The 143,622-nt window shown below is 42.6% G+C and overlaps 5 protein-coding genes across 7 annotated transcripts; 2 read left to right on the forward strand and 3 right to left on the reverse strand.

The window, feature by feature from the left end:
* Positions 1–33,864: 33,864 nt before the first annotated feature.
* Positions 33,865–77,006, reverse strand: IFT81 (intraflagellar transport 81). The gene is made up of 18 exons (XM_050906533.1): positions 76,797–77,006; positions 75,895–75,998; positions 75,068–75,248; positions 72,035–72,124; positions 70,892–70,957; positions 70,463–70,573; positions 69,129–69,213; positions 60,894–61,057; positions 58,116–58,211; positions 55,976–56,122; positions 47,350–47,499; positions 45,451–45,579; positions 44,211–44,300; positions 43,097–43,183; positions 41,427–41,498; positions 41,250–41,335; positions 36,375–36,420; positions 33,865–35,425 (listed from the first exon to the last, which is right to left on the reverse strand). The coding sequence occupies exons 1-18, from the start codon at positions 76,938–76,940 to the stop codon at positions 35,243–35,245; spliced, it is 2,031 nt and encodes a 676-aa protein (XP_050762490.1). The 5' UTR covers positions 76,941–77,006; the 3' UTR covers positions 33,865–35,242.
* Positions 77,007–81,982: 4,976 nt separating this feature from the next.
* Positions 81,983–97,613, forward strand: P2RX7 (purinergic receptor P2X 7). Its single transcript, XM_050906896.1, is given in 15 exon segments — positions 81,983–82,053; positions 84,006–84,142; positions 84,704–84,771; positions 85,596–85,668; positions 86,629–86,725; positions 89,854–89,934; positions 90,513–90,577; positions 90,580–90,641; positions 91,587–91,711; positions 95,117–95,210; positions 95,672–95,737; positions 95,833–95,949; positions 96,568–96,663; positions 97,139–97,582; positions 97,584–97,613. Coding segments are annotated over 15 exon segments (1,626 nt in total).
* A 2,327-nt stretch (positions 97,614–99,940) lies between these two features.
* On the forward strand, positions 99,941–107,076 carry P2RX4 (purinergic receptor P2X 4). 2 transcript variants are annotated; one of them, XM_050906471.1, is made up of 12 exons: positions 99,941–100,096; positions 100,820–100,967; positions 101,993–102,064; positions 102,159–102,231; positions 102,719–102,815; positions 102,999–103,079; positions 103,185–103,326; positions 103,665–103,801; positions 105,237–105,330; positions 105,417–105,482; positions 105,573–105,668; positions 106,390–107,076. In XM_050906471.1, exons 1-12 carry the CDS (start codon positions 99,966–99,968, stop codon positions 106,420–106,422), a joined length of 1,170 nt encoding a protein of 389 aa, XP_050762428.1. In that variant the 5' UTR covers positions 99,941–99,965; the 3' UTR covers positions 106,423–107,076. The 2 variants fall into 2 exon arrangements, with proteins under 2 accessions (XP_050762428.1, XP_050762426.1); XM_050906469.1 differs by lacking the exon at positions 106,390–107,076 and having other exon boundaries at positions 105,573–105,734.
* A 3,932-nt stretch (positions 107,077–111,008) lies between these two features.
* Positions 111,009–125,737, reverse strand: CAMKK2 (calcium/calmodulin dependent protein kinase kinase 2). The gene is made up of 18 exons (XM_050906472.1): positions 125,691–125,737; positions 121,111–121,239; positions 120,205–120,691; positions 119,401–119,448; positions 118,931–118,984; positions 118,721–118,772; positions 118,495–118,628; positions 117,813–117,849; positions 116,965–116,986; positions 116,584–116,672; positions 116,147–116,346; positions 116,003–116,056; positions 115,467–115,540; positions 114,825–114,912; positions 114,481–114,576; positions 113,797–113,925; positions 111,745–111,845; positions 111,009–111,353 (listed from the first exon to the last, which is right to left on the reverse strand). Exons 3-18 carry the CDS (start codon positions 120,640–120,642, stop codon positions 111,281–111,283), a joined length of 1,689 nt encoding a protein of 562 aa, XP_050762429.1. The 5' UTR covers positions 120,643–120,691; positions 121,111–121,239; positions 125,691–125,737; the 3' UTR covers positions 111,009–111,280.
* Positions 125,738–128,118: 2,381 nt separating this feature from the next.
* On the reverse strand, positions 128,119–142,943 carry ANAPC5 (anaphase promoting complex subunit 5). Of its 2 annotated transcripts, none has more exons than XM_050906638.1 (17): positions 142,740–142,943; positions 142,559–142,638; positions 141,598–141,707; positions 141,005–141,200; positions 139,693–139,759; positions 137,800–137,901; positions 136,429–136,619; positions 135,418–135,499; positions 134,563–134,652; positions 133,422–133,567; positions 132,806–132,941; positions 132,494–132,568; positions 131,581–131,702; positions 130,293–130,400; positions 129,619–129,766; positions 128,848–129,010; positions 128,119–128,446 (listed from the first exon to the last, which is right to left on the reverse strand). In XM_050906638.1, exons 1-17 carry the CDS (start codon positions 142,941–142,943, stop codon positions 128,232–128,234), a joined length of 2,235 nt encoding a protein of 744 aa, XP_050762595.1. In that variant the 3' UTR covers positions 128,119–128,231. The 2 variants fall into 2 exon arrangements, with proteins under 2 accessions (XP_050762595.1, XP_050762594.1); XM_050906637.1 differs by having other exon boundaries at positions 133,422–133,603.
* Positions 142,944–143,622: the final 679 nt, after the last annotated feature.

Below are 143,622 nucleotides of genomic sequence, written 5' to 3' on the forward strand. Positions count from 1 at the left end.
CCTCTCTGGCGGGGATGAGCGGGGCTTCAGGCGCCCCCCGGCCCCGGGCGGGCTACTGAGGAGAGGGAGGAAAGAGCCGCGGGCCCCCGGAGCCGCTGTCGCCTCAGGGGCGCGGGAGGGCGTGCGGGGGGGGCTCGGCGGCGCCGGCTGCGGGGCGCGGCGGGTGCCTGCGCGGGGATGGGCCGCGTCCAGGTGGCCGAGCGGCCTCTCCGTTCGCCTCAGCAGGCTCCGAGCCGCCCCCGCGGAGGGCGATAACGGACGCCTCACCCGGCTCGCCTCCAGAGGCGGGGGGGAGAAAAAGGCGCAGTTGCCCCGCTGCCCGCCTCGCCTCCGCCGGGAAGGGTCGGAATCGCCCCCCCTCTGCCCCCCTAGCAGCCCGATCCTCCCCTCGCCGGCCCAGACCGCTGTCGCCGTCACGGCTTGGGCTCGCCGCCGCGCCGGCCTCGCCGCTGGCTCCCGCTCGCTCCGGTCCCGCACCGGCGGCGGCTGCTCTAATGTAACTTATGGGAGCTGGGCCGCCCGGGCCCCTCTCGCCGCCGCGGCATGTGGACGCCGCTCATTGGCAGGGCGCGCGGCGCGGGGCGGGGGGAAGGCGCGGCCCCGCCCGCGGCGCTGAGGCGGTGGCAGCGGCGCCTGGCGCGGAGCTGCGCAGCGCGGCAACCCGCCCGCCCGGCCGGAGGAGGCGGCGGAGGCGGGTGATGCAGGCCTCATGCGGCGGCGGGAGCGCTTCCGCCCCGCAGTGGGAGAGGCCCGCAGGTGGGGTGGCCGCTTTCCCGCCCCCGTGCCCCGGCGTGAACCGCGGCGGCCGCCCTCTGTCCTGGCCTCAACTCGCGCCCGGTGGTGGCTGAGGGGGAGCGGGGCTGCCCCGGCGGCCGCGCGCGCCGGCTGAGGGGAGCTGCCGGCCGCCCGCCTCCCGGAGCGCGCGCGCGCGCGCGCGCGCTGTCGCGATAGGCGTCACGGCGCAGGGGGTTGGCGCAGAGGTGCCCCGGCGCGTGTCGTGACAGCAGTGTCAGCCTGCTTGTTGGAGCTGCCCTCACTTCTGTCGTGACAGGAGCCTCGTCCAGCCAAAGGGTGAGTGTGGGGCTGCCCCCACCTCGGTCGTGGCAGGAGCCTCATCCAGCCATGAGCGCGTCAGAGGCGAGAGAGAGAAGTGAGGGCTGTGTGCCTCGGCGGTAGCACTGAGGGGGGTCATTCCCCAGAGGTCCTGCCCCCGCTCCGACGAGGCCTGCGGTGACACTGAGCAGTATCTTTTGCACAACTTCCCTAATTCCCGTTGCAGCCATCGCACGCTGCCGCGCCAGCATGACAGTGACACGCACACTCAGCCCTGGCTTGCACAGGGATAACGTAAGGAGGTATAAACTGCACAGCGTGATTTCAGCAGTGTGTGTGGTGTGAGATACCAGCTTTCCTCAGCACAGTATCTCGATAACTCACACAGACTCACAAACCAATATAGAACACAGAAAACTGACTTTTAGCCATCCCACCCAATAATTCACAGAAAGTTCAATGAACACGACAGAAACTGTGAGAGAGATGAGCACCAACTGACATTAATGACACCTGCAATACATGCGTGACACATAGCAAGCGATTAAGGACACAATATAAATACCTCCCCTTAAAAGCACTCGTGCCAAGCAATGTTCTTGTATATGTGTGTGCAAATATAAAAGCTGATCTCTACATGTGTGCTGGCTTACATAAATGCGGATCCTACATACAATCTGCATATCCATCACTGTTACAAACCACCCACAATACCACGCTATAAGAAACTGTATGTCTGATCTGGAAGGAAAATATCTTAGTCTTACCTCTGTATTAGCAAAAGGAGTAAGAAGAGGGGACAGCCAATATAAAATTATAATGTTCTAGGGTATGTGTGGCCCTATATCCTTTCTAGCAAAAGTACAACTGCCCTAAAAGAGACTCCTCTGTAACTAGCCAATGTCCAGATAAGGATAACTTGACAGCATGCCTACACTTGACAGGGTAGTTCTGAATAAAAATTCGTGAGTTAGAGTTTATGATCTAGTTCAGGTATGACAATTACTTATTCCATGCCTTGCCTGTATTAATTTTATCTTGCTTATAAGCAGGATTAATCAGCATGGCCAAATGTTGCTTCAATACAGTTATGTTGCTTCTCATACCACAACCTCACACTGCATTTATATAGACATACCCTAACTGTTACAGAGGTAAAGAACGTCAACATGACAGGTTTATATAGTTTATATAGTTTACTGGAAGTTTCTTACCTAGTTTTAATACTTTTCTTGATATTGTATGAACACATGATCCCATCATCCCCAAAACATAACTGAAGTCACAAGGTGCACATGCATCTGAAATTAATACTCTTACAAAACAGTATGTCTTCAAAAACATGCACTCAATGCCAGGAAAACTGCTGATCGATGCCTGTCACAGGCCCACCTAACCCACACCGAAGTTTTCAGTATCCTCTAACACACGAGTATGTACGTATGCGCCTCTGTCTTCAGACACCTCTGCATGATAGACTCAATGTCAGTCCCTATATTATGTGCATATGCAACATTAAAAAATACATAATTTCCACAATCATTATATACGGAATAACCCCAGCTACTTGAATTAACATATTTCACTGACTAACAGCACAGTACGTCTATGTGAGTAGTTTCTTCCCTTCTACCACGTTAACACAGCCTGGCATTATATGTAAGCTTTTTGTAAAAATACATTTACCACAGCAATGTTTTTACACACAAGCATATTTTACTAGCCTTCATATAAAAGAGCACCCGTAAAGGACTTGAAAGTCCTGCATTTCATTTTCTTACTATTTTTAAGTATTACTTTTAAATGTTGTAAAAGAGCAATACAATTAAGCATCAATAGCAATTTTCAAAACAAACTGGTATTAGAAAGAAACCCGGGTCATATTTCATATTATTTCTCCCTGTGATATACTTTGCATGTCATTGTTGGTTTTCTTTTTGTGCCTGTTTGCAAAAAGGCTTATGGAAAATTATTTTAAGCATACCAGAACCATGGCATGTGCAATTAGACCTTGGCAGAGTGTATAATAAAGTAGATATGGTGTCCTTTCAGTCTAACTTGTTAACAGGCGGAAATGCTGCTAGGAAAGCGAACAGAGGTTGCATTCTAGCAAATCCTGGGGAACTCTTGCATTCTCTGGGATTCACCAGTTCAGCTACAGTTTGACAACTCCACTTCCATTGTTTTCATCCATTAAGAACAGAGGACTTGATTCTTCCCCTTTTTTCCATCTGTTGAACATAGACCCTACATAAAACCTGGAAGAACCTGAAAGCATAGTCCTCTGCCTGTGTTTATTTCGGTCCTGTGTTCTGTTATGGCTCAGTGAATTCTGAGAGAAGAATGACTGAATTAAGGACTGTTCTACAGGTCTTTCTCTTCCAGAGCAGAATAAACTCTGCATTTCCTTCACGATTGCTTCCGTGTCTTTCCACAGATGTGCAAGACCGATGCTAGCTGACCAGTGAGGATTTCTTTGCAGGTGATACCCTCCAAATCATTAAAGATCTTCTGACAGCTGCACATTTGAAAAACATTTGCAGATACAATGCTTGGTCTAGACAGCATAGTGCAAAATGAACTACAAATACCCATGTAGATACTGCAGCAGAAGCACTACCTGCTAATTTTGGCATCACTTGATATCATACAAATTTAGAATTGTGAATTGAAATCAGTGTTATTTCCCATTGCTGTGCAAGGACTCATAAAGTTTCCTTTGAAATTTGTCTTATCTCTTAAAGAAGATGGTTATCTTGACCCAAATCAGAACGACAGCACCTCAGCTCTGCCTTAAGCAATGCGAGCCCCTGAAAGCTTCCAGGCGATTAATACTTCCAGCAGGTGCAGATAGCTTTACATTCTCCATCTTTAAGGAAGAAGGAAACCAATTTATTTTGCTGCTGTGAAGTGAAGTTGCAGTTTGTTTTTAGAGTGGAACCCCTTAGAGTGGTACCTTGGAGAGAAACACGACAAAATGGGCCAGCTTTGGCCTTGATGAAATTCCATTCACATAATGGAAGTATACCATTCATGCATTTGGCCTACTGTCTTTTTTTCACTGTAATATATTAGAAGAAGCAGCCAACACATCAGGCAGCAGCATTAAAATGGTTCCTGTAATGCTTACTAATTGAAGTAAATGGGAATTTGGCCTGAGAGAGGACTGCAGGATGCTTTCCTTCAAATTGCAATACCATTAAGTCACCCCTATTGCTGCAAAGCAGATTCACGGTAGAGTTACTGGTCATAATATGAATTGTCTCTTGCTGTACACAAACACATATGTTTTGCAGCTCAATTTTCAACGAAGATTAATAGTTTTTACTGGAGCTAAACGCAGCACAGAAGGGCACCACACAAAATGCCAGTTTGTTGAGCCAATACACCTGAACGCTGACCTGTAATAGCCTTCCTATTTCAGTCCTGGATCTCTTTCAGTGGTCATAGACAAAGTTATACTGTTCTGCTTCACTGTGCCAAATTATGTCATGATTTTTGCAGACTGGCTAATTGCCTAATGGGGCTTAGGTTGAGACCACCAAACTCATTGCTCTTATTACCCCAGCTGATTTCAAATACAAGTCTTCATGAGTGACAAATGAGGGCATTGTTTCTTCCTCCTACGGTACTATTTTATTCCTCTTAAATTACGGTTATTAAAATGTTTCAGCCACTTGAAATCTACTAAGACATATTAAAATACTGCAAAAGTGCTGTATCAAAGTGGAAAGGCTTTAAAACTGCAGTTCTGTCATAAGATAATGCAGTTTAAATATAGTAACTGTTTTTTCCAGTCAGCTTGCTCTTTGATTTCATGGTATTATGTCAAGGGTTTTTTTTTTCCCCTCTCCCCTTTAAGAAGCTTATAGCTTAAACAGCAAAATGCAAAAAATACTGAGATGAAACAGTTACACAAACCCAGTAGAAAAATCGGTGATAAAATATGAGTTTGAATTTTGATAGTTAAGATAATCTGAGTTTGTTCTGAATCATTTTTATTCCTAGGCAATGTGTGTTCCTGTATCAGCAGCAGGTAGAATTTGACTTCCACTGAGACCGAGAGACTGTGAATACAAAGGATAGTGTTGCTGCTGGGAGATTTCTAGAACTGGATCACTGTTCCTGCACAAAGCAGCTGCCTGCTGCCTTGGTAATGTAAAAGAGACAGCGAGACAGATTCTGATCTCAGTGACAGTAACTATAAGAGATCACAGTTTGGCTTGGTAGATTTCTTCTTTTACTTCTGTATCCTATTGATAGTCACTTGGTTTGTCACTGAAGACTCCATTAGAGTATTTGCCACAATAATCTCCATTTCCCTGTTTGGAAAAATCTTTCTGTCTATCCCATGCTGACGTCAATAGGAGAGCTAGAAGTATGGGAGAGAGCAACATTATATCAGAACCAAAATCCATAATGCATGTCTGAAAAAATAATTTATCCTTATTTGATGGCCAAGTCATTTCTCTTAAAGGGAAATCAGCTTGACTGCTATCTTAAAAATGTGTAACAACTTTAGAAATAAAGCACTGGTCAGTGCCCATGAGATTTGAATTCTTATCTCATCCTGTCCTGAATTTGCCATCTAATTAAGGTCTAATGCTGATTAATTTGGCAGCTAGCTGCCATTTTTTCCTGGGTAAATATCCCTTGTGTTCTTCTGGATCTCAATTTTGCTCTCTGTAGAAGGGACTAGGGATACTACCAAGCTTGTAGGGGGCTGTGTGGCCAGACACAATGTTTATAAAATGGCAGAGTTTGTTGTTTGTAAGGTGTTATAAAATTGCCCTACATTTATATCTGTAACAGGTTGATGGCTAATTGGGATGTCATAGCTGTGATCATACTATATAGTACTTACCTGTAGAACTTAATAGTGCAATGGAAGTTGAGTTACTTTGCTATAGGGCATGGGCCACCACTTCCTGAGCAAAGAAGTTGCTTCAGTTTTGAAGCTGTCAGTCAGGAGAACGGTACCAATTCGAAGTTGGACACATAAACACACAACACAGCCTCGTTTCTTACGGTGTTAAAACCTCAGTTAATTATTTGGAATGGTTTCTTTTTGTGATTCTTGAGTATATTAGAAACAGAAGTGCTAACATGGCATTTAGAGTTTACCTTGCACTCTCTTCAAAACATAATGCACGCTATTTTGTATTAGTCAGGTTCAGGTGAGCTAGCCTGGTAGCTAGCGGGCTAATGACAAGTCCTAGAAACTACCAGGTACAAGGTAGGGCAATAATTACTGTAGATTAATAGTACCATTGTATCCCTGTCTAGGGGCACTATAAATTCAAATTCCTTTCCTGCTTCATAGATATTTATGGGGACAGAAGCAAAATCTTGTACACTGAAAGCAAAACAGAGTGGATTGTACTCATCCACAGTGCTTTGCATGATCCTCCCTGTGATAGGATGGATGAAGGAAAGGATATCCAAGAAAACTACATAAACAGCTACACTTTTCATATGTTTGTATTAGTCTGTACATATTGATGTTTCTATTCGTCTGAGAGCAGCAATGACAACCAGAATGTAGCTCAGTAATGCCAGTTTTTTATCTTTTCACCTTCTATTTACTCAGGCTTTGTACAGTAAGACTCTTTGGTTAAAGCGAACCATCTGAAATACTTGTTTTTAAAACTTTTTTTTCTTTTTTCATCTCTTGACCTTATTAGAGGCTGTAATCAAGGTGGTATAAAATATATATTTCCTTTTTTTCAGTGTTACAATACTGTACCATGAACAGTTCCACCGTGCAACGGGCGTCTGTCATTTCATATATTTACTGAATCAGAATGAAAAGTCACACTCTCTCTGACTTTTCAAGATTGAAAGGAAGACATCCAGATGCACTCCATGTAGGTGAGTAGCAATAATGTAAGATTGAAAAGCTTTTCTTAGTCATGGAGATTACTTCATTTTCAGCCATTGTTTGGGACTAATGACATGTGACTACCACTTTTATTAGACTTGTGACATTTTGTGATATGACACAAGCTGAAGTTACTTTCTGTGTTTCTTGTGGAGGATTTCCTCCAAACCCATAGACAGTTATTAGTAACATAGTGAAGTAACACACTTCAGTTTTCAGACATTGATAAAATTATCGTATACCATCAAACAAGCTCTTTTATTGGTTATGTGGTATATTAAATAGAATTTCCAACATTCTATTCAATATAAAATTCTTTTATGTTGAATTTTTCTCTCTCTCATGAAATAAGACAAAATGAGGGATTGAAACCAAATGCTCTGTTTGGTTTACCAGTTAAATTCTTCCAGTCTGAACCATCAGAAATCTGTGTAACCCACAATCCACATGGTTTTTGGTTTTGAAAAGGCAATATTTCTGTGGTAAGATTAATGGGTGCAATTACACTGTGTCTGTCACCTTCCCCTACCTTTCTTAAGGTCTTCACGCCTGCTTCCTAACATGGGCTGTTCAGGAGGAAAAGAGTTACTGCTGGACTGCCTTCATTCTCTATTAATGTGACTCTAACCAAATCTGAGCGCATTTTTCTTCAGCGGAATAAATGCTATATCGATCTTCCATGTTTCCACTTCCTCACCTCATTTCTACCATTCAATACAATCTATATAGTTATTTCACAAAAATGATAGATTTTCGAAGGGGCTTTAACCTCCCAAATTACCCATGGTAGTTTTTGGTCACTCACAGAACAAAAATTCTTATGATTAATCTGTCAGAGCTCAAGGCTTCCAACATAAGAGATCTGGTTTTCTCTGTTGTTTATGCATAGATTTCTTATATATCAATGGTGTTGCATGTGAACTCAAATTATCCTGACCTACAATACTTGTTCTATTTCAAGGTTCCGCGTTTCTAAAAGATTGTTTAACTCCTGGGTGGTTTGGGGTTTTTTTCCCCAGTTCTGTTGGAAAAAGAAAACCTCTCCTGAGTCATATTTTTAAAATACTGTTAAGCTCTTAAAGCTGCTTCTGCTCCTATGTCACAAAGCATTATTGAAAAGATATTAATTTTTACCACCTACAATTGCTCAGATGGAGAACTTAAAGCATTCTTTTCCACTCCCATGTTGAAATTATACTGGCAGCATTCTTGTTCCTAGAAGCGAGCTACAATGATCTTCCTGCTATGTGCAGTCTGGGCTTTTTATGAGAACAATGCTATCAAGCTTATAATTTAATATTAATAACGTTAACAAACATTATTAATAATAATAATAACAACAGTAGTAGTGCTGATACTGCGATTACTGTTACTTGATTAATAATTTGCATTTGCAACTTCCTCTAATGAAGGATCTCAAGCATTTCATAAACCTTAATGAAAATTATATTATACAATATCCCTGAGAGAACAGTAAGTATTATCATCCCCGTTTCACAAAAACGGGAGCTGAGGTTCAAAGTCATAGTCACACAGTCTATGGCAGAACTAGAAATAGAAATAGTCTCCTGGCTCCCAGTCCTGTTTCTTCTCCAGTCACCCTAAATAGTTTCTAGTGTAGTTTTGTAAGACATTTATCACATGATTTTCAGAAATCTTGTCCTCTTTGTTAAGGAAAACTAAAAAAATAAAAAATAAAAAAATTAAAAAGTTATAAAAAAAGGAGACTACCTAATTTTTGAATGAGGTTGCTGAAATGATTCTAGCTGTTTCATGGGCAATGCCATCCAAGTTTCATGAGTTAATCCTGACCCTAAGTACACCTAAAATAGATATCTTTGCCTCCAGCTAATCAACAGGCTTACTAAGATTGCCTAAATAATTTATGTATAACCAACTAGTGGAAACTAGATCTTCTGTGATTTCCCTAGATACATATTCTGCATGTATCATGTATATCCTTGCCTATTTCTGATATTCATTTGAAATTCAGTTGGGACATTTCAGAACACTTTTGTACTCCAGCTGTATTGCTCTAAGAAAAAGCCAACTGGAGACATAATACAGTATCTTTGAACTGGGCAAAATAAAGTTTTAAATCCAAGTGCATAGTAGATGAAGATTCTGAATTTTCTGTTAATGAACAGTGGATTAGAATTAAAAAACGCCACAGTTCTAACTCTAACACCAGCCTATGAATAAGCATTTTGTCTCTCTGTGCCCTATTTGTGCAATAACAATAATGTCATTTAGCAACAACATTCAAAGACAATATAGTGATATGCAGACAAAGAGATAAATATAAGAGGATGAGTAAATAAAATGAAAAATGAAATAATCTAATTCTCTTGTTTATAGCATAGAAAATGTGAAAAACCTACAGTACCAAGTTGTGCTTTTTGGACACATTTGTGTAATGTTGCCTTCAATGGAGTAGTGAAATGAAGCTTGGATTAAAACTCGCTCCACTGTGGAGAAAACAGATTTTCTTTTCCAGTGTCTGCAAACAGAAAGCAAAAGTGTTAGCAGACATTGTCCTACCTTGTTTTGACTGCAAATTCAAGAATCTGTTTCACATCTGTAGCTGAAAAGGAAGGTACAGTACAAACTCTCTCTCTGGAGTTCATAACTTTTATCCAGAATTCAGAACTGGAAAATATATTCTGTCTCTTTTGGATAGCAACTGCTAAAAGACAATTCTTAATCACGTCTGTTCCCCTGTGCCAGGAATGCTTTGGACTGTTTACTGTACTTGTTGAGACTAGCTGCAAAATTAGGGCCAGGTTGTAGCTTCAATGAGCCATGCAGGAGGTGGAGGAGGAGCACTAGGTACTCCAGGAACAATTTAGGTGTGGCAGCCAGAAATTTTGCAGCAGTCACTGAAAGAATACAGCAAGCATTGTTGCTACCCCACATTGGCTCAGCTGTACTGGTTGGTGCTGCCTTCATCTGGGGAGTTTATGGCAGCACTGAACTAGAACAATGCTTGTGTAGCTCTTTATACCTGTGCAAAAGGAGTGTGAAGCACTATCGTTCCAAATCATATCATTTTACATGCACCTCTACCTCCCCATGCTATTTTTATCAATCCAATAATGCCCATGTATTCTCACGGTTAGCAATGTCACCATGTTCCTCGTATTTCCATCTTAGCATATTCCATCTCTGCACAGTTGAAATTCCTTCAGGCCTGAGCCTCGGGGCAGTATGTTGAGTTCATGTACCATTCCCAAATGTGAACTTGATTACCTTGCACGTACCAGAGTTTTCACATTTCAAATGTCACAGAAAAGACCAAGAAGAAAGACAAATGAAAATCTCATTGAGAATGGTAAAGATGTGAATTGTTTCTGGCCTGTATTCATGTAGCACCTGTTTATGACAACTGTAAGAAGGGATAAGTGGATTTGCTAACTCATATTTGCTGTGCAGAACTCGATGCTGCTCTGCAAAGCCGGAAGATCTCCACTGCTTAGACTAACCTTTAAGGGCAAGTACCACTTTTTCCAAAATGTCCACGCTCACCGAGCCATGGTAGTCTGGCAGATATTCTGTCAATGCCTGTGGATGCTCATCATCCATAAGAAAACTTGGAGCATTCAATATCCTTGTATGTTGAGACAAGTTTAGGGTGGTTCTACATTGTGACACCTGTTAAGGCCTCAAACTATTAAAATTGGGCATTTTATAGCTATTTTGTGCTGAATATGATGTTCTGGAGCCATTAACAACTTCTATTGCTTCTATGTTTCTTCTTTCTTTACATACATCATGGCTGATGGGAAAGAGAAAGACCTATATCCTTCCATGTGGCTAGGGATGTATGCAGCTCATCTCAACTGTTGCTAAATGCTATGTCCAACTTTTTGATTAAATCCCTTATCTCCTATACATTCACCGTTTTTGCCTGAAAAGCTGTGGTTGCCACCTGAAACCATGACTTTCCAGTTAATCCTTTTGTTTGATCCTGGCTGACACATACAAGATTGTCATTTGTTACTGTTTCTGTATGTTGTAATTCCTTCTGAATCATCCAGAAAAGAGGCCTGAAGACCATGGTAAACTGAAGCAGTACCAGTAGTTTCCTTTTTGCTGTTTTGGCTCAAAGAAGAATCAATTCAATTATTCTGATTAGGAAAGAGGCTCAGTTAAATTCATTCTCACTTCAGTTTGGTGAGAGGACATTCTTCCTTTCCTGAGTACGATGAAATAAAAAGCAGACATTGAAGGGGTTTTTTTATGAAGGGAGTATAAAAATCTTAGGCTATAAATTCACTGTGACAGTAAAAATATATATTGGATTTTTTGATGGGTTGGCTTTGTGCCAGTCAGCAGTCTTTATGCTAGATCATGTGTTGTCTGCATGAACCTTTTTTACTTTATGCTGCTATAATCTTTATGTGTCTGTCCTCTCACAAGCTGAATAAATGTCATATACATTCTGTCCCATTTGTCACAAGTGCTATTGTGTGTCTACCCTGGATCCATATTGAATTAGTGTTGATGAGAGATCCCAGGTACTTTATACAAAGAGAGTATCAAGGAGGATGTATAGAAAATAGAGATACAAAAACAAAACTCAAGTGCTCGCTTTTGGAAGTAGCTGCATTAAAACAGTCTGCTGAAACATATTTTGGAAGGTCATTGTCTTATTTCAGAGATGTTTGGGAGAGGTTTGACATTTTTATTAGTAATTGTTTATTCTTTGAGGTGTAAATCAGCTGTTGTGGCTTTCATGTGACTATGTACATATCTGAGATAAAACTTATAAGTAATATACTTTCAGAAAATTCTAGAAAAAGCTGTACTATACATAGAAATGCCACAATCTCAGATCCTCCCAGACCAAAAAGTAAATGATACCTAACTGGCAAGACAGGAATCTCCCTGTTCTGAAGGCATAAAGTTTCCACTTTTAGCTCTGGAGTTTCATGGCCTTCCACCTGCCACTGGGCCAGAATGATGACCATTTGTTGGCTTGCAGGGCAGTGTCATTTCAGAAAGAAATTCCACTTGAAATAGAGAAAGTGAACATTTTTGTGAGGTATATATTCAGTTACTTACATGACAGCTGTTTGAAGAAAGAAGCCAAGCACTTACAAGAATGATTTTAAATAGGCAGAAATTCTCAACAAACCATTCAGTTTTCTTTTAACCGGATTCGTACAGAAACAGCAAATAATTAATTGAGGCCAACATACATGTCATACCGAGTTTGCGTTAGCTGGAAGGTTTGGAAATAATTAAGAGCAAAACTGTTAACACTCCATTTAAATAGCTGCTGCCTATCTGTCCAGTCTGAAAGCCCAATCTGTTGTATTCAATCAGCTTTCAGCTGCTACTTGCCAGCAGCCTAATTCCCCAGTCTTGTCTCTGTGCTGTGCTTGTGCATTCCACTACCTGCTAAGTTAAACCCTGCTGTCCTGGTTCTGCATGGAGATTTCTAGTGCTATTCAAACTATCCGCGCTGGTTCAGAATATAGCCCCCAAACCTGTAGGCCTGTGTTGAGTATCCGTACAAACATGTCTGGTTTCAGTGGAGCACCACATGGGTGAAAAGGGGAGTCAGCAGCTGTGTAGTTTAGCTCACAGGATTAGGACTGTGTTCATTCATACCGTTCTCTGTGCATTCATGCAGTTTTGACAAGCTGTTGACCTGCAGTCTTTCCACCTTAGGTTCTCTTTTTTTAAGTGATGCAATTGACAATGCAGAGTACGCTGCTCATTCAAACTGCTATTAACCATTGTCACACTTCAGATGATAGCGTATCTCAGTTTTCCTAAACCTCTTTGTATTTGTGTTTCAGGTTCAATACATTGGCTAATCATTTATATTGCGAGAGGATTCAAAAATCAATAATTGAACTCCTTCTGTGCTTAGCTTGTGGTAGGTTCTGTGCAAATTGTGAATGAACACTACACGGAAGTGCCTGCTTAGCTCTGACAGTTACAAAGCTATATGGGTAGCGTTAGAAATACATTGCGATGAAAGGTGTTTTCAGGTTGAGAGGCATTCTAAGCCTCAAACCTGTACCACCAGTTCTTTGCTGAGAAATCTGTATTAAAAATGGCAAAGTTCATTGCATAGGCATTTGGAAGGAACTAAAGAGTAATTCATTGACCTTTGCAGATTAAGTAATGCATATTGTCATAAGGAAGTGATATTTGAGTAACAAACAGCAAATATACACAATTATGTTTCATTAACCTCTCAGTGGAGGCGATCAGGATTTCCTGATCCTAACGTGTAGTGTTCTTGGCATCTTGAATATATGTTTTCTGTGGTCTGTGGACACATTAGTTCTCTAAGCATGTCAGGGGATGCTTGGTGCATTGCCTGCCTTTTTTTTTTTCCTGGAAGTGTACATACTTCGGAAAGAAGGAAGAAGGCTAAGGAATGGGTGTGCAGATGGAATACTGAAGGCTCTGTGCTCTGCTCTCAGATTTAACAGAAGCCTCAATGCCTGACTGTGCGTGCCTCAGTTTTCACTTAATTAAATGGGACTGAAGTGTTTGCGTAATACACAGAGAAACTTACTTCCACTTAAAGGGCTTTGAGATAACAAACAGTAACAGAGCAACAAAGAGCAGTTTCGCTGCTTTTGCAGAACATTTATATTACAGAAAGAGGATATGAATGAAAATGAACCATGTGTATAATTCAAAATTTGCAATAAAAGTTAAATATGTTCTTTTTTCTTTTATAATTTATTAACTCAAGGGATTTTTCAAAAATTTATGGGAAAAAATTTATAGGAAGCTTTTTTTTTGCTTTCTTCTGGAGAACGAAATAATCTGTTCAAGTGCAAATGAATATGTCACATTCTTATATGGTTTGCAAGAAGACAAATTAGTGGGTCTCCTTCTCCAGCCTTTCTTCCACTTTTCTAATTCTACATGAAGATTATTTTCAGATTCACTGTGTTGGTCTTTCTTTGTGTGGCTTGTTGCACGCTGAAATAAATTGGCCATGCTGTTGCTAAAGCAGTGGTTTTAAAGCTACTTCTTTTATTTAGAAATTCTTGGTACAGCATTACACATTTTTGAAAAATTAAATTAGTGAAATAGAGAAAAAATTTCTGTTCATCAGTCTTAACACTTGAGCTCATAATTGTGTGGCAGATGAAGGGAGAAAAAAAAAAAAAAAAGAAAGCAATCCAGAGCCCCTGGACAAGAGAATCACTTTACCTCAGGACACTGAGATAATTTATCTGGGTGGCTTAGAAAAAATGCTAGATAAGACTGAAATTTGGAGAGGCTGAGCACATCCAGGCTCAGCCTTTGGATTATCAAGAAGTGAATAAATCCAGCAACTGGCATCTGAATATGTTAATGCTGTAGATTCTAGTGTGAAAAGAGGAAACTATATATTTATGAGGCAAAAATATATCGGAGATTAATTCAGTTTTATATATAATATATACATTTTATATATACAAAATCTTTGCCAAAATACGAATAATTTGCAAGCACACTGAAGTTAGAAAATGCCAGAATAAAGGTTGCCTTTCCATGTATATGCCCTAAAGTAATCTTTAATTACATGATTCCTGGCTTCTTTTTCTCACCCTCAAATTTTCTAATTTCAGTGCATGCTTGATTTTGCAGTCTTAATACTTTCTCTTTTAAATGAAGACTTTGGGGATGTATTTCCCCAGGTTTTCAAAACAGCATTTGAAAACGATGATATTCCATCCTACTAACATCCAGATGGGTCATCATCAGATTGTAACCTTTATCTGTCATCCTAGGAGACTCCTGAGCGGCTATAACTGATGCTGGTGTGATGCTGAAGTCTGAGCAATGATGCCGTGTGTCTTCTGTCACAGTGTCAGTCAAGAGGACTGTAAGGTAAGGGAGCACCTGAACAGAGTTTTAAATAGGTTACTTATTATTGCTCTCTCTCATCCTTTTCTATTCATTAATACTCCGTATTGTGCAACCATTAACAACCTTGCTTAGACAGCAGTCACGTAAACTTCATCGACCTGATTCTGTACTGCCTTGTACCATATGCGTGGTCATTTCTGCTCATGCAAAATGAATGTAAAATGTTGATTTCTGATTTGCTAACATTTTAAAACTACTTTGCACTTAGTTTATGCAGCTGTGAATGGTAGCGCATAACGCTACAGCATGCAAATCCAGGGCCCATATGCTGAGGAGGGTTACACTTTAAGCTGATTTTTTCACCATGATTGTAAGTCAGAGTAGTCACACCGACAGCAGAGAAGTTGGATCCAGTGTGCTAAATCATTATGTCTTGTCTTCTTCTTTCTATTGTGGATTGAAGAGTTTTGCTCAATAGTGGCAGCATGCAAAGCCTCATAAAAATTGTTCATTTCCTAAAATCTATTTCCATGCTTAGGCATTTAGTCTTTTGTATTGATAACTGAGAGGGTAATATTTCAAATCTCTCTCTGTGCACAACAGAACGCTCCAAAACTAGTATTCGCCTCTGCCGCACTGAAAGGGCTGTGCAGCCCCAAATTCTAAATTGTCACAGAAGAGGAGCGTTCAGGACTCAGGAACCTGACTGTAATGAGATAGCTTAGAGGCAGAATAAGATCCTACCTGTGAAGATTCAGACAGGGTGTGAGAGGGTTAAGTACTTACTGTATGTTACTTTTTAGTTGATTCATTTAAGCCAGGACTATGCACCTGGTACTGAAACTCCAAACTGAAAGTTCTCTGTAAGATCTGGAAACAGCAACAGGCTGGCTTCCATAAATAATAATGGAAGTTAAACAGTGATTTCACAAGGTCCAGGACATAGTATAAATAAGAAAGCAGAAAAATCCAAGAAATCCTTAGTTAACAAATGTTTTGCTTTAAACATTATATGCTTTTCTTGGTCTCTGAGAATCATCTTCACAGTAGACACCAAACTGAGGGAAGTAAAAAAAAAATTTTTCTCTGACTTGAGCAAGATATTTTGACATACTGAAAACATAGTTTGTTCTCAGGCTTTTCAGAATTAATCCAAAAGCTCACAGACTTGGTGAAAGCTAAGAAACCAATGAAATACTCTATTAGAGACCAAGCTTGTGTCAAAAAATGCCGCATGCTGACACCAAACATTACAGTGTTTGGCAACTGCAGGAGATTGGATTAGTGCAATATTTTGGATTGAACAATCCCAAAGGATGTTCTAGGCATGTTGAGCCAAATTCAGCCAAGAGGTAACTGTATCCATTTTACTGGATTTATACCCAGAGGAATTTGGTCCTTTTTGTTGCGGCCAAAATGCTATGCTCAGGATAAAATTGAGCAGCTGTATTGTTGCGACGTCTTTTTTAAAGAAATAATTTTAAAAGTAATCCAGTTATTTTAGGTAAGCACAGGTACTACTTCAGATAATTGATTCTGCTGTTTTCATCTTTGGCTTCTAGAGCAAACTGGGTTGCTGAAAAGTGAAAAGGAGGGAAATGGGAGCAATTTTGAGAAAGTTTTTCCACTCACGGTGTACACTGATATTTGCTGTTGCTATGCCCCGATTATCCTCAGTTCACCCCATTCTAGATTCAGGACCTCTTTAGGTCACAAGTGTTCCCGTTCTGTCTAAAGCATCATCTCTGTCTGGTATTTATTACATAGTCCAGTGGACTGAACGACCTGTGAGCGGGCCAAATGCCAGAGGAAAACATGCACAGGCTGGAGGCCGCCAAAAAACTACTGGACAGTCGTTGAGAAGCTATGAGGGTTTTTGTCCTGTTTTGCTTTGTTTATGTTTTTTCGTATCTATGTGGTTTTTGAAAACCACAAACTCTAGTCTGGAAAATACATATTTTGACTTTGTATGGGTTTCTATGTTCTGTTCAGCCCACTCAGTAGTATATTAACTTTTGTGATATGATTTGTTTTTTCTCTTACCATCTCCATGGGAAAAAAAGTGTTGGAACTGTAGTCCTTGGTGTGTGGTGTTTAGGTTTATTATTTCTATGTTTGTATTACAGGCAAATGAGGAACTGCATCTTGCTTTGGAGGGAAAGGTAGCCATCAGTTCCTGAGCAAGTTCAGGAAACCTGGTGTTTGCATAGAGCTGATGTAAAAAGCGTGGCAGTGGGTAGCTGTTCTGTATCAAAGGGAAGGATTTTCCTTATCCTGGTTCAGAGCAGTAGGGAGGCATTGCAGCAGCCATTATAGTCATTTCGTATCTCGGGAGGCTCAGAGTTGCTGTAGCAACCTTTTGCTAGATAGGAATTTGGCTGGTGAAGCCCCACAGGAATCTGCTCCCACTCTCGACTAACCTCTCACATCACCGGTCTCAACTGCCAGGGAGAAACCCCAGCTGTGAATCAGGCGAGGTGAGGGACCTCTTTGCGCAGGTTCCTCACAAAACCTTCCCCTCATTACCAGCATCAGATGCTTTTTGGCAGTTTTCCATGGCGACAGAGCTTTGCTATGTGTACAGAGTTCTCCGCCTAAACCCAAATTGTAAAAATGGTCATAGTAAATTTTGTGCATACAAACAAGCCCTTATTCATGCACTTGCAGATACAGAAACTCAACATGCAAAAGCAGGGAGTGCAGTTTTAGAGACCAGTGTGGGAAGTTTGACTGGGAGGCAGCAGTAGTTCTGGTGACACAAAAGAAGTATTATAAAGTCACTGAGGGGATCAGGCAGATGGGAACAGACTTGAGTAGGAAGGAACACAAGCAAGGTCCCCAAAGCCTGTTACTTAGATTTGGATAAAAAATGAAGTGTGAAGTTGGTCAGAGCATGAGGGGATGCATCACTGCCAAACTAGTTCCTTCAAAAGCGTGAAGTAGTTTCTAGAGTAATGAAAGACAGTTTTTTGGCCTTCCAAGCTGCTGTATGGTTGAGAATAATATTTGGAACATTTTATTTATAGATAATATTGCCCAATGGTTATAGAGAAAAGACAGTTGTTTTGGACTCTTGGCTTTTATTTCTAATTCTACAGGTGATTAGCACTGTCAAACCACAGGACCCTGTATATAAAGCCTAGAAAACAATAAGTAATATGATAACTAAAACAAGACTTTGACATAATACATAGTTCAACAAACAACTTAAGCTGCCCCAAATCTGGTACTTCTGCCAAAAGGAGAAGTCGTGCTTCCACCTTACACCTTGCTGCTGGTTTCCATCCCTGCATCCTCTCTCATTGTATGGACACAGGCACTGGAAAGTTATCCAGGGAAGAAGCTGTTGATTTTAACCAGTGTTCAGCCCTGCAAGCAATTTTACCAGTACAGCTGACAGACAGGTCAGTCACACTCTGAACTGAACGCTGAACGAGGCTGCCTGAACTTTTTTTCCCTGCATTACTTTTCAGGTGAACAACTCTGTGATGTGGCTTGCAATTCTGCCGCGTGAGCACTGGTGCCAACATGACTGAGGGATGGCACGGCTGCACAGGGGCAGGGACAGCAGGAGCGGGGAACCGACTGCAGTGCCTTAAACCCAGACTGAGATTTCAGAACACCAGCTATAGCCTCGGTCTTTGGAGGATTCAGTTAAGCAAGCATGCTCAGAGCTTATCTGACAGCTGTCAGATAAGACTGGGTCTTCCTAGGACTATGTGCTGCCTTCTGTTGTAGCTCTGTTGGAGGAGGAGGAGGAGATGGCATAACTATTGTTTTCCTTTTATATATTGTTTAGTGATTATTGCTTTGGAATCAGGACATGTAGGGCCAGTTCCTTCCCGGGTTTCCAGTTCCTACTCTTGGGTCTGCTTCTGTAATTCAGTAATAGTCTGCTTAGACTAAAATATCAAACAGTCATGGGGCAGGTACCAAAATCGGTGGTGGTTTGAATTAATATGGCGAGCTGGAGAACTAGATGGCTGAGGAGCCAGCCTACACTCATTTTTGCCAACTATGTTGCAGGGCAGCTGCTTCTGGCAAGCAGACAGCTAGGGAACTTTAAAATTGGCCGACAAGGATCACCAAAGCTAGCCTTGAAGCACTCTGAGGCTCTTTCTATACTAGAGATGTACCAGCTTAACAAAATGGGTTGTGAGTCTATGAGGTTAAACCAGGTTGAATCCTTAATGCTAATGCGAGATTTAACTCTTGCAGATATTATTTTAAGTTGTATAGACAGGTCACTAAATACAAGAAACTGTGAAAAATATAGTTTAAAAGGTTTTGATTTGTGTATGTAATGATTTTCACTGGTTTAAAGCACAGGTAAAGCAGGGTGAATTCCAGAAGAATACAATCTCTGTTTTGCTTCTTTTTAAACCAAATACCTTACAGTCTGAAGCACTTTTTAATTATGCAAGGAATAAAAAAATCTATACCGGTAGGTTTCTTAGGCTGCAGACAGATGTTAGGTCTCAGACAGAAAGTGGGCCCATGTATGGTTATAGTCAGCTAAACGTGTCACTGAGTGGCAGGAAGGAAGGCGAGGGGGCTTTGGAGAGCTGACTGATCTCTGTGCACGAGCAAAGTCATCAAAACTGAACACGGACTGTGCCCTAGTTAGACTTATTCTAACTGTTCAAAGCTGTGTGTCATTTCATGCAATTTGGGATACAGCCTGGGCTCTGTTTCGGGGGGGGGGGGGTGGTGTATGTTTTTTACTGTATATTTTTAAAAAGAGCACCCAGTTCTGAGGAATCTATTCCCAGCTAAAGCACACAAGCTCTGGAAAGGTCAGAGAGAGGCATCTCTAGCTTTGGTAAATAAACAAATCTCTTCTCTGTGGCGGGGATGTTGTATTAATAGCAGTAGATTTGGTTTCGCATTGTGGAGCTCCTCCTGTTTCATTGCTATTGAAGATAAGAGAACACAAAATGTTCTGTCACCCTCCCTATGAGAAAACAAGCCAACAGGCAGAGACTATTATGTTTAAAGATATTACTGAGGCAAAGACTTGGAGAACGCCAACACTCAGGTTTATATTCAGTAACTACTGGATACCATAGCTGGCACACCAGTAACTCGACATTATTTGATGTCTTACATGAAAGAGTTTGCAAGACAAAATCACTACCGTAGAAATAACCTAAAAATAAGGGTTGAGACTTAAGCAGATGGAAATTGATTTTTCCCTTTTGCATTTTTCTTAGTGATTCAGTTGCAGCAAAAAGTAACAGGTCTTTTCTGCTTCTTAACCTATTCACCAGTCTGCTACAATCTGTTTTACTTCAGTTTGCAATCTGGAGTTATTCAGACCTTCATTACAGGATACTAGGATTGGAAAAGTTTCTCCAAACAGTTCCTGAAAGGAAAAGATTTCTTGTGAAATTGTAAAGCCCTCTAGCTTGGCAGTAAGCATGTGTAAAACAAATTAACCGAGCTGTACCCTAGAGCTTCTCTACACAAGTTATTTGGGAATAATTAACTCTAAATTCCACATGTGGAATATTTTACTTTGGAATACGTACTCCTGAGTGGAAGGCAGATTTAGCCTATGTTGGCTAGTGGATAAGAAGCGTGATGGGAAGAAATGAAGAATTTATCCTTAACTAGTTAACATATATGACAGATACAATTGCTTTTACAACACTAGGCACTTATTACATTAGCTAATACATGCTTAAGACATACCTGTTGTCCTTAGTGGCACCTTTTCTCCGGATCGGGCATCACTCCAAAAAGGAGACAGTCTTCTCTTCTGCATATAAGCATCTTCTGTTGGAGAGCAGATTGCTAGATATAAGTAAAAATGAACACGAACCAAATCAGATAATTCTCCTCTGAACAGTTGTTTTCCTTGCCCTTGAAATGTCATCAGCTCCAGATTTATTTCTTTCCCTGATGCTCAGGTAGAGAATCTCTTCAGAGGGGAGTTCTTCCTGCATGCAGAAGGCATTTTGTAAAACTACACCCTACATAGTATACATAAACAAACCAAATGACTCAACAGAAAAAAGAGTTACATACAGTGAGATCTTTTCCTCTAGGGATATTTTTACTGCAAGAAAATAAAAATATTGGCAGAAGACAAAGACACTGAAATCACCAACATTGTTCTCTCCCCAATCCGAGTCTGACCAGCCTGGAATTTAATTTTTGGATGTGGTGCCTGATGTGGTCCTAAGTTAGCAGTCCACCTTTCTATCTGTCGTGGGAAAAAGAGAGTCTCAGCTGAGGTTAAGGTGCTGCTTACATGTAAGTGTTTGTAAGTAAATATCACTTCCTATCTGCTATACTCATTGCATTTTACAAAAAAGGATTAATTATTTCTTCCAGATCAGTACGTACAAAAGTTCCTCTAAAAAATTCATAAGAAATTCTGGGCAGAGACAATGGACTTATTTGACAGCTACAGATGACTCTTTAAGATGATTATAAATGTTCAGACAAAGTAACAGTCTTTGTAGTTAGGAATAAAAAAAAAATTGTAATTGTTCCATATTGTAGCTTCCTTACCATTTGAGAACAAACCCAAATTTAATTCTGCCATCACAGGAATTTTGGCTGAGTTAAATGTGAGAAAATATTTCAATTTTGAGCATGAAATTTCTTTTAACTGTGATTTCTGATACAACATATGCCATAGAAATGAGGAAAAAACCCCTGCAGTTAGTGTGAGGGCCTTCTGATCTTTCTGAAGGATCCTATGTGCCTCAGTGTGTTAGTGCTTGAAAGGATTTAATATATACGGTTTTGGGAAGGAATGAGTTTTATTTGTACCTGATACCAATAAGGTTTTCTTTTTCCAACAGATTTAATAGTCATCAGAGCTGTGCTGTGAATAAGATATTCTAAATAAAATCAAAATTTTTGCACGTAACATTTTTAATTTAATTACATCATAAGCTACTAAAATGGAAATACTTATTTTTACTTTAAGAGCTATCATTGTAAAATTTCAAAGCCATATGTAACCCACTACATTTATGTACTGACCACTGGAAAAGTAGCGCTAGAAACAGAGTGTACCAATTTGAATTATTCCAAGAATATCATGTTCTTAAAGGCAATAGACATTAAATACCCAATATATGAGAATAATACAGAAATTCATTCTTTTATACCTTCAGTATTGATTCATTTTTTTGGCTTTCTAAAAATCGATTTGTGTAAAGAATGTCTTTGCAGCTGAACTTTTGTGTAGTGATTTTGGCAGATTGAACCTGCTGTTGAGATCTTAAATCTATTTGAACAGCACCTGAATTTTCCTGCAAGGTATAATAAAAGGCAGCAAGCAGACCCCCAATTATATAAGCAATAGTGTAATTGCTGTTCTGCTTGACAAGGTCATAATCTGATTTCTGATGATATTTTAACAGCAACAAATTAAGATACTTCCAAGAAGATGGCTATCCAACATCATTATTTTAGCATTCCACGTGCCTCTTAAAATTGTTTCTTTTCTTTCAAGAATGAAGTCTGTTCTCTGAGTTGCAGCTGGAGAATGAGGGCAGCTCAGGCCACCCCAAATCTCAGGAGATCAATAGTGTTAGCAGCTGATGATCTAATTATGGATTATTTGGGTCGGACTCTTTTTTCCTAGCTAGGTGTGACTTGATTGACTCAAAAGAGGTTAGTTCATTCAGTTCATAGGGGTTATAGCACGAGTGAATCATTCCCCTAATAATTGCCATCCTATTAATCATAAGGAGGGTCTGACATTTCCTATAAGCAGACATTTTGATCTTATAAGACTTTTTTTATGCATATCTTCATGATATTGCATGAATTGCTGGCAGTTATGTCTGTTATTATTACATCTGTATTAGTTATGTATCTTTTTAATAAAGCTCAGGATGAAAGCGTTTACGTAGAAAAATACTGTTGCGAATGTTTCCTTTGCAACGTATCTCTCTTAATTTTGCAAAGGCATATATCCAAAACAGGCTGGCATAGTGCGTAATCATTCATGCGCTCATACCTTAAGCTGACCATAAACAAGACACACGATGATGTAGGGTTTATTACATATTTTAAATTTTCATTGCTTAAGAGATTGAAAGATACTGTCTGCTTGAATTACATAATAACCCATAACTGGATTCCAGTATTTATGAGTTTTCCACAGTTTCTTGCATAAGCATTTTTATAATCTCCCTATTGTTGTATTTTAGCTCGTATTAACTATCAGCCTTACAGAACATGTACAATGTGTCTGGGCATTAATGTAGCACTCAATAAAACTCATGAAGTCCTGCCTTACAATGAGCAAGGCTCAATGTAAATGACGGGGTACACTAATTAGGGCAGTCTGTTTTCTCTTTGGTTGTTCCAAAATCCTGTTCAGGAAATCGGAAGGGATCTGTCCCAGACATTACATCAGGAAAGTGACTTAGGCTGATTTATACCGTCACGTAGGCAGACAGATTTCCAGACCTTTATGTTCCGGTTTAACAGATGCATACGTTCTGTGAGGGGAGGACAATGAGTTTATGGAGGGAAAAGCATTCCCTGGAAAGTCAAAAGCTCAGGTGATCACTCTGCATCTCTGTGTTTCGTTTTTTGAGAATCACACAAAAGAGAGGAGCATGACACCTCTGACAAAGCTAATCAGAAGTTATGAGCATTAATTTCCTGCCTTCCAACACTGATCGCCTGGTAAGCATTTCTTAAATGATAAAATGTTTCTGTCTTGTTTTTTGTTATTTAACTCTGTGATCACTCAACATCCCGTTAGGGGAGTAGGTTTTGATGAAGGGGAGATTTCACCTTTGCTTATGAGCTTTTTAATAAAACAGGTGTTATTTTTCTAATTTGTCTTCGGACCGTCTTGAGCCGATCACTGAAGCACATCGCGGACAACAGGAACTGCAGACATAGGTGCAGTTCTGCAAAACATTTTCTTTGACGGCGAAGGCAGTTTAGGAAGCCCCAGACCCTTGTTCTCTGTGTCCCTGCCCACTTGCTCCCAGCTCCTCGCCTGCTGCTCTCTACCCCTTCGGATGTGCTTTTACAATTATTTGTGGCTATAAACTGAGTAACTGAGTTAATAATCATCTTTCACCAAGAGACTGTGATAAGCCTGACTCTGCAGCCCCACAAAGAGTTGTGCCAGCACAACTGAAAAAAACCATTTTCACAATGATTGTAAGCTGGTTTAGGCTATGGTACCACAGGGCAGTCCCACCTCTTCTCTCAGGCTACCAGTTGTTTTTTCCTAACTATTCAGTAATTTGTATCACCGTATGCTAGTGTAAACCATCAATGACTATACTAACGTGGAATTTTGTAAGTCATCTGGGACAGGATTCTTTTGAATGCAAAGCTGCTGTCTTTCATAGGCTTTCTCTTCGAGCAGTCTGGGTTTTCTTTACAGCTGTTTTGCTCCACAGGCACTCTAGGCGGGAGTGAGTGTGCTCTGCCCATGACCTAGCTTCTTGCGTGTTCTTTAACTGGCCCACTCATCTTAGTGTAGACCCTTCTAGCTTGTTGGCAGCACTTAAAATAATAATTTAGTTTTAAAAAATTATGCAAACAGCGTGAGCCTGCATACAGTGTCTTTTAGATACTGCATTTGTGGACTTGTGTGTCCACAATGTGTGGCTGCAAACAAGCCTTGAAAAAGAGGTTTCAGATGGGTCAGTTCTCCAAAAATCTTAACACGCAGTCAGTCATAGAACCAGTTTGCTGGTGAAGCACAAGGTGGTTACAACTGGAGGAACATGGGTGTGGGGACTGATTTTTTTTTTACCATTAGTGCGGTAATGGCTATGAAACAGCAGTCCTATGGGAAAATAAAATCTTCTATGTAGAACTTGTTTTCTGATGGCTCTGCTTTGGGCAGATTGGCTGGGATTACTGCTGGCTCTGGTCTAATGGCGGGAGGTGCGTGCGCCTGTGGCGTGCATGTATGGGCGGCTTCTCTTTTGAAACAGCGTTTTGTGAATTTTGGTTTACTGTCTGTGCCTTGTAAAGATAAATTGTAAAGAATGTATTAGTATATACCAAGTAACGATTTCAGTGAAAAGCAGAGTTCTCACTACTATTTTACTGGAGGGATTTTGTTTTTGAAGAAGCTTTGGCTTAAGTTCCATACAGTTTATGCAGCACCCTGCAATTTAAGAAGCTCCATTTAAGTTTTTTTGGCCTTCTTGTAGATTCCAGGTGCAAATTACTGCTGGATTTAATCTCCTGGAAACCTACATCCTCATTGTATTCAGGGAGCAACCACAGTATGTGCAGTAAGAGGGAAGGCTTAATCCATGCTTACTTACTGTGTGCTTTATCTCCGGCCAGTAATGACCCCCAACTTAATTAGCTAATGATGTGTTTAGATATTCAATATTTATCCATCAGTGAAGCAATAACATTGCAAACCACTCTATTTGTTGAATGCCCTTTTATAAAAACTGGATGTACCCATATGGATTGTTTCAAAGAAAGATAAATTGCACCAGCACTGTGTATTTGCAGGTAAAATTAGCTCTGATGCAGCTGCTGTACCAAAGAAAAATGCCCTTATTATGAAACTCCAGTAGCCATGCCTTTCCATGGAGAATATAATACTGTAAGCATTGCTGAGCCTGCTGTGAGGAGTTCATCTGATTCTAATGGAACTATACAGTAATAGGCTGTACATCTTGTAAGTAAGGAGAACATTTCCATCGAAGCTATTTGAGTTGGTTTTATTTTTTTGTATTGACTAAAGAACTTTTTTCTTTTTTTCAAAAAGTATAAGTTTTCTTTTGAACATTTTAACTTTGCATTAAAAAGTTGTGGGTTTTTTTTAAACATGGTTTTTCAGGTTTTTTTTTCAAGAAATAATATGAACGTTTGATTTTCTTGTGCTGTTGAGACTGAAATTTTTCATGGGGAAAATGGTTTTACTCCCCTGCGGTATATGCTTGTATCAACAAAAGTTCAGGCTTTGTTTAAGGCCAAATTTATCAGACTAACCAGGAGTTATCACCATTGACTGGGTTATTCATTAACTGAGGTTACCCTGGGTTTGTTCTCACATATAAAAGCAAAATTTAGTGCTCCAGTGATAAATCTGCTGCCTCTTTATTTAAGGTCTAATTCCAACCAATTCGAGCATGCCAGAACACTGAGGAGTAGACCAAACAAGCAGAAGCAGCAGCTTTGACCACAGCTGCCTGCCAATAAACCAGAAGCACAAACTCTCTCGTCCCTTACCGTGTTCTAAGCCAGCCAGTTTTGCTCTTGGAGTGCTTTCACATTCATGCATCTTTATATATTTTGAAGAAAATATTGAATAATATTCAAAATCTCTTCATTTCCTCTAGGTGTTTAAGAGAAAATAAAATTTCCTGTTATTTCTGTGCTAGGTTATATAATCAATGTGTTTCGGCTACAGCACAAAGCAGACACTTGTAAAAAACTGAAAACGTACACAGAATAGGCACACAAATAAAAAGTCGCCCCGGAGTGCTGTATATCAGTTTATAGCTGAGAGACCTAATCTTTGTTTGCATGCATGCGTGCATATGCACACACACAGTGTTTCTGTTTCGGACTGCTTCTCCTGATATTTCTCTCTCTGGGATTATAAAAAGATCTCAGGGTAAGAGAAAATCTCACATTTAGTTTTGTTGACTCCATTAGCTCAACGAAGGTAGTTGTGATGCTTTTTATGTTTGAAATTCCTTGTTACAATTTAATTAAAAGCCCCTTCAGGAAACGGCTTTACGTTTGTCTGTATCACATTTGTTTATCTGTATCTGTTACGACCTTTCCGTTACACATTTCAATGAATTATCACATTGCAAATGTACAGACATTTTACTTCTGAATTACTTTTTAGTGAGTAGCAGGGGTCAGATGAGGATACTCAAAGCTAGGACACTGACTACTGCACTGGAAAATTTTGTGACGTTTGCTATATCATTCCTTTATGTTCAAATAAACCAAACCTCGGGCTAGGGTGAGGGTTCGGGGGTCTGAACAACCGTGCCCAGGACGAGACTCAGGAGGTTTCTCAGGGAGATCAGGTTGGCAATCCTGGGCATGCCTGGAGACCACAGCCCAGAGACAAGGACCAGATTCCTACTTTTGCTTCTGTTTCATTCCATACCGTGGTTTGTTTGTCTAGAAAATAATCTAAATAGCAGCAACTTGTTTACCTGGCTATACGGTCAACAGACTTGACTAGGGAGTTGTTTGTAAATTATTTTGAGATTCTATGATGGAAGTTGCTATACCAAATAGTTTATTTTAACCTGATCTGTGCATATGCTAACGTAGTCATGCTCACATACATAGAGGTTCACAGGATCAGTTAAGAGTTGCTTCTCTTAAGCGGTCCACAACTACTTTACATGACAATGCCATAAAATCAGGGAACTGGATATTCTAGAGTTGGAACTTGAGCCATGGGTCATATATATAATAGAGCTACAAAGACATGCATTGACACTGTGATCAAATGAATATAAACAATATACTCCCAAGTAGTATATTTACATCTGCATTTGCATATACCACTTACCTCAAATAGATTCCACTGGCATGTCTAGATTTAGTTTCCATATTATACTTCGTATTTGATCATTAGGTAACACCGGACAACATTATTATTGAAGAGAGTAAACATTGTACAGGATAAGTGACAAGAACACTGTACTCTGTCAATTCTGGTTTTATTCACAGCAGTGAAACTGCATTATCATTGCGACAAACTAATTCCATTTTGTTACGGAGTGCAGTATGCCTATAACAGAGAGTAATACAAATGAATTAAAATATATTGATTGTATAGCAAATTAAGTGCAAACTATTTAAAAGGTCTTAAGTGATTAGATGGAATAAAATTTTACAGATACAATTGCACAGCTGGCAAACCGAAGTCAGACGAAAACACTCTGGATGTACAGAGAACCTGGCTCCTAACCTTGGCTTTTAAACTTGAAGCTTGACAAACAATATTTCTCCTGTGATCTGGACAGGTGGCAGCCCCATCGTAGAGCGTTCGCCAGCATTACCACTCTCCTCATTTAGACTTTACATCAAGTCTGTGCGAGCTCTGGCTTCAAATCAGATTCTTCACGTCTATAAGCAAAGACAAAGGCTAACGCTTATTTATTAACACTAGTTCTAAAGAAGCAAAGGTATTACATAAAGGACCACTGTTCATTTAGACTCCACAATATTTTTAAGGGACATGTGATACATCGGAGGACTATTTATATGTAGTTTTGAAAGTAACTGTTGATTACCTAAAATAATTCTTATCCTAAACAGCTCGACACTGCGAAGAAGGCACAGAAGAATGATTCTACAATAGCATAAAATAAAACTGTCTTATTTGTGGGTACGCAAAAGGATTAAAGAGTATAATTTTACTCTCTTAGTCCAAATGAAGTCCTAAATTGGAAAAGCAGCTCCATCCAAGGTCGCCTCTGTTGTTTCCAAAAATATCTTGAAACAAACGCAAGAGGGGCACTTTGTTGAGTGTTATCTAGACATATATAGTTTCAATCAAATTCTTCAAGAAGTGTCAGAATAAAAGTCGAACATTTGTTTGACACTGCCTAGTCACTCGCAAGTGAATCCCTTCAAAGGTTGAAAATAACTTTGATAACAGAATTAAGAATTATGGCATGTTTTCTTTACACTTAAAACCCAGCCACATTCATTTGGGATGGAATTGTAAATACTTTTTAGAGATTTCATGAAAGGATTATATAATTCTTTCCGCTACACGGGGTGAAGTGTTACAAGGCTGTGTTAATGATCCCAGGAAAATATTTATAGTGCTTTTTCCAGTATATGAGTTCTCTCTTTCCCTCTCGTCGTATTTTACGATCAACCTTCACTTCATTCAATTAAATCAACAAGCAGAAAAGAACCTTCAGTGTACATAGATTTTAAAGCGATGCATTTCACATACAAATGGTTGAAGTACGGTGTAGTAAATAAAATAAAAAAAAGGAACAGTAAGCACAACAGTAACAACCCACTATGAAGTATGCCACACTCCACCTCTTTGTTAGAAGAATTCAGATTGCTTTCTAGCTATTAGCTGTGGGAGATATTTTCCTAAGGAGACTTAATTTTGAGATGATGTTGTCGTTGCCCATGAAATAATAAATGCCGAATTCTCATTGCTGTCCTCTGAACACTAACGAGATCTCTCACCGTTTCATGGCTCACTCATGCAGATACCTGAGCAGCCTGATCAGCCTACGTAAAATGGCAACGAAGTAGAGAAACCCTGTCGAACAAAAGATGCAACATGGATGTAAAATATTAGTGGAGCAGGTTGTCTGTGGGTGACTTTCAATGTTCCGATACAGTTCTGTTTTCTTTTTAATATGCTATAAAAACATGGCAAGCTTTAAAGCACGGAATAAGGGAGATGGGTACAATGTTTTAGAAATACTTAAAACAATGCAAAGTTTTTGAATGCTGCAGTGCACAGAATGCAGGCTCGGAGCAACGCATCATGTAAATAGCAGTCGATAAGCAAGATGCATAATTTTCGTGTGATGTTTAACTTCTGGGTTTTCAATTTTTAGAATCCCAAATTGATCAGCCCTTTTTGCTTTTGGTAATTCTTCACTAATGGCTCCGAGATTTCTGTGATAACTGCAAAGCAATGCTTAAACACTAGTTTACTTGCCAGAAAATGCTGCAGTAGTGTAAACCAAGTAAACTGCTGAATTATTCATATTTTATAACCTTAGAGTTTCAACTGCTATTTAAAAACAGTAATCCAGTAAAAAAAAAGCATTAAACCCCCACAAATTTTAATTGCAGGCAATCTTAAGATTTTTGTGGTTTTTTTTTTTTCAGTATGAACCAGTTGTAAAATTTATAAAGAAATTGTGAGATTAATTCCTTCATTATTTCCCTTACATGGTTATAATTTGTACATGATGTATGCCTTTATGATTTTGTTGTTGTTGCTCCCTAAGTGCCAGGCATATTTTCTATTCCATTCCAGGGAAAAGAAGCAGGGAGAGAGAAAGGAATTTATCTTTGAAAACTACCAAGATCCCATTTTCCATACTCCTGTCAACTGCATTTTTTCTGGTATTAGCAAAATGTGCAGGATTTGGCTTTATCCTATTTCAAAAGTAGACCTAATTAAGTGCTTATTGTATAAATGAGTGGTTTTAAAACTTGAGCAGTTGCAATAAAATTTAGAAGCTTAAAAATGACATGTTATTCTGTAATGGCAGTCTGAACTGAAAGAGTATAACAGAGATGGGCTTGAGGAGATCCATTTGCAGGAAAAGAACTCTAGTTCTTGGCACTCAGCAAATGCCGGTTGTGTGTATCCTAATTTGCAAAAACATACTTTTGTCAAAACTATGAGGAATGGAAATGCAAAAAAAGGTAAAAATAGACTTCTTTTTTTCATAATAAATATAAATAATGCCCTTAAATCCAAGGTAATGCACAACGTTGTATTTTCATGATAAACGCTAGAAATACTTCAGCACTAGATTTGTGCAAGACAGCCTCTCATAGATGTCCAATAAAAATCAAACCATATTGCTAAGGACTGGTGTATTTTGATTGTTTGTGCTGAGAAAAACCTCCACAAACATTTAATTTTTGTTATAAATTAGAATGTGTCTAATGGAGCATTGCTTTGTGTTGGCCGAAAGGCGTTACTTTAGATAATTACAGTTCTTTTTTATTCTCGGCGTCTTACAAGTCTGATGCTGGCCCTTTAATTCCTGCTCGTTCTGTCAGGAGGAAGAGTACAGAGCTAAATCCAGCAGACCTTATTTTGGCAAAACTCCCACTGAAGTCAGCGAGGGGTTTGTGAAAGTACGGACGGCATGATTTGTCTCACAGTTCCTGCTGATTATTTGGAATATGTTTGCCCCCCCCCCCCCCAAACACCAGAGCTCCTCACCGAGTGTGACATCACCGCGGCGCAGCGTCTTCCAGCGGTTTTTTGTCTGTAAACTAGAATCATGAAAATCAGTGTGATGCAATTGTGAAAAATAGCCTTTTCACCCAATGACCTTGGAATAAAACGGATTGCCTTGGGAGTTTGGAGCCTGCTACTGCGGAACGAACGCTGCAGAAACAGAGGCGCTGAGAATTTGGAGAACCCATTTTAAATTCATGCTGAGACTTTAAAGAACTCGCTAAACAAGCTGGAAATGGGTCAGATTCTGATTGTTAAAAAACAACTACCCAATTGGGTGTTGCCCAGACAGGTGGTACCTTGTGATAAAAATTGTTGATTCGTGTAATACTTCCTCACTGGAACACTGGCATGTCCATGAAAATCCCAGTTCTGTTTCCATTACAAATCGCAATAGAGGAAGGCAGCTGAAGAGTTAACAGCGTCCCTTCAGCAGGAAACCTACTGCCACAAATGATGACACAGGGCACACGTTCAGATTGAGTTCTTTATTTTTTTTCCACTTAAGTCTGAGCAAATACAGGGCCAACGAGAGAAACCAGACCTGCAAGCATCAGCGCTCTCCTCATCCACCGACAAGATGACGGAGTAACAGCTTCCCACACTCCGCTGTGTCAACGTGTCATGACCTTTCTGCCAAGGGGACACCTTTCGGGTGACGGCGCTTCAGTCTCTCTGGTCTTGCAGTCATACATCTGTCTGCCTTCGTGCGGCAGCCGGCTCCAGGCTCGCCAAACACTGCCAGAGCGGTGATTTAGGAATTGGACTGACACTGCCAAACCGCTCTGCACAGAGCGCTTGCTGAGGACAGCCACCAGGTAGTTAGCAGTGAGCTTGCCGTCGCTGTTCGTCTGGGCCAGACGTGAAATAGCGATCTAAGGAGAAGCAGCTCTGTACTTCCTTTCCAGTTCCTGAACCAGCAAGTCACTCGGAGAACAGATTTCATGTTGCCTATTGGGTACTATACGATCCGTGCTTATTGATCAGAACATCCTCATTGTGAGGACAAGTTCTAGGCACTGAACTGTTGCTGAATACCTGTGCTGTAGTGTGCTTTATAACAGTGAGCCGCATCATACTGTAGGAAAGTCTTATCAAGAAAGCTCTGGAAATCCGTATATTTAAACATAATAAATACAATAGCAGGGCCTAACTTTTATGATTGTGGGCAACTATATGCATATGACTTCATTAATAGTCATATCCATGTGAGTAAAGATCTACAAATAAGTATTCCTAGATTTGGGTTACTTAAGGAAGTCTAAGAACATTTCTTTTATTTATTATAGTTCAAATGGAAGTAAAATGGTACCACTAACATAAACAAAATTATCCGATATCCAGATGGTAAAATGGCTGGTCGTATAACACAGCAGATGCACTGTTTTCTCATGCCTATTTCTGATGCCTGTAACTATTTCACCTCTGAGGTCCACGTGGAACTTGCCTGTAGCTCTCAGGACAGCTGAAGTCAACGTGACTAAATAACGCAAAGCTGCAGAATACTATCGTGGTTCTATAGCTGGAATACTTCCTCATCCAGTTCTGGGGAAAGATAAGGAGAAGCCTTTTGAAACAGAGTAAGCTGCTGCTCATGAGCGACTGCTCGGATCAGTGTTCCAACTGGAAGAAATTTGGTAAGTGCTGGAGCCCCGGATTTAGCTATGCACGTTTTTGATTTATTTGGACCTTCACAAGGGAAAGGCAGGTATTTTTCCATATGGTGTGTTTAATCTTATTAGTTAGCCAGCTAGGCTATTCATAATAACAAAGTAAAAAAAAGGAGAAGTAAGCTTTTTGTTGCAAGTTAGGAAGTAAAGATAAAACTGTGACATTCAACGATTTTTGAACGCTCCCATCAAATCATGAACTAAGTGGAAAAGCCAGTGAACAGAATCCATTAAAGTTGCATTTACTAAACGTCCACTTGTATGAAAAGCTAAAAATAGCATTTGAGTTTTTCCAATTTTCTTTTCATAACAGTTATGATGATTTTCTGCTTCATCTCAGAAAGTCATTTTGCTGCTGCTGTAGTGTATCATCTGTGTGCCCTTTCTTGGTGCAGTACCAACGACAGAACACTAATCAGATCAGAACAACAATCACGTCATCTTTGAGTAACTAGCAATAAACTGTTTTTACAAGGAAGAAACATGAACTATTTTTAGGGTAACTCTGAACAGGAAAACAGAAAATTATTATACTCAATCTTACTCTACGTGATTGCTATGAATTTCAAAAGCATTGCTTTTTCCTGGGCAGCAGGCTAATCCATGTAATACATCGTTGCATAAATGGTCTGCTCAAATAGGGTTTCTAGGGTTTTGTTAAAACTTTTGACTTGAAGTATATAAAATCCTCTTTCTCCCTGCCCTGCCTGGTGATTCTGATCCATAGGCTGATTCCTAAGTAACCTAAATGCCCATTTTTGGTGATTATCCCATGTTTTCAGCATGTCTCATATCTAGTTGTCTGTGTTATTTTACTATTGCTGGCAAGTATTCAGCAAAACCCTCCTTTAGCAGTCCAGGTAGGTGAGTACCATAACTTTCTGCAGCTCAACAGCCCCTACAGTACAACGCAGGTGAGGTATGGTAATAATGGTACAGGGCTAGCAGGGAGAAAATGTATAGGTGTCTCCGGAGATGGCTGTGCCCACACTATATAGTCTGCATACGTCCTTTTCCGGAGCTTCTCCCTTCCAGATCGATACGGCCTCCCTTCGGTGCCTTACTAACGCCCGTTCTCCTGCCGCGTAGTGTAATCAGCTCATGGAAGCAGCGGGTGGTGGCAATGCTGCACCTTCTCCCCACCTCGGCCAGCTCTGCCTCTGCCCGTGTCCTACACAACTGCCTTCCTTCCACCCGCCCTGAACGTGTGCGCAGGGGAAAACGTGCCGCTTCTCCTCGTCCTGGGAAAGATTAGCGTGCAGCTGTTGGGAAAGACTATCTGCAGCTATTCAGCAGCGTGGGAGGGCTTACATGAGGATGTCCTGGGAATCTATGGAGCTGAGACCCACTCCTCACACATACACCGCAGTTTTGCACCCTTCGGGGGCATCTGAAAGAAATGTCACTAAATGACCCATTCAAACCTCTTTTTCCTGTGGCCCAGCAAGCTACTTGTCACTAACAATTCACCTTCTTTCACCTAAGAAATGTAAAAAAAAAAGAATACCATACAGTCAAAACATAGTCATCAGATTTTATTTTAGTTCTGTTAACAAATAGATTTAATGCAAAAGCAACCTAGGAACTATATAATTACCATACTCTCTCTTGATATAGAGGACAGCAGAAGATCTCATAGTTAGGTACCAGAGAAAGCGAAATTATTTTTTATGTCCTGAAAAGACATTCTACTTCAGGCAGGAAAAACTTAAAAAAAAAAAATCCAAACCCAACCCCATCTAGAAATTCAATAAGCCGAGAGAGTAAAGAAGAGTAGCGAGAGTTCTGGCCCCACAGCCTTATCTCTCTGCTGCTGATCCCTGACTGTGGCTAAGAGGCGCTCATCCGAAATGATGAAGCGCGAGGGACAGTTTCAAGCCTCACCTGCATTCCTCTTACCCTGGCTCAGCTGTGGGTCTCACGATGCGATTGTAAGGGCAGTGACAGTTGCCTGTAGCTCACGGGTCAAAGCCAGAGTACACAGCGGCCTTGTCTACCTACCTGTTTTGCATACCCTAACATATGCAAGAACCACTGTGCCATATTTACATCCATCAATAACCCTCCATCCCCGGGATGACCCTTTTTGGGGAGTGTAATCACGTTGGAACCACGCTGCACAGACAAAACACCTCAAAATGTCCTCAGTGGGGAAAGCCTTCAGTCACCCACCGTTTACACTTTCACGTGGGCAACTCAGAAAAATTAGAAGGTGGTATATGTGCAAGAAAAATACATTTGTTAAAAACAACAACAAAAGATAATGGAAAAAGCTCAGAATCCAAGTAATTGTTCTCAGAACCTACTCCTGACGCTGTGGCAATGAACTGTCTCCTGGAAGCACAATCGGTTTAATTCAACCGTGCAAGGAAAGTACGACTAGGAGCGTGCAGGCAAGGTCTGTGCAGCTCAGAGCGAAAATGGCTCCATTCTTGCCAGTCACACTAGATGAATAAAGACAATAAGGAAGGAGAGGGCCAAGCCAGGAGGTCCACAATTATACAATATCAAGTCCCAGGCCTTGCAAAAATGTAACCTTAGTGATACAGAATAAGGAGCAGAGCAATTACGTAAGTTTTCTGTGACCCTGGAGAAGGATTTCTTTGATCTCTCTGCAGATGCATGCCATTCCCAGCCTCATGAAACAAAGATTTACGATGAGGTTCACCCTAGTGCAGCTCTCATAACAGATCTTCCTAACCACGTTATGTTGTCACTTAAACGATAGAGGAAAAGCTTTCTAGAGCGGTTAGCTGCGCTCTTTGTTTATCCACCAAAACCAGATAACGTACAACAAATTTATGTAGAAGTGATGAAAGCAACAATATTTAGTACGAGGTTACCTTTAAGAAGCCAACAGAGTCTTCCTACTTTATGTTGGTATCAAGAAGGAAGAATTCATAACACAAGCCTGTCTTTACCTCCTTCCTGAATGACTTGACCAATGGCCGCTTGATTTTGTTGTTTCAGAAAACATTCTCTCTTACATTCCATTAACTGCTCAAAATCCTGCCACATTTTAATTTGCTTCATATTTGGCCCGTGACTTTCCCGTACAACTTTCTGCTTTTCTCGTAATTTCTGTTAAAAATACAAAAATATTAGATTTCTGGAACAGTTCTATGCCACAAAAATTGCTTACATAGGCAGCTTGGAATGACAAAGATTTTAATATGCTACTGAAATATTATTTTGTTCAAGTTGATAACACTCCTTGCAAGTGATAAATGCATTAACACCTGAGACTCAGATATCTGCTTTGTACGGACTGACAATTATTTCAATGTTTTACAACTGTCTAAATAATAGTCTTATCTATTTGAGAAGTTATGCGAAAAATCTGAGTTCATTTCCATACAGAGCCCTCGCGGTATCAAGTTGCAACCTGCAATGGATTCATATCATGATATTATAAACATGAAATCAATGTTTTACAATTAAACCCGCTACTGATTATTAATAGTGGCAGCCCGAACCTGTAAAAATTGCTCACAGACTGACTCATAAAAAGGAAACTAATAAAAGAAAGATGTTTAGTGTGAATTGGTAAGCCTAACCTCGTCCGCGCTGATCTGAGCTCCATACACGATTAAAAATGGACGACTGCTTTTGTTTAACGCCGCTGCGCTGATGATCCCCTGGCCTTTAATAACAGTGATAAGGCTGACAGGCTCAAAATTTATTGTCTTCAACAGGTTGCTTTATATACAACATAAAATTTGAGCTGGCACAGTTTGTTAGGCCCGCGTTTCAGTTTCTTATCCAAATGGTTTTCAGGGAATGTGCTGTCACGTTAAGCTGTCTGACTATCTTTTACAAGCGGCTCATGCTATACTCTGCAGGAAATCAAGCCCTGAAGAGCGAGCGTGATCTCTTTTCAGGGTATTAGTTACCAACGCCAGCAGTAATGGAATTTTCTTTGTAGGCTGCAATATGCTTTTTATAAAAGACTGACCACAGCCTTTGGTAATAAGCCCCACAAAAATACGAACTGTACAATGTTTTTACAAGGTAAAAACCTCATTCTTACCTTCCCAAGGTTTTCTTGTTCAAGGATCATTCGTGTATACTGTTCTCTAAAGGAAAGATAAAATAATTTTATTATGATTTGATTTGGTTCTATGTAATAGGACAGAATAATGATGCAAGCATGGAAAATCATGAAAATATTGGGAGGTTCACAAATGAGAGAGAAGAGGAAGCATGAAGAAACCTTTTTGTCATAGGACAACGTGTCCCTCGACATCAAGGGTCAGAGCTCTCTGATTGTCTCAGTTGTGCAGTTGGGAAAAGTGATATTGGATCAGATCTCTGACATTTTTGAAGCAGGCATGATTACCACTCCTTCCAGCTCGAAGACAACAGCAAGATCATTTAGATACGATATACTTGATCCCTTTTCAATAATGCATGTATCCTGGTGATATTCCGAGGTTAGCCAGTGGCCTCGTTTGTACCGGCGTCAGAGTTTACAGATCCACCGCCCGCCCTTGCTGCGACTGTAGCGTTAGAATGAGTGGGAAAATACAGGAATGAAGGGGAATAGTATTTCACCCCAGGTTTGACAAATCCAATGACTGCAATGGAACCGCTGCGCGTTCCTCACTTTCAGAAAACAGCCGTCACATTTACGTGCCTAAATATAGGCTTAGAAGCATAACTGTTGACATTCATTATGAAAAATCTTGGCTGTACACCTTTGTCTGTAACAAGTGGCTGGATCACTTTCTGACATATGCAAACTTGATACATGAAACCTGACAATATAATACGCAAACCGTAACAGCACGATTCAGATACATTACTATGTACTTCTTTTAAAATTTTTTGAAATGAATTTTTTTTTGACAATAAAAAAACCTCTTCACTGATTCACTTGAAAAAAAAAAATCAATTATTATATTTCGTGTGTAACAGGTACACTTAGAGGTTGAGAGTTTGCTAGCGGAATACAAAATAACCCGGCTCATCTAAAGAACTTTCCAAATTGCTCAGGGTAGAAGGCCTTTGCATAGAGAAATCCTAATTTCCAGAAAGAAAGATCAGCCTTCGTGATACCAGAGCGTGAAGGTTTGCTGGAGCGTGGCGAGCAGCCGCGTAGAACCAACGCATTGCGTTTCTTATATTCCTTCCATTTCTACTAAGTACGCCAGGCTTTCGACCGGAGCACTTGGGCCCCGGCCACCTGGTCCTGCCTGCCATACTCCCTGCGGAACGGACGTGCAAGGAATGAAGCTGGATCATTTTATGAGCTCTCACTCTTGGACAATTCTAGCCAGAACAAATCAGAGCCGTCTTGAGGCTGCTCCAAGTGCTGTGCTGCACAGCTGATGCCTAGCAATCCTCACCAAATCAGAGAGATGGAAAGCCACACTGAATCGTCTTAGTTCCACTGGCACACAGCATATGTTCACACACATTTGGCCTCAAGAACATACTTTTTTTTTTTTTTTTAAGTAGAGTTTTCAAAGTAATCATCAGAAGATTAGATGTCTTTCCTAGTAAGTTTTTCTTTACTATTTATAATGATGACTGGAAAGAATGCAACTTAATAACTTCATTAAAAAAACCACCACTTTCTATTTTTAGAGAAGAAAATTAACTTTTCACATTCCTAAGAAGTGACTCCACAGAACAGAGAGTTTATCTTCAATAAAGAGGGTCGGAATTAGGACATTTTTTGTTCAATATGTTGTTACGAAAGTGCCGTTCTATTTATGGTTCATTTTTACTCCGTTTACATTCCAGTGCCTGCTGAAAAATACATTCACATTCTAAAAGGATGTCTAGGAAGAAAACTTATTGTCTCATTTTATATTTTGCAAAGATCTCTCTATTGAACTTTGCTGTAATTCATTTAAATGCGACGGGTCTGCGACCTCTTACAGAAGGTCAAAAATGTGTATAGTCACTGTGAGAGGATAATTTCCCTCGCTTCTGTGCCCACAGTTAGCAAGTGAAACAGGGACAGCGGAGAGAGTGGTAATGCTCTGTTCACATTCTCCTCACCATACCTGGAATGACATAGCTGGACTCACGCTTAATTCCAGCATTTGGCTCTGATGGCTCGTCTGTGTGAATACTCACATTGTGGCTGTTCGTTTCACAAGTATTTGAGCTGGAGCATTTTTTGTTTAGCATCTGTGAATAAACTCAGACCCTCCCCTTCCCTGCGAGGCCATAAAAGGACAGAGCCTGCTGTTTGACCCGCATTTCCTCTCAGCTGCTTGCCTGAGCTCTGTTGCTTTTCATACTAATGAATATTCACATCATCACTAAGATTTTTCTCACAGCCACTTCTCTTTTCATCCTTCTGCTTAATTTTGCTGTTTCATCGTCTTTCATTAGAGAAATCTTTTATTTCCTACAGCCTTCCATTATTTTGGGAGATGGAATAAGAGGTGGCTTAGCCTCCACTCACATTCTAGCTCCTCGTCCTTCTCTTCTCCCACCCTAACATTAGTAGTTTTGATTCTTTACTCACTCTTATTTTTCCTACATTGTTTACTACATAGTGTTTAAACATTTTCATGCCTCAGATGCTTGCAGAAGGTCTCTGTGATGGATATTAATCTAGCCCTTCATTTCCCAGTGATCTCGGCCTCATGTTCTAGAACAGCAGGAGACGCAGCTCCACTGGTACCGGCGCAAGGTGCATCGGGACAACTTCTAGTTCATGAAGGATCTGGTGGAGGAAGACAACCTCATGTCTCAGTGGCCCCTGAGGGAATCCCTGGAGTTTTCTCGCTCAGTTTGACACATCGCTATCCCTGTCAATGGCCCCATTCCAGAGCCCGTAAAATCTTAGTGGTCGACTACTGCCTTTTTTCACCCCGCTTCACAATGAGTGAAGAAATTGCCTCTGGTGACACTGAATGACATTTGATTACGTACACTACCAACTAACGGTGCTTCCCTCGTTGCCACCACTGCAACAGAACGGTCCAGAAATTATTCTGAAAGGTAAAAAGTCCTAAGAGGACAGATATCTCGGGAAATTAATTTATTCTTCCATCTCCTTTGAGAAGTGACAGACAACTACTGGTTCTCTTTTCCTGTTGCGATGTCAGCATGCTGGACGGTCTGAAGCTTTCAAATGGAATGTAGAATGATTATTAATTATCTAATTAAGCAGTTCTATCTTTGCTTTGCCACTCAGTCATGTTTTTAAATTGTTTTGTGAATGGGGCAATTTTGTGAAGCATTTTGGCACGTTGTACAGAAGACTGTACATGAACCGCAGCTCTGACGTGACAGATCACACAGACCTCGGCAACAATCCGTCCCGTCGCTGAAATACAAATGCAGAAATCTAAGGAGAGGCCTCACATGAAGGAATTATATTGCTGTGGCTTTTGAAAGCCTAAGCAATAAAGCAAACTGTAGGAAGGCCGATTGATGCAGGCTGTGAGATGGAGAGGTACAAGGTAGAGCTGATGCTCCCTCTGCACTGAACTGAAAATGATGTACTCTGTGGAGATTCCTTGGTACAGTACTGACTACACCTTTAAGGAGACCCAGTCCTACTCTCAAAACATCAGAGTGTTTTTCACTCCTTCCATTCATTAAAAAATAAAACAAGACGACCCTTGATCAAACCCAGCAAACATGAACTTTAAAGCTACTGTTTTGATAAATATTTGCATGACAGAAATACTGTGGTGCGAAAGCCAAAGACCACTTTGTAAAACTAGTGACAACAATTTAAGCTTGTTTATTTTGTTGACAGCTAGGATCTAAGAATTTTATTTTTGTCAAAGATAAAACTAGCTGGAAAACAGAATTTCTATTTCATGCAAAATTCTGAAATTTTGAAAAACTAATTATGAAGACTAAAAACCAGGTATTTTGACACTTTGACCAAATGAAAGTTATAAATGTTCTGGTTTGGATTTTCCTGATGTTTAATTTTGATAGGGCTGAACCAGCTTGTTGACTTTATTGCCTGAATTTTGTTTCAACTTTTATATTGTATTAAAAGATTGAACATATACAAAATTTTAAACAGGATACTTTTACAAAAATATTTAGTATGCAGTAGAGTGTAAAAAAATCTATATGACATGGTAACATTTAGACTTCTTAGCACAGCTAATTAATCCAAAATATCTCATTCTCCGAAAACATTTCAATCTTTGGCAGGACAGCATCATCTAAAATAGAAAACTACACAAAAAAAAAAAATCATCAGCGCAATTCATAACCCTTTCTGCTCCTCTCCCTACCAGGCAAAGGCAAGGGGTCCTGAAAAAACTCACAGGATGAAGCAACTGTCTTTATATTGGAGTCAATTAAATTGAGTGTAAAGATGAAGGTTAGTGTGATGGTGCAGAAGAGTATTCATTCTACCTCCAGTAAGAACTACAACTAGGAGCAAACCCAAATCCATTTAGGATGAGTATATGCAGTCCTCCATTCCTGTACCAGTGATGGCGATAGCTGTTACACTCGACAGAAGAGTAGAAGATTTGCAAGAAATGGCCAGAATCGGCGGGCAGCATATGGTTGCTCTCTGAGAGGTGGTAGACCTTCTACTCCTGCACGCTGGAGTCTCAAGGGGAAACTTGGCAGAGGCATTACGTTTAGTAGAGCCACACTTCCTGCAGGACCTAGCTGAAGCACAGCTTCCCTGAGCTTGTGCCAACAGGGGCTGCAAGTTAAAACCGCTATCTGGGGCCTATAATCTCCAGCAGGAAGGGAAAATCTTTTGGTATGTCTGAGAGAACTCGTAGGTTTACAGCAGTATATACTGGAATTCGAGATGCTTATTTTTAGATTATTATAGCGTTTCTAAATTTATCAGGTGAAGTCCTCCAGTTCAAATGCCAGTGAGAAAATTCCTAACTTCAACCTTACTTTATGAATATCCTTCAAGTTCACACAAAGGAAACGCATTAATGCTTACCGAATTGCCTTTCGTCTCTCCTGTGGGTCTGGGGAGACGTATGCCTTCATTTCTTCTTTAGCACGCTGCAGCTGTACTTCTAGATTCTATAAAGAAATACATAATTTTTTAAAAAATATATATTATAATTGCTATTTCATTTCACAATGAACAATTTGGTCCCTCTTGTGATCTTACCCTTTTCATGCAGTTAATGTAACGGTAGTTGTTTTCTTCCTGAACACACTCCTCGAGAAGTCCTTTCACTTCCTGTAGTACAAGAATAAGATTTCAAAGGACATCGTAACTGCAAGTCCGCAGGAGATGCCCTGTGTTGCTGTATAAACCATGAGAGTCCATCACAGAAACAGGCATAACACTGAATTGATAATTTCTTAAATGTTTCTGTAATTTGGGCTTTACAGAAGTCTCTTTTAAAGTGAAGGACAATTCACTTCTCTAGATTTGCAGTTTCAGTCACAGTTAGAGATGCTAAACGATTGTTAATAGGTGTTTATTAATATGACTGACTTCTAACAGACACTTCACAAGTGCTGCCAAGACTCTTGTTCCTAAGCACATCTGAAGGGCTAAATGCAGTTGTGAATAAGCATTTCCTGGAACACATCTGCAAAATGTATCTTAGAAGCTACAGACATGTTAATAGTATGTTAATTAGCAATCAATGATTATGTTGAGGAGTATGGAGATAGTGGGTTAGACCCATCTCTAAATGGTGCATACCAAAAAAACCTAATAATCCAAATGGAATTCGTGTACTCCAGGTCGCACAGCAGTTGTCAACTCCAAAGCTCTGTCACCATGTGATTTTCAGCCCATCAGCTGGAAAACTGAATTCTACTGTTCAACCGCAAGAGTTTGCTGACACTCACGTCCAGCTTAATCAGTGGATGTGATTGTCATCACGTATTAGAAAGTGACTAAGATTTGTCTGCCAAGAAAAAAAAGCCTTGATTGCTATTGTAAAATAGTTCTTATGGAAGGTCTACTTCATAGCAGGTTCATCTGTACATTCTTTTATTTTGCTTGGATTAAGCCATACAAAGGTACTTTTAGTGCAGGAAAAGAATTATCTATATATCCACCCACACTTCAAATGTACGCCTTTTTTATTTTGAAATATATTCCTTATGTGGGCAAGGCCTTGAAAAATCAAGTCCAGCCAGAATTCACAGGAGGTGATCTAGTGCGATAGAGCAGATTCATATAAACATATTAATACTGTCCCCACCTTAAAGGATTGCGCTGGTTTAAGTACCTCCTTTCCTAAAAGTGCTATAGTTCAAGTAATGCATAAACTACATGCACACAAGCTCTTAGCTATACCTATATGGTTGTATTTTTAAAAACCTGTTGTGTGCAAGAATACAAGACGGTCACATTTAATGAAGTATCCTTGCCATCAATTTCAGTGCCTTAATTTTCCATTGGATTGGTTGCTAATTTAAGGAATCTGCTAAACGCAGATAAAGATTTGTCTTGATAAATTAATCCTTATTTTATGGTCAAATTCTTTCCTAACAGATACTATCTAGGTCAGCAGGATTTCTGGCAGATGCATCTTCTTTTACAATATCCTTGCTAATCAAAGCTGGGTGTCGGTGGATGGACCGATGTACCACTGAGTTCATGTGTTGCTCTTCAGAACAGGAGATGTGTGCGCCTGTAGCTAGTCCGTAGCAGCTTCAGGCATGATTTGCATAGTTGTGGATCACCATTGACTCATTTCCACCTGAAGTGGATTTGTACTTTCCATATCCAGAGGGAAGGCAGGGAAAATACTGTACCATAGTGAATAACATGTTGCACAGCATTTATTAATATGCATGAACAAGCCACCGTCTTACCTGTTCCAGTGTAGAGCGATTGCTCTCTAACCCCGCTGCACAACTGTCGTATTGGATTTTTTTTTCATCACATTCTTGAGTTAATTCCTTATGTGAAAAGGGCAAAAGGGTACATAAATGAAATCTTCAATTGACTGACATGTGACATTCAGGCAGACTGTGTTCTTGTCGGTCTCGCACACCAACCTCAGCTATTGGCACGCTCACAGGCACTTACATAAACCTAGCAGGCACACGGGTATTATTACCCAGGGGGAAGCCACTAGCCTCCACTTGCATACTGGAGGATCAGCTGTATACGCCGCACCACAGCATGCAAATTGCCTCTTTACAGCCACATCCATAGCTTTAATGTGGTAGGTTAATAGGGCAGTGTTTGCACGAAGAAAGGAAAAATAATTATAAAAATAGAGATTAAGAAAGGACTAATATACTTGCTACCTATGAAAAGCCAGCTCTCTAGTCGTACACAACAAACACCTTAGCTGGATTTCATTTGCTGGCCCTTTTAATAGAACCATTAAAAGGAAGTTTTCTGGAAATTTAATTGATTGATAAATGGATAGCTCTATTTACTTCCATGGCACTGAGCCAACTTAGAGCAGCTGTGGACCTGAATGACTTCTTTTTTTCAGCTTTCTATAAAATTTTGAAAACCAATGGATAAATCTGTCGTTCCTACAGACTGATATAGGACTTAGATCAATGCATTCAACTATTTGGATGAGATACTATTTGCAATCCATTTAAAAAGGAGAGCGTTAGTTGAGATCATTCGTGCTGAGATGCAGAAAAAGCTTTGAAACCAATTTGAAAACTAACTCTGCTATGGTTTTGAACCATGATTTTTAAAATTTTCCCCTGGTGTAGTAATTTTAAAAATTCCTATAAAGGACAAAATTTTCAGCCTGATTTTGTGCCTGCACTGTCAGCTTTTACAAATTCCAGTCTTTAACATGTTGCCTGTTGCAAATCACTGTTGACCCATTCTGCTATTTCCAGCTTTCCTTCAGAGTTGGTTATATCCTTGTACAGTACTCCAGAGATCTGGAAATTAGACTTATTTGTGATTCTGACTTTATTTACATAGAATGAGAGAAGTGTTTCTACTAACCTGGCACTTTTGACGCAACTGTCTCAGTTCTTTGATAACAGGAGCTAGGCTTGCCTTCTTCTCTGCCACCATAGTATTCAGTTTTTTTACCTGAGAGAGGGACAAAATAATATACATTAACACTATGATACTAATAGTACATTTATATAATTAGGAATGCGAAAAGAAAGAGAAGTAAACCAAAATATGGAGAGAAAAAATGTGCGATGAAGCCTGAACTATATATAACATAACGCAAGTTCAGGCCTAATTAACAAAGGGAAAGAGCCCATCTTGCAGTGAGGTCACTACCACAAATGAGACAAATTCTGCTCCCATTGTTTCAACTGCGAAGATCGCAGAGAAGTCCAAAGACAGCCGATGGGCCAGACACCGAAAGAGCTTAAGGAGTAGGGGAAAATGAAGGAGTTGCATAGAGGTGGACTGAGAGAAAGGAAGAAATCCTTAAGAAAACAAACAAACCAACTAACCTGCATAGGTTAAATAAAGTTTGAAAATGCTACAACAGAGTCACTTTAAAATATTTATACTGAAAATTCAAATTTGATCCAGCTTTCTATTTGAGAGTCATTCTGTTTTAATTATACCACTTTATTTTAGAAGTACCCTAATGATTTCAAAGAATGCTATTTTGCTTTTTGCTCTTTTATAATATTTTCAAATTAGAAATTCAAGTTCTGTCTTGCTTCTATGGCTATGTGGGAAGTTAAATTAAAACATGACAGTTCTAAGGGCAATTGAAAATTAGGCTATAGAGAAGAAGACCAGATATTTAGCTCTTTAGGCATATTAAGTATTTTTTTAACAAATGCTTAATTCCAGTGATGTACAAACATTTTAGAAAAAGATTCCGTTAAAGATTCAAACCATTCATCTCTTTCAAATAATGTGCAAGAACAAATATGAAACCTCTTCTGGAATCAGAAAAAAGTAAAAAGCCAAAGATGACAAGACTTGATATCCCTAATGTTTCTGAAGGGGAAGAAAGTAGGATTTATTTGTAGGATTTATTTTTTTTATAATTCTAAATTTCTTCCTCGTACGTTAAAAGAAATGCACATATTAGTAAACTTTTTCAAGATTACCTTTGCAGATGTATACTCTTTGAAATTTTTTTAAATATATAAACATAGATTAAAAGAAAATTAAAAACCCAAACAAAAATATTAAACTTGGTTTTATATGCTGAGGAACCAGATATTCAAATTGAGGAAATACAATAGTTTAAGACAAAAATCACCATTTCAGACATGTTATCTAGTGTCCGGCCTTTCATTTCATCCATTTCACTCTTTACTGCAGATACTCTTTCCAGCTCCTCCTGGGTGTAACTATAGCCAGAAATACCTTTCTTGTCTTCAATAGCTTGCTGCAGACACAAAAAAGAAATGCCGAACGTGAGTCCATTAATCAAGTAACATAGCAAATTCCTTCATAAAGCCAAAATATTGTATATTTCTGTATAACAGAAAGTTTCTACAAAGTAAAGTGGGCTTTAGGTCAGGCTCTGAAGAAGTTCAATGTGTAAAATCCAGATGCTTAATCTGAAGATGTAGCTAATTATTTTTGAAACAACTGTCAAGCAAAACTAAATAAGTATTGTATTCATTATAGTAATACTAATACCATCTTACCAAATTCTAGCATTACATTACATAAACTTTACATTTAATTATACGTTGATGTAATGGTCTTTAGCAATGCTTGCTCATTAAGGACGAAAGGAGGGTATTTTGTGAACTCTGAAAGCTAAGTGTTGATTTACGCATCCACAATTTGTTAAAAAGTAAAACATTCCTTCTTAAAAGTGCTGTGTATCTACGAGCTCCAAGTCCGTTATCCTCAAAAACCTTTACAACCACATGTTTAAGAAACGATTTGTCTCTGCTAATAGCTACTGCTACCATGATGGGAGCATTTTGTAGACTTTAATAGCAGTGTGCAGTTTGACAGGGCTAGAAGAAGTATATTTGATTCTATGGGTGGTAAGAACTTTATGAAGTCAAAGCTCTGTAGTTTTACTACAAGGTAGTTTAGAAAAGGTCAGACTTGAATGAGAATATACTGTTGGCCATGTGTAGCCACTTCGCAGCAAAACTTCTAGTGCTTTGTCTCTGCTGTGATTTTCCTGTGAGAAGACCAGTGTACGTTAGCTATCCTGCTGTAGATAAACACTTTGTAAGTGTTTATTCACCTTCCTTCTAGCTGAGTAGCAATCATGAGAAAAAGCTCTGATCCTACGGCTTAGGCGCTTCTTTCTACCCAGGTAGCAGTTCTGGTTTTGTTTTTAATTAAACAATGCATGCCCTACTGAAATACCATGACATCATCCACTGCATCTATGTGAGTATCTTTCCAAAGTCTATCCCATGTATTTTCACACTTTGAATTTTCTTTTAATAAGGCAAATACTTTTATGTTTAAAAATGCAAAATACGTACATATAACAAAACAGATATAAGATAAATAAAACGCAAGTATTTTGATAACAAGAATACTGGTATTGGAAGAAAATACTGCAGCAGTAGTATTGCATTTGGGATGCATGTATGTTCCCCGAATGCTTACAGTTATGCAGAGCAGAAATCCTTCTCCTGCTGTTCTGGCTTAGAAAAAGCATTCATCCAGTTTTAAATTTTTCACTGACTGTGAAATGCATTTTCTTCTAAATATTCTGGGGTTAGAATGTTTCCTTCCTGCCCGCTCTTTTTTTAAGTACTATTCCTATATATTTTGCAGCAGTAATTTGAATCCTACTTGCTGTTGATAATTTTCAAAGCCCTTAATACGTATGTGGATACCAAAAACTAATTTAAGAATCCAGCCTTGCTCTAACTGGAGTTAGTGAAGATTTACCATCGACTTCAAAAAGCAGGGTCAAGCCCCTCAGTCTAAAAAGAAATTGCAGAACAGTCATGACTGCCTGTAAGAAACAGTTGCTGAACATAAAGTACAGCAGCTTAGCATAGTCAACAGACAAAAATAAATTTTATACCCTAATGACTCTTTTACTAATGACAGCAGGCGAGCTGAGGATGATATACATTAGACTCTAACAAAACAACATCCATCTTATGATATAGCTGTTATCAGGGAAGGAAGGGTGATGGACTGTGGGAGCAGTAAATGCTTGTATTACCAACTGCTGCTGAATAGCCTCGTGGCGCTGTTTTAGAAGTTCTTCTGTCCTCTGGAGGATACCGTACTCAGCTGTAATTTCTGCTATTTCCAGTCGCTTCTTTTTATAAAACGTGTTCTTGCTCCGGAGCTTATTAACATAGTGTTTAAACTGGAAAGAGAGAGAATAGAAATATCATTTAACTTAAAGCAAAAAAGGGCCTTAGCACGGACTGTTGCTATATAAAATGTAATTATCCGACTTGGACTGCATATTGAAGATTAAGTGTTTAGAACAGAGGACTGGAATTCAGGATTCCCAGGGTCTATTTATTTTCAGCTCTGCATTTGTTCACTGAGTGAGATCAAGAAAACCAGCTCTATTGCTTTCTGTCCCAGCTCACTCATTTGTAATAGTGAGATCATTCAGTCCTGCTCACCACCATTTGACAGTTGGAAAAGTAATTACTCTTTGCAAAATGCTGTGAGAATCATGGATAATAAAAAAGTTAATGTAATAGTAATTTGCACTTGTAACAGCGCACCAGATCAGCAGTGCGTAGCCCCAAAGAGCTCTCCAGACCAAGAAACTTGATCAGAAAGTGCTGAAAAATGGGAAGAGAAGAGAGCACGGGAAAAGACTATCTTTTTTTTTTTAAATGCTAGTTCTGAATAGTTAAAATTTGTTGTTCTCTTTCCTTGACTCTTGCAGACCTAAATGATATCACTGGCTGAGTTTTTAAAAACAGGAAAATAAAAGCAGAGTCCTTGCATAGAAGCAGAGAAATGCAATATCTATTTCACTTAAAATCTAAAGTAATGGAGAATTTATATTTTTATTAAGGACTAAGTAAAATAATACATATCCTTACAGATCAACAGCCTTAGCTAATTTACATCTGAATCCATGTGTGTTCAATTTGTAACACATATGAAATACCAAGTGTTGAAACAAACATGTAATATTTTTCTTTGCCTTAATGTTTTCCATCTATCAAACAGGCTTAGCTCTTATTATATTTTATGTGAGAGCTATGAGGCAAATGCCAGTCACAGCTCAAAAATGCATTCAGCTAGAGAGATGGAAAGCAAATAAAATTTATTAGAGTAAATGATGTAAGAACAGGCTTCAGAATGTTCCTTGATGAGGAGGGGTTCGGCGTGTGCAGAGTGAGCATAAAACAGGCAGCCCCAAGGAGAAAACAGGAGTCCCACTAGCAGTGATACAAGTTGAAAACTCAAACATAAAAGAACTTAGATTTTGAAATTTCCATTATTTTTTCTTTTTGCAAAATGATGCCTCTCCCTTCTAAAGAATAAATCCAAAAAACCAATGTGACCACAGCCTAAGAACCCCCAGAGTAACTGTATGTTCTATAAAAAGTGTCCTGGGCAAAATGCCCAAAATGAAATCAACCCTGTTCATCTGCCATCCTGTGCAATATCTAGGCCAAAGCTGCCTCTCTCTTGCTATGCTCCAGAACTATTTTTAAAGCCAAAAGCTATAAACGTTTTTGGTGAAAGAACAAACCCACAAATTACTCAATGTGCTCTATGCAGATTGGACTATGTGTGGCTTTGGAATACCATTTTACATTGTGCGTACTACCTAGGACAAGGATAGACAAGGTCACCTAAGCCACAGCACTGCACGGCGGAGGCAGTTCTGTTGCTGTCATACTGTCTTTGTCATATTATTGGCACACTTAATATAGTATTACCAGAATTAATTCTTTTTCATAGCAAATTCAAGTCTATCCTCTTAGTTACTACAAAAGACTTCTTTTTTTTTAATTGCTTAGACAATACCAAGTTTTCTGTGTTTTTCAAGAGCTTATAAAAGTATAAATACAATCTCTCCAACTAACTGAGGAAAGTTTAAGGGAAGCACAGCCATCTGTCTTGATCGAGTAGTTCCTGAGATATTTCATTTGACCAGTGGAATATAGTAAAGAATGATGTAAAGGATTAAACTTACGTAATATGTGACCACATACAGCTATCAAATCTGAACGATTTTCTGTCAGTTTATCCCAGGATGAAAAGCAAACTATTATTCTCTTCACTTCTATAGCTACTTTTAAGGTCTTGAAAATAGCTCGAGTGGGAGGTAGAGTATTTGCATATTCAATATTCAAAGCATAATGTATTCTACAATGGAAGTCAAAGGATCTTGTTGATTAAAGAACTGATTCCACCAATGTTCTATTATTAGTTGATAAAGTTAGGACTGTATAATAAGAATTTCATCTAAAATGAACTACAAGTTGCTCACATTGACAAGCGAAACCTATTCATTTTAGGAGATGGATGTCTATCTTTCATCGCAATCTCTGGCTTTTTAAAAGCAAACTTAACCTTTCACATAGCTTTTATTGCGGCAAACAAGGTAAAACAAGATATAAACAACGGTAGCAAAATGATAATATCTGTAGAAAATCAATCGATAGTTTGGCAGAATTTTCAAAAGACTTCATCTACGCCAAACGCAGCACAGATTAGCCCCTCAACATCTCACTAACTGAAGGCTTCTTTAGATCCAGGGCCAAATTCAGAGCTGGAATTATTAGATTTGACTCCACTTAAATCAGCAGCTTGTAGAAATCTCATGGCAAAATCCGGTTTCTTCAGCCCAAAAGCTGAGAATCATTCCGTAGGTTTCCAGAACTGAAAAATAAGCTTCTTGTAAAATACCAGTGCTTTCATTTGTGTAAACATTACTTCTGAAGCTTTATACATCTCATGCTCCCATCTATATGTAGATGAAAAATCAAGCCCTTAAAATGCTATAAAACATTGTATTTTACTGCGGTAAGAGGTCTTTTAAATAATTTGAATGGTTCACAAAAGAATAACATTTCCTAGCTGTAGCACTTTAAAGTTAACTAACCAAAAGGAATCCATTTTTGAGCAGCAACATTTTCCCATAGACCAGGTCAACTGCTCCCTGCGTAGAAACTCAGCAGGCTCAACCTACAGAATTCCCATGGATCTGTCAGTGCCCGCAGTGATGTACCATTCAAGGCTATGTCCACTAGTAAGCTTTTCTTTCTCAAGCAACTTAACACAAATAGTTTTTTAAGCTTCAAAGATTAAATGACTGGACAAGAACCAAATGCTGGCACTGAGTTAGCAGTTAAAGTAAACAAGCCTGGAGACCCGTGTTTGCTAGCCGAGTCAGAGCCCCCTGAGATATAAAAACTATCCAAATGAAAGCAAAGAAAGGTTATGCTTTTTCACTTGGCTATTTTTATGAGTGACTGTAACATAACAAGCGTGGAACCTCGATTATGAAATAGAGTGAATGAAAACAGGACTTCGATCTCTCATATAATGTCCTGCAGCATACAGGTATCTAGCATCCCTGGGCAGATTTCCTGTATTATGTTCCATTTTTATTGAAAGAATCCCGCAACGCTAGTACTTTATGTTTCTCCACTTATCACAATCTGAACGAGATCGCTATCACCAGATTAAGTCTTACTACACTTTTGTGAAGTAATTAAGACAATTCTAAATACGACAAAATTGAATCACGGCTATTAAGATGGCTTCTCCAGGGCCATACAGAGTCTGGCAGGTTACCCCGCTCCAGGAAAGAACATAAGCATGTCGACCACATGCTTCAGTGCATTGCTGAATTGGGATCAAAGCCCAGCTCCTCTAATGCTTAGTCTTATGCTTTCACTATAAGCCCATCGTTTCGTCTCCTTAAAACTAACATTTGCCCTACGTGAAGTTTTCACAAGGTTCTTATTCCAAGATTATCATTAAAGGAGAAAATGGATAAGCTTGTTTTCAGAAAAGAACAAATCCCAGATTAATCTCTCACTTTTGAGCCAAATCTTTAAAAATAGTATTTTCTGGATTACTGTATCAGTTTGATTGTGTTATAGTAATCAAAATATTCTTCATACGGAAGCACTACAGAAAACAAAGTATTAACTGTAAAAAAAAAAAAAAGATATCTTTCTGAAATGCATAATCTAAACAAGGTTCCAAATAAACAGTTTTGTTAATAAAATTATTTGCATAAGCACAATCATTGCAGAAAATCTTAGCTGACTATCTCTATTTTTATTAAGAATTGAGGAACAGATGTAATTTTCTAACTGGACCAATTAACGGGATACAGGCTGTCCAAAGTATTAAACTTCAGTTAGAAAAAGTTCCTGATCATGAGAGATTTTCAGTATTTTTTCCTAAAAGGCTCTAAATTGAAGCCACTGTTGGATATAGTTAATAACTCATACATAGAAGGACAAACTTCTAAAAGATACGAGCAGTATTACCTCAATCTATTAAAATGAAAGCATCCGACAGCCTGCTCATTGGACAGATCAATCAGGAAAATTCTTCATTAGCATTAGGTAGGATATCTCTTCTAGGAGTGCTTGCTTCTGAAGTCAGAGGTATTAAAGTAGCCATTACTAATAATTTGGATCAATCAGAATATTTATAATGAAAAACCATTTTCAGTTATCACTGAAAATGCACAGATCAATAAAAGTGATGATTTATTCATGCCAGTGGGTGCTGAAAGAGCATTCAGTTCAGTTCAGATTTGTCTGAATCACGGCATACACTTGGCTTAAACGACGGTTAACTTCTTACAGCAAAAAGCTTCTGGCTTCTGTAAGAATCCTACAGATTTGCCACTTTTGTTCTCACAACTTGCTACCAGCTACTCTCCTATTTTCACGTGTAAGGAGCCTTTGACAGAAAGGAATATAACTGTACCTAGAACCTTAGCGAAAAGTTAAGAGAAAGATAGCAAACTGATAGGATAATATATCCTGGGTCCTGGCTTAAACCATTTAATGTTCGAGTTGTGAGCTCCTTTATAGCTACTCTCTTAAAAATCCATCCACCTAGTTTGGAGCTAGATAACTGTTTCTGGTGGACTCAGATGGACCCGACAGTTTTCGAGGAAAAGTGACAAGATCTATGGTCCAAGACTGACTGTTTTCTTTGTTTGCAAATTGAAACATTTTTTATATTGTTTTACCACGGGGCAGGTAAGCATGGATGAACATTTGTATGAAAAAAATTAAACTCCTTATGTAAATGAATATGCAAACCTCGTATATCTGTTAACAAACTGATAGAACTTTCTATGCCACATTCCCCAAACCATATTCATTTCAACTACTGCAGCTAAGCGCAGCTATGATACTAGTCTATTCTGATACCTTGGGAAAGTCTAGGTTCTTGGGGCCCTATGCTGAACTCTGAAAAGTACAATGCGTTGTGTAAAGAGCTAAAAATATCACAGCTTTACCTAGGATCACTTGTAATTGAACCATCTAGCCTTCTAAGTGTCAACATTTGATTCCCTAATTTTCAGGATCTGACAGCTGCAGCTAGCAGCCTGCCAACTTTGCCCCATGCTCATTGTACTTTGTTTGAAGTTAAAAAGATTTCATAATCCCTGAAGCAGACAATTTACTCCTACCTTTTTGTGCTTGATGTAAATGAATTGGTTATTCCCTGCTGTATCTTCGAAGTTGTATCTAGCTGTACAACCTCTCCAATCAACTGGAATGCTGTAACATTCCTTTTTATGATTAGAGAAGAAAGCAAAACACTAGCACCTAAAAACATAAGCCGGGATTGACCTTTTGGTGAATGAAGTGCTAAGAAGACTTCAACTGGAGATCCAAATACTGGTACGGGAGCACAAGCTAGGAAGGCACTGATTCTTTGATCGCCAAGTCTTGTGAGTGCCATGATGTAAGAGGATACAGCAAAGCGAGGCAAAGAGAAGATGAGAAATACGGGGTATAGGAGAATTCTTTAACTGTAGCATTTAGGTAGGTTAAACGTGGCAGGATTAAAAGCCCATTTTAAACTTAAGACAGCAAAACTATTTGTTAAAAACCCCTCTTTCTTCCTTTTTAAAAATGGAGGAACGAAATGTAAAATGTGTGTGACTGCAACAAGAAAGCATAAGGAAGCGCTCGGTTGTCAGCGAGTGTAAAGTGAAGGTTGAATGTACAACCTCTTTCTGTCCCCATTGAACATACGTATTGCAACAGTGACTCACCACTACTGCATTAATCAACATTTCCTTCAGTATTGGCTCAAAGCTGGAGTAACAGAGCACTGAATCAGAAAATACAAATTTAAAAGCATAACATATCAGAAACAAATCTATAGCAAAAGGTTGTCTGGTGAGTGATGAACCGAGACTTCTACTGATGAGAGATAACCTGTTCACTTCACTTTTGCTTCATCACCTCTTCCCTGCCAACTTCTTTCTCTCATCTATCAGTCCTGTCTTCTCACAACCTAGACTCTGAAGCCGGACTGTTTCTATAATATGCGTTTGCAATGTACTTTAAGGAGATACGAAGACTGTGGTACCAAGGTCCTATGCAGCGTTTCGGCAGCAGCAATTTACAAAATAATTGAATATCACTATCTCCATTTTCCAGATGAGGAATCTGTGACCTTTGAAAGAGAAGTGATCAAAATCATCAAGAATTCAAATACTTTCCTAGTTGTTAGCCATAGGAAACACTCTTTTTACTGCTTTACGCTGGTGCCCATGAGTACCACTACAGTATACCTGATGAAGTAATAAACAAGAACAGGACACGGATTGTATAACAATGGCTTCCTTGGGCCAATGTGCAGAAAGTATTTTACAAAACAGGAAATGCTTCTTACGAAAAGACAAACACTTCGTATTTTAAGCTGATAGTTTTGTCCAAAGTGCTCAGTCATTTATTCTTCACTCCTCAAAATGAAGACTTGAAAAGATTTTAAAAGTTAAAAGCAGAACATATTTGAACAAAAGGAATGCAGCTTGTGTTCAGACCAGGTCTTGTCTTTTTTCTGCCTTGAGCCTCTTCCTTGTGTCAGACAACTAACTTGAATTTTTCATTATTAAGCCTCTTACGAGGTTCTGTAACCATGTTTCCCTCCTACCCTGCTCTCCTTGAATTACTATGGATCAGGGTATGCTGTCCCCCTCAAGAACAGGCGCAACATGAATTATTTCTTACCTTACAGGGCATTTACAGATAATGTAAAACATATGTTGCTGTCTTGGTAATGCATTCTTGTTGATTAATTAAACACTTCTTTCCCATCACATGTCATGAAACACAGATTGTCTGCTTTCTGTTTTTGTTTTTACTTAAAAAGTTCTCAAAGGCTTTAGCAACATGCCCACTGGGGTTGAAAACGTTGTAGCGGAGAGAAATCTAATGCAGTGGTCTTATTATTGCTACCTGTGGAACACCTATGGAATGTGTGTAGTATGTTATGGCAAGAGAAATCAACATCTTAATTCTTCAAAGTCTGTGTGCCTTTGCTTCCACCTGTAGTTTTCATCTTGATTTACAGAAGGGGAGAAAGGCAAGAAGGCACAAGTGAAATAGGCATGGATTCCATATTATACAGGAAGCCTTTATGCATGAGTGTACGCATACACGTTTCCATCTTTGATTCACTCTTTAAAACTCCTTTAAAAGAAAACTGGTTTTTGTGGAGCAGGCATGTCCTATGGGATCAGGAAGGGAGTTCCTTCTACAAAGGGCGTTCCCTGTATTGAGTAGTATGTAAAAAAAGCACAGAAACAGACAAAAAAAAAAGAAAGCGAAGAGTGTTACTCTTGATAAATGATGGCAGTGCAAATTAACACAATATGGAGGGAATGAAAAGAGATATTAAGTCAGAGAATGATGCAGCTAAAATACTCTTTGCTTTAGTGAGTCTGCCTGTAAGTACACTTAGCAGGCTTTTTGCAAGCTGAGAAAAATTATTGTCTTAAGAAAAGTAAATTCATTTTGCTGACAAACCACTACCCAGCTGCAGCAGCCTTATTCTTTGCAAACTTTTGAAGAAGAAAAAGCTGCTTTGATAAGTACGGCTTCAAATATAACTTTGCCTGAGCTACGCTGATTGTGCTAGTCAAAGTCGGTATTGCAGCTAAACTTCAGGAGGGTCTGGGAAAATTTTTTTTAATTAAAAACTTTTGTGGGTAATAAATACAATAGGACTAACTGCTTTTCTGATAATTGCTGGTATTATGCTTTATGATCATATATCATGTAGAGAACGGATAGTAGTGCAGATTTTTATTATACATCAAATAATAAAATTAATCTACATGACTTATCACTTGAACTCCTAATCCTTTCATTAGTCTTGTTGACTTCTATAGTTAGTTATTTACCATCATACCATTGTGATGATATTGACATTATTTTGACTCAGTCTGGAATGTTAAAACAGCCCAACATTAAGTCCTCCTGTACGTTGCAATCTATTAGGTACAATGTGAATAATCGAACTTAATAATTTGAAAAAAGCTACAAATCAAGCACTGCTGCAGTATAAATATTGGAAAGCATTTGAAAGCACCAGACAGCATTGTACTATCTGCACATTAAAAGAAAAAAAAAGTCTTCAAATATGCTAATTTCGGAATTTGATGACAAAAAATGTGCATTAAAAAAACAGAGGCCAATCTGTTGCAACGCTGAGGCCATGTAGTTTGACAACATACTATAAAAATGGATAAGACACTGTAGAAGCAGTTATTGCAATGTGAAGTTAAAAGGAAATTGTGAGTTAACAAAAATTGATCCATCTCTTAAAAATTTCCTCTTCTTTATATCGACTGTTACAGTGCATACCTCATCCCCTTTCAGAACTTCAGAGCCTTCTAGCTCCTGGGCCTGACTGGTCTTCTGTAGCATCTGCCTTTCAGTGCTGGACATCTCTTCCTTAGCAGCCTGAAGTTCTTCTGCCTTGGCTTCCTTTTTCCGGGAAATTATAGATGCCTGCATGATCATTAAAAATGCATATGGACAAGTAAAGTAAAAATTGCCTTCTTTAATCGTTAGTAAAATGTAATCCATTAAATTCCACTGAAACCACATTTTAACTGTCAGAAACTGATTTTCATTAAGAAACGTGAGCATGTCTCACTGCAAAGAAAAAAGCATCGATTACGCATTATATACAGTGGGTTAAACCACAACTCCATTGAAGCTGATTGCAGACTCCCAACTTTCTTCAGTATGGCCGAGATTTCAAGCATACCCTTTTCTCCCAGATTCATGTCGATATATTTTACATTTTAGATTTACATTTCTTCACCTCATTTTTTCATTTTCATTGAAGAAAAAGGTAGGGATTTTAGCTGCTCCATTTCTTCTACTTAGTCCCTTTTTGTGCATATGTAAGATACACCAACATGGCTTAACTGGAAAGTTATCCAAGATTTCACAAATGTCATAATACAGATTTTTATAACTCCAACCTACTCCAACCTACAGAAATATGTTATACTAACAGCAGAACCGAGCCACTGAATCTTGGCAAATAGCTAGAAGACGATGAATAAAGCAATACAGTACAGAAATAGTGTAGATTACAGATTTTTTTTTTTTTTTTTGAGTCTAGAAGATAAAACATTCAAAAAATAATATTTTATACAAGACAGAATATTTAATAGTACCTGACATTTGACCAGAAGCTAAGAGATTTGGGAACGTAAGTATATATTAGTTCAGGAAAAAAAGCATTTTTATCTTGCCAAAGTATGCTATTTAAGAATACTTTAAAATAACACAACACATTCATTTAGATGCATGCGCATGAATTTGGAGGCATGGTTGGTTTCTTCATATGAAAGGGAAAACTTAAGAAAAAATGAAGCAAAATACATCCTGGCTTTCTCACACTAGGTTAAAAGGACCAGCTTTATTTCTAAAAATATATCTAACAGAATTCTCCTGGGGTAGTATCTCAGCTCTTTGCTTCATGAGATATCTGCAGTGACAAGTTGTGGTACAATAGATATGATTATTTTGTGAAACAGAAGCCAGTCCCTAGCAGAACAAAGCAAAGACCACCATATGCTTTCAACTCACAGCAGCAACCTGAACTCCTGGAGTGGTTCCTCCATTGAACGTAGTTATATCACAAGCCAGTTGGTCTTTGGTACCAGCACATTATGTAGCAGGCTTTTCTTTTGGGAAGAAGAGCATCTCTTACGAAACAAAATGGTGCTTTTCATATTGCATATGTGATTGAAGATTTTATCACATTTTATCACAATTTTTTTCCTCCCACCGATACATTTTACTTTAGCCTTTTTATTTTTTAAACCGTCACTGTAAGCATCATCATGAAAATCTTCAAGAAAATTAGCAGCGGTACAGGTTGCCTGGAAAAGAAATCACTTACATTTCTGCGTAAGCTCTGAAAATCTCAGAGTTCATAAATCCTTTTTATAACTTGTGAATTTACTAAGACTAGACCAGACAGCCTATTTTATAGAAAGACTATTTTATAGCCTCAGGATGAAAAAAATCAAAGAATACCTTCTTAATAGATGTAATGGGAAAAATAGCATGTGGTCAAACACAAGCAAGGGATATAACTGAAAGCAAGCCCTGCGTCCAGGTCTGACTGCAGCAGTCAGCCCACATGCTGCCTTTTCAGAATCTGTCCACAGCTGGAGCTTTACCAAAATAGCTCCTCCAAAATGATCCTTCCAGAATTACTGTGATGCAGCTGAAGGGCAACACCTAACAGCTTCAGGACAGCAGTCAACACAAACTCCCTAACGTGACTGAAAGCAATTGTTTGACTCAGCCCTAAACACACATATGTTCAACAGCTATTTATTTTCTTTTTGTCCTCTGTTATTATGTATTTCCACTGATTTATGCTAAATAAATTAAAGAAAAAAATCAGTATGTAAAACAATCAGTGACTGAAATTGCTCTACTGCTTCTGCTTAAAAAATGTTTTGTTCCTTCTTACCTGTTGGCGATACATGGAAAATTTACTATCAATTGGCTCATACTTCATCATTCTTTTCTCAATAAGCTGATTTATTTGTGCGTTTACTTCATTTATCTGCAAGACAGAGTAGAAAACTAAGGAAATGGAGCTTTATTTCTTTGTCTTCTCCAAGAATTAAATGCTTTGCAAACCAGATTTACAATCCAGCTAGTTCCATTTTTAAAACAGAAACAAACCCAAAAAACTCAATGAGTCATTAAGTATTGGCCAGGAAGAGGCTATGCTTTTGGATTTCCAGTTCTGTGCCTTTATGATAAGGCAGAAGCATGACGTTGGCCCTGAAAATGAAGTAAACTGGTGTACATGGAGAGAAAATGCATGTGAATTGGTACAGACAGAAAAAAGACTGATGTTGTCACATACTATGTGAACAATGTAATTTTATCAATATTAACTAAAATTCCTTTTCACTCAACCATTTATCAGAAGTTTAAAGGGGAGCAAATAAAGACTAAGTGATATCAAATTTCACCAGTACTTTGAAGAGTCACAGACCATCATATTCCAGCTCTATGGTACCTTCTTTCTACTGCCGCAAAATGCACCTGTTTGTCCGTAGTCTCAAATTGTTGATCTTCATTCTAGCTGAAGCTTCAGAGCCTACTGCATCTGGAAACTCATAAACAGCTACACCAGTGTACTGATTCCAGCTTTTCCAGGCCTGATTTAATGCTACGCTGGGACTCTCATCAGCCATGGAAACCACAGCCCTAGCAACCTTCCTTTAATTCTCTGCTAACTAGATGAGTGCTGATAAGCAAGCAGTGTAAATATGTGCTGAAATCCAATGAAGTCAAAACGTAATGCAGGTACAGTGCTGGGCATTACCCTAACATTTCTGTGAGCAATATCCGTGTACTTTGAAAGCTAAGTATTTCAAATAAAGTGCTCAATAGGACTAAAAATACTCCAACACCTGAAAAAAATATCTCCTGTAAATTCTATTCCTTTACAAAAGCTATTAGTGGTGGAACAGGCCTGAATTTGAAGATGGCATAAGAATTCCCTTCTGTGAATAAATTCCTGTTTTATATATTATAAAATGCATGATAGTAGCATGCTTAGTGCAATTCAGCTCCTTTTTAAGACACTGAGATAATAGAAGGCTGACTTTAAAAAAAAAATGCTGTCTAAGGCCATGCTGTGATAACAGCCAAGTATATGACATGGTTTTATTATCTATTAAGAAGAACATGCTTCCAAAATATAACAAATTAAAAGGTTACCTCATGGAGAAAGAGGAAAAAAAAAAAAACAACTTGAAGCTTTTTAAAATATTGCCAAAAACCCAACAATACTCTTGGAAAAGGAAGATGCAAAACAGGGCTTCAAGTATGCCTGAAAGAAATAACTGCAACCACAAATATTGTTTTGATTAGAAGAAATAAACTCAGAAAGCAGAGGCTGAATCAGAGAGCTAGTTTATTATTTCAGACCTAACCTACCATTTAATAATTCTGTCATCCTTAAAAGTATAACAATCGGAATCCAAAATGGCATTAGGCTGTCATTGATTTTACTTTTTACAAAAGTAGTCTTAACCTTAAAATAGAACGTATTCTTGATGACACTTGACTGCTGATTCTCGTCTGATCCAAAAAAATCTGTGGGCATTTCTTTATTACATTACTTTGGCATGTTCTGTGTGTGAATGCACAGGCTACTATGATATTGATGGAGTGGCTGAACCTCTCTCTGCTTCAAGACGCAAGAAGAATGGTGGATGGCAGCCCTCACGCCCATGGGTAAATCATTCTCTGATCTATTACAAATACTCTGTTTCCTCATTATCTATATTTCACAGCAAACCCTGAGTTGGAGATCCTAGGAATATTAAAAACCAAGTGGTAGAGAAGGAGAAGACATTTAGACTGAACAGTGTAGGACTAGTCTTCCTACCCTAGCTAACATTGTTGTAAATCATCATCATCATCATCAATAGAAATACTAATAACTAGCATTCCTCTAAATTCTTCTAGAACATAATATTACGTATTTAATCTTTCATTTAGGATTATGCAAATATGAAAACTTCATTGAGTGAAATATATAAATGTACTTCCGTGGCAACAAATCCCTCTGCACATTTTGGATATATACTACAAATAAGGATTTTTGCTCATTCTAACACCATTTGCTTTTAACTTCTGAAAAAATCTGGAAAGGTAAATCAAATATTTGATCCCCAAATTTCCTTTGGTCTTACCAACTAAAACAAACGATGCAGACCTATTCCAAACACTAAGGAGTTCTGAGCCATTGCACATTGATTAAGACATAATATTATGAAGGTGTATCACTCGGAGAATGTTGTTCACCACTCCAGAAACACTCTCTATATGTTGGTATAAACTCCCTTGATGTCAGTGAGAGTTTAAAACAAGTGAAATCTGAAGAGAAGAAAAATGAAACCTTTAGTGCTAAATTAACATCTCTGCTCATACCATAGCAAACTGCTAACACAATTTTCTAAATAGCATTTAAGGATACAGTTGGGGTTTGGGGTTTTTTGTTTGTTTGTTTTTGTTTGTTTTGTGGTTTTTTTTTTTTTTAACTTATCTGAGAGTTTGCATTTAGTGATTAACACATCTTCCTTTGTTTTACAACTGAAGGGATGTTCCTTTGGGAGTTAAACATTTTCTCAAGGATATAAAGTAGGGATAAGAAAACTACAGTGCACAAGAACCTCAGACTATGCTACAGAACACAAATTAAGTGTGACCTTGGTCAGCTTACCTTGATTTCAAGTACATTGAGATCAGATTGACTCATAGCTGGTTCTGCAACCACCTTTTGTAAGAAATATGCTGAATTCTTCTTACTTTCAAGCTCTCTAGGTATTTTTTCAGTAACTAGGTAAGAATTGAAATTTATCTCTTCTTCTAGTTTCTTCATTAAACCTTAAAAACAAATTAAATCAGCGTGTGTTTATAAAAGTAACGTAGCGGATAATTAAGTTTGATTTCACGAGCACATTAAAGTATTTAGCAGCAGATTACAATATCAACAGCATAACATTTGAGTCTTCAACACTCAAAGAAACAGGTAGTTACTTGATTTAGATTTTTAATCTGGATGTTAAACAATGTAATAGGTATTATTATCCATCTGTATCTCTAACATATAACTATTAACTCCTTGACAGCTCCTTTTCATCAATAAACAAATAAAACCCTTCTTACAAGAAACTCTAGCTGAATCAGATGCAAAATTCAACATGCAGCATTGATATAGAAAGCCATTAACCCTATGTGTGTCTTACACACAGCAAGATATTGGATTCTATGTGACTTTTTTTGTGTTGTAATTATGTTCTTCTGAAATGTTAGAAGTTAAGAGCTAGACTTGGTTGCTTATGTGCATGCAAGATGAGGGGCAGCAAAGCACGTCACAGCTATGCTGACTTGCTCAGAGCTTTTTCGAAGCTTGTATCCCTTGGAACTTCCCTGGCTGGAGCAGTGGAGCAAGCATCCTGAAGTTGGTCCTACTCACAGATTGCTTAAGTCATTGTTTCGTGTGAATCACTTCATCTACAGACAGAAATTATCTCAGGGTGAATCCTTTATCTGTACAAAGATCTTAATTTGGCCTACCTCATGTATAGATTTGTTATATCCTTGGAAATTCTCCCTTAAAATAAAACTTTATTCTGATCTGGCATCTAAAAAGGCCTCAAAATGAGCAGAATTTAATGTATGCCTACTTTAAGGGTCTTTCACATTGCTGGAATACTTATCAATTGCCTCCCTGTAAATAGCACACTATTTTTTCTTGTAAGAACAAGCGTTTAATCTCAGGATAGTATATAGACTGAGAAGGCTGAAAATAATAATAAAATAGAAAAAACAAGAAGAACTTCTTGAGTAACGTCAAAAATTCTGTTGAGAAAAGCAACCCCATTTATAAGCTTTGCTCTACACAAGTCTGATGCACACTGCATGTTACCATGCTTATGATGACTTGGCTCTTGCTAGGGAAAGTAATTTAGCCTCTTTAACAGATAATTTATAAATAAACACAGGTACATGCAGATATGAACAACACACAGCTAGAAAAATGGGACAGAATAAAATAAAGCATCTATTTAAATTACATTACACAGTCTTCCGCTGACAATAGGCAGTTTAGTGCAATTACTCCTCCGAGACACCTGTGCCAAGGCCTACAGTAAGATTTGGAAGTTATATGTCAGATGAGAGTGGGAATAGGTATTTCAGAATATTCTTCATTATCTAGATTACTAAAAGGTAAGTATCCTAGGAACTTTTTAAAACTACTTGCTAGAGTTTGGGTTTTGGGGGGGGGGGGGGGGTGTCTCTCCATATTTGGAAGAATATGGAATTGCCATGAAATGCCAAGAAAAACAAGAAATTCACAATCTCTGTCTCTTCCATATACTGCACAAGCAGAAAAAAGGTTGAGTACAGAGATACAATAGTACAGCTGATGTTGCTGAAACATAAATGGGAAAGGATGTAGGTGAAAGCAGAGTTGTTGGTTCTCAGGCTAAAAAGCCTGCCGACCATATCACTGACTGACAAAAGGAGAAGGTCAGAACAAAGTGAAATACAAGCCTAGGAAAAGGGGCCCCCGTTATTCTGCTGCTATTTACCTCCAGAAACACCGTACTGATAGATCCTCCTCACCCTCTGCTCCCAGCTCAGACTGAAAGGAAAACTACTTGGTTTAGTTGCCAGAGAGGAAATAAGCCATTAGTTCTTGAGAAAGCCTCAAGAACTAGAAGAAAGAAAACAGACCCTAGGGAAAGCAGTGTTGCTGACAAAGTCAAGTCAACACAAACTAAAAATGAGTGGGAATTCCTCTTTTCCAGCAGTTTAGTTTGTTGATTTTTGTATTTATGAAAAGCGACACTACCACGTGATCTTTTCCCCTTCGTGGAAAGGTCATTTATCTTGTGCAAAACAAACAGCATCAATACTGGTTTCAGAATGGTAAGTGGAGTTACTCTACGTATGCAATAGCCATTATGTACTTGGCACTACAGCTATGCCTTGAGAAACACACTTGAACTTACTGAGAGAGAATTCCCACTTCTTTCTTCCAGAAGAACTCGATTCTAGTCTTCCTCAGCCCACGACAGAGCTGGGCAGGAGGGACCACATTTTAATGTCTCACTAGAAATCTACCACCCCTGCAAATGCAGCAAAGCTTCCCACGTACACTGTGAGCTGAATTATCACCTCAGATCTGACTAGGAACACAACTCCCAGTTTGATATTTATAACCAAGATCTTTGGTGTGGAAATCAAAGTGATATCAATTAAATTATTCTGATATTAAATATTAATATTTTTATGTCATCAGACTAATTTCTTGTTTTCTTCTTAGTAGCAAAAAAAATCTGCATATATAGCCTAAACTTTATTTCTTGTACTACTCTAGTTTTCTTATAAAAAGGTACATGCCTAAATAATTTATTGTAGATATGACACTAAACTCAGGAAATAACCACACCTAAACAATTGCTTTCATAAGAGCGGGGACCTAATGACTTCACAGGGTATAACCTTGATCGCTATCTAGATTTATTTCTCAGATAACCTGAGAGCTATTACCAACTTCTTTTAAACACTGACTGGTTCTGCATCATGCTTACTCTTGACGGTGCAACAGGCAATGAAGCAAGTTAAAACTTGACATCTTGATGGGGAAAGACATGATGATGTCAACATCCCTCATGACTAATGTAGTTTCTTTCCTAAATACTTTGGATATATTTTTCCTCCTATACGATTCAATATATGGAGAAGTAACTACCTAAGAACTATTTTTGCTGCTTAACAGAACCTTAAAAACCAAAACATAGGGCAGCTCTTGTTTTGATTTTTTTTTTTCAGTGAAAAACATTCTTTTTTCAAATTCCCAGGCCAGAGGAAAGAAAAGCAAGCATACTTCAAATCTTTCCATTACACATATAAATTCTGTTTTTAATGTTTTAACATTGACTTATGGTTACAAAATCTACATACGTAAGCTGCACAGAAAGTCTGGCTCTGTGCCCTAAGGTTATTTTAGCAAGGTTCTGCCAACCATGTATTTACATGTGGGGAGCTATTAACAGCAACTCCTCATGTTTTCCATTCAAATTTTTTTATTATTATTATTATTACAGAGAGAGGGATGGGAGAAAGAGTTTCATAGTGCTTGCTCAGTCATGTAGGAAAGAGGCAAGTTTCTCTGCATAATTCTGTTAATGTATCTAAAACTTGATTCACCTTGCGCTCAGATTCCCACTTCTTTTCCTACTTGTTTTCCCTCTACAGGCTACCAATTGTGCATCCTATACCAAAACCACTTGCAACAATAACTGATTTTTTTTTAAAAAGAGGAAAAAAAAAAAAAAAGAAAAGAAAGAGGAGCACTCATTTTACAGACTATCTGCCAACACTTCGTTTAATATCACATAGGAAGGCCGCGACAAAGACAGGTCTAGAACAGACTTCCACATGGCATTCACTTATTACATCAAAGCCTTCACTTCCCTTTCTGCAATCATCCTCAATAAGAGAGTATTGAAATGATTCCATCCACAGCTTCCAATGATAGCACTTCCAATTTCCCTGTATTAAACAGAGGTCTGGGACATGCAGACACTGACAGATTATGATCAAATCATCCCTTCGATATCTCCTTGAAAAACTAAAAAGCTTCCTGAATTTGCCACTGTAAGTTATGCTTTCCATGTTTATAATTATTATTGATGCTCTTTGAAGTGTCTCTGACCTTTCAGTATTCTTCTTGAATTCTGGTCAATGGACACAGTGTTGCAGTGATGGACACGTCAGAGCTAAAAAGAGAGGTAATAACTCTCCTATTCCATTTTCTTCCATAAATAAATGCATGGATAGCACCAAATCTTTGACACTGGGAGCTCCAGTTCGACCATTTTTACACCATAACCCACAAGTCCTTTTCAGAGTCACTTCTTAGGGAAGAGCCCCACATGCTGTAACTACATTGCATATACATGATTCCTAGAGGAATACCGTGGCATTTGGCTATTCCTTAAAATATATACTGTTGGCATGGGCTTGGCTTCCTAAGTGATGAAGGTCACTTTGAATCAACAGTCTGCCCTCCTCATTATTCAGTCATTTCCCCAATTTTCATTTCATCTGACAATTTCACCATTGATCATTTGCTATTTTCTTTCAGGTATCTGATGTAAATACTAACCAAAAAAGAGCCAATCACTAATTTCTGCATGTCCCAATTAGAAACATATCCACTCAGTGATGATTTCCTGATTAATTTCCTTTCTAAAATTTTCAGTTGCCTTTTAATCCTTTTAACATAGGTCATGTTGAATTTTTGCTGCCTTGTTTGTTCTTCAAAATGGGGTGCAAATAAAGAGTCGATGGTCTTAAAAAAGTCAACCATAGCAATACTATTATCTTACCAACCAGACTTGCATTCTCATCAAAGATATCAAGTTAGCTTAAAAGTGCTTTCCCCCTGACCTTGCAACAATTGATAGTGATTTTATTTCCATCTTTAAATGATTCTATTTATTATAAAGTTCCACCTAAGCCATTTTCCTTTACCAAATACATCTCTAACTTTAATTGTAATGTGGTCTGCAGTGTTAGTGGAGATAATTTAAACTTGGAATTTTAGGGAAAGAGTTCTGTGGAAAAGAAAAATGTTAATTTTTTCATTCAAATGGACTATTTGAATAATAGCATCCTAAATTTCTATTTTTCATCAAGTGTTCAGAATAACATGAAATAGACATCTGTATAAAGCAATTCCTCTTTGACTGAAGAGCATTGAAGTCTTCTGTGCTCTAAATCTATTACTACATATTAACTTAATGAAGTATATAAATTACACATTTCACTGTTTATCAACAATGATCATCTTAACACATTCTTTTAATCAATATTTTCAAGCTAGTCATCCACTTCTTCGTATTTCCGCCAATAAAGCGAACAATAATGTTCTGTAAAATGGACAGAGATCAAGAATTTCAGTAATTCAGTTCGCTTCTTGGCGTTAACAATTTGTGTTTGTGCCAGCAGAGATATTCAAAGCAAAAGGATGGCAATCTTGCTGAGAAAGCATGAGCTAGGTTATTCAAACTAGTGGTCAGTGTTAATAAAAATACTATTCATATCCAGAACAACAACAACAAAAAAACCCCCAGAAACTGCAAATTCATGCTCCTTAGTGCTACCAGCAGCAACTGCTTCTCTGTAGTCAAACAACATACTGGGTAGTACTGAAGTTAAAGAACAGGGAAGGAGTGTACTGTGGAAACCAGTATGATTAATTTTAGTCTACAAAACATCTCATAACAGTCAACTGTTTTTCATGATACAATACCAAGTCTTCTAAATATTATATTTCTAAGAGTTAAAAACCGACTAACCATAAGCTGTATTTTCCTGGCACAGCTAACGCAGACTGACGCTAACTGCACGTTAATGATACTCATGAATCTATGCTAGTTGCATTCCTTAAAGAGTTCCTTTACATTTCTTTAAAGTACTTCATCCTAAATTAATTAGAAGATGAAGTAATCAAAGCAGCATGCATCTGTAAGACACACAAAAAAAGCTTCTACACATTAACAACAACTTTTATCATTTTATCTTGCTTTGGAAGTAAAAACACCTGAAGTATTAAAAATGGAAGAAAATTATTTTAAAGGAAAAGTATCTAACTTCCAGTGAAAATCCACACCTACCAACCAGCCGTTGAATTGTCAGTATACAAGCTATACTGATACAAGTAGGCAGCTGAGGTACCAAACTGCAGCCAAAGGGAATTTTTAAAATAAAATAAATTGTGCTAACTGTAGACCAACAAAGCTTTTAAAATAAATGGAATCCTATTCAGTGCACTGTGGTCACCTAACTTCAATTATTTAAAAAACACAGTTGGCATTCTGTAATTGCTACTACAGGCAGTGTCTTTGTAACTACTATGGGGAAAAGCAATTACAAAGCTAAGTCCTGAAGTCTTTGTTTGGGCAAAATTTCAACACAAGTTTTCTTAAGTAATGACTCCAAGTTTTTCTTCGGAACATCTAAACACTTTCTTTTTCCCTGTAAGCAGGACTCAAGATAAGGAAATTAAATATGTTAACTTTATCTTTATTTTCATCTCAATGATTAAATGACATATTACTGGCTTTTTATTATGTTACCTTTGCTTCTGTGAACTGAACCCATCAAGTTTCCATTGGCCTTAAAAAAAACCCAGAAACTTAAATAGAAATGTTGACACAGCTTTGCCGTATAAACTCTCTGATAGCTACTGCAAAAATGGAACAGTTATAAAATCCACTGCAGGTCCCTTTGAGTAAAGAAGATAGTTCAGATACTCTTTTACTTCCATTTGTGGTTTAGTGGCTGATGAGCATCGTAAAAAAATTAAAGTAAAATTATGAAGCAATAACAACGCAACGTGCTGGTGACTGAAAAGAATTCTCTAACTCAAAGCAGCTGCCAAAGCAGTTATGTGATGCAACTGGAATATTAAATGTACTTGAAAGAGTAGGACAATGACTTACTTTACTAAGTTTAAATCAATAGTCAGATTCTATCATTTTGGAAGTAATTTATACATATAACAAAAATCATTCTATGGCTTTTTTTTACCACAGCAACTTAGAATGCAACTGGAAAAGCCCTGTGAAAAGGACCATTCTGAGTCTTATACCTTCACACTACTTTACATACAGTAAACTATTTCCCTATAAATCAACCCCAATGCCTGTATGAACAGCACATAAAACCTCTATCAGTCCTGTGATGTGTTATTAATAACCAAGTGCAAGAGACAAACTGAAAGGGGTTAAGCGATTTGCCAAAGATCACATACATCTGAAATACTGAACCCTAAACTGACTCCCAGTTTTGTTGTCAAACTGCCAGGCTAATCCTTGTTGCATTTCCTTCTAAGTGATTAAATCATCAGAAACCTAGAGGCTGTAGAATTGTAGCCTTTGAAGACAGTTAGTAATGCACTTATCTAGTAAATGCAATTCCTTCCCACCTGCTGTTTTTATAAATGATCATAGACTACTAACTTACTCCACAAGTAGTATAATTTATTTTGCTGAGGTTATTTGTAGACTGAGATACCACCGAAAACGAGGAGAAACAATCTTGCTATTATTAATGTAATACAGCAATGTACAACTCAATCAGCTACAGCTGTATCATGAGAACAAAGTATTTTCATATGTAAACAAATATATTCATATATAAATACATAGGCTTTACTATATAGATATATCTAGTATGTATTGTATATACTTATAAACATAATCATATACAAGTGTGTGTGTATGTATACATATATAATCCATGATCTATAAAAAAAGCTTAATTAGGAAGTAGCTTTATTTTTGGTACCATACAAAACTACAACACAAAATTGCCCTACAATAAGAAACAGGCCTTAAAGCTTTTCAAACAAATATTTTATAGAAGGTAACTAGAAAAACAAGTCTATACTGAATAAAACATAGTATTCAATGTATTTGTACATTCATTGAGAACATTTTTAAGAAGCAGTATTTCACCAATGCCCAATTACAAATACAAAAGGCATAAAACCTTAGAACAGACAAACTCCTGGTTTAGTAAGAGGTGTCTGCTTTTTCCAACCCTTTGTAGTTCCAACTGTTTTTTTTTTATTGCAGGGTATTATGGTTAGTATTCAGTATTTAACTGTTTCAAGATTTTTTAAAAAGTGGACCTCAAAAATATGCCTGATATCATCTTCCCTTGTGATTGTCTCCCTGGCTTTTTGTGGCAAGGCAGAGTCAGCCTTAGGATCTCCAGTATGTGCCTTTAGAACACAGGTTATTTCTTTCTTTAGGTTCTCTTAAGTTCCTGCATGCTTTTTGGCACTACCATATTACTGACAGCCATCCAGTTTTTATTTCATTTCTAACAGAGAAGTGTAAACCCCCAGCCTTTATAGATTACTACTTACTTTCAGGTTTTGAATCCACTACTGCATGATGCATCTCTTTCAGCTGGAGCTGTGCTCTTTGCAGTCTCTGCTCTGTATGGAACAACTTTTGAGAGAGAATTGGACACACATAAGCTCATTCCTTTGAAATGCATATACAAACAACTAAAACAAAAGAGTATCAAAAAGAATCCCAAATATAAAAAATGGTAGCTATAAGCATCTGGTGATTATCTGTTTCGCAAGGGAACGTGCCAAAACAAATTTTCAACAATTGGCCTGGGTTTACTTGATATTCTCTAGTGTTAATTGAGGAAAGTATTCTTGTACTCCCAAGTGATATTTTCTCTACAGCAGAAATTCATGAAACAATTTTCAACCAAAAATATGAGTGGCTTGAACATTAGAACAACAAAAAAAAAAGACAGCAAGAATCAGGATTGCAGCAGATAACTATCCTTATACTGCAGTTCTTCAGTGCAGCTGATTGTCACAGCAATCCACCGTCCAACTTGAGAGCACACTGGAAAGCTTGTTGCCAAACAACACCCAGTTGATTACCATTTTTGTGATTTAGAGAGAGTGTACTAAGAACTGGAATTAGCTGGACATCACATTCATTTTACTTGTGATCTCACTCATGTTCAAGCAAAGATCCAACAGCTTGAAAGCCTACGGATTCACATTGATTCCACATCCAGATATAGACTGTAATACTAGAAATCTGGGGTTTTTTCCCCTTTTAATACAGTGTTGAAGTTCATGTTACAGCATGGGGTGAGATGATGTAACAATATGGCACTGGATTTTATTGAAGTATCTTGTTTTGACAACATAGCTCAGGACTAAAACCCACCCTTATATTCAGATGTCAACTGCTTCCAGTGCTTCCCAGGACATCATCTTTGTCAAACTTGGGGACCAAAACCCCAGGTTGCTCCTGAATACACATTCCCCCCACCCAGTGAAAAGCTGAGGCACTCAGCCCCTGCAACCTTAGTGCAGATGCACAGAGATACAAATCAAACTAAGGAAACATTTGCTCACTACCATAAATATAAAGAATTCTCTTTGGGTGCTACAACAGTAAGTCATGGAACATTTCCTGGGACTGCTAAATGATGATGTCAGTGGCAGGTGAGGCAGCCAAGTACCTTGAATGAGGTGTTCAAAACTTGCAGGGTCAAGCCTCTTCCCTTAAAATATACATAGATATTTATATTTTAAATGGGATTTAATTTTCTGATGTTTGGAGAAACTCTGTACTGTTGTTCCTGATGTACTTTTTAAATGCATGATTCCCAAACAAATGTCAACAACTATTTATTTCAATAGGTACGCTTTTATGTCAGTACCTGATTTTTTTGTTCTTGTTTCTGTTGAGCCAAAGATTCTTCTCTCTCTTTTTCTAAGCGAAGCTGCCTTGCTATTTCAAGCATTCGTTGATGATTTTGTACTGTCTCCACCTACAGCAAGTGGATAAATAGTGCATGTTACTGTCAGATAGTTGAGAAATACATTAAAGAGATCATATGTCTCACAAGCCCACTTAGCATTTCCTTCCCATACATGTTACTACTCAGAAATGACAGCAAAGTACTGGACTCAAGATTCTTAAAAGCTCTGGACTAACGCCTAGGGAGATTCCCTGTGGGTCAATTAGTTATTCGATTCCTTCCTAGACATACAGTATGTTTATCTTAATCCTTGTTTGCATTCCAAAATCAGAGTTGCAAGCCAAGGATTATGACACTGAAATGTAACAGTGTTACTTCTCTTATTACCCTCTTCTTAAGACGCTCTACTCTTTTGATGAGTTGATCTTTCTCCTCTTCCATTGCACTGATGTCCTGAAAAGCAGAAAAAAATAGATAAAGAAATGTTAATTTATTTACAATATAACATGGATTGGACTAAATTCTGTTCAAATTAATATGAAAAATCAGAATTCTTCTCTGAACACACTGAAGCGGTTATAATTTTATTGATCTATGATCAGAACATCCAGGATTCCAATCTCTTTTTTTCTCTCTTACTTCCCCCACAGTTCCCACTCTCTTTATGCTAACATTCCTTCATCTGCATCCTTGAGTATTAGTGTGAACATTTAAAATAAAAGCAGGTGGATTTCTCTAAAATAAAAACAAACAGAAACAACCAAGCAAAAATCAGCATGAATTCAACATCTGATGCAGTCTAACATATGTTCTTAATGTTACCATCATTACCCACCTCCTGGCAGACAATTCTGCATGAAGTTGCATATGAGTGATGTTTGCTGCCACTTTTTGTATTAAAATTGTGTTAAAAGAAATACTTTCTAGTGCTCAAACATGTATCAAATTATTATTCGCCTTTAATCCTATCTTACAACAGCAGGATTCAAGAGATTGATAGTTATGAGAGAAAGGGAAATAAATTCACCAAATTTAGGCCTTATCTCAACATTGGCTTAACTTGTCCATATGTCTTACTGAAAAGCTGTACCTGCGCTTAAATATTTTGCTGAAACAGGGCAAACATCTTTACTTAACACCTTAGCCACACAGGATCATCATTTTTGTTGACTTAATCTCTTAATTCATTCAACACCCTCTGAAATTATTACCCTAAATCAGTAAAGCAAAAGGCTTTGTATCAGTTTGTATTCACAAGAAAAGGCGTTCTAATATTTGAAAATCATGATGAACAGAGTCTTGGCAGCCTTGTTTCCCAATCTGCTTCAGAAAGCTCAGTTCTAAGCATGAGCAAGGACTTGCTAATCTGTTTGCCAACAGAGAGCAGTTTCAAAAAGGCAGCTGCAGTGCCTAACAGCTCTGACCTGTGCACCTTATACGCTGCAATGAGTCCACAAAACCAACAAAAATAGAACTGACATTCAAAAAAAATCTAAACAAAAATTGTGCGATTTTGTCAGATTTTTTTACCCTTCTGATTTCTGCAGTAGATAAACCAGATGTTTTGAGCTGCTCGCACTCCTTATGTAGGTTTTTAAATGCTTCCATCAGTTCTTCATACTATAAAATGAAATAAAAACCATGCAGAATGAGCTCTGTGTCTAAGGCTTTTCAGATCAACATGTTGCTTTACTACTAAGACAGTAAATATAGAAATAGAAATATGGTGAGAACAAGAATTAAAGGCATTTTTGCATCACAAAAGCTTGCCAACTCATAAAGCAAAAATAAAAAATCACAGTGAATTATCTTCCATTTGAAAGTACACTCAGAAGTGTCACAATTTCTTCAGTATTTTCACCTCTGCCCTTGTAATACATAGTGTATTTTCAAAACAGGAAGGTAAGATGTTATCTGAAAGGGACAATGCTGTATTAACAAATTATTCTCTCTTACTATAAATCTGTGTATATCACATATGTAAATTTATCAGCCAAAAAAGAAGAGCTTGATCTAACAACATGCTTGATCAAAGCATTGGGGCTTGAAACTATAGAGCACTGAGCTTCAATCCAGCAAAGCGGTCCAAGAGCACACCTGACTTAACATGTGAGAAATAGTTTTGACACATTGCATAATCATGCCCTCAGTATATTACAGAGATTGATATATGTAGTTTGGTAGTTAGAAAGAAGTAGACAGCGTGCTACTTCCACTCCAGTACATTGCCCACCAGTAATCTTAAACTGAGAGGCAGTGTGAAAGTCTGTGTGGGTAGAGAAATAACAGGGGACAGAAAGAGTTTAGAAATATGGATAGGAAATAAATTTAGATTCAAGTTGGAGAAATGCAAGCTGAGATATAAGGAAAGATAATCTCCACAGAAACAGCCATTCAGTGAGATGGAAAAATCTAAAAAGAGAATATCAAGTCATTTTTTACTTCCTGGAAAGAGCAATTGATATGAATGTTGAACACAAAATGGCAACGGCAAAGGCCAGTTCAAACAAAGGCATCATATCCCTGAGCAGTGAAGCAGCAATTCTATTCTATAAAACCCTGGGGAACGAGCATCTAGAATGCTCTGTTCATTTCTGGTTGTTTCAATATTAGGCACACACTGACAAGCTGGAATGAATTCAAAAATATAGCAATAAAATGGCTACTGAGAAGAAGATAAAATAATAGAGAAAGAGCTTGATTAAATGGCAAATAAACGTTTGATAAGGTATGCACACACTGGACAATGAAGAATGAGTTACAATAAGGTAGGAGTAAAAACGCAACTGGCCTGCATTATATCACTTATGCATTATAGCAGTTAAGTGCTTTAACAAATAATGAAATAGCAGGTAGTCTCTGAGCAACTGTATTCACGATTGCTGATGTCCAACAGCTTTCCTTTGTGTGGATTCTCTACCTCTTTCAAAAGGGGAGTTTAGTAAGTCTTTTCCTTATTGGGACACAAAATTTCAAGACCAATGGCAAGATTCAAACAAGGGCATAGCACAGTTTGCCAGATCATAATGAAGGGAAGGTTTCTCATTTTCACCAAATAAAAGCTGCAGCTACCCCATGTGCACCCGAAATAAGTGATACACTCAAATGACCAAAGAACACCCACGTTCCTATAGCGGAAAGAAAGATTCCTGGCACCTGGGGGCAACTCACTGAAGACTGGACAACTAGATTTATGCCTGAAGTTGATAACTTTTGAAATTATATACCGCAGCCAATCCAATGTCTAAATCACAACACAAATGGCAAGGTGGCAAGTGTTCCGAGTATCTTGTTTAAATAATTTACAAAAGTACATTTGAGCTTGATTCTATACACCCATAAAGCTTGACCATGTTCTAAGATTTCCTAACTCTCATATTTGAAATGTTTCTCTTAAAAGACACTATTGCAAGCCTGTATATCTAAATAATTTAGGCTAAATTCTTTAATTCATTAGTATCTAAATATTTGCATTGTAATGTTAAATTACGTTAAGGCAGTATATTACCCCAGCTTCTGTTTTGAATTAATCAGCTGAGTATTAGTTTAATAAGACGGTTATATTACTGTAATCCCAAAAAGGAACACATCTTACGTAATGGAAATAATGGAGCTGGATATTTATACATATTAAGACTGTAATATACTGAAAAAACATACAATCTGCATTCCTTTCTCTCTTTGCTACTTCTGCTTAGTTATTCCAAATTATAAATCCAATATTGATAGTGGTAACAAAAAAATAAAAGGCTTAGTCAAGCTTCAGTCAGGCTATACAGCTTTGCTGGTGCACAGTTAATAAATCAAGTTACCTGTTACAAACATTCAAAAACACTGTGATTTTGCAAGTCACTATACATAACAAAAGGCACAGAAAACTGGATAAAAATTAGGTAAATATGTACCTCAGATAATACAGATCTAAAAACATAACTTTGGTTCACTTCAAGCTTTACATTTCAAACCCACCCACTCTGACTATCTAAAATCAACATTTAATGCTCACAAAAGAAGTGGAAACATAATGAGTAGGAATGTCAGCCTGGGAAAAAGAAATTTTTTACTTATTCACCAAAAAAAATGGTTGAAGCAGAAGTGGAATAAGGCTAATACAAATATTAGGGGCTAAATACTATACAATCAGTTGACAATTAGGAGACATTGGCTTTTGGTCATAACATTTTCTGGACTAGTTTGAAGTGGTAATTTATGAAGTTAAAAATATCCATGTCATAGTTCATAGGAAAAAAAAAAAAAAAAGAAATAAAAATCTGTCTTGGCCAACATGGCTCTGAACATTATTTAGCACCCAGTGCTTAATGGGCTTAAAACCTTTTCATTCAATGCTACCTATTAATACACAATTTCAGGATTATTGGAAGAAAGGTGGTCAAGACATGTATTTCTTATTACGAATCTTTGCTCACCCTTGATTCCAACATGCTCTTAACATAACTCACGTGAACACACATCTCAACAGTAACTCCCTGATTCATTTATCCCTCCTCCTATTGGCAGTTTAATTAATTAACGTAAAATGTTGGCATTCATGAAAAATGGTACCTGTTTGTTGATGTCAGCCACAGTATCATCCTGTAGGAACTCCGCTGGCACTTCCAATTTTACTAAGAAACGTGCCAGGTAAGCTCTTTTCTTGAGTTCATTGGTCCTCTGAAGAAGCCAATGTAAGACAGGATGAATTACAGGTTTGCTTCCAGTAACTAACCCTTGGCGAAATGCACTCCTATATGAAAACAACAAAAAGAAAATACCAGTAAATCTCAAACTAAAGAACACTGGCTTGGAACAAACAATTTGCAATATTTTGACATTCCATCTCCACTTGCCTCATGATTTTCTTAATGCTGTTAAAAGAGAAAACAGTCATGATGCCAGTTTGCTGTTTGTGATCCTGATTCTGCTACCTTGAGACAGATAAAAACCCCGTAACACATCAAAAGGCTAAAGCCAGCAACAACGACTCTTCCTTTTCGGCGATATTCTTCGGGAATAAAGGCAACGTGGGAAGAGTGTGGGTTTTCTGGGTTATAACCTGGGGCAGGAGGGTGCAATCCAGCCTCGGACGGCTGGTCTGAAAGGGATGGGGAAGGGAGTGACCCTGCCAGTCATGCGGCACCCTCTCCTGGCTGGCTCCGCAATAGCAGCTGCTGCAGCAGGGCCCGAGGGGCAGCCTACACCTGCAGGTGCCTTCTGCTGGCATCCCCTATACCATAGTCTATAGGGACAAGGGAGGAGCTGTCTTCAAGGCGTTACACATACCCACTGGGATAGTCGAGGTCAAAAATACACACAACTACTGAATTAAAGGTCGTTACTGTATCAGCTGTAAAAGATGTTTTACTGTGATTTGTAGACAAAAAGATACTTACAAGTCTGATATACTTCCAGGAGGTTTGTATTTAAGGATACCAAGAAGACTCAACATTCTTTTAGCTGTTTGTTCCGGCAGCTCCTCTCTAATGTCAACAGCATGCTAAATAGTTTTAAAAAAATAAATTAATTATCCACTGTTTGTCCAAGTCACGTTAATTAACTAGCAACACTAAAAGAACTGACTTTATCCATTTATCACATCATATGTCAATGAAGTGAGATGCTCCACACAGAACATCCTTTTTATCACCAAACTTCAATTCCCTTCTAATAGATTTTTCTCCAACACGTGTATTCAGGTAAATTTATTCTGGGTATACATTCTCCCTCTCATCGATGCAGACAAACTGATTACTTCCACCAAGGAAGTGAGATATCCTAGGACACCAAGGCACACGTATCTGCGCCCCAAATGTATGAACGATCCCTTCTGATCTTACACACACTTTTGTAGCCTCAAAGGAGAGGGAGTCAATATCTGTTGCAACAGCTAAATCCTGAGGTTCAGTTCTTGATCAGTTCCTGCCCTGTGTATGTGTGCAAGACAGCCTGACTTTTGACTTAAGAACATAGTGGTTGTCAGTATGAACCAAGTTAAGATCTATATCCTGATTCCCAAGGAAAAATATAGAGTCATCAGCCTCTGGGGGACAGGGATTCAGTATCCCTGGCCCAAGAAACATTTCCTGGTTTGCCAAAAAGACACAGAGGTATAGACAGAAAAGATTCTTGCCAGGCACATTTATTTCCAGGAAGATTCATACAAGCTATTTTGGTAAACCAAACATGCCACAAGATTATACAGAGCCAGACCTAAATAAAAGCAAATTTCTGTGTCAAGCCCATTTAAGATGTTTGCAATTATGCAGGTCGGAGCGCCTCTGATTGCCTTCCTTACCTTTGGGTCAATCTCCCCCAGAACATCATTGAGCAGCTGCAACAGCTGCATTGACTCCAAGGAGTCAAACGTGATTAAATTGTAGTTCTTCCTGAAGGGCTCCTGATTGAGCTTCTCAACAATGAACTGGATTTGATCACTCATAATCGTGTCCTGGAAAAACCTCTGCAGAAAAGACAGAAGAGATATCACGAGGCCTCGGCAGGGAGAGGGAGATGGGGGCTGCCGGGAGCGTGGGTGAAGGCACCACCCCAGCGAGGCCCACGGCAGCCCAGAGGCGGTGAGCTGGCACCAGGCTCGGCGGGGCCCAGCCCGGCCGCCCCCTCAGCCCCGGGGCGGGGGGGGGGGGGGGGCCGCGGCCTACGAAGGAAGGTCCGGCCCCTCACAGAGACTGCAGGGGGAGGCGGCCGGGTCCCTACCGCCGGCCGGGCCCTACCGCCGGCCGGCCCGCCGGGGGCCGCCCCCGCTCGAACGGCAGCGCCCTGAGGCGACGGGGCGGCCTCGTCCTTCGCCCCCCGCGCGGGCCGCCCTGGCCCTCCCGCGCGCGCGCGCGCGCCTCCCGGTTACCCTGGTAACGGTTGCCAGGCCAGGGCGATGCGTCACTTCCGACGCTACCGCGCGCTTCTGCCAACGCGCCCGAGCGGCTGGAAACAGGCCCGAGGGAGGGGGCGTCTGCGCATGCGCAGAGCGGCGGCGGGGCTGAGCGGGGCGGGGGCGGTCTGTGGAGAGGCGCGGTCGCCCCGGCGGGACGGGACGGGACGGGACGGGACGAGGGGGAACGGAACGGGACGGGACGGGACGGGACGGGCTCTCCGGCGGAGGGCGGATCCTTGCCGTCTCCTCGCTTGTTTCGCTGCCCTCGCAGCCGGCTGCGGCCTGAGGGGAGGCAGCGCGGAGCAGACCGCACCGGGAGGCTTGCCGGCAGCGTCGCGGCCTGCCCTGGGCAGCCTTTCCCGCCGCGCTGCTTTGCCAGCCCGGTGGGGCTCTGGGAAGCTCAGCCTCCCCCCTTCCTGCCCCGAATTGGGCAGAAATGGGGATTTTTTTATCCCCAGCTCCTGGCCAGAGGGCAGCTGGTGGCGGTGCCGCAGCAGCGGGCCCTGCCTGCCGCCATGGTGTGAGGCAGCAGGGGCAGGGCAGCAGCGGCAGGGGCAGCAGCATCCCTAGACATCGGATGGGTTTAGCAGTAGGGTAGGGTCGATGCTGCTTTGCTGTGTGGGAAGCATGGCTGTGGTCCCTGTAGGTGATGCTGGGGTGTACGCGCCATAGGCCAAGTCTCTCGTGGGGCTTCTTCACAGCACAAGTGCTCTTGATGCAAGGAACGGCAGAAATAGGTTTGAGATTCACCCTTTAAAGTATATACTTAGCTTTGCGGTTTCTTAAGAGGGAGGCTGTTGTCGCATGTGTAGGAGATGTACAAACAGATTGATGCAGTTACCCAATTAAGATTTCTGGCAGTCTTTGACAGTATAAAGAGATGTCAGGTGTGGCTGATGTACGTATCAGGTGAATGGTTACTTCATTTCTTTGAAATGGAAAAATGCACAGAGGATCCTTGTGAAACAGGAATGCCAGTCCTGTGCTGAGGCTTCGTTAGGGGCAAATGGCAAACTTATGTCCTCAGGATTGAACATCAGTTGTCTGTGTGCCTCAAAGTAGCAAAAAATATGTAGTGCTAGCTATGCTAAATCTGCAATGAGGACAGGAGCTTCAAAAATACCAAAGAATCAAGAATAGACTATATATTAAAGTGAAACTAGTTCATGAAACAGGTTATCTCTCGATCTGAAAGTTTTTTGTTGCAGATCTTTCAAAACCCATGCTTAGATCTTAAATAGGTGGATTTTGGAGCCTCTGCTACTGCAATTAGCTTCTTGGATAGTCTTAGAATCCCATGTGAGTCCACAGATGATGGATTAAAATATGCAGTGAGTCACATTAAATTGGTGCCAATTGAAATGCACAGGTTGTAAATCACTGCAGAATTTGACTCAGTAAATAGCAATCATAAATGTAATACTTTGCAATTCTAAGCACTGCGTCTATCTGAGGTTAGCTCCTTTTTTCTTTCTGAGGAACAGAAAATGCTTCATAAAATACTAATTTACTGGCCTTCATGGGAAGCCTGAAAAGTGACACTGCATTGGTGTCCTAGCTTTTAACTGGCTAAACTAAGTTACAGAGAGGATGGACGGGTTACTTGTGATTGTGCATGAAAGCTGTGGTAGAGCCAGGAACATAATCCAAGTCTCCTGACTCCTGGATTTGAACTTTAAAACCAGATCATGTTTCCTTTGTGCTTTCAGTCGGTATACTGACCTTTAGGAATTGTATTTACCTACAAGTTCCCAGAAGAGATCTACTTTCCTTTGACATGCTTTCCTGGTATCGATTACACTTTTCTTCTGATTAGTATTTTGAGTATATAGAATACATAGAGAGAGCAAATGAAAAGGGTATTTCCTGTGGAGGCGCTGGGGGCCAGGTCTGCTCCCTGTAGACCACATTAATAGGTAATAGGAAGTGGTGGATGTGGGTCCACCACTTAATGCTAGAGAAACACTATTTCTGTAAATAGTGATACACGTCCTTTCTTCAGACCTCTGTGCAGAGGAGAGAGCGATTTTGCCCACAGTGCTGAGGATGGAGAGGGATCTGTGCTGGGCACAGTGGGATGGTGCTGCTCTGAGATTCTCCTTTACATCAGACTACTTCAGTCCCTGCACCTTCCAAGAAGCAAAGGACTGTTCCCCTCATCTCATGTCTCTGTAACATCAAAGAGGCAACAGATAAAGAAGAGGAAGGATGTCTGAAAACTTTAAAAAACGCCAAGATAAGAAGAAAAAAAGATGGTGAGATTGTTTCACTCTGTCATGGTGGAAAGCCATGAAGTCTGATTGTTCTGACTCTTGGGGAAGGAGACCTCCATGACCAAACATCATTGGAATTGGACTGGCTGAGCTCCGACTTGCTGACCCGTTTGAAAGCTCAAGTGATTGAAGGCAGGAGCAAAATCATACATTGGAGCCCAGTTCTATGGGACTTCCCAACTTGGGGAAAGCGTGGGGGATCCTGTGTCATCCTTAAAGTTGTATGGTTTCATGATCCTTTCTTCCAGCAGTTTTGTGCTATTTGTATGTGCAGCCCAAAGTAGCCATACTGCTACCCCAGGCTGCCTGATATTTACAGTCTGTAGTGGTGTCTGAATTTTCAAACTTACTGCTTAAAAAAAATTAAGGCTTAGCTCAGTGTCTTGACCTCTGTATCACAACAGAATCTTCACAGACATTAAAGAGATGATAGCTTTCAGTGCAGCCTTGGGTAAATATTACAGGAAGCAGCTGAGATATTTGCTTGACGCTTAACTTGTCTTAAGTTATCTTAGTTGGGGTGATGTGGTATCTGCATCAAGTCTTACAAAATCAAAGGCCAGTGTTCGTATATATTTGTTGTATAATTCTGGGGGCATTTTCCAAATTCCCAAGTTAGTTTGCAGGGAGAGTGATACAGGGTTTCAAGCAAAGTTTCCTAATGACATGAGAGTTACTGTAACAGTTCAGCCCTCTAGTTCCATCCAATTCTCTGGATAGGGCTTATGTTTTATATTGCTTGGGAAAGGCTTATGGAAGCTTCTTATTGAAAAGGCATCATGCAGAGGCAACGTGCGGAAAAAAGAGCATGGAGCCTGCAAATAAACTGTCCAGAGCTCTTTAGTTCTGCAGGCACGGCTTCATTACTCCCTCCTGACTTTCTCCTCCCTTTATAGCTACTGCTGTGTGGATGACTGCCTTGCAAAACTGTGAGAGAGCTCGACCATAGAGGCCAGCAAATCAGAGTGGAACGAAACCTGAGCAAATTGAAATCGTGCTCCACGGGCGAAGAGAGATCACCTTATATGGGAACATCATGGGCAAGAAGATGAATACGTCCGGCCGAGCTGCTGAGGTCAGATCCCAAACAGATGGAAGACGTTAATGTGAAAACAAGAGCATTCAGGAAGAGAAGACAACACTTACTTCTGCTTTGCTTATGCAATCTGAACCCTCCTGTTTGTCTCTTTTATTATAAATATTGTGTTATGTGTATGTACACATAGGTCTGACTGTGTTACATTAAAAAACAATTTCTTTGTGGCTCTTCTAGCACCTAAATGCATCCCAGGTCTGTTTCTGGTTCCCACTTGCAGCTTTTTTTGGATGTTATTATGTAGCAGGATTTTGCTTGGTGAAGTGTCACTAATACCAACCATAGCGGTATGGACTGTGGTCAGCAAAAGCCTGAGGAGCCATCACTGATGTCTCAAAAAATGAAGCCTGTTTGTGCAGAATGTAACTTGTTCCTGTGTGCTAAAGCATTTAAGACAATACCGACAGCCAAGAAGCACGTCTGGTTCTGAATGTTTTGTCATGACTACAGCCATAGGTAGCATCCTAGGTGATTTAAAATACTAAAGGATTGGAAGAAAAAGATTAGATCTGTGTTGTAGGGTTTGTATATTTTGTGCCTCTCTGTGGGTCTTCTATTGCAAGAGAGAGGACCCTGGTCCTTTTAATCTGGGTCTAATGGATTCTGATCCAAACTTCTTGTCTTTCAGACTCTGAGCCTGAGACTTACAGGTCCCACCTTGACAGCTCCGCATCTTTACAGCTCCACCTCCTGTGTTTACGGTGTCATATGGTGGCCTCACATCTGCTCCCTGACCCCCTGGACCAGATACAAATAGTTGGCTTGCAGCACACTGACCAGCTCTGGCTTCTGCATGGTTCTGTAGGAGTAGGAGAGGCAGCAGGCAAAGTATGTGCCTCTGCTGAGAGGAGTAGTGACTTTATCACTCCCTTTTAATCCCATGACCTGATACAAAACCAATCGAAGACCAAATAGGATGGTGTCCCGTGCAATGTGAGATAAGAAGCTGGAGATCTCTGTGGCCATTGGTGACCCAAAAGCTTGCTTTACCATTGCCCTGCGCCTTGCATGGCCATTGCCACCCCTGCGAAGTGGGTGTTGCATGCATCTGCCCAGTCCAGAAGTGCGTTACACCTTCTTTGTGCTGGTGCGAAGCTTTGGGTGGTGGAGAGCCGGGCCCAGAATGAGGTCAGCATGACGCTGGCTTCCACCCGTTTAGCCTCATCTCTACAGTTGTCCCAGCGTTACTTCAGACTCGCAAAATCTGGTAGTACTGAGGAGAGATGGTGCCACCAACAGAAGGTGACAAGAACAGTGCTGAGCAGTCAGCTCTAGAGCTCCAGGGTGAAATTTGGTGCTTTTTCTGTGAACAAACCAAAGGACGTGGCTCTTCAGGCAGTTCTTGATTCCATCAACTGCCGTTCTTTAAAAGGCCTGTGGTACCATTCTCATACAGGTTTGGGACTGTGCCTTTAAGTGGGGTGGTCTGGGAAGGATGCAGGGGTAGAAGACGACAGCACCAGGCAGCTGCAGTTTTCAAAAGCCAGTCCCTCACAGGAAGTGCTAGCGATGGGTGTACGTGGCTGGCTGGAGTGCCTGACTCAGTAGGACTCTCCGAAACACGTATGGATTCAGAGTGTTACACGTGGATGTGTGAAATGTGTCCTTTATATAACTGTTGCTCTGTCTATTTGGTAAGTGCCTGGTGACGGGATGCTGTGTTGTATGTGAGCAAATGTTTCTTGTATTGGGGGTTGTCTGGTTACAACTTGGCTTTCGGCACTCTGAGTTTTGTGGCAGCAAACAAGATCATTGATCTGGTGTTAGACCATTCTGGGAAGATGGATGTGGTTGTGGGAACTTTGTGGTGGGAGTGTGGCATAGGATGTTATCTAACAAGGTGGGGTTGCTTGGACAGAGTTAACTAAGCTTCCTCTAAAAAACACGCGCAGTTTTGTTTCTTGCCATGCTGTCTAGTTTTGTTTCTTGTCTGAAAAATCCAAAATAATTCCACCGAATAATCTCAGATTTACACCAGTGTTTCTGAGATTAGTCTGCTCTGTAGAGTCTCCTATTCAGGGTCAGATGAAGTGGCGAGTCACCCCTTACAGCAGATTTCAAGAACAATAAGATGTTTTAGGAATATGCAATAATTGATTGCCTCTAAAGGGCAGATTTTCCTCTTTGCTGCCAAACTAGGGCTGTTCTCAGTGATAAGTGTTTGCTGAACAAAGTCTGCCGAAGTTCATAAAGTTGGTTTCATTCTCATGGGAGGGCAGCAAGCCAAGACATTGAGTGCACTGATCCCAATCACACAAAGAATCGAGTCTGCAGGAAATTCAAGTTGCCTTACTAAGGTACTATACCCACCTACTGCTGCTCAGAGCTGGGTTCCCACTGCCAGTTTCCAACAACGTGGTTATCCCAAAGCACTGTTCTCCAGAAGGAAAAGGCTGAAATGCTATTATAATAGACGATATAAATAAAGGAGTGTAGATCAATTGCTTTGTATTTCTGTTCTTCAGATAGATACTATTTTATCCCTCTCCAGAACAGTCTGTTGTTAAACTGAAATGGTGCTAGCTCTTGTGGCTTGTTTTTTGAAGCAAACCTTTTATATCACTTTTATGTAGCGTGGAAGGTATCTTCTGAACATACAATAGTTTTTCAAAGTTGACGGTGCTTTTATGAGTTAGATGAGCTAGATGACTTTCCTGGCAGCTTAAAAACAGAGGCGTCCTTCCTTCTTTTATTAACACATTCAATTCATGAGAAAGTGAAAACATTAGGCCAAGGTTTTTGAAGCAATCGGCATGAGGCACAAAAATAGTCACTCTGGAAAGTTAAGGACTAAGTATTTTAAGCTTTCTTAAAAAAAAAAAGTAGAGAGGACACTACCATTTGTGACAGAAAAAGTCAAAGTCTAGGTACACAGCAACGCAGCATGGGTGAAAGTTTTTGGATGACTTTGGATCAAGCCCTGTTGCAGTTAATTGGTGTTTCACAAATGGCATCCGAAGGACCAGGATGTCACCTCGTGTTGTCTATATCATTTAGGATGGGAAAATAGAGATTCTCTTCCTGCATATATCAATTCATTTCTGACAAAGCCAAAAGCTGTGAAAGTGAAACCAAGGCAGACTTTGGTCCAGCCGATGCATGTGTCTCACACAAAAAGGCTCTCAATTACTTGAAAATGTCCATCTGACTTTTATCTTGCAGTGCATTTTGTCCAAGAATGATACAAAGAAGCTGACCCATTTTATTCTTATGGGCTTATTTGTCCTTTCTGCTTCATCTGGCCAGTTGTATAGTCATCGCTTACAGACTCTATCAGGAGATGGATGAAGTTAACAGCTCAGTTCGCACTAGTGTGAAGGGAGTGGCTTACACAAACAACAGGATCTGGGATACAGCAGAACACACTATACCAATGCAGGCAAGTCTTAATTTAATGTCAGTCCAGTATTCAACTTCCATCGATACATCTGGTTGCTTTCCTGACATGTCTCTATCCTACCATTCAGTGTGATTACTTTACATTGGAGACAGCAATGTTTAAAGCCAAATCTTCCCTTCCTCCCTTAATATAAGGAAAAAAATAATCCTCTTTTATGAGATTTCTGTGGTGCTATTTGTTACACAATTTTTACATAATCAATTTAGTATTTTGGTAATAGCAAAGCTAGGAACAGATTCACTCCAGTATAGCTGTACTAAACAGTGTAGTCTTATTACCAATTAATGCTAGTCTATCTTTCTTCGTTGTAATGCCAGTTTAAAAGAAAAAAATCAGTGCCTTCTTGCCTCTGGCTGCTCAGTCCTGCCCTGATGATGTCCCTGGCTTTTCCTCTTTGAGCCGGGTAGAATCTGAATGTCTGTCAGGGGGAGGTAGAGCAGGAACAGCCTTGTGGTCCTTCCAGGTGATGTTCTGGAATGACTGAGGTCTGAATCAAGTATGTGAAATTTCAGTCAGATTCATATTCTTTCCTCCACGTAGGCAGTAAAGTCTTTTTTTGTGATGACTAACACCATTAAGACAGAGAATCAGCTTGCGCAGAGGTGCCCTGAGGTAAATATGTTTTGTGATTTGTACTTAGGATGTACTGTCCTCGGAGCGGTCTGGTACAAGCAAATACTGTTGCTCTTTAAGTCTGTATCTCAGCAGATAACGTGCAAGATCTAGATTAATTGCTCCTTTTCTTTCTCGGGGAATCAGCTGGCAGTTGTGACTTTGCCTCGCACCAATGACTTTGCAGCCAAACCTATCTGCATCGCTTTCAGGAGGTGATGACGTTCAGGCCAGTGATTGCTGTCCAGCTTCTCTGGCATTGCTGCTGTTCTCGAGGAAAACCTGAAGGAATGGTGGAGCTACAGAATTGCTGTCAGCTTCTCTGCTAATACGGTGCTCTTACTATTACTGTTGCTCGTTCCTACATGTCCCCTTCCTTCCTTTCTGTAGGTCAAACCTGGTCGTCAGCTGCAGCTCTCCTCTTCATTTGGCTGGCCTAGAAGTGGGACCTTGCAGAGTAGTTCCCAAGTACAAGTTGACTTTCGCTGGCAGAATTATATGGGACTGTTAGTAAACAAAGAATTAAATAGTCCAGTATTAAATTTATTGTGCTTAATAGTATAGGAGAGAGTGTCAAAAATGGGAAAAGACATAAATAATAAAGGAGAATGTTATTGTAAGCAAAAAAAGGGCTTTTTTCTGGTTTTGCAGGTAGCCAAGCCTTTATCTCCTATAAGCCAAATAATTAGCAAGGGTTATACCTGCTCTGCATTGTTATTTTCTCTTATTATTTGATATTTTTATATTGAAGCTGAGTAAGACCTTTTACATAGGTGTGCAGAGGGAGATATTTATGTTGCTCTTTTATGTAATTTTTTTCCCAGTATCCCTTCGCCAAAGCTACCTGCTCTTCAGACAAGTCCTGTGAAAAAGGGAGTGTAGATATCCACAGTCATGGTGCATAAATGGCATTTTCAGATTGAAATATTTTTTTGTGGGTACTATCTTCTATTGCATTATTGACCAGTACAGCATGTGCAAGATCCAACTTGGAGAACTGCAGTAGAATGGTACAGAATCCTAAGAGATATCTGAAAACATATTTTCAAAACCACAAAACTGAGTTCTTAGCAGCTTGTGTGTGCCCTTACTAAAAGGAGAAACAGTGAGAGGGAGCAGAGGAAGGGGAGATGTGAAGAAGAGTACAGACTGGTGTGAATTAGGGCCGATCTCACAGTCACTCCCATTGAAGTCTGTGGCTGCTTAGCAAGTGGAGTGACTGCAGGATCTGTTCGAAGGGTCTGTAACGCCCCTACGATGGTTAGGGAGTTCTCAGAATAAGGCGGGGGACTTGTGTCCTTTATTTGGGACCAATTGTCCAGAAGGCATCATACTGTTTTCATCAGCTATGCGAGTTCTTTGTAGTGCTGAGATTCCCTGAATTTGGGCTGCTGGCTGGATTGTCACTTTCCCTGGTAAAGACTAAACGCCCACAGAAAATGCTGACCTTCCAGGAGTGCAGAAAGAATTAAGGTTTTCTGCCCACCTTTATATCCTTGTTTAATTTGCTCATGTTGTTGAATTAAACTTCTGACTGAAACAGTTGGTTTCTCAATTTATCCCAAGACTCAGATATGTAACTTCATATAAAACTGTGAAGGAAATTACTTCACCCTCAGCCCAAACAATGACAAGCACTGTTGACCCAAGCAAACAGCTAAATAAGGATTGATGAGGTGTGGCAGGACCATGGTTTGGGTAGTTCTTCCTACAGCTTCCTCCTATAGAAAGCTGCAACAATCTGAAATGTCAAGCTCCCTATCTTACATTTGAGGAGGAATCCACTGACATGTTGAAACTGTCTCTAATTGCCAAAAAACTCTTGTCTTTGCTGAGTAAGAGCTTGTTTCTCTACAGGAATTCGAACAGGAAGATGTCTGAATTATAATGCAACTGTTAAAACCTGTGAGGTCAGGGCATGGTGCCCTGTGGAATCCATGGAAAACCCTCCTGAGTAAGTGAAAGAGATATCTGCATTTTTTTTATGTCAAAAGAAGGATTTACTTTGACAAAGTAATGAAATTTTAGGATAATCCCTTTGCCTAGGCACATATAGATCTCATGTATGTAAAACAGCTATTATTTCCTTCATAGCCGTAATGTTAGCGCTCATTATAATATCTAAATAACTTCTAACAATCTGTCCTGCTGTATGATTCTGCAGTGAAGTCATAGCCTCCAGTTTGTATCATCATGCAGCTGCCATAGAAACAGTTTTAGATGTCACAGGCTCATCTTGAATTCGCTAGAGGCATTTGGCTCATTAATTCAAATGTCAAGGAAAATGCATCAACGTAAGATAGGTTTAATCAGTGACAGAAATAAAAAGATTCCTAACTTGGGGTTTTCTTCTGCAAGGCTTAGGGCTTTATGGTGTAGAAGTTCTTTATGGGTTCATTTATCACAGTGAGGTTGCTTCCCCCTCCCGGAGCAGTAGGGGTGGATTGGTTGTCTGTACTTTGTGCTTCAGGCTAGTGTTTGGAGATCCATCTCAGACTGAAGAACAGTCTCTCCATCCTTTCTAGGTAGATGATGAAGACCTCAATGCTGGCAATCTGTAATAGTGAGCTGAAGAAAACTCTAGGAAAAAGACTCCACGGAACACTGCTGCTGTGACCTAGAGAGTAGGATGGCGGGGCCTCGTAGCCATCTTTTTTTGTAACCCCATGACTGCACAGTGTTCCACGATGAAAATGTTCTATTTCTATTCTGTATCAGCCAAAGCATGAAAAAATTTTAGAAAAGATTTGATTTCAACTGAAATAATGGAAATTATACTCTAAGAGAGCAAATGATAATCAATTTTAGCTCCTCTCAACCAGCTTTGAAATATATGTGTAAGAAACTAGGTCAATTATCACTTTCATTAACTCATTGCTTTTAAAAGATACAAGCGTGATTCTATGTATATATCCCATCTTTTCCCTAATTCGAGGTTTTCTGCAGAGACTGAGCAGTTTTTCCACTGCCAGCTCCCCTCCAGAGCCCACAATGCCTCCTACAGCTCCTTCTGCTGAGTTTTTTTCAGCTCTTTAAAGGAGTTTCCATTCCCTTCTCCTGCGGACAGAGTTGTGATCTGAAAAAGGCTTTGTCCAACAACAGGAAGGCTGTAATTGTTCATACAGCATCCGGGAAAGATATGCATGAGCTTCCTGAGTTAATGAAATCCTAGAGGGTTTTTATAAAGTTTCAGTGACTGCCAGTCATTTTTAAATGTCACACTGCGTAGGCTCACTGCTGCGTATGCTACAGAGGGAATTTTGCTTTTAATTACATCGCACAGTTGACACATTCTGTCTTGTTTCCTAACCTTCCTCTAAAGTGCCGGTAGTCGGTCACTACCAGGGACCAAAAATAATGGATGAGAGGTTTGATCCAAACCTCTGATGTATAAAGTTCCTTCACAAGTTCCATTGGCAAGGAAAAAATGAGGAATCACTAGAAAGCAAAGCCGAGTGTTTATTTTCTACCAGAACGATACATAAGACCAAGGTCAGAGCCCAGGAAGCTTTGCCATCTGGTTGAGATACTGAGGTAGCAATGTTGGGCTTTGGTTACACCCATGATTGTCTTTATTGTCCAAATTCCTTTGAAAGGTAACTTTCATGAACTATACAGGAGGCCTCCTTTTCCTTCCCGTTAGTTATGGCATGAGCTGAACAAAGCCACTGCATGTTGGCAAGAAGATGCTTTTATTTTTGATCGTCCATTTCCGCCTGAGGCAGGGCACCGTTGTCAGATTAGCTGGCTGAAGGACGGGTGTTTACAACACTTTTTTCAGAAGAGCTTTGGATCAGATTCCAGATGCTTCCCAGTGGATGAATTATGGACAGTTTCACATTATAGGTTCATTCATTTTTAGTTCTTTAAAAATTAACATACGTTATTAGTGTCTTGACTATTATACAATGAAACTCATAGTGACTTTCGTGTCCAGGTAGCATCCACAAACATTAATTTGGTTTGCAATCAAGTCTTATTCATTGACTTGGTTTAGAAGACACTCATGAGAAGTCCCTCATGGAAGCTGCATGTCATCCAGCTAATGTGCTTCTTGTCATCACAGATCTCTGATGCAGAGGCATTGCTCAAAATACAACGATAGGAAAAACATTCCCTGCTTAGAAGCACTGTCCTTTATGTGGATGACTGCTTTGAAGACTGGGTTTCCCCCTTGGAATGGCTGTCTCAATGGAAATTAAAATATTCCTGGCTCATTCTTAAAATGGAACAATGCCAATATTCCAGTTCAGCATAGTCCCTATGCTAGACAAACAGTGCTAAAAATTTTATCTCTTACTTTCCTGTAGCCCTGGCAAGTCCTGGAATGTAGCAGAGGTTGTCTCACTCAGTCTAGGCCAAGGTTACCGAGCTGGCAACTTGTGGGAACATTCCTTCTTTCCTGCCACATTAGCTTCAGAGCAATCACTCTTTTGAGGAAGGGTCAGACTGGCAGCCTGCTTTCTTTCCATTGTGTTTGCATTCCACCTACATATTTAGTGACATTAAACCACTGTGACACAAACCACTGCGACGTAAACCACTGCAGGGGAGGTCCTCAAACCGGTATCTGCTAGGGAGGCAGGACAACCTTTGATGTGATTGACACCTGACTTCTAGAGATATCCTCTAGGATGGAGCGCATGGCTCATTCTTATATTCTTACTAGCTGGGCAGCTCTGGTGTAAATGGCCACCTCTCTGTGGGGACCAGCAGTGAAACTGCCAATTCATTGTGCAGAAATCATCAGCTGTCAAATGGTGTAATTTCTTACTACTATTCTATAGCAAGATTTATATGAGAAGTCTCCTGAGATCATATTTCAGCTGCATGTAGGGACTCCAGTTAGGCTTGGCCCACACAGACAAGTGCAATAGAGAGAGAAAAAGTTATACCTAAAACTAAGAAAACCACCTGTATCTTTCTTAATCCCCTGAGCCACCTAACTCCCTGCATTTCAATCTGTTATTCTTAGCAACATATTCCTCCTACTGACAGCTTTCCAGGTAATAATAAAGTAGCATAACATTAACTGATGTATTTAAGTAAAAGAAGTTACTTAATTGGAAGTTTCTTTTTTAGGCCTGCTGTTCTGAGGAGTTCTGAAGACTTCGCTGTGCTAATAAAGAACAACATTCACTTCCCCAAATTTAATTACACCATGTAAGTGCAAACATTCCTCAATGCTTTCTGAAGAGTCAGTAGTTGTGGTCTGAAAAAAAGATTGTATAAATTGGCACCTTCTTTACTCAAAAAGGCTATGCGTTCAGGGCTGTATCTCCCTGAGTGACAAATACCAAGTTTCTATAATTCTTTAGCCCTATTAATCCTTCAGGAACCAAGAGAAACAAGGAGAGCTTGGGAACAGAGCCTCCCAGCATAACTCTATTTCTCTCATGCACTGGACAACAGAATTGTTCATTCAGATAAACTGGTTTATCTTAGGGTAAAATCACTAAAATACAGCACAACAGATGTGCGATTCAAATTATAAGGTGAAAGTGTTTTGTTTACACAGGTAAAATTTTGCTAGTGATAATATCCAAAGAGTAAAGAATTCATCTTGATTTCCAGATCGCAGTTAGGGATATATAGATCTGGTAGCTACAAAACCAAAAGCTCATATACTTACAAACCAAGCGCATTTAACACAGGTTCTAGTAAGTGTGAAGTCCCTTACCTGTATCGGTAGCTGCTCCAGCTTGTTTTTAAATTTAAACAATTGTGTGTGTTCTTCACAGACTAAATGTTCCACCAAATTTAAATACTTCCTGCATATACAACAAGATAACTTCCCCGCTCTGTCCAATTTCCATCTGGGAGATATCCTTCAGGAAGCAAAAGAGAGTTTTTCTGAGGTGACAGTAAAGGTCTGTGATACCACTTTTTTTTCATGCTCAGTGTTAAAACATTTGCTTGATTCTCTTCCTGCATGTTTTGCTGTCTGCCATATAATGGAATTGTTCTAGGTTTAGAAACTGATTGTGTGAGAAGCAAAGTAACTCGAACTTTCAAGAATTAAATGTGCTTAACATCTCACAGGATGGGACCCCTGTGGACACAGCTGATATTACTTTGTTAGTATCGTAGCACGTAGACGCCCTTTTACAAAGCACGGAGCATTTAAGTAGGTCCTATACAAGGCTGTCACTTGTGGTCATCTTTTGATTCTACTCAAGCAGATCCTAAATCATGTTGCTGGGGGAATCATCCAAAAGTCAGACTGGCACAAATGGCAGCTTATATTCACAGTCAAAAAGCACTTATTTTTGCCATTACATTTTCACTCTGTTCTTTAGGGTATTGAGCCAAATGCTCTTAACACAGTATCCAGCCATACCTCTAGAAAGTCAATATTAACAGATGGGTAGAATAGAAGTAGAGACAAAGTGTCCTGCCCAGAGTCATGAACTGAGCCACGTTTATTGATTCTCAGCCTGGCACAGTGCACTCAAGATGAAACATTTGGACTGGGTGCCTCCAAAACTTAGGCTTGCACTCAGGCTTTTAGTTTGAGCCTATACATAGTTTAAAGCAACGAAACGACCATCACAGTCTATCAGCTACATCCACACTTGTGCCACTACGATGAACAGAAACCGACAGAAGATAGGAATGAATGGTAGCTTCTAGCTCACGTAACTAAGTCACTTCCATAGAAGACTGCTTGATTGGCAAATGTTGCTTATGAGTTAGCGTGTCTGCCAATGTGTCCCTGCCAATGGCATCCCTCAAGTCTCCGCCGACTTTAACAGCAGTTTAGCACAGGCAGCAATCACAGCGCTAGTCCCTAAGCTTACCGTGTCTGTTTCTAGGGAGGAATCATTGCCATTGAGATTAACTGGGACTGTAACTTGGACAGTTGGTTTTACGACTGCAGTCCGAAGTATGGTTTCCGCCACCTTGATGACAAAAAAATACAGCCTGAATTCCACTTCAGGTAAAAAAAGTTATATGAAGCAAGTAGCATGTTTTCTGAGTTGAAGCAAAGATGTGATGAGGTGTGGGGAATGATGACTTGGAATGACAAGATGTTTGGTTCTCCTTCTTCACTCTTGTAGTCATGTCTTTAACCTGCAGTTACTGCAGTTGTATAGATGTATCATCATGGTCATCTTCCAAATGAGCATGCTTGTATTGCAGGAGATTTTATTTCTGTGTCGAAAGGCCTAGAAATTTCCAACTAGTATTCTGGGAGCGAACAGAGAGAATAGTTTGGGCAGATTTCACCATATGGCAATTGAGGCTTGAAACTACCTAAACTTGTGAGTTTCCCAAGGCAATTAACACAAATAAAATAACGAAGTGTTTTTCTTCCATCTGGGTAACCCCACAGTTCACTGAATCAAGATTTATTCAAAAGCAAATTAGAACTTTTGGTTCTGTGTGCATATAGCAGATTTATGAGAAGTTTTGACAAAAAATCTTGACATGACTCCAGTTCTAAATAGTTACACAATGCATTTATCAAATGCTTATCAGCATGTTTAAAACTAAAGTTGTCCCTCAGATCTAGGTCAAAACTCTTGTGTAACAACACTCTTTTTTTGACTCACGGCATGATTATTATTACATTATGGGTTTTCATACATTTGTGATGATAACATGAGTGCCATAACTGTCTAGGATCTGCCAGTGTATTCCAAAGCTGCATTGTGCTGGAGCTGTGCAAACAAAGAACAAATAGGCATTCCCTCTGACCTGGCAACCACAGACAGGAGGTGGGGGAGATCACAAGGAAAAAGCAAGACAGTGCTGAGGCTGAGGCCAGCAACCTTTCTGTTGAATACATTTTTGTAGGCAAAGCAGTTTCTGAGAAGGCTTTTGGAACAAGACAGTAGAGGAGTTTTGAGGAGTTTAGTATCAGATTAACAGCTGGGGTCAAAATGCCAAGAATAGGTTTGCCCAAAATTTGTTATCTTTTAAGCATCAAAATACCAGTCTGTAGCAAGATTATTTTGCTGCAGTTCAGCTGAAGTCTCTGCTGCAAGAAGTGAGCCTTGTCTGAGAACATTGGCTGCTGGGAGAGTGTGCATGATGCCAGACCGTATCCTGGTGGCCTGACTCTGTGTCTGGTAATCAAGGGGTTTATTGGCAAAGAAATGCCATTCCCTAATGCCTCCAAAATTAAAAAAGAGGAGCAGAGTAGTTCAGTGCAGCAATTTAAAAAGCAAAGTCAGTGAAAGTTGAAAAGCAGTGAATAGAGTGAGCATAATACTATTTAAAACAAGCATGGATGTTTTGGTGAAGAACATGCAGAAAGCCTGCCACACTGTTGAGCTGGTGTATGCCAACTTGTATAAACAGAGCTGCTGATTTCAGTAGAACTACCCAAGTGAGTAAGGAGGGGAGAGCTAGAAATGACCCTACAATTAATGTATTTCAAGAAAACTTTTTTGACAGCAGTGACATGTCATAAGAATGTAAAATATTATATCAGAGGTCCATCCAGCCCAGTGTCCTAAAGCTAACAAAGACCAATAGCAGGAGATAATTTGGGAAAAGAGCATAAGAAACAGGGCACATATAGAATGCTTCTTCCCCTGCAGTCTAGCTGTCCTAGAAGTCAGGAAGGCTACTTTGGGCAGCTTACAGCCTCTGTCTGCATGGAGCCCTATTGATTTCATCTCAGTTCCAAAGGGAATTTTGTGATAGACTTAAATGGAAACAGGCTTTAGCCTTCCAAAAGAAAAGAACTGTTTGAGGTGCAAGGGACCAAAGCTTCAGCCAGTGATCAAGAAAGCTCTTAACAGGTCAGCTCTGAGCACAAAGCTGTTACAGAGGAGAAGGCTTCTATGCCATCAGCAGCAGATGGGAACTAAGATCTACCCTGAGGGCTAGAGAAAACCTCTGATCCTGGAAAGAGTTAGGAAAACTTCCAAATAAAACCTAACAACTGACCTGCAGGCTTCAGAGGCTAAGAGCTGGCCAATAAAACGTGTCTTGGCCACAGACTGTGGAACCGTTCAGCACAGGAAAAAGGGCATTTCATGTCTGTGCAAGCAAGGAGAAAGCAGAACACGTTACAATGTGTTTTTCTGAGTGACTCACTGCCTTCAGAGAATACAAATCAGATCGCAGTGAATGGGAAGCAAATGATCGCGTGATCTAGGGAACTCTGATTAAAAGCACTCTGAAAGTCTGCCAAACTTAGCTTGCAGTAGGATGTGCAGGAGAGAGTGGAATCAAGTAAAAGCTTGCTCTGGGCTGGTTTGTTAGCATCAAGATGGCAAAGCAGAGCAGCAGGGACTGAACCCAAAGAGAAAGGAAAGGAGGAAAATGTATTTTTCTTTAGATGTCTCTATCGTCTGAATGAGTACCTGGAGATGTTAGAAAGCCGAGGGCTAAGCTGACGGCATTTACAGCAGACATATCCTCTTAAACAGTTTACTCTTTTGGTACTTGAACAGGCAACCAACTATAAAACAAATTTGGATTAGCAATGACAGAGTGATCTGTGAGTATTTGCCGCTCCTGGAACTGACTTTCTGTCCCTTGGGCTAAGCAAATTCCCATTCAATTATTAATCTAAATGAAGGAGAACGGGACTTAGAGATCACTCAAGTAAACCAGTCAAGAGCAATACAGCACTTTAAGTCCTGACAGCATGTCTGAGGCAGAAGACATATGGGTGTTGTTATCAGAGGTTGGCTATCAGTACCATTGTGTGTTTTAATATGTCTTTCAGTTTAATGTAATGATTTTGTCTGTACTGCCAGCTTTTCATTGTCAGATTTAAAAAGATCTCTTTGTTCCGTGCTCTGCGACTGCTTATTGATCCATAAGCTGATGTGAGCTGTGCATCAGGAGGGTCATGTTCTTGACAGAATAAGAAACTGGAAGTTAGTAAAGGCTCACATGATTCTTGCCACTCTCTACTGATCGAAGAATGGAAAATGGCTGATATCCAGCATGCTGAAGTGTGCTCAGGAGTTCAGAGTTGGTCTTGGATAACATGATATTAAAGCCTTCAGAGCATGGGCACTCTTGTCATTGCCAGCTCCTCACGTATCCTTGCTGGGGTTTTCTATCATCTGCTTTACCTGTGATTGAACTTCTTTCTGCAGCTTCAGGTTCCAATTTGAGACAGCAAAACACTTGTTGGACATCAGTTGGATTTTTAATTTGTCTAAATCTCTATATATGTATTAATTTAGTTTAGACTGCCAGGTCAGATGCTGGGCAAAATACTGTTCATCAAGCTGGCCTCAGCACCTTCATTTCAGAAAGCTGAAAGGGCTGGAGGAAGAAGGGAGAAGAAACTATGCCTCTTTTTGTGTTCTGCAGCCTCATGACATTATATCCCCCAGGGACGCTGCACACATCTGCATTTACTCTTTTGCAGCTATGCAAGGTCCTACAAGCTACCACATGGGAAGGAGCAGAGAACCCTTTTCAAAGTCTATGGAATACGGTTTGATGTCCTTGTCTTCGGCGCAGTAAATGCAATTCTTTTTCCTTGTGGAGGGAGAAGAAAGCTTGCCATTTCCTTAGCCCCACTTCTGCCATATACCCCTCTCCTCTCTCCTGTCCATCATTCTGCGATGGAAGTCATGTCAGATCAGTAGATCTAAACTGAACTGAGCAGCGTAGGACAGCAAAGCTGAGGAGGAAATGGCAGGGCTGGGAGAGAGGCAGGATTGCTGTTTAAGACTGAGACAATAACAGGTATCATCATGACATGATGTTATTGTCATGAACCCCGTGTGTCACCACTGTTTCCCTCTCAAGTTGTTTATTCTCCCCTGCAAAGTGTCTGAGATTGTCTATGAAATTTTGGGATTGATTGAATTGTAAAGAGACAAAGATACATTGTGAAGAGACAAAAAGAGAAAAGCCATAAGTTGAATGAATGGTAACAGATCTTGCCTCCCAGTTAATCTTTTCTGCTTTCTTTAAGGGTAGAAAATTTAACAGCATTGAACTCATTAAAAACATTGGGTCCATGATCTCCTATTTTGGTTTGGTGAGAGACTTGTTTTTTGTGTTAATAAAAGGAGTTCTGGAGATACAGTCTCATTAAGAAAGTGGAATCACTACTTGCTTTTTTTTCACCTGCAGGTTGTGAGTGCCATTGAAATTGCTATTTGTGTAGGTAATCGCTCCAGCTGTGGCAAATCGCCACTCTACAAAATTTACAACAGGAAGAAGTATGAGACTGTGCTGAATCCAAGACAGGTAAAGAATGTAAATTGCTGCTCTGTGGATACAAAAATGCAGCTGATCCAGAAAGCTTCCACAGAGCTGTGCACGGCATGTGCTGCATGAGTGCGGTGGGCTCTACCCACAACCTTGGCATGGCAGAGTCACACCAGCTCTATGGTGGAAACCTGCAGGGAATAGTGATCCTTCAAAACAGCAGAAGAATGTCATGAAAGGGTTGTCCATGAAGAGGGCATTGCTCAAAGCCTCTTCCCTACCAACTTCAGTTGCCTCTTCCTCTTTTTCAAGACATTAATGGTTATTTCACTAGGCTGCCTCTACTAATCCCCCAGCATCTTAGACATGTATTTTTAAAGAGGATTGAAGAGGAGAGTACCTAAAGGCCCTGCACAAGCACACTCCTACAGTTAGTTCCATACCATCTCTTCCTGTTCCCTCTGTCCCCGCAGCTCCCCATGTCCTTGCTATCCTGGATACTGGAAATGTGGGCCCTTGCAACATGCAGTTGCAGGGGATTGTTATTGGAGTACAGGCTGCAGAACCCAGGCCCTGAGGTCAGATGTATGTTGTGTTTGTCTCCAGTTCTCCAAGTAACTACTCCAGCTGACAATGCTCATTTCTTCTGCTGCACAGGTAATGTATGTGTCCTAGGTTGATGAGCCACATGTCGCCTTGATAAAGAAGCCTCTGAAAACAAGCTTGCAGCATGCTCAAGGCAGCATTGCTGAGGTAAAGACAGACACTTAACCTTTGAGATCCTCCCTTCAGAAGGGAGAACTGAGGAATGTCATTCCAAACTGATTTGGGTTGCCGCCACTCCCGCCCCCCATATTTCCAGATTAGATTCTGAGGGGCTAAAGCTAGATTCCTATTGTCCGCTTCAAGTTAATAGGGCCTGTGACCAGAGGATGTATTTTCTAGAGTCAGCTAAAAATTGCTGCTTTCCTGTGGTGGGTATGTGCCAGCGGGAGTGCGATGGTGTTGAAACAACTTGCGAGGTGTCGATTCGATTTCGCTAGGGTGGGCGTTGGCAACACAGAAAGACAATCCTCCTCCAGATCTGCTGATCTATCATCATTATCCCTATTGTGCTGTGTCAAATGAAAAACCCAATGGTGAGGATAACTGTTGTAAATTCTCTCTGCAGTTGGATGAAGCAGCAAATGCTGTTTTCTTTAATTTATCTTGGGAATTGTTGTTGCAGAGCCACCCTGTGAAATTCTGTGATGCTGGCAGCTGCTGCACCAGCGAGTCCAACAAGAACCATGATAATGAAGAACACGAGCTGGGGCAACCTCTCAGCCAAGGGGCCTCTTCCCCAGACTGCCAAAAGTGGTGCTGCTGTGGCAAATGCCAGCCAACACCGAAGTACCATGACCAGCTCTGCTGCTGAAGGAAAAAAGGGCAGTGCATCACAACCTCCCATTGGTTTCAGCGGCTGGTGCTGTCCAGTCACACCCCGAAGAAAGCCCTTCTCTACAAAGACGCCTTTCTGGACTTGACGGATGGCAATATCAACAACCAGCTGCGTCACCTTGCTTACAAGCAATATGTTCACCGGCGCTTTGGCTCTTTTGATCTGGAAGACAGAGCCGTCATCCCAAGCTGCTGCAGGTGGAAAATTAGAGATACTTATCCCAAAGCAAGTCAACAACTATACTGGTTTTAAGATGGAATAAGGATGTAGCACAACTGGAGCTCGCACTGTGACTCACCTTGGACATGTGTTTTCTTTCACGGACCTTTTAAAAAAAAAAAGAGAAGAAAGCGTGTGACGTCCCAAAATCTTCTGTAGTACAGCTCAATTCTTGTATACTGTCTTTGAAGAGGCACAGCTGCCTACTGCTTAGCATAGAGGAACAAATAACTTGAGTTAAAGTGTTTGCTTCTGCCTTTGCTTCATTCTGTGAGTCACCCCACACGGTTTGGAAATGTAGGCTCTGGGGTGAATTCTTAGGGCTACATTTTAGCGGGAGGTTCCAGGCCTTTGCACTGGTGCGTACCAGAATCCCAGCTGAGTCAGGAGATGACCAGCACCCTGAAAATAAGATGGAGTCAAGAGTCATCTCAAAGCATGACCCCTGAAGGAAGGAAGTCCAAAAGAGATATCACTTGAAAACGTGGTCCTGAGCATTTTTCTCCCCCAGCCTCACCAGCTTTCTGCAGCCCTGGATCAAGAGGCTCTAGAAAGAGGCCACCGAGCATGTAGTTTCATAACTCGCCGTTGAAGGCCTCACAGATTAAACAGGCTCATTTTAGATGATTTCAGTGACACAGACAAAGCATTTCCTGAAGAGCCCAGCTGCTCTCTTTGTATTACTTCTTTTAGCTTGAACTCAGGAACTACAATGAAAAGTACTTTTACCATCTTTGTGTAATATTTTCGGGCATTTCATTCATACTCATTGAAATTGTAATGTTGGACTTTGGCTTCCTGTTTGCTCTTAGCTTCAAACAGGCCTTGCCTCCTACACCTCCTCCTACTGAACTTGGCACAGTGCGAGTTGCTTTGTGCTATGATGCATAAGGCCAGAGTATAGCTGAGGAGCAGCAAATTCAGGGTAGATTAATCTGTGCTCCAACACCTTTTCAGTTCTTTCTTTTTGTTATACTTGGACATGTTCTGGTTTTGTAGAAACAAGGTGAGAAGGATTGTAACATGTATATTCTGCACTCCTTTCAACTAAGCTTTGTTCTTTCTGAGCTAACCCAGCAGTTTGCCATTTCCATTTCCCACATATTTTAAGGTATATTGCGGCAGGTTATGCCAGCTGTATTTATATCTTCAGTTGTAATATGCATTAATTGTATTAACAGTCATATTGCAGCATCTTATATATCTAGAGTGGGAAAACATTACAGTTGGCATTAATGCATTCCTGTTCTGACACATGAACTGACTTTCCTTTTGGAAAGAATTACGCTGAATATTCACTTAAGACTGTGATTTTAGTCTCCTTTCACATTTGTATATATGTTCTTCCTTATCCTCTCCCCCCTTTTTTTGGACCTTTCAGTTTTGACTGTTTTTGTAATAAATAGAGCGGTTTACTAACCTATAGCTGACTCAGTCTCTTTAATAGTTTCGTACTGTCTGAAATTCCCACTGCCAGTTTGTCAGTTCACTTCATCTCTTTCTAATGATTTACCTGCTATTATGAGGGTTATGGTGATGTTTCTAAAATAAACACTGTGTTGGGCAGCTCAGCATCAGGTGGAAGGTGCATGAATTGGGTGGTGCAGATCTCTGCTTTTATAGCAAAGTTTAATTCTACAAGAGGATAAATAAAGGATTTGCTCGTTGTTGATGGGAGGGTGACAGTCTTAGATAGGCTTCTGCTATCTTTTACAGGCAGGTGCTCTCCTTGCCCTGAGCTGGCTGCAAGTTACGTCTTGGTGTTAGGATGGCCTTTGCCTGAGGTCATCTGTCCAGCTTCTTTGTGAGACTTAGTAGCCCAGACTCAGCACAGGGCTGACAGCAGCAGACTTCCAGGTAATAGCTGACTCATGTCTGGCCAGCATGGAGGTGAAAAACTCCCCATAAACTTGCTAACAATGAGTAGGATGGGAAAAAATCCCCCAGATTTAGCAACTAGGGTGAGAGCATCTTCCTCGGCATGACCCACCACCTGCATTTCCCAACCCCGTATCCACGCATAGCAGAGCTACAGCGGCGGGAGGCCTCAGGGCAGAGCCTTACCCTGGCTGCCGAGCCCCGAATTATCCCGGGCAGCCCCAAAAAGGTCAGGGCGGCGGTGAACCCCTTTTCCCTGCCGAAAACAGCCGGGGGAGAGGCTGCGGCGCCTCCGGGCAGATGCTGCCTCCTCCTCGGCCGCGGGCAGGGCCGGTGGCTGGCAGGCAGCCCGCAGCTGGCGGGTGGGGGCCCGGCAATCAAGAGCCCGAGCCGGTGTAAGCCCCGGGGCTGCGGGAGCACTCTCCGGGCTGCTCGGGGCGCTGTGGCTCCGCGGGGCTGCGGCAGCGGCTGCCCGGCGTGTGGAGGCTCCCGCCCGCCCTTCCAGGCCGCCGCTGCCATGGTGTCGTGCCAGGCTTTGCACAGCTTCCTCTTCGAGTACGACACCCCCCGCATCGTGCTGATCCGGAGCCGCAAAGTGGGGCTCATCAACCGCGGGGTGCAGCTCGCCATCCTCGCCTACGTGATCGGGTGAGCGGGCGGGTGGGCGCCGGCCTGCGTCCCCCTCCCCGCCGGGCTGCGCTCGGGGGAAGCCTGCAGCCCCGCCGCGGCTGTAGGCCGGAGGGCGGAGGGGGGGGGGGGGTCTCGGGGCGGCTGCCCTGAGGGAGGAAGGGCAGCTCCTCGTTGGAAGCCCCCGGGGGCATGGGGCTGAGGGGCGGGAGCCGGCCGCCTCCTTCAGGGAGAGCCGGGGAGGCAGCTTCCCGGCTGCCGGGACGCCCTTTTCTGTCAGCGGGGCGCGGGCTGGGCTGGGGTGGCGGGAAGCGTCCGCCGCGGGGCTGAGGGGAGGCCGGAGCTCGCCTGCGGCAGCCGTCGTGGGTGCCAACATCAAGAGGTGACGAGCAGGTGGTGGGACAGCTTAACTGGGCGGCCGTAACTGGGCCGGGCTTAACTGCAGGGCTGCTTAGAGGCAGCTGCAGACAGGACAGGAGCCCTCAGGAGTGGGGACCGTGCCGGAGGGTGATCGTCGTTCAGCAATAATTACACCTTGCCAAACCACTCTGGGGGGAAAAAAAAATAATCAGAAGGGAGATTGCGAGTCCTGTGACCCTTTTGTAGGGAAAGACTATGAAACTACCTGGACCGGCCCTTTCAGCTGACATATGAAAAAAGGAGAAATTCCCACTGCCTGGGCTGGTTTATAGTGTTTATCTGGGGTTTTTTTGTTGTTTCTTTCTTGCAATCCTTCTCTTGCAGCTGGGTCTTTTTGTGGGAGAAGGGCTACCAGGAAACAGACTCTGTGGTCAGTTCTGTAACCATAAAGGTGAAAGGAGTAACGCTGACAAACACATCCGCGTTGGGAGCCAGGATCTGGGATGTGGCTGACTATGTCATCCCTCCTCAGGTATCGATCACTTTCACGTGCAGAGGGAGTGTTTTCTAACAAACGGGTACTGCTCTGCCAAAGTCCACTGAGGTCTGGAGCAGCTTCTGCTCCAGGGCAGTCTTGATATGAGAGAATGAAGCAGCTTTGCTGTGTTGCAGATCATGCTGAGCACCTGCACCGCTAGCCCTGGGGAAGCTTGTTTCAAGAAAAGTGTGTCTGTGTGTGTGCTTGTATAGGAGGGAGAATTTTCAGGCTTCAGGAAAAGGTTGCAACAATAACCACATGTCCTCTTTCTTACCGCTTTCTAAAGCAAACAACTCAAAGTTAACTTGTTTGCAGAAACCCCGGGAATAGCATGCAAGTCACTTGATCCGGAACTGAACAGGAGGGATTGCTGTAGTTATTGATTGACTCTGTCTGTGGGAATCTGCGCTGTGTGGGCAATGTGTGGCGGCCTTCAGGGCTGGCAGGCACGGCCAAGCTGCTAGTCGTGGGTCACTCTGCATGAGATGTGGTGCAGAAAAAAGTGACAGATTTAGCCAGATTTTGGCTGAGTGATCATATTTGCGTATCAGAGGAGCAGAAGCAAACAACAGATCCCAAATCGTACAGATCTGAAAATAGTGGAAATGATGCTCCCTGGAGAAACAAACCAGGACTGGTCAAATTTCTAATAGATACATTACAAAAAAAAGAGTGGGAGTTGTGCTCAGACTTGCAGCTGGAGCTTTATTTCTGTTCCTGACTTGCAGCTCCCCTGAGGATCTGTGTGATCTCTGTTTTCATAATGTGAATGAGGAAATTTGGGCCGAGTGGGAGGACAGAAAGGGTTGCTAATCCCACAGTCCTTCCTCTGCCTAAAGGCAGCAGCATCAGGCGATACATGTGGGAATCTGCTCCTTTAGTGCTACACCAGCACTGTCCAAAGCAAGTCCCCTCTGCGGGGCCACCTGGGCTCTGTCAATAAAGACATTTGGGGCAGTGCCTTGGATATTCTTTGCAGACTGTCACTCTTAAATTTCATTCTCGTTTTGCATGTTCAGGAGGAGAACACTGTGTTTGTCATGACCAATGTGATACTCACCCCAAACCAGCGCCAAGGCCACTGCCCAGAGGTAGGTACAGGATCTGCTTTAATCCTGCCTTGTGTGGGTGGGAGTGCTAGGGAGAGAGTTCGTAGAGTTTAGTGTAATTATTGTTCCTCTCCAGCTTCCAGATGATAAAACAGAATGCAAGGTGAAGAACAACTGTGTTCCAGGATATGTCAGCACCCACAGCAGTGGTAAGAAGCGTGCTGCAAGGGCTCCTTTCAGTCTGTGTTGTGATACCTCTGTGCTGTGCCTTCCCTCCTGTGAAGGAAGCAGCATTTCACTTCAGTCTCCTTGCTCCCATTCTCTCACACCTAAGAGAACTGAAAGGGGAGCTCAGATTTTTCTTCTGGGGGAGAGCAGATGGGCTTAGACTGTGTTGGGTGGATGCTGGATAGATGTGTGCTTTGGTGAGTTAGCAAACAGTGTGAGGGCTTTTTCAAGACCTTGAGTCCCTGAAGCAGTATTTCACGTAGATGAGGATTTGACTCAGAAAAAGGACCTGATGCTTCTTTCTCTGAAATTGCACTACAGATTGCAATGGAAGATAATGGGGGTCTTGGTACTGGCACTGCACCTCTGAGCAGATTACTTTCACCTTATGGAGTGAGGAGGTATCACAGGGCAAATACTGCCTCTGTATTTTTGCTTGGTAGCACCTCCATTCACATGTCTTTCCAGGCATCCAGACTGGGGAGTGTGTACCGTACAACACCACCGTTAAGACCTGTGAAGTCTTTGCATGGTGCCCTGTGGAGGATGACTATCATATACCAAAGTGAGTGCTCTGTCCTCCTACTCTGCGGTGGCCCTCCTGAGAGGAGGCTAGCAGCATGCAGCTGATGTTTCTCCCTATGAGGTCCTATTGGGAAAAGCTGAAGAGGTGATCACCAAGGACCCTGCAGAGTCCTGTTTGTGAAAATATAAGTGAAACTTATTTACTTTTCCTATTGTTTTGTAGGCCAGCGTTCCTGCAAGAAGCTGAGAACTTCACTGTTCTGGTGAAGAACAACATTTGGTACCCCAAGTTCAACTTCAGCAAGTAAATAGTGGGGGGGGATTGCGCTACCTGGTCTCTTGGACAGTAAAGGGGAGCTGGAGGAGTGGAAGAAGATGCAACAGATCTTCTCTCTCTGTTCCCCTGTAGGCGAAACATCCTCCCAACTATCAACTCCACCTACCTCAAGAACTGCATCTATGACTCCCAGACAGATCCCTTCTGCCCTATCTTTCGTTTAGGGAAAATAGTTGAAGCTGCAGGGCAGAACTTCCAGGAAATGGCTGTGGAGGTATTTGGCAGACCCTTTTCTTGGGCCTCAGCTGTGTAGAAGAGGAGCGGTAGGTGGTTGTCCCCCTCTGCCTCGTGGCATGAGCCACAGGACACAGTAACTGCAGAACGGAGAGCTGCTCTGGCCAGAGGGACTGGAGTCAATTCTACTTAACAAATATTTGGGCTTGGCTTGTTTGGGTGGGGTTATGTGCATGGCCCTTCTGTAGCAGGGGGAAGGAGTGTTTGACCAGGACTGGGACAAGGGCCAGTAAATCAGGGTCCTGGTCAGCAGAGTGCCTGGTGCTGGGCTGGCCGGGCACTTGGACTGCTCACCTTCTCCTCTGCTCCACTTGGCAGGGTGGAGTCATGGCGCTGCAGATCAACTGGGACTGCAACCTTGACAGAGCTGCTTCCCACTGTGTGCCAAAGTACTCCTTCCGGCGCCTCGACAACAAGGACTCTGCCCACACCGTCTCGCCGGGCTACAACTTCAGGTAATGTGGCTATGGAGGGCACCTGGTGTCCCTGCAGCTCAGCCTGCCACTGGCACAGTGTTACGGGCTGCCTGCACTGCTCTGGCAGTTGCAAGTAGTCCTTGGACTTTCGACGGTGCTGTAAAACTTGGAGAGTTTCTCTGATGCCGTAAAACATAGAGCAGGTCAGATCCTCACTGTGTGCAAACCACAGCAGAGGGGGAAGGTCAGCGAAGCTCCACTGATTGTGTCAGGAGTGTCCGAGTCATATTTGCATCGGCATTTGGGTGACCGTTTGGGCCAGCCTCCTGTGGCGTGGCAATGTGAGAACTGCCTGCTTCAGGGTGTGCTGATAGGGCAGTATTTGAGGGGGCTGGGGCGTGGGGGTGGGAGACTGAAGCACCTCCTTCACTGCGCATGAGGGAAAAACTAACCTCTAGAAAGTGGCTCTGTCAGTTGAAGACCGTATCTGCACCAGGAGTATCCTTCTGGCATACACCACCACATACACATTCTGGGCGGTACGGATAGATCCAGCACCTCCAGTAAAACCGCCAGCACAGAGCCGGGTAGCTGGTGGGATCCAGACTCAGAGCTGTAATAATATGGGTTGGCCACCTTGCAACAGTCCTGCTCGTGAGGAAACACGGCTCAGGGCTATGCTTGTTTCTAGAATTGCAAACTCTCACTTAGCACAGGGGATCTCTTTTGGTGGAACTTGAATTCACTGAGAAGCCGCTGTCATGCAGACAGCACAAGCGTGTGTTTGGGACGTGCCAGGCCTGCAGGTATTGGGGTGTCAGGCGAGACCGGCTGGAGGATATCGCAGCCTGGCTGGTGCAGGTTCTGAAGTGCTCTTGCTAATTCCAGACCGTGGTGCAGCCCCTTACCAGTCCTTCCTCTTCTCTTCCACCCTCTTCTCTGCTTCCTTCTGGCTTAGTCAACCATGTGGCAGAGTAAGTCTGATCTCACGTATTTGTTCTTATCCCTTTTCCCTATCATTTGCCTGCGAGTCACGTTGTGCGGGACAAGGAACAGCCTTTGTGTGCCAGGCTGAGCTGTGCTGCCTCCCTCGCTGCCTACTCCCGGCCCTGCCCTCTCGTGGCTGCCTGCACTCCTGCAGCCTCCTGCTTGCCTCTGTCTGAAGGGGCTGATGCTCATGTGTAGCTCAATTTCTTCCTGTCTGTCCTTCTGCGCCCCTACTAAAGCTAACTTTCTCCCCTTCCTATGCTTTGCAAGTTTGGCTTGTGCTAACTGCTGTCTTAAATTCGCCTGTTCTGGGCTTTTCTCCTATATGTGCTTGCCTGCATGAAATCTCCCTCTATCATTTGGGGCTTGTCTCTGAAAGTACCAATGTTCAGGCCGTCCTCTTGGGATGAGGGCACACTTGGATGTTGCATGATCACATAAGCAACCTCAAAATTTCCAACTAAGCTCTGACCTATCTTTTCTCCAGGTTTGCAAAATACTACAAGGATAGTAATGGTACTGAATCACGGACGCTTGTCAAGGCTTATGGCATCCGTTTTGATATCATAGTGTTTGGAAAGGTAGGGTGACTTAATTCCTGGAGGTCTTGTGGTGAGGGCTTTCAGAGATGCTGAAAAACATATTCACCTTTGTAACTGTCTTCTAGGCAGGAAAATTTGATGTAATTCCTACCATGATTAACATCGGCTCTGGCTTAGCGCTGTTTGGTGTGGTAAGTGACACTGTCTGCACTTGGACTCAATTCTGGGTTAGTGCCTCAGTTCTGAGGATCATTGTCTTAAACTCTTTCAATCTCCACTAGGCAACAGTGCTGTGTGACATTGTTGTTCTGTATTGCATGAAGAAGAAATACTACTATCGGGAGAAGAAATACAAATACGTGGAGGATTATGAACGGGTAAGCATCAGTGAAGGCAGAGGGAAGGCAAAGTTGCTTCCTCCTCTGACTCTGGAGAGATTCTGAAACAGGATGTAGAAAGTCCACATCAAACAAGGATTTTTGAACTACAGCTCTGAGGAAACTTTGTCTTCGTCAGAGAAGCTAATTTTTACCTCAAAGCTGTTGCAGGGAGGAGCACTAGAAACAAATATTGTCATGTTTCCTGGGCAACCACTCTTGGAGAGGGAAGTGTATGTTCAAGAACTTGTCATGCTCCCACTGCACCTCTTTTTTGGGTTGCAGTCCTTGGCAGTTGCCTTCTGAGAGCTGCAGACAACAGCTCTGTCCCCATCAAATCCTTCCTCTTGGCTTTTGGGGGTTCCTGCTGCTGTGAACAAAAACCCATTCAATGGGTTGGTATTTTCTGAGACCAGCTTGCTGACAGCCACAGCTACGGCTCCCTCCAGGATCCCAATGATCTGTTTGGCCAGTAGAAGGATTTAGTGGGGTAGTGGGGTTGCTTGACTGGTGCTAAAGGTAGAGCTTGGCCCTGCAGCCCTGTGCTTGGTGGGAAGTGTGGCTGCAGAGGGTGGATTTCTGAATCGAAAGACCTTGTGGCACTGGAAAAGTAAAGTCTGAGTAGCGGAGAGTAGCTTGCCTGTGCAGAGGGTTTTATGCGAGAGGAAGGGGGAGAAAGAAGAGTTTTCTGGCAGAGAACTGTAATCTCTGATCCTTGCAGGGAGTCAGTGAGACATACGGAACAAACTCCTGAGCTCCTGCTGCTACAGCACCAACTGCTGCTGTAAACTGCTGCTGTGAACGTTACTCTGACCCTGCCATGAGACCCACCCCCTCTTCGTTGGAAGGAAAAGGGGAACAAACCTGAGAAAGGGACCTTCTTCACTACTCTTCACTACTTTTGCTGGCTGGAGCCAATCCCCAGAGAGAAGAACTGGATCTGCTCCTTGTCTGCTGTCTTTCCAGGTTAATTGCACTAAGCACAGAGGGAGAATTGTGCTTTTATGCCAGGCCTCTACACCGGCTAAGCCTGGGACAGGGACTGCTCTGGCATTGTCATTTTGACGGTCCTCCTTTCCCTGAGCTCACCGGTAACAGGCACAGATTCTTCCTTACAGTGAACGTGGCCCCTGCCAGGTGTTGCCTAATCTTGGGAGAGCAGCTCCTTGCTGTTGTCAAATCACTTTTCCTTGCCCCGAAGGATTGTGATGCTTAGCTGAGCCTGTGCCTACTATTTAATAGTGTCTCCAAGCTCCAGTGGCCACAGACCAAGACAAAGCAGTGTCTGGTTCCATTGTGCTATGGTAAATGGCTTACTGGTTACAGAATTTTTTTTCCTGTTTTGTCTAATTTTTATGTTACTACTTTAAAATTTACTTTCTTTTGAATAAAATATTACCCTCTCTCAGCCCTCTTGGAGTCCTGCAAGCTGGGTTTTGCTTGTTTATTTTTCCCCAGGGCCTGTGAAGTTTAGGGTCAGTGAACTGTCTTCATTTTACACAGAAACCAGCTGTTACTGGAGAGCTATGGAAGCCAGTGCTGCTGTCTGCTTTGCCTCTTGATTCTCTCAGCAAGAGTGCTGCTGCAACTACAGCTTCTGCTCCACCTTGGTTCTCCTAACACCTCGTCTGTCTCTGTTGCATTAAAACCCTATCCAAGGGAAAAGACTTGAAAGTTAGAGGCCAGGGGGGGTTAGCCCAGCACGGCCTTAGCCAAACGCTAGTACCAACTGCTCAGAAGAACAGATCTGTTGTTCCCTGGCACACCTCCCATGCTTTTCACCACCACACCCAGACCCTGTATCTGGGTTGCTGCATTTAATGGGTTTACACAATTTGATTTAAGTGAATTTGTTGGCTTTTATCTTCGCATGGCCTTGAGCAGCTCTAGTGATCACACTGGCACACAAGGTACAGCTCTTCCCTTTCTCTGAACCTTTTCTAGTGTTACAGAGCCCTGGGACCTATTCCATACCTCCAGCATCCTGGCTGGGGCTTTGCTGCCTTTTTCCAGCGGCGCAGTGGGTTCGCTACAGCATTATCGTTTTGTTTTATTCTTTATTTGCCTGCTGCTGCTGAGCGCTAAGCTGAGTGTCACAACTCAAACAGTGCCTTTCCAAGAGGCAGCGCTCCAGTCTGTGCATGTGAAGGGCTCAGTTTGGATTATGCAGTGGCTAGAGCCGCTGGGGTCTCGTCCTGGGCCAAGATCCCCAGTAATGGTAGAGCACCAGACTTCACTAACATAGGAAGGTGCTTTCAGACTCCTCTTCCAACAAGCAAACTCTCATAGCTTGATAAAGACCAAACAGGGTAATGATGCCGCTTGATCAACTAACTCTGGGGTTGGTTGCATGTCATTTATTTCAACTTGTACAGAGAAGCTTGAACAGCTGTGTGGAAAAACACTTAGTTGTTTGTTTGTTGGTTTTTTTTTTTCCTTAGGTAATATAATTTAAAAGTGGTAAATACACAGTATTTAAACTTGATACACCTGATAAAGTTAAATGCGTAATAAAGGGGTAGGAATGAAACACAAGCCTTGGTCATTAAACAAACAGTATAAAAATCAGCAATAGTTCAGGACCTTAGAAAAGAAACAGATCAATTGCCTGATAGGTGAGAGGGGACCACCAAGAAAAACTACTCAGACAAGAGGCCTGGTTTCCCCTTAGCACTTTCCTGTGTGCTTTCAGAGCCAAAAAGGCTTAGTACCCGGCATTAAGCCTACAGTCAGCGCTGGGCTTGCTTGAAAGGAAGGGAGTTGGGGAAATCAAGCTACAGCCCAGTTCCAAGGCACAAGCAAAATGTCTACTTCACTAGAAGGAAAAAAGCTAGCTTTACTACTAAGACACAGCAGCTAGACGACTGAGCAGATTTATATATACAGTACAGCTTCTGTAACAGGTCATGCATTTAGATAGATCTTCCTCACACAGCCAAGCTTTATGCTTTCAACAGAACTAATCAACAAGAAAAACCTACATCGAGTTTCTTTCAGAAATGTGCATTTGGCTGCAGCCCTGCCGGAGCTGACACTAAGAGACAATCATTTTGGAGAGCGCCTTAGGGAAGTGCTGAGCTTTAGGATCCTTACAAACCAAGCCCGCGCTAGCCGTAAGACACTGATCTATGGTAATATCTGAGGCCCAGTGACTATCTGCCTGGGCATCGAGGAACTGGTACAGCTTATTCTGTTTAGAAGCTGCGTTGCAACCTGGCAAGCCTGTTTGGTAAATGTAAACTGTCTCGCTAGGCACCTGACAAATCACAAACCGGAGATACGCAGCACAGAGCATCTCTACAACTCACCTTTAACAAAAACCACGCCACACACGTTACTATGCACCAGCTACAAATAATCAGATCCCCTAAAATTTTTTTTTGGCAGAACAAGTCCGTTTACAGGGTTAGAGAACGAAGCTGCCCGCTCGCACGCATTTCTGCCGTGAAAAGTCCTGTTTAGGAAAGGGGGAGCAGGCAGCTGTAGTAGTGCTGGCACCCAAGTTACCTGTTTGGTTTTCCCATAGCTGAAGCAGCAGGGCTTTGGCGTAGCCTTGGACTAAAATGGGAGGAAAACAGGGCGTGTCTTATGGCTCCAGACTCCATAGTACTGCTCCTAAACCACGAACCGTCGTCACCGGCTTTGGAGAGAGGCCAGAAGCGCAATGTTTCGGTAATAAATTGTGATTTAGGGGGAGCATTGCTTCAAGCGATCAAAAGATGTAAGGGACAGTTTGTGTAGGCACCTGTGCACTTGCTAACGCTGTCCTGGCCTTAACAAAGACCTGTCCTAACCAGGAATTACTGGGCCAGGTCCGACTGCAGCGGGGCCAAGGAGCTCGGCGTGCTGCTGCTTGCGCTGCCCAAGATCAAGGAAGACAAGGGGACGGTCACTTCCTAAAGGCAGGGCGCCCGTGGCCAGGGTTAGCAGACCGAGATCTTACCGTTAATCAAAATACGTGGGTCTCTCCTAGTGCCTTCTTCCTCAGGGCAAAAAATTATGCCTTAGCAGTCCCTCACATGCTTGGGACATTCGAATCCTCCCCCTCTTTTGGGTACACCATCATTTTAAATGCCTCATTCAAGGTCACACAACCACATCAGACTGAGGAGAGGTCAGACCTTTCCCCCCGCCAGCCCCACACTCCATCCACAAAACAACCATACTTACCGTGACCCCTTTCCTCAAGCAAACCCTGACTCTCCTCCAGCTCACCCACACTCTGCCGTTCTCCAGCTTTGTCCGAGCACAGAGAACTTGGGAAAGTGAGTCCGGACGTCAGAATCTCTCCCGCCGCACAATAGATTATTACTTTTTTACAAGCACCGCAAAATCATCAGAGTAATCTGACTGAAGGCGAAAGAGCTCTTCATAAGAAACAATCCATGAATTAGGTATACACTTAATTTACTAACAAGCCTCTGATCCACAGGCATTCACAAATTACTGGTAACGAACTTGCAAAAAATACATAGCATTGGCCCCAAAATCCAGATTAAGAGTTTGGAAAACAAAAGTTTCTTTGAAAATTACTAGCTAATCTAAGTATTTCAGTAAGATCTTAAATTCTAAGCAAGCCCTAAGTCTATACTTAAAAAATAGCATAAGTTGTATTGTTTTTAATTGTAGTAAACCATGTAATGTACATGGAAGTGAAGGATTTTACCCTGAATTTTATATTTAATAATATATCTACCTAGATCAAGTAAAAGATTTAGAAACAAACAGTTGTTAGTGCTTCCTCTGCTGTTCAAAACAAACATTCAGCTAAACACCACCTTTCACGTGTATGTCTGCAGCAAAAATAGTTCAGACTGAACTTAAGCCCTTAAATACCTTTTCCTTTCATACACTAAATACTCAACTTACCAAGTCCTAGTCACACCAAGACCTTAGGAAAGGCGTTAATTACCTTCGGAGGTAATTACCCTCACTTTCTGAACGTCCTGAAGATGCCGTTTAATACAACTTGGCTCACAAAGGTAGGCGTTCTTTAAAAAGCTGAAAAGGTGGGTTTTTGCTTTGTTCCCATGCAGTTAAAAAGGTGTCAATCAAAAACAAACCAGAATGACGAGAAATAGATGCAACAACATTTCCGGTAGGTCGTGAACTCTCAAAGTGCGCACGTGTAGTTTTACTGTTGTGTATGCCACTTGGCAAAAGCTTCACCCTTCTGCGTGTGCCCACCGACTCCGCGATGGGCATACAACACCCCTGGGATGCTGGCGTTAGTCCCCGGAAATTATTTGGCATTAAAACCAGGTAAAAGCAGTTCCAAATGCATTTTTGTTTGACTGATTTTTTTTTTTTTTTTTTTTTTTTTTTTTTTGCAAAGCACTGCTCCACACGATAGCTCACCTCTCTGCTATCAGCCAGCGCCTTTCCCACAAGAAGTCAGCAGTCCAAGCGATCGGAGATGTTCAATGTTTATGACAAGTAGTCGGATGTCTTACAACATGCTGCTATGTAAGCTCTACATCCAGCATTATACTGAAATAGCGCCATGTCATGCTGTGTTTGGTGTAGGCTCTGTTAATGTCGCTCACCCTCAGCGGCACGCTTTAATAACGTGCCCCGGCCCAAGTTGTTCAACAGAACCATAAAGTCGCTGTTCACGAAAGAAGTTCCTCCTCTCCCACGTTGGGCAAGTCGTTGCATTTCAGATTATCTTCGCTGCCTTGTTTCCTGCTTTAAAAGGAAATAAAACAGTTGCTGAGCGACTCAGAAAAAGGCAGAGCAGACAATGAGACACCAGCGTCTGCCCCTTCCCCGCCACCGGACCTCTGGGACCCTGAGCACGTGTCGTCTCCCCCCAGCTCCCCTGTAACAGGCTGGAAGTGCCATAAAATGATGCTTTTTGGCCCATCGGAGGGGCAGGATATGTCATGTCACAAAAATCATCCCACGGAGCGGTTACGGGTCAGACAGAGGGTGTGTGAACGTCCCGGTCATGGCCCCACACAAAAGATTCAAAGCCCAACTCCTCGAATTCTGCTCCTGTGCTTTGCAGCGATTTCCAGAACATTAAGACAAGCTGCAAACGTCTTCTGGGGCGAGGCGAGGCGATGACACTTACGGCAGCAGGTTCCCAGGGGCAGACAACGACCGCTCCTCCCTCCTGCTCCCCTCGAACGGGTTCCCAAAGGATCGCTTCCGGATCATTGTTTTAACCAAGATCTGCAAGACCAGATTGGAGTTCATCAGGGACGCTTTCCTTTCATTCAAGAGTAACAGAAACATCCAACCCTCATGCCCAAGTAATTAAGAAAACTAGTGAAAAAAAGCCAAAATTCTCTTTAAAAAAAAAAAATCAAACAGAAGGAAGCGTGTTTACAAGCCTCCAGCTGCTTAATACAGGGGCTGTATCCTCGTCTGAAACCCACGGTGCAACAACTGAACGCGCAGATGAGAGCCACGCTAGGTGTGAGAGGCTGGAAAGGAGAGCAAAGCCAAGTCTGGGAAGATTTTCACCCCCCCAAGAAGCAGGTTTTACTGATTACTGCATCCAGTACCTGCAAATTCCCAGTTCCCTGCAATTACCTGGCAGAAGAATTCAGTGGAAAGGGAGAGGGGAAGGAAGGAACTGGCACAATTTTGCCTTAACATTTACCAAAACCAAGCTGAAAAATTGGCTGTTTGTCTAGCTTTGGCTGCAAAACACAAAGTTACCCAGCGTCAGCTGCAACCGGAGACAGAGCAAGTGTCGGGGTTCTTCCCAGGCATCCCTCAACTTATTTTACTGGTGGGAGCAGAGACCAACGGGAGCAGCACTGGACCCTGCCTCGGCATGCGCATCCCGCCCTGGGAACCCCGGCTTCATTTGGCATTGCTTCTCGTCCCTCTGTGCCTTATTTATCTGCTCACCACAGTGCACCGAGAGCCCTTACACATCTGAAACACGGACGCCAGCAGGGTCCCGCGGGGGAAGGCATTTTATGCGAGAGTCGAAGCCACGTCAATCTCATACTCGAGTGTTAACGCCTGCAGTTGGGTGCACAAAGATCAGGCACCGGAGGGTAATTTTGAAGAATAAATGCAAATGGGAAAATACAAGATCTGCCTGGAGGCGGTGAGTAATTTAAGAGGCAAGAGTCGCAGTAAAAGCTCATTTGCCCTGAGCTATGCTAAACACACCTGGATTTTCAACGGGGCTGGGAGCGCTGAGCCATCCTCCGCTGCATCGCAGCAACTCACCTCCGAACAGGAGAAAGGGGGGAAAAACCCTCATCAATGGTGATCTCTTTAGAGCAAGATCTGCTTTTTCAGCTTGAGCAGCGCAAGGCACATTTGCATATTAACGTATCTGCGGTTGAAGAGACTTCTGCAGGGTTCCGAAGCGGGAGAGAGCTCCAGAAATGGAGCCAGATGTGGGCACAGCCACGAGATGGAAAAGGGGCTTCAAGGGGAGACCTGTACTTCAAAAAAATCACAGCCTGGGTGTCTACAGGCAGATAACACCGCGCCACGGAACTGCGAATGGTTGCTTGCTGTTTCTCCTAGCATAAGGGCTAGCAGGCACCCAAAGAAATCATTAGGTTCAAAACCCCAAAGGATTTCACTTTCCACATAGGGCAGCGTTACACGGTGGTTCTCACCACTACAGCGGGTTGCAGAGAATAAAAATATGAGCTTGAAAAGAGATGAGATGAATTCACCAAGAATAGCTCCAGGCGGGGGCTGGTGCGTGCCGTGGCCCAGATAAAATCTCCATCCTGGGAAGTTCCCACAGCTCCTACGGCCGGACGGACAGAGCAGGGCAGGAGCTCCTCGTGCCTGGCCAAAATACCCGCTCCCAGGCGCGGGCAGGTCCTGGACCAGGTGCTCTTTTGCCCTGAGCAAATACAGCGATATTTAGGCAGCCAGCTCAAGTGCGGAGACCGGCAACCCACTGACGGGTCTCTTTGGGACCGCTCTGCAATATTGCCCCACACCGCAGGGTACGGCCACCTCCAGCGAGATGCTGAGCCCCTGTCTTGCACCGCTTGTTTTCGAGAGAGGGAAGGTCTTTGCTCTAATCCTGCTCAACGCTTTTGCCCTTCAGCAGCAACCTCCAGCTGCTCGGGACCACCCCAGGAGGCAGCGTGGACCCCGGCGTGCGCCCGCAGACCATCGCTTCCCTCGTACTCACCACGGTGGCCAGGCTGGGGATGTGCTTGACCGAATTCTCTACCTCCTCCTCCGTCACCTCGATGAGGGTGCAGTTCTCATCTTCTGTGGGCAGCAGCTCCGCTCCGTTCTTGGTGACCCAAGGGTGCAACTTCAATTAATAACACAGCCTGTCAGGAACGATTTCCTCTTTTTCGTAACTCAAACAACACAAGCCTGGCAAACGCATCTCCTCGCCCAAACTATGGCCCCTACACGCTCCTGAAATACCAGAGAGCAGGGGAGAGATGTGCCATCTCGCCGGCGAGCCAGCTCACCCCGGCACTGCTGGGAACGGCTCAGCCCGGAGCAGAAAATGCCGCGGTGCGGCTCATCCGGAGCCAGCGCTGGCCCCATCTATGGAACCGAGCAATAACCTCGGTGACCTACAGCACTGGGCATCTCAGTGGGTTTTAGGGAAGAAGACCTATCTTCACTCTCATCTTACAGATGACACAGCGCCAAAAGGCAGGAGCAATTTATTCCAGACCATACGTCTGAGCAGTAGCGGTGGGGAGACCCACCGAGCCCTAGTCTTGGACCTGAATTAATCCACGACAGAAGGCAGAAACCCCTCTTTCTCCTTGCCCACAAACCTGGCATCTCGGGCGGCTGCAGGAGGAGCACAAAACGGTTCAGCAATTCCCCCGCAATCCTTTCCCCCTACCTTAGTCTCCATTTTCTCAGCTTCTCGCCCCTTCCAGGCTCCCGCAGGGGCGGAGGACGAGAAATCTCCTGCGAAAGGCTGTTGCACAGTACTTTCCTGGTAGCAGAGGAAATACTGTACTCAGGGGATTTCCTTTTGCCTGTGACTTCTGTAGGCACCAAAGGTCCCAAAGCTGAGCAGGTCCCGGAGCAAGGGGAAGGAGCTGGGACTTACCTGCCCAGGGGCCCTGGGCACAGGGGGAGGACCTAGCCTGGCACGATCAAACTGACTCCCAAAAAAAGCCGAGCAAGAAGAACCCAACAGAAGTGAAGCGACAGCCAGCAACCAGGGGGTTGAGTCAGTACCTTGATTTCTGGGACCGAAATCCTAGATTCGGGATTTTTATCCAACATCCGCGTAATCAAATCCTTCAAGAAATCTGTAATTTCTGGCCTGGGGAAGGGAGAGGGGAGAGATGAGACGGGGAAGGGGCTGGATGCTGCTTCCCTTCTTCGCCCCAGTGCCAGATGCCGTGGTCCTTCCCGGGCAGGTTGGGGCTGGACCCCAGCCCTGGCAGGGATGCAGCTCCAGGTACTTGTGCACCCGGGTGCCACGCAGCCCTTCCTCCCCAAACCCCCCAGGGAAGCAAAATATCCCCTTTTTGGGCAATCCGAAGCATGATCCCGCGTGTACGGGGCTGGGAGAGCCCGATACCAACTCTACCCAGGCTAAAACCCAAGAGGCAGCAACTGCAGAGGTTAATCCGTTCCCTCAAACGCCTCTGCAACTTCTATCACTCCTTCGGCAACTGCAAACCAAGAGATGTTGCCTTCACGTTTAATGCAAAGGAAGTTTTCCAGGGCCGAGGGCCAACAGAAGGGCTCAGAGCCTGAGTTTTGCAAAACCGCAGCGGAGCGGGGCCAGCCTCACCCAGGCAGCGCCTGAGAAACGGCTCGAATGAGCTTTAAAATAAGGGCTGAGGGGTAGGGGTTTTTTTGAGTACTTACTGGTCTGGGAACTCCAACGTTTGGGTCTTGATTTTATTGTGTAAACTCAGGATCCTTTCATCCATAAAAGGGCACTACCATGAAGAAAAAGAGCAATGAGAAAAGCAACAACCTCTGTTAAGAAGCGGCAGTGGGGCAGCCAGTCGAGCATCGGGATCTCATAGGGTTTGAAAGAGAGCAAAGAGCCAGTTATAGGGAAATACCAGAAGATCATTGTCTTCTTTTAAATGCAATGAAAATAACATTTGACTAAAAATGACCAAATTCCTACAACAGCTCCTTTCCTAAAAAATCTGGCCAGGCACAGAATTCTTTCCCCAGGGAAAAAGAGAAACACGTCCCTTTTGGCTGCACCCATCCCGCGGACAGGCAGAGGTTTCCCATTTCCACCCACACATCCCTGTCTCCCCTCAGCAATACCCGACTGCTTGAACACGGGTGCAGGGTGCAAATCCCACCGCGTACCTGGCACACGGAAGGCACATGCCAAACCCCCCCGGACCACCACCAACATTGAAAAAAATCAGTCTCATTACCTGCCCAAACACGAAGCAGTACAGCGTGATCCCCATGGCCCAGACATCCAAAGCCTGCAGAGCAAAGAAAGCATAGTTAGATCTGCAACCGACAGCATGTGCAAGGAAGATTAGTCCAAAACCCCTCAAATTGCTATTAAATACCTTTCCAGAGAAGATTTTCCTGGTTTCTGAGAGCGTCTCTGGGGCCATGAAGGCAGGGGTGCCCACCGTGTTGGTTAAGAGAGCATCGGCTCCCTTGAACTCGTTGCTTACTCCGAAGTCAGCAATCTTGACATGCCCGTCTTCCCCCACAAGGAGGTTGGAAGGTTTAATATCCCGGTGGATTATCTTTTGATAGTGCACTGCAGCCGAAGGAAAAACAAGCAATTCAGCAGCAGCACCGGTCTGCAGCAAAGGAGCCACAAAGCCCCCGCGTGGCTGTAAGCCTTTCTGCTAACACCACTACCAGCCCCAGCTTCAAAAACCCCTGTGCAGATGAGCCACCAGAAACAGCATCGTACACCAGCAGAAAGTCCAGCCCCAGGTGTTTAGAAAAAAATAAAAATAAGAAATCCCATCCTTTTTGCACAGACACTTACAGTATTCAATACCCTTGATCAGATCCTGGAAGTAGAACCGAGCCTGGTCCTCGCTGAGAGGTTTCAGGGTTGGGATTTCCATCACGGGACTGCAAAGGCAACAGAGGACGGAGCTCGTTCCCCATCTGGATGTGCCGAAACAGGTCCCGGAGGCTTTGCCACCGGCCAGCGACAGCACGCAGCCCCCAACGCAGGCACATACGGGCTGTACACAACCGTAACTAGGTTGGGGAGATGCTACCCAAACCCGTAGGGGACCCACCATGAACCTCCCCATCGCCTCTGCGTCCCGTGCCCACCTCAGGTGGCCGAGCTGTGTCACCCGCAAACCCATCTCACGTTCATGCTTTGGTACGTTTAAATCTGGAATTCAATACTCACCCTTGCTTCACCAGTTCAAACACTGAAACACGAAAGAAAAAGTGGTTACTGATCACTTACAGGTTAGAGCTCCTGCAAGCACAGTCCCAGCACAAAAGCAATTATTTTGATGACAAAAATTATGAAAACAATACAGGTTTTTTTAGAAAGGAGATGCTGTCTTATGCAAGGCACACGCCATTTTGCATGCTTCTGTCTTCAGTAAAGGGGATGCTGCCGACTACCTTCTCTGTGCTGCAGCCTCAGCATCACGAAACACCCTCCGCACGGCACCCTGAAACCCTCAGTTTCCCTGCAAGACCAAGGCCAAGCCCACGCCTCGAGCAAACCTCTGCACTTGGCCATGAAGGCATCGCACGCTCCTCCGCTAGTACAGGCTGAACATAAACGACGGAAAAGAAATGCCACCTCCAAAAGTGTGTGTATTTACATCAAGCAAACCACTGCAGTCTGCAAGACAGGTTGAGAAGTGGCTCATTTGTACCGTGGAGAATTAACACGTGCCTTGCTCTCAAAGCCAAAGAAATAAAACTACTTTCTAGCAGCCTGGCTTCAAAGCTGAGAACATAAATGCTGGTGCCTCTCATAGCAAAGCATGCCCTGACGTTGAATTAAAGCCTATAACGTGCTATCAAGCACTCCTGTCTCCTTTCTCAACCCAGACTGGATCGCGTTTGCTCCGACCATTAGAGGGGATTTGCTCCTCCAGCACATCCAGGCCATATCTGCTCCGGAGGAGAGACCCAACCCCGCACGCAGCCGCCCCTAAATGCGGGGGGAACCCTTTGCCCCGGCAAACCCCCATCCTGCTGACACCCCGCGAGCGCCGCGGGGCAGTGGGCAGTTACCCATGTACAGGTGGTCCTCGCTGGGGTCATCCAGGACCTGCCGAAAGAAGCAGAAAGGCAATTACACAGCACCAAAAAACCTTGCAAATTAAACTGGTGTGATTTTTTTTATTTAGCAGCCATCTCAGTTCTGCACCATTTGCACCATTAGCATGGTCTGCTAATCTCCGAGCTTCTACCCACAAGAGGTGGGAAAAAAAACCAAAAAGAGGCCAGAGATATAGCTGTACTTCAAGGAAGTAAATATTTAAAACACACAGGAAGCATCATCTGACTCATAAGCCAAATAAACTCCAGCCTGCACATCCTTAATTCTTGATTTTTTGGACCGTTTCATACAATCAGTGGGTGGAAGGCAGGGCGGCTGCACCACAGAACCGGCAGAAACACCAGTTCCTCCCCAAAACCCATCTAAGCACTTGTTTCCTCCAAGGAAGCAACATTTTTCTGCATTTCCCTTTCTGGGCAGGGAAGAAAAAAAATTCTTCTTTTGGGAGGTGGGAATAAAAAACCTTTTAAACCAGGGAAAACACAAATCTCCCACAGGCAGGACTTGCCATGGCCATCCCAGCCCCTCTGCGGTCGCTCCCCTTCACCCAAGCCAACGTGTAGCCCATCCCCGCAGCATCCAGGCTCCTTCACGCTCGGGGTGGGTTTCGGGAAGGGGCCGGCCGGCGCTTACCTCCACCAGCTTCACCACGTTGGGGTGGTCCAGCTTCTTCAGGATGGCGATCTCCTGATAGACCTGTTCGATGGGCCCTTTGGGCTGCAGGCAGCCCTCGGAGGCGGCTTTGGCCCCGCGGGGCGGCGGGCGGCCTGCGGGAAAGGCAAAGATGGGGTGTCCGGTTGGGAACGAGCTCCCGGGGTCCCCAAAGCATCCCCCACCCTAACGCTTTTGCGCCACTTACGGGGGAAGCCCGCCTGTCTCATCAGCTTCTTTTTGGAGAGAACCTTCATTGCCTGCAAGAGGGGAAAAAAACGTGGGATTTGGGGCAAATCAAGGATAAAACGGGGCCGGCGGGATGGGGCCGGCACAGAGGCAGGCAGGGAGTCAGCGGAGGGGATCCATCCCCATCCCACCCACCCCGCTGTGGGCTCTGGGGCCGTGCACTACTCACATAGTAGGTGTTATCGTCCTCGTTGTAGGCCAGCTTCACCACCCCGTAGGAGCCCTAGAGAGGGGCACAGCCATGGGGGAGCAGTTAGGGACGGTCCAAAAAAACCCACAGCACCAAACCAGGCTCCGGGCTCCTCCGCAAATCCGGCCCCACTGGGATCACAGAGCTGGTGGGCGATGCTGGGAGTAGCGGGGTGTACGGTCTGGCATCACACCACCAGCAAACAAAAGCTTCAAATGCCCCATTTCGTGGGAGGGAGGGGGAACGGGGAAAATTAATAATAATTTTTTAAAAATATACAATTCAATCGGCACCACCCAGAAGAGACCGGCGTCGCAGCGAGGAGCCGGCCGAGTTGCGGTGGCGAGCGGCTGAATTTGCCGTCTCACCGGCTGAAAAGCGAAAGCGAGCCCAACTCCCTCCCACCCCAAAATCCACCCGTCCCACCCCAAAACCCGGCCAATATTCACCTTCCCAATCTCATCCTTCAGCTTGTACTGGTTGAGCTGCACACAGTCCTGCAGGGAGAGAGGGGAGGGTCCGACACAAGCCACGAAACCGCTCGCGTTTGCTCTCCTCCTTTTAAATCTCCAGCAAAACTTTCTCTGCAAACTCACACCCTATTCTGCTCTGCCCGGGCACCCGCTCAGGGCTGGACAGCTTTGATTCATGAGCCGTAAACGCCAGCTGCCCGGCCACGCGTCGGCGTGTTTATAGACGGCTAATTGCAAACGTTAACGGCCGGGCGGGCAATATTGTCCGCTCACGTGGAACGAGAGCGCACGACGGGCGGGCGGCGGTGGGGATCAGCAGCCGGGAGAGCCCCGGGGGGGGTTTAACGCTGGTGAAGAGTATTTTTATTTCTTATGGGCAAAGCAGCCGCTTGCTGCCTGGTTTCTGTCAGCGCTGGCAGGCTGGGGGCAGGCAGGGCTGTTTTCTCTTTAGATCTCAGCGGGTCTCTCTCCTTTTTTATTTTTAAGGGGGAGAAAAGGAAAATCGCGGTACGCCGCCGGTTCCCCCAAAATGCAGCCGTGAGAGCTGGCGGCATCTGCAAAAGGCACAAAAAGTGGTGAGCTGCTAGGTCCCACCTCCCCGAGGGCTGTCGCCGTGGCCCAGGGTGGCCCAGCACATCCCGCCGCCTCCCGCCGCGCATCTGAGGACACGCCGCGGGGTTTTATCCCAAAAAACCAAGCGAGAAGCAATGCCACGGCGGGGGGGAAACCAGGAGGATGGGGGGCAGGAGAACCATGGGAGCGGCGTTCATCCCCCCTCACCTGCAGTCCCGTGATGGACACGCGGTTCGACTCCACCGTCGGCCGCCGCGGCAGCCGCGGGGAGGAGTGCGGGGACGTCACCGGCGAGTAAGGGAGGGATGGGTAGATGAAGCGTTCGTTGGTGCCGTCGCCGCTCCCGGGCGAGCGGGCAGGCTGCGACCGCTCCTGCAGGGAGAGCTTTCGGCCGGAGAGGTGCAGCTTCGCCCTCGGCTCCCGACCGTCCCCAAAACCCTCGCCGCCGGGCGCGTTCATCTCCTCCTCCTCACTCGCGCTCCCCGGCGCGTCGTACTCGGTCACCACGATGAGCGAGGCCATGCCGGGGCGGCGGGGGCTCAGCGGCTGGGGGTCCCGCAGCACCCCGGGCGTTCGGCGGCCGCAGCCTCCGTCACGGCAGAGGGGCCGCGGGGTGGGCGAGCTGCCGGGGACGCATGATGGCATGGTGTGACCGACGGCCTCATGGCAGCCACGCTGTGACAGGGAGGTGTGCCTGCAAACACAGGGCAGCTCAGCCAGGCTCCCCTGGAAAGCGAGATTTCCTCCCACCCGTCGTTACTCTACAGATTAATTTATTCATCCCATAGGGGATGGTAAAGCCAAAGGCAGCGGCGCAGGATGGCACCGGGATGTGCACCCACCCTGCCACGGGGCAGACCTCAGCCCCAAGGCCGCCATCGCTGCTCCTTCCACCTCCTTTATTTAACACCTCCAGGGAACAACAACCCCATCATCTCCACTACAGAAATACCTCAAAAGGGGTATTTTACAGGGGCAGGATCCAGCCCTGCACTATACCAGCGTAAATACTGCTCAGTTCCCCGCTTTACTGCTTGGTCCCAGTTGGAGCAGGCACATCTCTGCCAAACACCCCCCGAACGAAGCAGTTCAGGGGCACAGGGACCCGCTTACCAAGTGTGGGGTGCAGGATCAGCCCCCCCCCGGCTCACTGCCTCCTCCCGCAGCCCATCATTGCCAGCGATTTCTCTTCCTCGCCCTGGGTTCCCTACAGCCTTCGGTGCAAAAATCAGGTTCCTGAACCTTGAGATAAATGAGAAAACAGTTCTGTTAGCAACAAAATTTAAAAAAAAAAAATAAAAAATAAAATAATTCAAAAAGAGGAGAAAACGGTGTTAATTCACGCATGCCGGGCGCCCTGCAGCAGCCGGGGCAGTTCGATGGTTGGTTGGTTGTAAACCATCGCTCTTCCCTGCCGCAACGCTGGTGCTGGTTTTAATTTCTAGGTTAACAAGCTGCTGCAGAAGCAAGTGAAAAAAAAATAACCCGAAACAAACAGCCCAGAAGCAGGAACAAGGTTTGAGGCATTTTTCTGCCTGGTTCCCACACCTCGGCAAGGCGGCTGGTTAAAATTAGCTCCGCTCATCTCCATTGAAGTTTCCGTGATGTACCCGCAGCACAACCGCTCTGAATCAGCCCAGCAGAAATTACGGGTCAAGCATAGAAATCAAATCATCTCCCCCTTCCTTGAGGCTTCACAATGGCCTAATTGCTGTTTTCAACACCAATCTATAAACCGGAGCTTTTTTTTGCCCGAGCAGGATCAGCCCGGAGCTAAAGCCAACCCGGCGCCGCTTGCCGCTTCGAGGCGCAGAGAAACGCAGGGGATGGGAAGGCTATAAATAAGCCGATGAACAGCAACAAGGACAAACTATTTCAGAAACGCCGCGTTTCGTGGGGCTGAATCCGCTCCTGGCTGGGGCTTTGCTGGGCAAACGAGCCGGGAGTCACCAGCCAAGCCAAGCCGGAGCTCTGAGTCTCGGGCATCGTAGCTGCAAAATTCCCCCTCCCAGCGCTGCTGGCGGCCACGGCAGCGTGTTTTAATGCACTCCCAAAATGGATTAAAACAAACAGGCAGCCCCCCCCCCCCCCCCCCCACATTCATCCCAAACCCGCAGGGATGCATCTCGAGGCCAGTTGCCATTTGCCTGGCTTGCTTTGGGCACCCCGCCAGCGGGCTCATATAAATAGCCGTCCCCCGAAGCCGGAGCCGATCCCAAATGCCGTGCCCTCTACCCTCGCCGTGCGCCGCGGCCGCACCAAAAAAGGCAGCTCGTCGGGGCGGCCCCGGGACGAAGCCACCCCAGGAGCATTGCTGGCTGCAGCACCGGTCCCCAGCGGTGGCACGGCACGGCCGGGCATCCCGTCCTGTCCCCAGAGCATCGCCTGCGTCTGAATTTCCAAGGGTTCATGCTAAACTTTGCCGGGCTAGAGCAAAATTGATTTGTGAAGTCTCTGCCACGCTTGAGAGCCGAGCGTGCCCTGGCTGGCGGGAGTTAATTGGCTTGACCAGGATAAACATATCAAGGGTGATTAATTCAAGCAGGCTTCCCCGGGCTCTGTAAACAGGCTAAAAGTCATCCGAGCACCATCGTAACATCGGCTAGGGTGGAAAATCGGCGGGTTTTTTCCCTCATGCAGAGGGGCCAAGCACGGGGTTTTGCAAAAATTGCCCTGTGAGATGATACCTTCCCCGAGAGAAACCCAAAAGTGGGATCCCACTGTTGAACACAGCCCCGCGGGACGTGGGATAACTGCTAACGATAACGCAGCCAGTTCTCCTTAATAAGCACATGGGGAGGCTGAGGAGGAGGAGGAGGAGAACAGCCGTATTCCCAGCCAGAGGGAAAACTAAAATAGCTGGAATGGGGGGAATAAACCCTAAGAGGGGAAATACAGCCCGGGGGCTCTGGCTTCACCAACCCACCCGGGTCCTGGCCCGGGGAAAAGCGGCACATTCTGGTATGAACTCCAGCAGATCCTTATGTAAAAGCGAACAGCACAGGCACATGCCTACAAAATCCTCAGGAAATATAACAGCCTGATGTATAGGAATGATTTATCGGCACGGCTTTTGGCTGCAATCCATATATAACCCATAGCGGCTGCAGCAGGATTATCGAAGCAATCAGTCTCGCATCTAATTCAGCAAGGAGAGGGATATTAAAATGAAAAGAGGTCTGTGAAACCCTGGCAGCGGCTCTCCCTCTCGCTCAGCGTCCACGTGGCTTTAGCGGAAACGAATGGGAGCGAAATCGGCCCCCGCGAGGGTGAAATGATTTTCACAGCCCCCTCCTGCCGCCCCAGCTCTGCTGTGAGCATGTGGTCCCTGCCTGATCCCTGCTGGGATGCGGCCACCTCCGGATGGGAACGCACCGACCGATTTCGGAGGGCGCGCTGGCTGCACGGATTTAAATCGGAGCGTACGGACGCATCGGCCTGTCCTTCCCTCCCTGGAGCTGTTTCTCTACCCAGGCGCAGGGCAGGCGACGGGACGGTGTCCCCGGCTCCCACCGGCTGCCACGCGCTCGCCTTCCCCCTGCCACGCACTTCCCTCCGGCGAGGCCGGACACGGTGCCAGGGTCAGACCCTCCCAAGGGAGTAAGACTTGGTGGCAGCTCCAGCAGTGACACCTCCATCCATCCTTCCGTGGGGGTGAACTCACGCACTGCAAAAAAAAGCGGTTCATAACAAAACCGAACACAAATCACCTAAACCAAGGCTGATTTTACTCGCAGAGGATTCTCCCCCTGCTACAACCGAAGGTCTGCGGTTAAAAGTTAACCAGGGCCAGCGTGCGGGGCAGTTGTCGGCTCTCGCTGGGCAGAGTCCAGCGGCTATTTTGCTTTCCCCGGTCACTGTCAGCGGTGGAAGCGGCAGTGCCAAGAGCGGTGTCATCTGCAGCAACGGGGGCATCGATCACAGTTTCCCTTCCTACGGGCGAGCGCAGACCTTGCCAGAAATGTATTAGTCACTGTAGTATACAAAGACCATATGCATCCCCGCCTGACTTTTAATGGAAAAAAATCTCTCAGCAGCTTCTAAAGAAGTCAGGGGACACCCGAAATAACAAGATACTGGAAACAGGCACCCAGACCCCATCTATGCCAGGTCTCTGTGCCCAAGCAGCGAAGCTTTTCATTGCCCCCGGGGCGAATGGCAGAGCCTCCTGCGCTGCCTGCCCCATCCAACACAGGGTGGAAAGAACTGGGGAAAAAAATGCAAAGCCGGGCTGGTAGCATTTTAACAGCACGAAACCCGGTGGCAGGTTTCAATAGGAGTTAAAAAACATCTTTACCGAGATTTTTTATAATCTTGATGATGCTGCCTAATACTGCTTAAGCAATATATAATGAGCATCCCAAAACAAGAGTGTAAGCTCCGGACATGGCGTTGAGCATGGGCCGGGATGAGCTCAGAGCACCACAATCACCTTGCCCAGAGCTGCCAAGTGGCTCCCGGCTCTCCTGGAAAAAACAGCTCCAGCCCGCGATGCCCGCGAGAGAGGACACAAGAGCGGCTCTGCACTTTGTGAACGCCACTTAAAAGACATTAGGGCTGAGTTGAAAGCAAAGCCTCCTCCAAATTACCTCCCCAATCTGATAACAGCCGCCTTCCCAGGAATGGCGCTGGGCGATCAGACACCCCTTGCAGCGCTCGCAGGGATGGGCTCTTGGGTTTTGTTGGCTGTTTTTCCCAAAACGAAGTGCTCACGGAGAGGGGCCAGGAGAGGGACGAGGCTCCTTCTCCCAGGAGAGGGGCTGCCTCTCCGGTTGGGGGCCATGAAGGCAGCTCCAGTGCCCACAGCCACCACACATCCCCTGCCCAGCGCAGTCCTCCTGGCCCTGAGGACAACCCGGTCCTGTCCCCAGGGATGGTTTCTGCTCCTGTAGCATCGCACAGCCGCGCGGTCAGCCCATAGCTCCATCGCACCAGCTTCCTGCAGTCATCCCACCCCTGCTTTTGGTCTTTATTGCTACCTTCATGCTCCTGATGCTCTGTGCTGCGCACGTGGCTGCAGGGCTGCGTCTCACCTCTTAACCACGCTTGGTCACTCGCAGCAACCCAACCTGTGGCTTCTGCTAATGAGACCTGTCCCCTGGACAGTCGCTCCATCAACTCCATCCTCTCCATCTTCTCCTGGCCTCTCACTTGCCCCTTGACCTTAAAAATCCCCCCCTTCTCCCAACCCCATGGCCTAACTCTCCCCAGTCCCCCTGCTCCGAGTCCTCGCCTCTTTGGGCAGGAGCCCCACGGGGTCTGCGGGACACCTGATGTCCCAGGGACGGCCACCACCCTGTCACATCCCCAAGCCTGGGATGCTGCCAGCTCATCGGCTACCACCGGCACATATCGGGGCTGGCGGGCGGCCGAAGGCGAGCGGGAGCGGGATGCCTACCGGGCCCGGGCGGCCACAGCACAGCTCCCCAAAGCGGGATGGGGAAATGACAGCACCGATCCCCCCCCATCGCCAAAATACCTGCACAGGCCGGCTGCGAGCCCCGCGGGAAAAGCCCCGTTTGAAGGAGATGCCGTTTTCTGCTCGGAGGGCATCCCCGGCCCCGGCCCGGCCCCAGCCCCGGCCGCCCACGCCCGCCGCCGGTCCCTCCGGGCGCGGCTTTGTCTCCGCAGCCGCGGGCGCATCCCCCGGCCGGGCCCGCCCGGCCTCCCCGTCCGCACCCGCAGCCACCGACCTGGCGGGACGCGGGGCTCCGCCGGCGGAAGGCAGCGGCCCCCCGCAGCCCCCGGAGCCGCCGCAGCCCCCGGAGCCGCCGCCGCCGCCGCCGCCGCCCGCGGGTCCGGAGCGCGGCCGCCCGGCGCCGCCTTCGCTTTCGGTTCCGCTCCGGCGGCGGCAGCGAGGGAAGGAGGGAGGGAAGGAAGGAGGAAGGGAGGGAGGGAGGGAGGGAAGGAGGGAGGGAGGCCCCGCTCCGCCCCGGGGAAGGGGAGGTTTCCCCCCGGGCAGCCGCATCCTGCCCGCCCAGCGCCCCGTAAGCCGTTCCTTGGGGTGGGCTTTTTTTGTTTTGGTTTGGGTTTTGGGGGGTTTTGGGGGTGTTTTTTTTTTAGCATTTTCGTTCCTCCTCCGGCCGCGGGTTGCGCGACCCCGCCGTACCTCGCAGCGCAGCCGCGGGATGCAGCCGCGCTGCCCCGGCCGGTCCCGCTCCTCCGCCGACCGCGCCGGGACGCGGCCCCGGGAGCAACCGAGCCCCGCTGCGGGCAGCCCGCGGCCCAGAGGGCCATAAACCACGGCATCCTCCCGCCGCTGCCCCTCCCGGTGCTCGGCCGGGGCTTCCTCCCCTCTGCCCTTGTGCAAACACAGAATTTCCAGCGTGAGGTCGACTGGGTCCAAACCAGGTTACCTGCATCGGTTCCCCCGGACCTTCGCCAAGCGGCTGCCCAACGCTTCTGAAATCGTCACCTAAAAGGGGATGTTAGAAACCAGTTGTTTGGAAATGTCACAGCGGCCACCGCCAGGCCATCGCCGCCCAGCACAGCTCCCGCTCGGGTTTGCAGCTCTGCGGCGCCGGGACGGAGGCAACGCAGCCGCACGGGCACGGCCTTTAACTCCCCGGCTGGCACCAGCCCTTTGTAAACATCTCCCTTGCTTTGTCCATGCTAATTATTTGGTTTTTCTGATCGAGCACATTCCCACCAAGCACCATTCTCGCACTGAGCTCACCTGCAGTTTTCTGATCGACTCTTGACGAAGCAACAGCTTCGACCTTGAGCAGATGCCAACGCCGCGGCTGGCACAAACCCCCTTCCTCATTTTGCTTTGAGACCCAGTTGTGGGCACTGCTTCGACATGGTAGAGCTCCCCAGAGTAGAGCCATGCTTCCATGCGAGCTTTATGGATAAACGTTGCGATTTTGACCAGGATCTTGAAAAACCAGTCTAGAAATCAGGTTTGTGCACTTACTGTAAAATAGTAGGTGCTCCAAACGTTTTATGGATTGAACTCCTTGGCGCTGGTTAATGGAGGTCTGATAAGGTAGCTGAGAGGGAGCGAGCCACCAAACCCAGCGCTCCCGTGAAGCCCATGTGGGAACCTGGGTTACTTTTTACTGTTAGAAATCCAGCCGCTGTTTTAGAATCAAGGCCCTGATTATCTGCCAACAGCCACGCTGCAACACTAATTAACGAGATGCGTAAACTAGCGCTGGACGACCCTCGTTTCAGCCGTATCTTAGAGCTTCTCTCTTCCTGCCTTGCCTGGCAGGGCTCCAGCGGAGCCAGGTTTAGGTCTGGTCTCGCTTTCTCGTTGCTAACAATGCCCCAGTTTAACCTAGCGCTTCCTGGCAGGGTATCTCCAAGTGTTTACACTAATGATGTTCAGCTTTTCTATAGTCACGAGGTGAAAGGACTGGCACCCCCGTCGCCAAGGTTCACCCACAAAAGGCTTACACTCACAAAAGCGCAACCCCAGCTGCCTTGAAATCCCACACCACATCTCAAATGAAATTTCTCTTCCAAAACGAGAATCTAAAGTCAACAGCAGCGTATCGGATATTGAGTTAGTTGTGATCTTCATTTATTCACCCATAAAACCAGAGCAGTCAAATTATACGCAGCACCTATGGGAGAACACATACAATAAACACATTTCAGCTGAGCTGGGGCTTTTGTTTAGCACTAAAAAACTAAAGAAGTTTTCTCAGCCGCTCTCTGCACAAGGACACACGTAACGACAGTGCCGGGACTTTGCACCATCAGACCTCTCCAACTGAAGCCTGGGTTTTTTCCCTTCTGCCAGCACCATCTGTTTCTACAGAGTAAACAGCAACTGTAGACAGGTTAAACACAAGGACACGTTTTAAATGAGACTCCCCGTTCTATACCACTTAAAATGAGCACAAAGGAGCTTCGCCTACATTTGCCACTGTTTTTTGTACCCCAGTGTTCATAAAGCCAGCATTGATTCTGAAAATGTCACTACTAAGAACAGATATTATTTCATCGTGACTGTGCTACTCCCCTCAGCGTGTTTATAATGCAGTCAAGAGAGTCTTTTCTTTTCCCCCCCCATTCAATTCTTATTCTTAATTTCAAGTACAGAATAAAAGTGAAATGGGTGGAAACCTATGTTTTCCCTTAAGTCGTGACAAACAAAATGCAAGTTTGTTCAATAGAAGACCATGATTTATTGGCAGTTATTTTGAAACACGGATGACTGAACATAATAAAAAGGCATTTGTAAAAAAAACCAGGCAAACAAACAAATCTCATCTTTAAATGCATCACTTGAAGGCATTGATTAAGGGGACGCCATGTGCCGGCAGTTCCTGGTGCAACTGACGGAACAACATGGCACATTTGTTCCTTTCCTGGGTCTTGCCTAGGGTGTGGAACAGCCGGGCTTGGAAGTAGAGAACGTCTCTGAGCTGCTCTTTGCAGTCCACTTTGGCAAAGTAAGTCTTGGCTTCGTTTAGATTCAAGATAGCAGATTCCAAAGCTGGGGAAAAAATGGGGAGAGTCGTATTTAAGATAACATCACAATAAAACCTCCAAGCAATACGGCTCAATTCTAAGGAGCCCAATTATAAATTCCTCAGCTTTTCAAAACAATTTGTGTCTTAGCAACATGGTCTTTCAGCTAGTTTCTGTTATTCAGCCTTTGCTGCAAAATACGGGTGTGAAAGTATGCAGATAAACAAGATTCCATTATAAACACTGCATCTGTTGAATAACTAATTCCAGATTGGTTTTGCTATCCGATGACTAGGTAACACACCCTGCTCTATCATTTAAACTTTTTTAACAGTGATCGTGTAGCAGGACTCCAATATATACGCAGGTTTGCACTTCTCAACTTCTGAGCGCAGTTTCAGTGAGGAGAATTACTCTTCACACTACCTTCGATCTTCTTTTGTGGAGTGTCGGAAGCTGCAGAAGCCACCTGACATTTGGCCACCAAGAACATGGCACAGCCTTTGTCCAGGACAGCTCCATGGGCCAAGACAGGTTCTATTGCCATGTGCAGAATATTCAGGGCTTGTTCAGGAATGCCAAGGATCAGCTGAAAGAGAAATATTTGCTGGTCTAATACTGGAATCCACTGGTGAGAGCAGCTTCTTCAGAGAAGACCAGCATAAGCCACATCTGTTTCTAATAATGCAATGCACTACAGACAAGGATGTAAATTTTTTTCCCCACAATCTTCTTTTAAATCAAAACTTATTAGTAGAAATGAGCTACCATCTGAAATAATTAGGCATGGCTTCTCCACTGCAGTCAGTGCTGACAACCACGTCTCTGCCAGCTCAGAATAAACACTATAACTGAACTCCATCGCAAGCATTATTTTTCATTCAAACACATGCCAAGCTGTGCTACTAGAAAGCCAAAATACTAGCAGAAAAAGTAACAACTGAAGAAATGAAAGCAGGGCCAATTTATGCTTGCCTGCTTAATTATATGCAATAACTACACGTCTTAGTGATACACATGAAACTCAACTTTTATTAGCTTCCTCAAAAGATTTTACATTTAGAATATACTTCTTCAGAATCAATAATTTAATTCCGACAAGGTTGCGTTCTTAAATCTCACAGGAGTAAAAACAGTATCCAGATCCCCGGAATAAACGTTGCCCTGCAGCCCTGTGAGAACACAAATCAGACATACCTGGGAGAAAGCCAAGTTCAGCACAGTTTCAGAAGCCAAGTACTGTAGACCATATTCTCGAGAGAGGGCAAGAGCCTGCAGCAGGACTGGCAACGCTATGGTATGACATGAAGATCTCCAGTAGAGCTCTGCTATTGACAGCAGTACGCTAACCAAAACAGGGCAAAAGAATTACAAACATTTTCTTTTGATGAAAAAGGTCCACTTGTTTCCCAAGCAATTATTCCATCCATAATGGTATCGATTTTATTACAAATTACATTACCGCACATACAATAAACTTCAATTACACCCTTAAGAGGAGATGCCACCGACTTACAAAAGATTAAATAACACTGTAACTACTCTGAAGATAACACAAAGGTACAACTACACACATACATTTCTATTTCCTATTTATTTTGGATGCAGGGTTTCCTTCTTCCGTAAGTCTTCATGGAACTTTAAAATAAATTTACTACCTTTTAGTTTACATACTAAAGATGACTAGGTTTCAAATCCACAATATTTTGAAGATTCCTCCATACCACGATTAATAAATAAAATTATTTTGTAATCTCCGAATCATAGTAGGTAATCTGAAGACTAGTGAAGTCTGAACACAGACAAATTGAAATGACTGATTTTAATCGCTGCAAAGTGGCTTTAATACTCTGAAAATGAAACATTCTTACCTAATCACCATCTCCGTGTTCTTGATTTTCTGGCAGTGGATCAACAATTTCTGCAAAAGTTTGTGTGCCTCTGACATTTGATTTTGGGCTTTCAATACAATGGCTTTTCTGCCGTGGTAGAAAGAAAACATCACTGATCGTATTTTTACATTTTAGATACAATTCTGCTCTTCAGAACACAGTAGAATGGGTCTCTATTTTGTGACCTCTGTTTCTTGTAACTGCAGAATGGCATTCTGACAACGCGTACGCATGCTACACGCGCCGGCAGGGGGAAAAAATAGAATCTCTGATTCCAACTGGACAACTCACAGGCAGAAAGGATCAAACTCATAAAACAGCTTTAGATAGAAAACAGGGATTGCCAAAAACAAAGGCCAAACAGGCAGCAGAAGTGGGAGGGCACGCAAGTTAGAAAGCACAAGTAATTATTTGTAAGAAAAACAGGTATGAGGTAAAGTAGCTAAAATTGGCTTGAGCTAACAAGGATATGGAGCAACAGGGAAAGAGCGAGAACAGGGAAATAAGAAACAAACACACAGCAGCAGGGGATGTGTACAAACGCCCTGAACCCAGACACTGAGTAGAATATTTAAAGATCAGGGAAATCACAAACAGTCCAGTTCCAGAAGGCCAAGCATCAGGTCCCACAGCTTGAATACTGATCTTCCGGCTTACTGGCATTGGCTACGTTTTTAGGTGTTTTGCCTCATTGCAAATGAACAAGAAATTACTTTTACCAGTAAGCGGTTTTTCATACTCACCAAATATCAAGTTTTAACTCTACCTATTTCTAACATGTCATTCTCATTTAGAAACAAGAACCCGTTAAGGTGAGAGAAAAATCCTATTGTTCCATTTTGTAGATGCAGAAACCAGGACACAGATGAAGACACTCAGGCTCTTACCGTAGCAGAGTCAAGAGTCAGCCTTAGATCCCTAGCTATTTGACATAAAATTCTGCTTTGTGCTTAGGTTTGAGTACAGTTAGCACGGCAGATTTTGAAGAAGTATTTTGTGTTCTCACAACAGATCTACAGCTCTAGAATAACACCAACTGCAGCAGTGCTATTCCAGTTCTTAAAACGTCCAGAGAAACAACTAGAAGTTATTATTGCAGGACATACTCTAATGGAATAAGCACTACAGGTTAGACAACATGACCGTAATTGGTTCTGGAAAGGGAAGAACATGTAAGCACACGTGACTGCCAGCAATCATTTTGCTACATTTTTTACTGTCTTCATGGGACACACCTGCAAGCGTACGCAGATTCATGATTTCTTACCTGTATACGCCTTCAATGCTATTAAGTGCTGTAATTCCTGCTACAAGAGAATCTGCTATATGATATCTGCCATCATTCATGGCTCTCTCAAACTGTATCTTCTGATCAAACAGCATCCAAAGCTAAACAAAGAACATCCAGGAAGAAGTTTTAGAAGTTGTGCCTGCTCATTTTTTAATCCCAAGTTAGAAATTACTTTTTATTTTCCCCTGTGGAGATTTATGTCTAGACACAACTAACTCCACTGTCCAATTACCGGATTTACTAAATTAGTGTCCTCAAAGGAAATGCTCAGGTCTGGATTAACGTTTCAATACCAAAGCTCACCTATTTGACTGCATTTTAAATAAAAAAGCTCTTTAAATCATTACTAATGCTTTGAAACAGTAGAATTGTTCTGTAGCAAAAAAGAGAAGGAGCAAACTATATTTAATGGACTCTTGAACACTTCAATGTAAATACTATCTTATAGACTCATGTGTTAATGTGTTTCCCAGAGTCACACAGAAACAGGCCTATTCTCTCAGTTATTTCTCAACTGTAATATATCAAAATAAGTAGCACTAATTAAACAGAACTTTGAAGCTCCAAATCAATGCAGAGCATTTAATTCCTATATGTGCTCATGAAGGAGATGTATATTCCTCTCTCAATGACATTTCTATTTAAACAGCTTTTCCTTAGGAGGCTATGGTGAGGTAAACGTCTCACCAGTCTTAAAACAACAGAGGCATCTTTTTCATGCCTTTGTAGAAAAGTTTATGCCGCACAGCTTCCCGTGAGGTCATGAGCCAAGTGAAATTAGCAAACGTATAGCCCACGGCATACAGAGGAGAGAATTCAGACGCAAGGGAATTCAGATCCTGTTGTATAATAGTTACATAATTTGCAGGCTAAGTTACAAATATTCTACCTGTGCATGCTGACTATTGGGAGGGAATCTTTCCTTCAGGTGTTTCAATATTTCAGAAGCAGCTGCAAAGTATCCCTGTAACACAGAAACAGCACTCTGATTAACGTACACTGGGGCAAGCACCACTCCCCTTGATTTCAACACAACCTTCGTGGAAAGAGCTTGCCAAGCAAAAACCCTGCATTTTCTTCACCTCCAGCGCAGACATTAAAGGCAGCACAAAACACAAGTCAAGTCTCGCCCTCTCTGTCAGTAACACCCACACGTCCTCTCACCCAAATGAGATTTTGTGCAACTAGCCATAAAACTCACCTGCTCTGCATGCAGCTCAGCCAGGTGACACAATACTACAGCAAAGGACTCTGTGTTATTCTGCTGAACGCCCACGTTCACAGCCTCCAGACTGTTCATGCTCAGCAATGTTTGGGCTTGTTGAAGTGCCATGGTGCTTGTGCAAGAGAAACATCTTTTAGCTTTCAAGCAACAAACAACAACCATTTTTAATCTATGGTCTTGTTATGACAAGAGTCTACATTTTCTGGTAAGCCAGGGGCCTGGGGGAGAACGAAAACTTGTAAAACAACTGCTATCCAGGAACTCTGGACTATGCAGGCACATCAAGTACTACATGCCGAAAGCTGCACACAGTCTAAGCACAGAGATGCTGAAAATGTGGGCACAAGAACAACTTACGATCTATTTGCCACTACTAAATGGAAACTCAATCTCTGCTCCAGTATGAGTTTCAGAGCAACACAAGAGAATGGAAATAATTGCACTCAGCCTGTACTGAATCACAGTCTGATTGCTTTATTTTAGTGCACTGGATAGACACAGTCACTTGTTACACCTATATAAATAACTCACAATGCATTATGGGCTAACAAGTACAGCGAGCTAACCCAGGAGTTCAAAAGAAACAAAATACCTGCGGCCGTATAATCTCCAAATGGCAGTCTTCTGTGCTATACTAATATCAATAAGCTCTGACAAGCTGTGTTTCCAGTGCAACAGATCAGAATCTTTTAAGGCATCCATTAGTTTGTTGGCAGCCTTTCCTGCAAAAGCTCTTTGCTGAACCAAGGACTGTATTCCCAGGGAAGCAAGGTACTGGGAAGAAAAAAAAGAAAAAAACCCCAAAAACTAACAGCATTGAAAGACAATAGAGTACACTATGCTTGCAAATTACACTGGAGCAAGAGTTCTAAACTAAGAAAAAAATCCCAAAGAAAAAGAGGTGATGTTATTCAGCACAGACAAAGGAACACTGCTCCAGGCATTTCTTTAAATACCCACTTATGCACACCCACACATATGTGAATGCCATTTTGTTAGATGTGAAAGGTAATTTCCACTCCCCCACACAGAAGTCTTAAAGAGGATGACGGGACTTGTACCTGGATTTCTCCAGTGACGGAACAGCTGTGAAAACACAGAGCCTTCCATCCCCTTCCCCACCAAGCGGCCATGTCTGCTCTCACCTCCCAACATCAGCAGTTTAATTCCTTTTAGAACAATTCTCTTAAAGAGATTGCAGATCTTGGGGAAGACAGAACTCAACGTTAACAGCCAACAGATTCAGGGCACAAAACTATCTAAGGGGAGGGCTTGCCTTGCAAGATTTCACAGCTGGGACAGAGCCGTACAAGTAAACATGTGGTCAAAGCCCTGCCAGAGGCATCAGCACTGAGTTTCAGGGAAGGTGGAGGCATAAGAACCTCCCTTGAGCACCGGCAGATTGCGCTACGGGCCTAAGGCCGAAATGGTGCATGGGGCCAGGCTAGTAGCCACAGAGAGTTTTTCTGCCTGAAAAACAAACAAGTTAGAAGGAAAAACAGTGAGCCTTGCAATAATGCACTGGCATTAAAGCAACCGAACTCTGGTTTGTTAATACGAAGAGTAAAAATAGTAGAAACAGCTAGATTTTGGAGTGTTAAAATAGATTTGTTTAAATTCAGTTACATATTTTGAATAGACCGGCCACAAAACCCAAAACCCTATCATGCACGCTCTCCTCGCCACACGTGTTTGTCCTAGAATAAAGTTAAGGATAAATGAAATGGACTTACCGGCAAACCAAAATGTAAAGATTTGTTTACAGAGTGCTCCAGCAGAACACAGCTATCGAATATCTTCTGCTCCAAGATGTACAACCAGCTCTAGCAAGGAAGAAAAAAGTTAAAATCTCATTGCAAATAGCTAATGGCTGCAGCACTTTTAATTTCTCTTACTTTTTGCACAGAACGCACAAAAAACCACTGGAAATACAAACCACTCTTCAGAATTAATATGTTACTAAGGAAACTTCTATTAAATGCTGCACAGCAAAATATATCGAAAGTGCAGCTAGGCTGGGACACTGGCTTGACAGCAGTCATCGCTGGAGGTTCAGAGTAATGCACAGAAACCCCATTATACAGTTAACCGTGGAAAGCAGTATCTCAGGAGTTTGATACCATTGATGCCAATTCATTATAACAAGAATGTTAATTACAGAATAAAATACAGAGAAATCTAAGTCTTTCCCTCCTCCTTTTTGTTTGCTCAAAAGAAGGCTGATTACACTTTGAGAATCCAACAGACAGTAAGGAGGAAGTTTATGAAATATTTTGTCTCTTTAAAATGTATAAGACTAAACTTTGAGCTTAGTACTGAGATCTTAGTACTCTGGGGTCACAACTCCTGTTTAAGAAAGTAATCCTGAGTTGCAACAAAACCATCCCATGATCTCCCTACAGTTTGTTGCTCTGGGTGACCCATCTGCCAGAAGCAACGTCACCCCGCTGCTGGACAGTCATATTTAAATTACTGATGCATTTGAGGAGATACTACTGTAAGAGTAGTTCTGCAACAGTTCACCGAGCAAAGGCTCGGATAACAGAGACAAAGGCGACTTAACCTCCATTTCAACACAGCTATCTTACCAGGCAGTGCTGCAAGCAAACATGGTCGTTAGACTCCTGTGCAATTCGGATGGCTTCCTGAAGTGCAAGTTCAGCCTGTTGGCTATCAGCAAACAAAAAGGGAGAACATATTAGTATTCCACGGTGCTTAAAATACAGCATTACAATACAGAGGAATATTGATCTAAATTATGCATATCGCACTCAGAAGATAACTGATTTAATAGACTGCTGAGAAAGCCTGTATTTCCCTCCTAGCACTTCAGCAATATATTCTGGTCTTGAGGATAAGAAGCGAGACAGTATCTGCAAGCCACTACAAAAATGCAACTGTAACCCCTAAGCGGGCTTTCAATCCCTGTACATGTCAATGTGCCAAGTTATTGTTTGAACAGGGGCAACGTTAAGTATCTGCCTGTGTAGAAAATGTTTGTGCTCTCATTTTTGCAAATGTCCTTCCCATCTCCAGTCCTTCTACATGATGCATCCAGGCAGCAGTCAATAAATGCAAACCATATATGGAGATGGGTAAGCCAGCTTTATCAATAAAATAACACTCACCCCTATGGCATTTTAAAATAAAAAAAGCTCAGATGGCTTTTTTTTTTTAATTATTCTTCTTCCAGATCATCAGCTCCACATTGATTTGAATGTAACAGAAAACCAACCACATTTTCTTGAGAATATCGCTGGAAATTGGCATTCATGTCCACTGACCTTTCTGAGGTCATGGAAATGTAGCAATTGAGAACTGAAATACCTAGGAAACAGTTGCGACCAGACACTGACAAATGTCAAGTCTTACCCTGCTGTAGACGGCTCAGTTATCGTGGAAACCAAATAAATGTCAAAATAAACCAAAACAAATCAAGATTCCAAGAAAATTCCAACCCAGCTACAGCCGTTATCAAATTAGAGAAAGTCCTTTCTTCTCCTGAACAGATTTTCAGAATGAACAAAAGGTCTATCCATCAGCACTTACGAGATGCAACAAGATGAATTTTAGTTGCGCGGTACAATATATTAACTTACTAATGGCCAAACCGACAGTGCAGTGCAGCTAGATTCAGAGCAGCGTATCTGAGACTCCGACCGTAACCTTCATCCCCATTGCTTTTGCTTTCTGCTCCAGTGAGAATTAAACGGTCAAAATAATGAAGGAGGCTGTGTGTTGAACTGAAGACGTCTTGCACTCTGAGACTATTTAAGTAGCTTAAATAATGCTAAAAATTGAAACAAAATCAGCTTTAATGGTACAGAACTATTAAAACAAAGGTTTTGTTTATAATTACTATGTATCTTCTTACTGAGAAAGGTTGCCTAACAAGTGCAACCATGAAATACTCCACGGCCAGGAAAGCGCTTCATCAGAAGTTGCAGCGATACTGACACTACTTGCGTAGAATTCCTGTAAATCTGGGATAAAATTGGTTGTTTTCCCTAACAGGATCTTCCAAATGGTGTCCCATAGGCCAAGATCTGGCTGTCAGAATTATCCCACCCAGACTGAGACCTCTACATAGGTAGAATCCCTGTATTTATGCGCTAAGCGAGAGTGGGAACGGAGGCATGACTCCCACTGTGTCTGCACTCAGGAAGATACTCAGAAGCATGAGCACTGCTTCCAAATGCCGTGCAGATAGAAAGCAGATGTTAAAACTATGTATTTTCTTCTTGGCATTGAGAAACTAGGCAGGACAACCCTTTGTGTCAGACAAACAGAACACTGGAGAGGACTTCTGGAGTTGTGAAGTCCAACCCCTGCTATGGCAGCCCTTTCAAGGGTATGTCTCCAAATAGGAGCAAGGAAAATCCTGTCTGCCTCAGCCCAGGGCTACTGGGAGGAAGAGTTAGAAAGTAAGGCAGGAAAGAGTTGGCTGCGAACTCATGGAACTTGCTCAAGAATAAGTTGTCGAGGAACAAGGCAAATGCTCGCAGCACAGGTCTGGAATCAACTCCCAGTGCGAGCTGTCTATTGCTTTCAGTATAAATTGCTATTAAGCACCAGAAGTAAAGTGAACATCAGTAAGCAAAATCAGATATTGCACTTAATACTGATTTTTAAACCATGAGAGTATGAGGCCTGAAATTTCTTAGGAAAAAGTGTGTAAAAAGAAATAAGTTTTAGATTTAGTTCAATAAGAACGCACTCACATAGTCCCACCAAAATTAAGAGGATTATACCTGTGCATAAAGCTAGACATGTGGTTAAGTACTTAGCTTAATTAAGGTTTCTGTACCTTCAGGAGTTTCAGTCTGAATTACTAAACATTTACATGCAACTTGCTCACATTTTTATCATCTGCTTATATTTCAATATAGAATAAATTACTCCCAAATAATCCGATCCTAGAGATAAGAAATCCCTTTACAACCATTTTGGATGAAGAAAAAGATGCTTACTGCTTCAGCAAAGTCTGGATTAAATTTTAACAAGTTGTTCAATTCCTTTTGCAAAGATGCTGGAGTAAGGGCCTTTGTTTCATCATTCTTCAATAAAGAAGCCTGGAATAAAAATTGAAAACTGAAAGCAAGATAAGTAACTCAAACCTCAGGGTTACAAATATATTTTGATACATGCTTGTCAGTTTGTTATCTGCTTGGAGAGAACATTAAAGAAGATTTTGTAACAGTTCTGTCTACTACGACGCTGAAACACCAGCGGCAGTTTTATTCTATACTATTATTATAGCATTCACTTTCCAGAGATCAGAGAGACCAAGTAAAATAAAAGCTTATTCAAAACACTGTTTAAAGGTACTTAAAGAATTCTGTCCAAGTTTCTCTTTGAAGAACTAATACAATGGATTGCTCACTGGAATTACACATATCTCCTCACCAAAAAGTTCAGGAAACTAAATAAAACTAAATCCATAGTTTGCATTGGCAAGTAGATCAATTAATAAAAAATTACAATAATCTAGTTACTAGAATAAGCATTACTGAATACTGAATAATGAAAAGACTTCCAAGTTCAGAACCCTCCTAAACATCCCGACTCCTCCATAATACTCTAATTAGGAGGAAAAAAAAATTATGCACACCAGTAACAGATACTCTACATAAATCACACCAGCTAAAAACCACAGTATAACAGAATGTCACTGCAGTTAAAATCCATACCTTGCGCCAGAACACTGCAGCCTGTCTTGTCTTCTCATTGAACCCCATTTCTAACTCTGCTCCTGGATAAGGGGATCCCTATTCTGCATGTGTTTATGGGGTTGAAGCGCCAGCAACTGGAGCTAGATCACAGGGGTCTGTGTGCCCGAGGTGCCAGCAACTGGAGTGGGGACCACAGGTCACAGAGGCCTGTGTGTCCGTGGTGCCAGCAACCAGAGCAAGCGAGTATGCGTGTCAGTGGGTGACCACTGGTGAACACCAAGCTGGACTAGGCAGAAAGTAGGATAAGCAGCTTGAGAGCCAAATATTGAAACAGCCATAAGACTGGGCCAGATATGTTTCTCTGAACGAGGCAACTGGAAGAAGTCCAGGCCAACCAGGAGGTCCCAAGCCAACTGATGGAGAGACTGTGGGGCCTCTGGGTCAACTGAGAGATGCGTCTGTATGTGTGTCGTGTCTTTCTGCTGGAGGCAACTGGAGACAAGACAATCCAGGGGCCAGCTACGTGATAAACTGAGCGTATAAGCCCAGTTACTGGGGGGGGGGAGAGAGCACGCACGTGCGCACACAAGAACGTACACGTGTATATATTTCACACTAATGGACCTTCATCCTCAGCAGCCAGAGAGGGGAATAGGATAACAGACAGCATGCTCAGCCTCCATACTGGTGGCACCGGGGGTCATGGAGCTGCAGGAGCCTTGCCATGATCAGGCTACTGGATTCAACAACCCCTAACAGTAAAGAACCTAATGGGACTGAGAAGTTACTTTGAACTTTTAAAATGTATATGAAACATCAAGTATTATACGGTTTTTTAGCAAGCTATTGTAAGCATGCAGTGCATTTACTGACATTTGTGCCCATGTGTATTTCTGCTCCATTTTGTATTTACCAGCTGGAATAATCAACAAAACTGCACATTTCACAGACATCAAATCTGAGGCGAGTAGTCAGAACAGAAGTGACCTTCTCAGAATCAAATATCATCATATGGTGTACATGTCTAGATAAAACACTTTTAGCCCCAAGTGCTCATACTGAGAAACTACATGCAAGATCAACGAATCTTTAACAGATCCAAGAAAACATCACGTCTGACACTGTGGATAAAATTGAAGGTGAAATTCATGTTATGGATCATTTACCCAACTTTATTCAGAGTTAACATACCTGCTGAGAAAGAAAATACTCTGCTTGTTTCTGGGAAAGAGGCCCACTGCAAGATATCTCTTCTTCCCTGATGAGAAGCACTCTGGTTAGAAACAAGGGCAATGAAATAGAATACAAGGAAATACATTTTATCAGACACTCCACACTTTTGCTTTATAAAGTTTTATGACACATTATAGCTCAAAGCATGAATGGAAACTAAAAGGAGACACCTTAATAAAGAATAAAATCTACTACATTCAAGTTAGCAATCCAAATGATTTCACACAGTTTAGCTGCAATCTTCAACCTGCAGAGACCACAGTCAATATGAATGTTACCCTAAATACACATGAAAACCCAAAGAAAAACAGCAGACAGAAGATTTGGGGCTGACATATTCAAATGGCTTTGCTCTGTTTTTCCTTTCTTCTGAGGATAGTCACAATGAAATGAACTGGCACTTTGGCCACACACGTCGCTCCAGAAGATAGCTGTTCTGCAAGAGCAGATAGAATTTTATTCCATGGGAAGACAGCAACTACAGCACACAGCCAGACTCCAAAAGCTGTTAACTGACTCATGCTGTAGCAGAGCATGCACAAGCACAGGTTTATATAAAGACAGTTTAGAAAGTACATTTTAAATATATGGATACACAAAATGCTTTTAGGATTATTCTTACAGTGGAGCACCTCTTTAGCAGGTGAAAAGTCTCAATATTTGCTTCTAATTTTTGATGTAAATAGATGTGAGTTCTTTTATTTGGAGAAGGGCGAAAAGAGAAACCAAAAACATTAAGCTTAACTTTTCCTTAGTGATCAATCTTTCCTTGTTGGAAGCACGAGTGACCTCTCCAACAGCTTTAGCACATCACACACTAGCACAACCAGAGAAGTCATTCAGCAGTGGGCTGTACAGAAGGAAACTGTGGGCAGCATCTGGCCTTTAGCCTCCAATTCCCTAAGTGAGCATGAGAACGGGGTACTGCCATCTTCTACGAGACGCTGAGCAGAACTGTTGCCATTTACATGTGTTACCACATGGTGGCACCAAGGAAACGGAGAGGCCACCCAGCTCTGCCAGTCTGTATGAGGCTTTAAAAAAAATAAATACAAGATTACAGTACACTACATCTCAATATCGCAGCTGAAGTCATTAGTGATAGGACACACACAGGGCCTAGACGAGCACTTGTGGAGTTTGGAAGGTTTAACAGGAGTAGCATCTTGGGCTGGACAAAGCTTAAGTTTACTCTGATGTGTACAGAAGTAATCTGAAATAAGACTAATTCTCTTAAGAAGTGGGAAAGACTTTAATATTAATATATCACCTTAAAGGTACATCAAGTTCTTCTTTCTCCATTTTCCCCTCCAGTTCCTCTGTATTTGTCAGTTCCATGTCACTCTCATCAATTCCATTTTTTTTCTCATCATTTTGAAAGTACTGCTGAAGTGCAGTGTAAAGTTTATAGACCTGACTAAAGGAAAGCTTATTGTATGCCAAGATCATATGGCGCAGAAACAGACCTGCAAAGGAAAACATCTGTTATGACAACTGTCTGTAAGGTTGCTGTTTCAGAGAAATCATAGAAATCATAACAACCAGAAGCTTGAGTCGCATTATTTTATTTCGCTCAAGTGTCTCATCTCAGGCTACCAATTGATAAAACTCAATTTTGCAGGGTGTAAATCTGGTATTAATTTAGTGGCAAATCTCTTTTCTGATCACAGAAAAGTTGTTAAGATCAGTAAGAACTGCACAATACGCAAAACTATTGGTTAATATGAAACATCTGAGCAAGAGAAAAATCATATTATGCAATCTTTACACCTCCCCAAAAAGAAAAACAAAGCTGTATCCTGAGTGAATTACATCAATGATAGATATCACATCAAATATAGCCTATGGATAACAATTACTTACCTACTACACTTGTTTTATGAACTTCTGGCTCTGCGCCTGTAAATGAATCTGAAAGATCATCAAAAAATTGTTCCATATCTTTCAGTTCTCCTTCTGCCATAAGTTTTAACCTAAACAGGGAAAGAAAACCACATTTTTTTTAGGGTATTAATAATATGCATCAAATAAAATATTCTTCTATTTCAGGTATAGATGAGTAAACACAAACAGAACCAAGCGGTAGCTAATTTATTAGGCCCAGAAGGTTTTTAAACTCATGAGCCAAATCAAAACATATTAAATATTAATAATAAGCCAAATAATAATCAGGTTTGGGGTTTTTTTTCCTTTTTAAACAGTTATTTTAATAAAGAGAACAATTAGAAAAGATTGTTATTCTTTTAACAAAACAATTAGGAACCCAAAATAGACGGATTTTTAAGACTGTTGCTGTTTGGTGAGTTAGCTAATATCAAAACAGATCTTTTGTATCACAGAAACTTTAAAACAGTTGGCTTCGATGTTCGCTTTGCCTGCCTTTCAGAACTTATTCATGAGACACAAGAAAACTGTAGAAGTACATTTTGGCTCCAAATGTATGACTTTTTAAACTATATAGTTACACATTTCAGAGCACTTCTTAATAGACATCAGAGTAGATATAGATAATGCAGAGCACATGTATAACAGCTTTATCATCTTTCACAGAAACACTAGTTGTAGCAGCGGTGTTTTCACGTTTCCAATACAGAAGCTACAAGAGGGAAGGGATTAGCCGAACAACGCAAGCAGTTCCTTAGCCTCCAGCAGCAGGGAAGCCTGGCTCGCTGCGACTTCGTGCCTCCCTCCGCTACCAGCCCACAGCGGGGCCCGGGGCCCGGCCGCCAGCAGCTCTCCCCGCACCCCCTTCCCTCGATGGCAGGGACCCGGTTTAAGGGTGTCCTGAGGGCGGGGGGGGGGGGGCCGCGGCCCCGGCGCCCACCTGATGTGCACGGAGCTGGCCAGGTGCGGGCAGGACTCCTCGATGGCCTTGCGCAGTCGCGACAGCGGCATGTCAGGGCCCTGGGGAGGAGAGCGACATGTCGCGACAGAGCCACAACGCAAGCGGCCCCTTGGGGTCGCCTTCCCTCCCCCTCAGGGCCAGGGCCAGGCCCGTCCCCGACCTGCAGCAGCGGCAGCAGCAGCCGGTTGAGCCGCCGCCGCTCCAGCAGGCCGAGCTGCGCGCCGGCGCGGCCCAGCTCGCTCAGGAGCACCAGCAGCGCCATCTTGTAGGGGGTGACCCAGTCCTTGATGCCGAAGACGTTGGCATGCACCACGCCGTTCGTCATCATCGGGTTGAAGTAGAGGCTCTCGTGCACGCTCGCCATGGCGGCAACCCGGCCGCCACCGGCCGCCCGCCCCGTCGCCCGGGAAACCGGGCTCGCCCGCCGGCCAATCGCCGCCGCCGCCGTCATCACGCGGCCCGCGCCGCAGCCAATCAGAGTCAGAGCTGTGCGTCGCCACCGCGGGGCCGGCTGGCGGCCTGAGCCCAGCAAAGACGTTCCGGGGAGAGAAGGGTCCGTGCGGTGCCGCCGGGAGGGAAGCGGGCAAGCGGAGCGGGCAGCCGCGCAGGGCGGTCGGGGGGGGGGGATCCTCCGAGCTGCCGCCGCCCCGCAGCCGTTCAGTCAGGCTGCGGACTGCGGCGAGCTGTGGCCAGCGTCTGTGTGGGTTGGCCGCAGCCCCTTATCACCCGCAGCCCAGCGGCTGGTCACGTCTCCTCTACTGACGCGGGTCTCCACGCTGCTCCCACCACAGCCTATCATGGAAAAGATATTTCCACACATAAGTTTTTATTTTCTCAATGATTTGTTAAAGTGCTTCATGAGGGCATCGTGTTCCCAAAGAAAATACTGCAATTATTATAACAGCTCTCATTTTTGTAAGTGAGAGCAAAACAAAACTCAATGTTATTATACATCTGCATGTCCCCGGGGATTTCAGTTGAGTTCCTCCTGCTTCATGCCTGGGGGTGGTGAGAGGAGGAGGAGGCGAATCAAGCGTGGAGTA

Source organism: Gymnogyps californianus, chromosome 16 (genome assembly GCF_018139145.2).
Source record: "Gymnogyps californianus isolate 813 chromosome 16, ASM1813914v2, whole genome shotgun sequence".
Lineage (NCBI taxonomy): Eukaryota > Metazoa > Chordata > Aves > Accipitriformes > Cathartidae > Gymnogyps > Gymnogyps californianus.

Bases quoted from the DNA above. Each gene is read 5' to 3' on its own strand.
- IFT81 (XM_050906533.1), bottom strand. From the start codon at position 76,940: ATGAGTGATCAAATCCAGTTCATTGTTGAGAAGCTCAATCAGGAGCCC. The intron at 75,249-75,894 runs GTAAGTATCTTT...GTTTTCATATAG, and splicing joins CCTGGAAGTATATCAGACTT to GAGTGCATTTCGCCAAGGGT. The intron at 58,212-60,893 runs GTAAGCTGACCA...TCTGTCTTGCAG, and splicing joins TCAATGTACTTGAAATCAAG to ATAAATGAAGTAAACGCACA.
- CAMKK2 (XM_050906472.1), bottom strand. From the start codon at position 120,642: ATGCCATCATGCGTCCCCGGCAGCTCGCCCACCCCGCGGCCCCTCTGC. The intron at 118,629-118,720 runs GTAAGTGGCGCA...CCTTTCCCGCAG, and splicing joins GAGACAGGCGGGCTTCCCCC to GCCGCCCGCCGCCCCGCGGG. The intron at 116,673-116,964 runs GTGAGTATTGAA...TTGCCTTTGCAG, and splicing joins TTTGAACTGGTGAAGCAAGG to TCCCGTGATGGAAATCCCAA.
- ANAPC5 (XM_050906637.1), bottom strand. From the start codon at position 142,943: ATGGCGAGCGTGCACGAGAGCCTCTACTTCAACCCGATGATGACGAAC. The intron at 136,620-137,799 runs GTAAGCATCTTT...TTCAATTTTTAG, and splicing joins ATCCAGACTTTGCTGAAGCA to CATTATTTAAGCTACTTAAA. The intron at 132,942-133,421 runs GTATTTTGTTTC...CTCTTGCACAAG, and splicing joins TGGAGATTATACGGCCGCAG to CACCATGGCACTTCAACAAG.
- P2RX4 (XM_050906469.1), top strand. From the start codon at position 99,966: ATGGTGTCGTGCCAGGCTTTGCACAGCTTCCTCTTCGAGTACGACACC. The intron at 100,097-100,819 runs GTGAGCGGGCGG...CTTCTCTTGCAG, and splicing joins ATCCTCGCCTACGTGATCGG to CTGGGTCTTTTTGTGGGAGA. The intron at 102,065-102,158 runs GTAGGTACAGGA...GTTCCTCTCCAG, and splicing joins GCCAAGGCCACTGCCCAGAG to CTTCCAGATGATAAAACAGA.